The 120,894-nt window shown below is 32.2% G+C and overlaps 7 protein-coding genes across 13 annotated transcripts in view; 4 read left to right on the top strand and 3 right to left on the bottom strand.

Moving 5' to 3' along the window:
- LOC134710896 (uncharacterized) overlaps window positions 1–756 on the bottom strand; it is an 8,224-nt gene extending 7,468 nt beyond the window's left edge. Inside the window, exon 1 of the mRNA XM_063571318.1 lies at window positions 610–756. Within this exon, the coding sequence (XP_063427388.1) occupies window positions 610–664 (55 nt within the window). The 5' untranslated portion in view covers window positions 665–756. The remainder of the gene's footprint in view (window positions 1–609) is intronic.
- Window positions 757–3,142: 2,386 nt separating this feature from the next.
- On the bottom strand, window positions 3,143–14,096 carry LOC134710908 (paired box protein Pax-6-like). Its single transcript, XM_063571328.1, has 5 exons — window positions 14,004–14,096; window positions 7,548–7,608; window positions 6,301–6,402; window positions 5,205–5,365; window positions 3,143–3,827 (listed from the first exon to the last, which is right to left on the bottom strand). Exons 2-5 carry the CDS (start codon window positions 7,605–7,607, stop codon window positions 3,275–3,277), a joined length of 876 nt encoding a protein of 291 aa, XP_063427398.1. The 5' UTR covers window position 7,608; window positions 14,004–14,096; the 3' UTR covers window positions 3,143–3,274.
- A 1,718-nt stretch (window positions 14,097–15,814) lies between these two features.
- On the top strand, window positions 15,815–37,599 carry LOC134701883 (uncharacterized). Its single transcript, XM_063563026.1, has 9 exons — window positions 15,815–15,915; window positions 18,771–18,836; window positions 21,031–26,397; window positions 28,121–28,240; window positions 29,659–31,350; window positions 32,168–32,333; window positions 34,945–35,074; window positions 35,431–35,643; window positions 36,172–37,599. The coding sequence occupies exons 3-9, from the start codon at window positions 21,036–21,038 to the stop codon at window positions 36,310–36,312; spliced, it is 7,824 nt and encodes a 2,607-aa protein (XP_063419096.1). The 5' UTR covers window positions 15,815–15,915; window positions 18,771–18,836; window positions 21,031–21,035; the 3' UTR covers window positions 36,313–37,599.
- Window positions 37,600–43,399: 5,800 nt separating this feature from the next.
- Window positions 43,400–50,539, top strand: LOC134688353 (girdin-like). Its single transcript, XM_063549011.1, has 3 exons — window positions 43,400–44,111; window positions 47,925–47,971; window positions 48,590–50,539. The coding sequence occupies exons 1-3, from the start codon at window positions 43,811–43,813 to the stop codon at window positions 49,433–49,435; spliced, it is 1,194 nt and encodes a 397-aa protein (XP_063405081.1). The 5' UTR covers window positions 43,400–43,810; the 3' UTR covers window positions 49,436–50,539.
- Window positions 50,540–62,847: 12,308 nt separating this feature from the next.
- Window positions 62,848–91,987, bottom strand: LOC134688360 (uncharacterized). 6 transcript variants are annotated; one of them, XM_063549022.1, is made up of 10 exons: window positions 91,850–91,987; window positions 79,353–79,535; window positions 75,036–75,644; window positions 72,798–72,917; window positions 71,537–72,252; window positions 68,344–69,008; window positions 67,356–67,917; window positions 65,318–65,558; window positions 64,901–65,012; window positions 62,848–64,020 (listed from the first exon to the last, which is right to left on the bottom strand). In XM_063549022.1, exons 2-10 carry the CDS (start codon window positions 79,497–79,499, stop codon window positions 63,821–63,823), a joined length of 3,372 nt encoding a protein of 1,123 aa, XP_063405092.1. In that variant the 5' UTR covers window positions 79,500–79,535; window positions 91,850–91,987; the 3' UTR covers window positions 62,848–63,820. The 6 variants fall into 6 exon arrangements, with proteins under 6 accessions (XP_063405092.1, XP_063405101.1, XP_063405119.1 ...); XM_063549031.1 differs by lacking the exon at window positions 91,850–91,987 and adding an exon at window positions 86,041–86,214; XM_063549049.1 differs by lacking the exon at window positions 91,850–91,987 and adding an exon at window positions 80,651–80,912.
- A 292-nt stretch (window positions 91,988–92,279) lies between these two features.
- On the top strand, window positions 92,280–94,799 carry LOC134701977 (uncharacterized). Its single transcript, XM_063563121.1, has one exon. It carries the CDS (start codon window positions 92,280–92,282, stop codon window positions 94,797–94,799), a length of 2,520 nt encoding a protein of 839 aa, XP_063419191.1.
- A 5,847-nt stretch (window positions 94,800–100,646) lies between these two features.
- Window positions 100,647–115,328, top strand: LOC134688388 (uncharacterized). 2 transcript variants are annotated; one of them, XM_063549090.1, is made up of 10 exons: window positions 100,647–100,698; window positions 102,659–103,516; window positions 103,806–103,917; window positions 106,043–106,111; window positions 108,682–108,726; window positions 110,900–110,954; window positions 111,751–111,885; window positions 113,585–113,638; window positions 114,231–114,284; window positions 115,200–115,328. In XM_063549090.1, the coding sequence occupies exons 2-10, from the start codon at window positions 102,882–102,884 to the stop codon at window positions 115,277–115,279; spliced, it is 1,239 nt and encodes a 412-aa protein (XP_063405160.1). In that variant the 5' UTR covers window positions 100,647–100,698; window positions 102,659–102,881; the 3' UTR covers window positions 115,280–115,328. The 2 variants fall into 2 exon arrangements, with proteins under 2 accessions (XP_063405160.1, XP_063405152.1); XM_063549082.1 differs by having other exon boundaries at window positions 100,684–100,811.
- The last annotated feature ends 5,566 nt before the right edge of the window (window positions 115,329–120,894 follow it).

Consider the following 120,894-nt stretch of genomic DNA (forward strand, 5'->3'; position numbering starts at 1 on the left):
TCAGATCAGTTTTCGGTGGGGTTCGTGTTGCTTAGTCTTTAGTATTCAGTGTTTTGTCTTGTGTGGTATTATTTGTCTATTTTTCGTTTCTTTTTTTTTCTTTTTTGGCAATGAAGTTGTCAGTTTATTTTTGATATGTGAGTTTAAATGTCTCTTTCGTATGTTTCGCCCCTCTTTTATAGTTTGTCAATGGACGATGACTGAGGGCTGTGGTCAAATAATTTCCATAGACACGAGTCAAGGATCAGACCACAATATTTCACAGTAAACCCATTTATTCACACATTTTTAAAAATAATTGTATATAGGCCGACGTTACATCGATACACTAAAAAAAAATCGGTTTTATGTATGTTTATAGGATTTATAGTTATCTAAACGATGGATGATTGATAGTTGGTTCCTTGACGTCCAGTGGCAAATATTTCATGACTGTTCAGGACGAAAACGATAGCTATAAGCTAAATAATTAAAAAAAAAAAAAAAGAGCGTGCTTTGTTTGACCAATCAACATACAAATAAACTGTACCTCATAGATATAGGAAGATGTGGTGTGAGTGCCAATGAGACAACTCTCCATCTCAGTCTACTTTACAATATATGACATACCTGTGAAAAATAAAACAATTATACATGTCGACTCTGTACAGATGCCGTTCAACATTTTATCACTATTCTTTAAAAAATGTAGTTTTATTTCCGGCAAGCCCAAATATTTCTTTGGAAAAATTATGTTATTAAGGGAAGTCCAAAACCGTATTTCCTGTTTTCTTATTTAAAAGATAGTGTTTATAATGGATTAAGTGACTTCGCATTTTCTGACGAAAGCCGATCTTGTCGTGTGCACAACTTTGTGTAATTTTCTTGGAAAAGGAAATGGGATATTTATATGACCTACCTTTTAAAAAAATGTGAAAATATGGATAATTTGTATTTTATAGATTTATAGTCAACTCGAAAAGTTAATATATCTTTTTTAAGATCGTAATAAATAACTATACGATAAATATTTCGTGACTTTTTTTTAATCAATGTTGTATGCTCTTCATAATAAAACATGTCACGGTTTCAAATAGAAATAACTTGAGTGGTAGGAACTTCTTGTAATATCGCCATTTCGTCTTTCCTTTAATCTGATTTTCTGAAATCCGATAGTTTTCAGGATTTTTATGGAATAGGCCCTTTGACTTCGAAAATTTAGTGTTCTTGTTCGAACTTTTTATAGTAATTTTTAGATCTCGAGCTAATTTCAATTCGATGACCGACCTTCCATCGAATGAATCTGAAAACCATCATACCATACCATCACATCAAATCAAATCTAACAATACTGTTATAGAATGATTGATTTGGTTTAATTAAAACGAAAATTAAGGGGGTATCAACAATATACCCCTTTAAAAGACTTTTCTTGTTTTTATCTCATTGAGAAATGAATCCTAAATGTACATCAAATTAGATAAAAAGAAAATGCCTTTCATTGCGCTAAAACCAGAAATATATGTTTGTCGAATATCGTATTGAATTTCCTATCATTATTTATATAAAGATTTAAAAGATGAACTCCATGGCTCTTGACCTTATAAGTATCTAATCTTTATACCTTATATTAAACAATTCATTGTTTATTTTTGTTTCGAATGTGAGTATTTTAAAATGTCCAAGCTATCATGATTAAGCAAATTATAAAATACCAAGATATTGTTTTGAAAAATCATCAAGGTATATCACAGTACTATCATAATCAGCAAACTTGAAGTTGTCATTAAATGTCACATGCTTGTCAAATTTTAAGTGTATAGTAGATTCTACAGTAGATATTATAAGGTGATATTTAGCAAATATTGTTAAGGTAATTTGTGTACTCTGATAAACCGTTGTGCAAACAATGATATTAATTTTAAATTGTACTACAAAAACTATTACAACACAACACAGATGATTGTAAAAAAGGTTATACGAACAAAACAAAAGAAGAAGATTTTTTTTTATATTATTTAGAGGATTTGTGAATTAATTTAAATACGAATAGCAACTACAAATTTTTCTTTAATTATCTTTATTTCAGTAAAAGATTGAAAATAAGAAAATATCATATCAACATTCCCTGTACTTTCAAAACTATTATGAATTCGTCAATGTAATACTAGTAGAAGCTAAAAACAGTTTGTCAGCCCATTTTTCTGTTAGTTTCTTGAGTGGTTTTTTTTTGTCTTGTTGATTGTGTTCTTTGACCTAATCTGATAAGAGTAAACTTTAGTATACCTTAGAATGTATTTCGTGTTTTGACTTTTAATCCGTTGCTTTTTATTTAGATAAAAGAAGACGATACAAAGGGAACACACAAAACACATAATTCAAAGAAAACTTACAACACCATGGAGAAAAAACAACAACAGAAAGACGACAAAAAAAAAAAAAAAAAAAAAAACACAATATCGATAACTAAAGATTGAACAACATAAACCCAACAAAACAAAACGCTGTCTGGGGTGGGAGGGAATAAATATGCCAGAAAAGGTCCGCAGTTCCTGCTCCACAGGTTGCATCCGTTGTTGTGCTCATGTGATTACAGATACGGTAATAGAGTCATTCAGTGATGTTACAATCGCTATTTGAGGGTCTGAATTGGGGAGGAAGGGTCTGTTATTCTGTAAACATTTATTTTCACCCCTTTTTTCTCTAATCTTTAAAAAATTAACCCCCTTTTTTCTCTAATCTTCAAAAAATTAACCCCTTTCTTCTCTAATCTTCATTTTTTTGCCCGTTATTCTCTAATCTTAATTTTTAAAGGGCATTATTTTTTAAACATTAAATCCCATCAAACCCTCCTATTTACCTAAAAAGATTGCCTTTTTATAGAAACTTGCTTTGGTTGTAGATCTTTATTACAGTCATAGATCTACATGTATTCACATTTGTTTATGTTTATTAGCCATATGTTGACGTCTATATTTCGAATCGATGTTTTTTTTAGTGTTCTTTGGTAGAAGTCGCGTTGAAATTATACCCAACATATTTTCTATTCATCAACATGTAATGACTTGTATGAATTGAAAGGGGAAATGGTCTTAAATAATGGAGAATAAAAAATGATATCAACGCACAATACAAGCGAACAAACTTCATTTATTTTGTTTTAGCACTATCATTTTGATATTTATACAAATGCAAACATAATTTACAGATGTTCACATCGAAAGTCACCTATAACAATAAGTTTAGTACACTAGTGTTATAAACCACAAAGACACTATCACACAATATTTGACGTTTAGCGTCGATACATACGATGTGCTACTGCTACTGAGGTCTGAAAGTATTGCCATGGATACGCTTGATGAAGGTAGTACGGACGTTGAATCAACACTGGATGATGTTGAGTTGGTGGTGAGGTCTGATGTTGTGTAGCGCTGTGATGATATGATGGCGGAGATGTCTGGATACTACATGAAGAACTATCTGATGATGAGTTGAGTATGTATTCCTGGTCTGGCGACGACATGTGTTGTGGTGGTGAACTATAGACTGGCGAGACCCTGTCTTGAGGTTGACTGAAGTGTAAATGCTGGTCAGAACACTGCTGTGGAGTTGAAGACTGTAATGGCGATGTTATTACTTGTTTCATGTCTGGAGATGACTCTGCTGATAGCGTTGTCTGACTGTCAAATTGGTGAACTGGCGTAGAATAACCCATGGTTGGTTGGTTAGAGATAGAGCTGATGTCACGTAAGATGTCGTTGAACATGTCATATGGACCTACAGGCGGGTAGAACGGTGTTGGAGGAGACGAATAACTAGAAGACACACTTGGCATATATGACAAACTGAAAAGGAAAAGATACAATTTAATTTATAATAATTTATATTAACGAAGTTCAATATTTTGTTCCGATAGGAATTAACTTATTTATTTGCTCGGTTACATATCAATGGAATTTTTTCTTTTTAAGTTTCGAACCAAGCTGGTGTTGACAAGGTATATTAAACCCTTCGTTAGAAAGAAAAATAGGTTCGAGTTATGCTGGACATGAAGTCTAAAATTGTTACGCAATGGGGAGTATAACTCGATGTCTAGGAAGAGTGCCAATTTTCTTCACGATATAAAAAAACCATGTAACAACTATATATTGAAGGGTGCCCAATTGGCCTGTTGTAACGCAAAAGTTCGGACACTATCCCATACCCTCGTTTCCCAGTGACAATTGACATTATTGCCGTTCACCTCTTCAGATCTATTGTTAATTATCTCTCTTCAAAATATAAAATATTTTCTGTTAGACGTTGAGCACACAATTTAACCAATCTGTCATTTTTAGATTCTTTTTTTGCTTTCTCGAAATCAGACTGAGTAAAAATTAACTTAGGCTTCTACTTCAATGTAGTATGTTACATAACTCATGTTTTCAGGTTGTCATTAAGTTTATCTTCAACAAGTATTATGTTCAAGTCATACAACGATTAAATTTTACGCAACTGTCATACAAGTGAGAGGTTTAGCCAGCTACAAAACATGGTTTGATATACCATTGTCTACATAAGGAAATTCCTGTACCAAGTTAGCAATATGGCAACTGTTTACCATCCGTTTGATGTGTTTGGGCTTTTGATTTTACCATTGATAATGGACTTTCTGTTTTGAATTATCCTTGGTGTTAGGTATTCTAGTTCATTTATTTTTACTTTAAATTGAGTATTTTGCACACGGCAACAAAAAAGTTATTGACGATACAAATATCGAAAACAATAAAAAGAAAATGATTAGTATCTTTAGTTGCTGGTTACTGAAATTGAATAAATAAAGTAAATACATAAGGATCTTATAAAAAAAAAATCAAAGTGTTTTTTAGTTCATCGTGAAAAAAACAGGAGAAATATACGAATTTTTTAGACTATATATAAGTTAGGTTTTTTTTCTTCATTCATATCAGGTATTTCTAACCGTAAATGATCGTCAATAACGTATTCTTATTTTTATAGATGTTATACTCCCTAATTTAGTTTTATTTGGCCGGTAAGGTATCCCTCAAATTCTAAAATATATTTTTCCTTAGAGGACAACCTTGATAATGTTTTGTTTAATCAATTTCTAGAAACAAACATTTTTATTTTCAAATCCAACAGTATTCCATTGTTAAGCCGGTAGCATTGCTCTTGTTTTTGGAAATAAAGATTCTTTAATATATACACATGTATACACTTACTTTGATTTAGGAGCACACTTGGTACTTTCTGTTGTTGGTGGTGACAGAACATGATTTTCTTTTACTGCTGGATCTCTGTTGAATATGTGTTTCCTCATCCAGGCAACATTGGAGTCTTTAGATTGACGTTTAAACTTAGATCTTCTGTTCTGGAACCATGTCTGAAAATAAACAATCGATTAATTCTCAATAAGACTCTTAATATTTATTAACAGTATTCTGACAACTTAATATGTGCATGTACTACGGGATATACACACTAAGGCATTAGCCTGAGTGTTTGAAATTTCAAGCCAATCTGTCCCCCCCCCCACCCCCCCCCAAAAAAAGAAAAGGATGAGAAGGAAAATTTAAAAACACTGAAATCAGAAATTATTTCCTAATTATACAGAAAATAAAGTTATTTGGTCATGGATGTCCTTTGGATAATTTTCAATATTTTGTTAAAATTGTCTTCATCGTAAAAACTTTTAATTACATTTTGGGAAAAATGAAACAAGCAAAAAAAAAAATTTTGGTTAATGGATATACTAGTATAGAGTTTTTATAAACTTCTCTTAATGGATATTGAATAGACTATCAATGTTCACTAGAGTTTCAACATCTTTCGATTACCCTGTGTGTGTGGAAAATACATTTATATGAATTGACAACGTCTCTTTTAACCAACGATATGTTAATTTTGCCATGATCGAAATCGACCTGGTTATGTGGTTAGTTGCAATAAAGAAGAAACAAATAAGTAAAATATTTACTTTCAGATTTTTAATTTGAAATCCAACAGTGCACACTAGTAGGGGGAAATGTATGAACGTGGAGAGAATAAACAATAAAATACAAATATAATATCTAATATCAGATTCGAACTTTTTGCCAAGAGCAGCTCGGCGATCTGTCATCAATAAAACTAGTGCTGTTTTATAAAATTGACACACTGTGTCGGTTTATTACCAAACGGGTTCGTATTCGTGTATGTTTGTATCATGGTCCAGTTAACTGTAACCGACAACTCTCTGTCCATTTGTTTGTTTAAATGACAAAATAAAGCATCATGACATATATATTTAGTATAATGTAGTTGTTACTCTATACATACTGATATTTTATCTGTCGGAACACTACACATGTCAGCAAGCTCCTCCATTGTGGCGGTGTCCGGATACTGAGACAAACAAAATGACCTATCCAAAGCATACAACTGAAACCAAGAAAAATCAATTTAAAAACAAATTTCTTATAATAATTTTTGAATACATTAATATTGAACTATTTTGGCTTTGTAACAAATCAGATAAGCGCCTTAGTTTTGAATTAATATAAACATGACACTTAAATGTGAGTCGCCAATATATCGGACCCTGGTCGCAGTCTTTTACTATTTTAAGGCCCTCTTTTAATGTTCATCTTATTCTCTACTAATTATTTAATTTGCGGTCAGAAGTTGAAAATCTTTACTTTGCTCTCGTTTCTGTCGGTATTTAGAATGGGAGAGGGGTTCGTCATTGCATGAAGTAGTATATATCTTTGAATACTTCCCCTCTTCCATGGTCATTGGTTCTAAATTATACTACAATGTTTATTTATTGTTGGAAGGAAAAGAGGATGGCCCATGATTTGGATATAGTTAAAACTAAGACTTGTATTAATGGTTGGTACTTGTAACATGTCGATGACTTTCCGAATTATGTGGAAATGTGAGAAGATCATGGTGACCTTCTGCTGTTGTTTTTTTTTCTATGGTCGGGTTGTCTCTTTGACACATTCCCCATTTCCATCTCAATTTTATTTAATATAAAAAGAAGATGTGGTATGATTGTCAATGAGACAACTGTCCACAAGAGTCCAACATGACACAGACATTTTACAACTATATTGTTTAAGCAGGGCATGATCGTTTGATTGATTCTCGTAATTACATCAGTACATTTGTATATGCTTAAAAATAAGGCATGTGATAGAATGTAGGATTTCAAATTGCAATGTAAAATATTTGTTTTCGGACAAAACCACTTTGAAAACCTCGATATACGTTGTGGATACTTATCCAGCGCTGGTAACCGTGTGAAGATATGAAGATGTGTATTTGTGTAACAAGTGCTATGGAGTTTACCCCTAATTTTCGTTTATGCATAACTTTTACATAGATCAACTTTACAAGATTTTTTACATTGATATCGAATCAAAAGAGTTGATTTGACATTATAATATTCGACAGTACACCCTTCAAGATGCCAGTTGTAAAGAATCCATTTGTCTTTATCGTACTGGACTTCTTTGTCGTATACGGTGTACGTTTTTTCAACTAAATTTTATCATTATTGGATGATTTTTATATGTATATACCTGTTCAGTGGTGTATTTGGTTCTGCCACGACGAGACTGAAGATCATCTTTCACGCCCATTCTGAAAAAGAAACAAATGAAATTGAATGAAAAATAATAATATGAAATCATAACTACGGAGTGTTCAGCAACCCATCAAAGGCAAAAACAATGTATATATTATCATCACTATTACGAAGGTAAAGCTTCTTCTTACAACTTAATAACAATGCTTTAACAATATGGTCAGTCTACCGGTAAAAAAAGGTTATAGGAATGAAGGTTGAAATATTTATACCCGCTGCATTTGTTTGCACCTGTTCAGGTCAGGAATCTGATGTTCAGTAGTTGTCGTTTGTTGATGTCACGCTACATAAGCGTTTATCTTTTCTTGGCGTTTTAATGTAAATTAGACCGTGAGTTTTCCTGTTTGAACGGTTTTACACTAGCAAATGTTATAGCCCTTTATAGCTTGATGTTGGGTGTCTGATTAGCACTCATAATACAACTTCTTATAACTATCTATGATATAGCTCACCATGAATTAGTATGGAAGCAATTAAACTTTGCAATTTATAATAGGCCTTCTGTATACAATGAAAAAACTATACCGTATGGCTCTTGTTATGCCCCACCTACGATAGTAGAGGGGCATTATGTTTTCTGGTCTGTGCGTCCGTCCGTCCGTCTGTCCATCCGTCTGTCCGTCTGTTCGTCCGTCTGTCCCGCTCCAGGTTGGAGTTTTTGGTCAAGATAGTTTTTGATGAAGTTGAAGTCCAAACGACTTCAAACTTGGTACACATGTTCCCTATGATATGATCTTTCTAATTTTAATGCCAAATTAGAGATTTTACTCCAATTTCACGGTCCAATAAACATAGAAAATGATAGTGCGAGTTGGGCATTCGTGTACTGAGGACACATTCTAGTTTATTTCCTTTACAATTTTACCCAAAACTAAAAGAAATATACTGGTAAAAAATTAAAAAGGTGCTTGATAGGAATGAAGTCCTTTATTTTTTCGGACTACAATGTGTACCGTATGTGTGATGGATTTGAATTCAATCAATAACTTTAAAATGTTTTCTCATATGTCGTGTACAAGTTGCGTTTTTTGTACAGGTTATAACATGTACAAAAATATTGTACATGTTATAACTTGTATAATGCAAATGTACAAAAGTCCTTCATACATGTTATAACATGTACAAAAGTACCTCATACATGTTATAACCTGTACAAAATATTGCTTACAGCAACGAGCAAAACTATTTTTTTACAATGGCACACACAGAGAATATTTTTTTTAGTAAAAATCAGTAAAAAAAAATTCTCCAAAATATACCATGGCCAGGACCTGACAGTTTTTAGCAGTGTATATGAAAATCGTCCGGAAAACTGCGCTTGCTGTCATTTTGAGGGATCAGGCAACAATTCACCTATTACCCATAAACAACATAGGTTCTTAATTACTAAAAAAGTTCTAAAAGATAATTTCAAATCAGAGTAAACATATTAACTTCCTTATATACAGTCGAATTTGTCTATACACAAAGCTGGTTCTTAAAACGTTTGTATCAGGGAAAACATTTTTCTTTGACTTTTAAAACATGTAGGGGAAACGGATTTCGTAACCTTTCACAAATAATATTCCGTATTTCTGATTTTTTGTTCGATAACGTTAATTATACGACTTTTTTTATGACTACGTGAACTTGTGCCATTTATTTTTGCTGGTCTTTAGGAAGACAATTTACAATTGTGCAGTGAACGGAGGCACTAATACATAACCTTATAATTCTGTTTGGAGGCAAAAAGGAATTCCCGATATATAAATATACATGTATGAATATATCTGTATTGTATGTCGTGTACATGATTAGATTTTGTAGATATAACTACCGCACAGAAAAAGTATCATGGATTTCGAGGTTTTCATATTCAAGGTTTTGAATTCTACCCTTGTTGAAAACCTGTGGAGACCTCTACAGTTCCTAAAAACATAGATAGAAATTTCGGAGATCCCGTATTTGATCCTTTACCGTTAAAATGAAAATGCCAATGACAATGGTTGATTATAAAAAATGTTTTACTGTGTTAAACAAACTTCGACTTAAACAATGAAAACTTACACGTTGGACATGAACTTATTCTGACGGTAAAGAAACGCGAATTCGATCACTACTCTGTTACAGGCTGTATGTTAATTAAGTTTGTGCAAGAAACAATACTGCAGGTTTATGGCGATTTATAGAAATGAAATAGCCTAGCATTTTTCATCCTAGGCAATTGCAATATATTTTGTTATTGGTATACCACATATCTTGCATTTGTCGACGTCAGGGACGGAGAAACACCATGCGTCAGCCAGTCCGTTTATCTGTCCGTCCAGTATTGTAAGCGCTCTCACAGGTATAATTCTCGCTAGATATTAATGATATTTATATCAAAGGCAATGAATACGGTACTAATTCGAAAATGATAAACTATCTTTAAAGGTATGAACCCCCTTGGAAACTTATATGTAGGATTGTTTGGAGATTATTATAAAGGTTTTGATCAGCAAGGTGTGGGATGAGTTCGAAAATCTTAGCTGATCTATCATTTTTGCAGGAATTTGTCCCTTCGAATTTACAATCAGTAAGAAATTGTGCTTTAAGGTAGATTGGGTGTCTAAATTATAATCCATAGAAGTTTTTAATAATTTACCATAATGTAGTTTATATTATGCTTTTTAAAAAAAGATAATAAAAAGAATGGGTCACAAGGCTTATTTTCATGCTACACTGTGTTCAAAATTGACAATTTTTTTTATAGATTATGCATGGAAAACCCAATTTTCTGAAATAAGGCATAAACTACACCATAGAATTTTGAGATAAAATATGAGAAGATAGCTTTAATAGTATGCTTTCAGTTAAGGAAAAGAACAAATGGGGTCACCGGACCCGTTTTCTTGCTCAATAATAAAATAGAGAAATTCCTAACACATTCTATAGTAAAAGTACCTTAATCTGAATTATCAGCCCTTGCATTTGAGTTGTCTCCCCTTATGTGGCAAAGTTTGAAACAAAATGATCAACAAAAGTTTTCTGTTTTTTGTAAAATACAACCATAAATATGATAAAATATTTCATTTTCTATATTTCAGTGGAAGTTCTAACACAGGAATTAACTACTACTCTAAAAATTTGCACATTCTATTAATGATCTAGACCTTGTTTTCTTTTATTTCAAAATCCAAGATGGAGGAAGACACCCTATCTACCTTAATCGCTCCAAAGTCTTATTTTTTTTATGAAATTAATATTAACATTATGTATCAGTAATCGTCTTGTAAGTTCGTAAAAGAGAGCCGGCTCAAATGGTTTCTACTGGAATTATGACCCATTGAACATTGTTTTTTTGTCGCTCTCATGTCTAGTCAGATTTTATATGATATTTATACAGCTTTGTATGAGCAAGGTCCTGGAAAACTTCGATAATCATAAGTAATAATATCTATTTTTATCCGCCAGTTTACGGGACGAAAATTTATTTTTATGGTATATCGTTGTCAATCCACTCATCCGTCCGTCGTCAACATGTCGTACATTAACTCAAAAACGCTTTCACCAATTTGCATGAAACTCTGACGAAATGTGTATATCTTTTGTCGTGAGCTCCCTTTCGTTTTCTATAAGTTTTAAAATTTACGTCACCGAGTTATGGGGGTTTATTAAAAAATGGGGATTTTCCGGTTTTCGGACATTAACTCAAAAATAATTTCATCAGTTCACATGAAACTTTGAGGAATTTCTACTTATTTCTACTGACGTAAACTCTCTCTCGAATTTCATAATTTTTACCTTTAACATTTCCAAGTAATTAGATTTTATTTATATAAAAAAGGTGTGATACTTTAGTATTCAGACAAAACCTTCAAAGTGTTGTGTGCAGTTTTCATTAAACTTGAGTAATGATTGATTTATATCTATAAAGGTAACCACCCTTTAGTTTTTCATAATTTTCTGATATGAAATTAAGAAGTTATTGAAGTATAATACTCTTAAATGCGACGGGCGTATCATGCGCTTATGGCGCATTGGTTTATTAAAGGATGTATGCCATTTGAAAATAGAATCATAGAGACAAAAGATTGTTATTGATCGCGTTCTTAGATTTCCTGTTGGGAATTTAGTAAAAAGTTCAAGAACAAAACATTCTTTTTTTGGAGATAGTGTTCTTTGACAGAATGAAATATGTGCATAAACAAATACCAAGTTTTGTCGGCAGCAGCTTTTGCGTACGTTGCTATTTTCTACTGATATATAATTGTCGGGAAGTACATCAAATTCAAAGGTATTAATTGGACCAAATACTATGTTTTCAAGGTATCAATTGAGGCTATTACGATTCTTTTTTTGAACAATAGTTCTAAACCATATAATGCATTTCTCAATTAAAACCTATCAAGGAAATTTAACATATAAAAAAATTGTAATCGTAGACCACCAGCAGTGGTGTCGAACCAGTGCATGCAAAATAAAAAAAGCACTTGATTTCCAAAGCGCTTTTCTAGTTTTACCTTCATTTGGAGCACTCAATACAAAGCATTCCAAAATTAAAAACGTGAAGAACGATATGAACAAATGGGATTTAAAAATAGCCAAATCATCTAACTAAGGGACAACTTTGCATGAAGGAGCTGTATCCTTAGTGTCTTATTAATTTCCTAAACTATGAACGGACAAATCAAGAAAAGTTTGAAATAAATTACAGTTGAACCTTTAACTTCGCCGAAGTAGACTACTGGTCTCCTACCCGGTTAAAACAGAAAAGTCTATATAAAGTATTTTTTTAAATGACACACTTTGTATATTTTATTTTTGGCGCACATAACTATACTAGGTATGTTTAGGTAACGTAGCATTTGTGCAAATTGGTAATGACGGTTATCGCGCATAAAAAAATATTTTTTGGCGCAAACGGATTTCTCTCGAAATATCAAGTTGCATTAAAATAAAATTTTATAAAAAAGAAGTTAAAACATGCAGAATGTGTTTACATCAAAGAAAATGTGACTAAAGGGAGGACCATTTTACTTTTAACCTACTTATTTAGTACATAACAAATAATTCTATCGTAGTGTGAATGATTTTTTTGCAATCACTACTGTACAGTCATGACAATTATGAGGGGGGTCAATTATAACTAACACTAACAAATGGAAAATGCTAAATTCACACTGACTGTACAGTAGTGATTGCAAATAAAAACCATTCACACTACTATAGAATTATTTGTTTTGCATATTTGCATAATATGCAAAACAAATAATTCTAAAATAATTTAAATCATGGATGGACAAAGTAAATACACACAAACATCAAACATTTATTGTGGAAAGCAACACCTTTGATACTGCCCGGTGCATTTAAAACACATCTATATATACAGATATCGTCCAATCAATAATCGCTTTCAAATGAAGTTAAAAGGTGTTTTTTATTGATATTTTTTTTTATAAAAATGTGAATTATTATTGTTTGTATCTTCCATTAAGGAGTTAGATAGGTGTGGTTTATTCAGATCGATTGACAGAACAGTAACAGACTCTGTTTAGTTCTGAGAAGGGACATACAAATTTAAGACGATATGGTATGATTGCCAATGAGACAACTATCTAAGAATAAGACTGCATAACACCAGAAATGTAAAATCCGAAATGTATACAAATCAATTCTGTATCTTACATCATTAGATTTAAGTATAAAATTCATAACTGAAAGAAGTAAAATCTGAAATTTATAAAAAAAAAATGAAAGGTATGATTTCAACAAAGTTTTATAAAGTTGGTGGAAGCGGTTTTTTTTAGTAATATTCCGAAGTGTGGATGACGGACGGTCGGACGGACAACTCTATGCCATAATCTTAGACGGGCATTTAAAAACCTGCAAAGTTATACATAAAAACAAAAACCGATGTTAGGATAAATATTAAGATTAACAAATGTACAGAGAGAGAAAGACGATATAAATAGGTTATTTCCGAATAGAGAAAATTCCCCTTTTTGTTGATGATTTTATGACTGAATAGTTTATTTAGATTTTGAATTTGAACTTGCATCTAGATCTATATTCATGCCTTTATTTTTGCGTATTGCACTTGGTGACATTTCTGTCAACACTTTTCTTTTAGTATCAAACATTTGCATGTTATATACTTTTATGCTATTCGTCCCAATGGTATTTTCGTTACACAAACTCGCTTGATTCATAGTTTAGATTTGAACTCGTATACATGGCACAGCCTGTTGAATAGTGTTTCTTGTGCTCTAGCAATATGTTTGATGAAGAAAAAAGGTATCATTTATAGAAGACAGTAAACCGGAACAAATTAAACGTTATTTACGAGTTCCTCCCAAATTGGTATTTCTAATTTTATACATTAATGAAAAAGAACCAGATATTAAATACAATAACTTAAATTGCCTACCTTAATTCTAGGGATTCACTGTGTTAAACGTTGTTTCAACAACTAGTAGAAAACATTCAATGATGTAAAATTTTGAGTTATTGCAATTTTAAAACATTCTATTATAAAAACAACAAGCCAACGTTCTCTTATGTTGTCTCTTTCATCTTTCCGCGGAACGATTAGCAATGGGTTCAAAATTAATTGCAAAAATCACACAAGCCCATCTCTTACTGAAGCCATTTTTTTAAATATTCTTGTTTTTACAATGTAAATTATAACAGTTAGGTATGAAAAGAAACAGATAATTGCATGTAATCCTCTCCTTTGATTCTTCGTCGGACACACGCGCTGAACTATTTAACTTTACATGTTATACAATTGTATTATATGTTTCTAATGTTGATAAATTAATGTTTCGCACTATTTGCAATTTAAGTACTTAATTATGTATAATTCAAGCCTTGTAATTTGATGGGACCTGTTATTCGAAGGTTTACAAAAACGGCTTAAACGATATTTTGTTCAGTATATCTTTCTGGGACTATTATACTCGCTATAGTCAAATATAATGTCCAAGACATTTTGTAGAAATAATTAAGAGTTGATGAAGAGACAACATTTCCCCTTAACCAAGGAATTGTATATTTAAATATACAATTACTTGCCTAAATCTGAGACTGTTACATATATTACCGTTATAATAGTTACGGTTATATGTTTTTGGTGGACGGCTTACCAACTGGTAATTGCGCCCTGGTAACTAAATTTAGAATTAGACCATTATAGTAATATTTTACTTTGGAGATAATTCCATTTAAATAAAAATTTTAGAAGATAGATACATATTCAAGGCGACTATCTTTGTTTACAGGTGTGCGCCTTATCAACCTATACTAGTTTAAACTTATTGTATAAAATTTAAATAGAAATAAAACTAATATAACAAATGCATGTTTGTTGTTTTTTTATAATAGTCTCAGCCTTAATAAGGTCTATAGGCTTTGACACACACCCTCTTTAACTGTCACAGATCAGAGGTGGAATGAGGGGGAAGCCCAGGTGGGGCCTGTCCCCTCCCTTTTCTGAAAAAAAAGTTGATTATATCGGAAATCACTGAAGCATGATCGTAACGGGGTCCGTCAGTTGGCACCACTTTTGAAAATTTTCTGGATTCGCCATTTCAGATTAACCAGAGATTTATAAAAGCTATAAAACAATGCATTGAATGTCTTTGGTTAAACTAACATGACTATAGCTAATGCATGTTTGATAAAAAAAAAAACAAACGCAAAAATAATAGTTTGCTTATACGTAAAGTAAATTACAACCTTAAATTAAGTGTTTAATTTGTATAAATAATTATATAAGACTTTTTGGCCTTGTAATGATATCATGCAATTTATTCAGTATTCAATTATCTCACTATACAAATCCCTAAGTATTGCAATCAATATCAAAACGTCTTATAACTGAGTCCATTTTTTTCAGACATTGTCAAAAGTAAGATTTGGTAATATGTGGTGATAAGAAACCCACAATAATGGTAGAAATTATGAAAAAGATTGTGAAGTTTAAATATGCTTGAATTAAAAAAAAAAGCTAATGTGAGTGTCCCCATCTCGGTCCCCATTTGATTAGGGACTTTCACGGGTAGATCTAACAGGATATTAAAAGAATTGAATGAATTTGTTCCGGCCAACTGAACTATCCCTCCCTAAAGCCAAAATTTGTAGTTAAACAATTGTGCAATTTCATTAACAAAATTAATAAACCAAAGTGTTCCCATTCATTTTAAAGAGCGCACCGCCAACTCTTTTCAATAGAAGGTAAATCAACTCAACACGTGCATCAAACGCATGCGCAGTGTAGTTGCTGATGCTGTTTTCAAACACACAGAAAATGAAGATTTTTTTCAGAAACAATTGTTTAGGTAAAGACAAGAGAAAATACAAGAGCACTAAGCTTTTAAATCCGGCTGCAATGATTTATAATATCTTGTTTAAGTCGATATTTTATTAATATCTCATCAACATCAACAGACATGCTTCATGTCAATGATCATGATGCAATGCCAATGATGACATTCCCCAAAAAATTTGCCGTTACAATTTTCATGAAATATTGCATCACAATGAAAAACACTTAAATGTTTCAAGTGCATTTGTTGCGATTCTGAACTGTAGGCAAATAAACAAGTTGGGGACCCCCCCCCCACACACACACATTGCCCCACTCACCACCAACAAAACGTACCCTTTATAAGGAAGGACTTTGTATCTAACAGTAACAAGGGGTTGTAATTCCTTCTGTTGTATATTAAAAAGAAAAAGTACCCTTTTTATTCAACCACAAACATTTTTTTTGTGTCCACATCTGTCAAAGACACATTTGGTTTCGAACAATAACTTCAGTTTAGCCCCTTCCCCTTCTGTCCTGATAGATGCTATTCTGTGTCAATGGCTTCCCTGGTTATTGTGACACAAATGAGAGATAATATTAAATATCTAGTTGTTTTCCCCTTTGAAACGTCTGAAATTCAACTATTTGAACCAAAATAGTAATTTTCTGAACCAAAACAGAAAAAGTTAACAAGGTTGTATCAATTCTTTATACTAAACCATGTCCATTCCAAGTGTTTTGTATATAAAACTGAATTTTATGTTTAAAAAGTGTACTAGCCTGGCTTCAATTCTTCCTATTTTTTTCAAACTTCATCTGTGTATTCATCAAAGAAAGAAAACTAGTGTGTTGCAATGTTTTTCAGCATGACTTATAACAGCGGTATTCTAATCCCTTAAAATGTGAAAAGTAAAATCACAAGAATACTGAACTCTGAGGAAAATTCAAAATGGAAAGTTCTTAATCATATGACAAAATCAAATGATAAAACGCATTAAATGAATGAACAACAACTGTCATACTCCGATTTCAAATGTAGAAAATGGTGTATTGAACCCGGTTTTATAGTGCTAATCTCTGACTTGTATGACAGTCACATCAAATTCCGTTATATTTACAACAATGCATGAACAACAATGAACGAGACAGTCATAATCGGTAAAATAGTCAAAATATGGTTACAGCAGTCACCCCTGTACAATCTTAAAACCAACAAACATTTACAAAAAAGCTCAAAAAGCATTTATCAATAATTGAAAAATTAAACACACTTTCATTGTTTTATGTGTTTGGGTCAGAAAATGTAAGCGTAACATACATGTAACTTTTTTTTTGTATGAAGAAATTAGTCGTTCGATGTACTTTTAAAACAATTATAATTTCGCATGGGGAATGGTGGTATGCAGGGTTAAAAATCAAAAGTCATGTAAGAATTAATTTCAGAAACAGACTGAGGTTTAAAACTATCCAGAAGTTCTTTAGAATTTTTAAGATTATGGTTAATACCACTATGCGAGTAAAATAAATTTGTCAATTGTTGTTCAAAGTAGTATCCAATATATATAACAGAACAATACATTGTATCTGATGACGAGAACTTTAAAAGTACAGAGTCAAGTTATAAGAACCAGTCGCATACACAAAACACACCAGCAAAAATGAAAGATAATACAAACACACTGACGGGATGTAATAGAACAGGTACTGAGCCAAGTCAAATGGATTACCATTTAAAAACAGACCAAACAGTAAAAGTAATATTAATAATTGAACAAAGAAAAATAAAAGAACAATATTAATATTATAATACATGTATAACACATACATTGTAGCAATTATGGATTTTGTGGATTGCTTTATCCACTAATTTCAAAGTTTTCAATGAAATATAACAACTGTTGTCCAGATCAAGACATGAAAAGATCTCCATATTGGTTTGACTAAATAGATACAAGCATACATGTATACTCCAAGAGAAATTCACTATGGTCTCCATGTATACATATATACAGCTTCAGACAAGAATTTACTCTGTAATCTTTAAAACTCTGAACTACCACTTTCAACCCTTCTTATTTGCAAGAAAACTAAGTTTTGATTGATGAAAATTCAATGAATGTCATCAGTTCTGATATTTGTTTTGCAATTTCTTTCAAATACGACAATTTGTAAGCACAGACCAACCAGCTTATTTCCAAAAGCAATTGTTTTATTGAAAATTTAATAAATGATGTCAGTGACATAAGACAAACTAGCAGCTAAATATGAACACCCTATTTTGTAAGGTCCGACAATCATTTTAAAACATCATATAATTATTTTCAAGAATCTTCAATTTTGTTGGTTTCAAATTCTTGATTTTTTTTCAGAAAACAAAAGGCCACTTATTTTTTGCTCAACCATGAAAATTTGTATCCATGAATAAAAGTACTTTCATAGTATATGATGTAGCAGTACAATGTACATGTTTGTGGCTGGGTTCATTTAACCTTGATCTCATTTTTATGGTTCATTGGTTCATGTCCAATTTCATGATAAGGTCGGTCTGTTTCTGAGATACTATCAGCATTATACTTGCTATTTTTGGTGTGTGGGATGATTGTATTAAGGGGTATATGTCCGTTCGGAAGAGTTAATTGACCTTGACCTCATTTACATGGATCATTCGAATTCATTCATGACCTGAAGTATATTTCAAACTTTGAAGTAAAACCTTCATAAAAAGGACTTTCAACACAACAACCTTCATCATGTTCATGCTAAGTAAAGCAGGTAAGACATTTCAGCACATGCACTCTTTGTTCTGAAATTAGAAATAAATTAATTTATAGTTGTATATTTTTAGGTACATTTTCTTAACTGTTGATTCTTTCAAAATTCTTTCAGAAACAAAGTGGTGATAGTTCATAAAGCTTGAAAATTTTGAAGGAAAAAAGGAGGAACTTAACATTAGTAAGTATGTAACTCTGTAGTTATCCTGTTGATTTAAACTTTAGCTATGTACTTCAATTGTCCCATTGGCTACTGTAGAGTATATTTGTGTTCACAGGGAGTTCTAAATTTTTTCTGAAACAATTATATCACTTGTTGATTTATTTACCTGAATAAAAGTATCTTTCAAGTCATTTCAAGTTGACATGGTAGATGAAAATACATATATTAAATTACAAAACTGCATACCATGATATATTTTTTAAATATAAATAAATTATTTTCAGTACATTCATTTTGTCATTATAAACGCTGATTTCACATTAAAAGATGATTTCTATTTAAACTTTTAATAACAATTGTACCTATGACTTATTTGAACACTCGTGAATTATTTTCAAATCATTTACAATAATAAAATTGAGAAAGGAAATGGGGAATTTGTCAAAGCGACAACAACCCGACCATAGAGCAGACAACAACCGAAGGCCACCAATGGGTCTTCAATGTAGCAAGAATTCCCGCACCTGTAGGTGTCCTTCAGCTGGCCCCTAAAAATATGTATACTAGTACAGTGATAATGGACGTCATACTAAACTCTGAATTATACACAAGAAGCTAAAATTAAAATTAATACAAGACTCAGAGGCTCCTGACTTGGGACAGGCGCAAAATTGCGGCGGGGTTAAACATGTTTATGAGATCTCAACCCTCCCTTATACCTCTAGCCAATTTAGAAAAAGTAAATGCATAACAATACGCATATTAGTATTCAGTTCAAGCATTTTCAACTTGTAAAAATACAGCAAACAATCACAATACAAATACCGCAAACAATCACACACGAATTAAAAAAAGTTCATTAGAAGTTTTAAACCAGTTAAAAAATGTTTTTTTGCCTTAATTTCTTGTGGCAAAAAGGGTACCACAGGGGGGTTTACACATCCAGTTACTGTAACATTGCCACAATCTGCCATTCAACCACTCTGACACCGCACAACAGAATTTCATGAACCTTTGTAGTTAAAAATTTCTGACACATGTACAATATGTAAATGTGCAGATCCAAAAAAAAAAAAAAAAAAAAATCAGTTGGGTTTTGTTGGAGATATGAGTCTTTGAACTTTGGTATCCGTAAAGCCTTAAAGGTGCTTACAAATTAAAGATTCTTTAATTATTAAAAGTTAAAAAGAAAAAAATGATGTTTAGTTATTGCCCTTTTGCAGGTTAAATATATGCAAGGTGGTGGAACACTTGGCTGTTCTTTAATTAACATAAATCTAGTGTGTCAGATCAAAAGACACTATAATATAGCACATCACAGTCTTCTACATATGTAAAAAAGATGTTTTCATGGAATCTAATATGGAGATAAGTTGTAAAGACACATAATTGTCTTAAATATTATATAGGTATACAATATTACACTCCATAAGAAATTGGTATACATTAGCTTAATTGGCTTTTATGGCCAAAATACAGTTGTTACAAAATTAAAAAGGGTTTTCCATCTATCCTACAAGAATAACAAGCTCATTTTGTAGTCAGATGTTAACATTTAGCATATATAGTTATAGTGTATCAGTTCAGTTTCTCTGAAATATTTTTTTTTTTATTAAAAACGTCGTAATTTCTGATTACTTGTACTATTTAGATCCCATGATCTAACTTTGTGGGAGAAAGCCGAATTTGAATAAATCATCCTCAGAGGAAAATTATAAAGAAGTAAAAAGACTGGTAAGTAACCATTGTAAATTTTGATAAACTGTATGTCAGGTACATTTTGTAAATATTTTTGTTTGACTGGATCATTTGGGCATAAGCTGAGAGAGTTCAAACTTTGCGGTCTTTATTGTATGCGACTTACAGTCTTGTTCAATGCAATTTGAAAAATGGATAGTAAAATTATTTTGCAGTTTAAATTTTGTAGTTACTTACCTGAAATGGAAAAAGTAACACATTGAAAACATTCCTGATATACAGTTATTATGGTCTTTTAAGGGATCTATAAGTACAAGTAAAAAGAAATTAATTTCTGCCCATCAGTTTTGCATGTTATTTTGCAATGTTTGCATGAAATTAAAGGCTAACTTGTGATTATTTATGTATTCAGTACTTAGATATTCTGTTATATGTATTTGATATGTTTAGATTTTAAATATTTTTTTATTCAAGTAAATTTCTTTTTTTGAACACTCAGCTTTATCTTTTTCAGTTAAAATGGCTTCTTTAGATCGAAAGAGAACAGTAGGTGGTGGATGTGCAAGAATATTCAAGCGGTCAATTAAAGAAATGGGTTCTGTGGAGAAACAGTTACACATTAGTCACAGTAAATCTGAACACCATGAAACCCTACAGTCGAACGAAATGTCCAGTGAAACATTAAGATTGACTTCTCCAAGTAAAGATGCAATGAATTTGAAACAGTCTGTCTCACAAATAGAATCAAAGACTGAAACACAGCGTGATCCTTGTAAAGAAATGACTCATGAAGGTCTTCATACTTCGTGTAAAGATCGAAAGACATCTGAAAAGCAACTTAACCTAAATAAAGACATGATAACAGAAAAACAGGATGCTCTCAAGACTCAAGATAAACAACATTGTTCCAGCACCGAAATGATGCATGACAAAGACCATAATATTAAAGAGAGAACACAAGATAAACATCTTTGTCTTAGTAGAGAAATAACACCAGATAAACAACATTTTCCTAGTAGAGAAATAACACCAGATAAACAGCATTGTCCTAGTAGAGAAATAACACCAGACAAACATTGTCCTAGTAGAAAAATAACACCAGACAAACATTGTCCTAGTAGAGAAATTACATCAGATAAACAGCATTGTCCTAGTAGAGAAATAACATCAGATAAACAGCATTGTCTTAGTAGAGAAATAACACCAGATAAACATCTTTTTCCTAGTGGAGAAATTACATCAGATAAACAGCATTGTCATAGTAGAGAAATATCATCAGATAAACAGCATTGTCATAGTAGAGAAATATCATCAGATAAACAGAATTGTCTTAGTAGAGAACTAACTCCAGATAAACATTGTCCTAGTAGAGAAATAACACCAGACAAACATTGTCCTAGTAGAGAAATTACATCAGACAAACATTGTCCTAGTAGAGAAATAACACCAGACAAACATTGTCCTAGTAGAGAAATATCACCTGATATACAGCCTTGTTCTAGTCGAGAAATAACATCAGATAAAAAGTATTGTTCCAGTGGAGAAATATTATCAGATAAACAACATTGTCTTAGAACAGAACTAACTCCAGATAAACATTGTCCTAGTAGAGAAGTAATGGAAGCTAAACATTGTCCTAGTAGAGAAATAACACCAGACAAACATTGTCCTAGTAGAGAAATAACAACAGATAAACATTGTCCTAGTAGAGAAATAACACCAGACAAACATTGTCCTAGTAGACAAATTACATCAGACAAACATTGTCCTAGTAGAGAAATATCACCTGATATACAGCCTTGTTCTAGTCGAGAAATAACATCAGATAAAAAGTATTGTTCCAGTGGAGAAATAACACCGGATAAACATCAACACCGTAGTAGAGAAATAACACCAGAAAAACTAGTTCAACAAACTTCATGTAAAGAAGTTAAACCAGAACTTTTAGCATCTGAAAACAAGAATATGCAGTCCATAAAAATTGAAATGCCAGAAGAAGCCAAAATAGCCCATGGAAGAAAATTTCAGACAACACCAATTAAGAATAGTGACTATCAATTCAAACCATATATTAATTTCCCAAAAGCAATAACGCCACCACGATTTTTAAAGTTGAAAGAAATGCAAGAACACTTTAATAAAGAAAAGTCTTCTGATCAAAATAATAATAACATGCCTTTGACCAGAAAGCATACTGATTTCAGCCGTAGAAAATCTCCAGAAGAAGACAATCAGAAATCTTCTGATCCACCAAATTCTCAATTAAATAGAACATCCAGTGATAACTTTTCTCATCAGTATAAAAACCGATATCAACAAAATAATTCTCATAGAGAATCAAATCATAACAGACCAAAGGACTATAAACAAAGAGGAGATCAAGATCGTATTCAAAGAGGAGCTTATGGTAATACTCAACATGCTCAAAGAGGAACTTTTGGTAATACTCATAGAGGAACTTATGGTAATGCTCAAAGAGGAACTTATGGTAATGCTCAAAGAGGAACTTATGGTAATACTCATAGAGGAACTTATGCTAATACTCAAAGAGGAACTTTTGGAAATACTTGCAGAGGATCTAGCAAAGAACTGCATTATCCCAAAAATAGTATACCATCCAGTAAAACAGAAAATGGTGTCATTCCAGGGGTCCATTGTAGCACAGAATCAGGTCAATCGGAAGATTGGTCAACAGATTTGTTAAATCTTTCTGATTGGAACTCCGACAATATGATGGAGGATCATAGAAATAATTCAGAAGTTGGGTCTAGTGAAAAGGACACTTGGGAAGTAGAAGATGCTAATTCTAAAGTACAGACAGATGATAGGTCTTTGAAAAATGAAAAATGGGAAGTAGAAGTTGTTAATTCTAGAGTACAAACAGCTGAAATTGAAATTCCACAGCCAGAAATTAAACTGAGATATTCTGGCCCAACTCATGAGAACTGGCATGTAGAAATGAGAAAAAGAGAAGAAGTTTTATATCATGAAAACCAAAACAAAAACTTTGAAAAGATAGTATCAGAAAAATGGATTCCAGATACATGTGAATATCCAGAGAGAGGTCCATCGTCTTATTGCAATAATGGTCAAGATCTCTTCAAAGCTGTTGAATCTGTCTCAACATTGGAAGTTACTGTTAAGAATAAGGATTCTGTAGAGCAAGATGGTGTGGAAAATAACATCAGGAACGATTCAGAGATCTGTAGTAGTGAGGAAGTGAATAAACTGAATTCAGTAGAAACTGATAGTATTGAAGGGTTAAATAATACCTGCACAGACATTGTTAATCTCTCTGTCATTGACAAATCTGACTGGGAATTCAGGAGGGAACACATTGATAGTACAGTTGATATGAATTCATTGCAAACTGAATATAACAAAAGAAATGAAATTGTTATTCAGACAGAACTTTTGGAAAATGTTAATCATAAAAATATTAAAAATGAACATGTTAAATCTATTGAAACTGAAAATATGGAAGACAATGTAAAGCATTCTTTAGATGCAGTTACTTCTGCTAGAGATAGTAGGATTACTGAATTTGATCTTGTTGACCTTAAATATGAATCGAGGACATCATCTCAGATCAATGAAATTAAACCACACTATGAAAACATAAATGAACTAACATGTACTGATCATGAACAGGAATCTAATGAAATAGAATATTCTTTGGAAATACAAAAGTATGTGGGACACTGTATAGAAGAATATTCTCAAATGACAATGACTGAAAATAAAGGAGTTGAAAAACTTGAAATCCACCATCAAACTTTGTCTGATCTTGTAGAAACAGATCATGAACAAGACCAAATCGAAAAGGAATCTGTTATTGATGAATCTTTTGAAACAGATCAAGAAAAGGGTGAAATTGATACTGACCCTTTATGTAAAACCGATGAAATAAAACAAGTTGTGAATAACATTGAAGGATGTGGAAAAGGAAAAATATGTGAAAACTCTCGGAAAGATTTAGAATTATCTAACATTAGTAGAAATAATGAAACTTCAGACCTAGGCCAAAGTTACAAAACTTTTGAAATGAGTGATATTTCTGAATGTGAGTCTGTTAAAATATTTCCCGAAGTATTTAGTGACATTAGTATTGAATCAAATAAAGAAAGTGAATGTAGCAGCCATCATGTTGGAACAGATGGGAAAGACTTGAATGTTTTGAACAAACAGGACTCACAGAGAGCTGAAAATAAACACTGTACACAAGTTCAGACTAGAGAAGAGTTTGAAAGTGACGTTTCAGCTCATGGGGACATTTATGATACTTTGATTAAACAAAAAGTGAAAGATATAAAATGTGACAACAGCTGTAAAACAGGAACACAAACAAATGATATTGATGAAGCTCTGGAACTGCTTCCTTCATACAATATGGTTAATTTACCCGCTCCGGAACAAAAGAGGTCACAAAGTATGGCGAGTAGTCCATATATGCAAATAAAGGAATTGGTTCAACACTATGAATATAAAGAAACTGAAAGAAATGTATTACTTGAGGAACAAAAACAATGGCGCTGTCGGTTGAATGTAGATGACAAAACATCTAATGTCAACAGAGTTCCAATGATAGGGAGAGGAATAGTGACCATTGCATCAGATCCTCATTCTCTGGTTAAACAGGAGGAAGATTGGGAATCCGATCTTGTTCTTGTTGATCAGTGCATAACATCTGATCAAAGCCTAACAGAGGAAGAATCTACTAGTGATGTATTCCAAGTACAAGATCACCGATCAGCCTGTGTACAGACAGAACAGCCGTTAAATGTGAGATTGACTGAACAAACAGTCAGACCCAAACTTTCTCCTGTACCAGTCAGCCATTCATATTTGACTGTTAAAAAGTGTCAAGCACAGCAGACTCCATTACCATATCATGTTCAGAAGCCAGACAATCATCAGACTCAACAGTTGTCGCCAAACTTTGTTGAACCTGAAAGTGATGGAGTTACGAAGTCGAGTTATATGAAATCTTTCATCCCAAAATTTGCAAGAGGGAGAGGTTGTTTGTCACCAGATTTTCAATGTAATTTGAATAAATTTATGAATGATGAAGACAAGAAAGTGTTATTACAGGAAAGAAGAGGCTTTAATGTTAAGAATCAGTTTGATCTGCAATCAACTGAAAAGAAGAATAGGATTAATCAGTCAAATAGGAGAGGAAATAATTCCTCAGAGGATTGGGAAAGTAGTTTGATCAATGTTGATAGCTTAAATAAGAATCAAGAAAATCTTTGTAAAGACAATTTATTTGAAAAAATATCAATAACTGATCAACACATGGATTTTGATCCGCTGAAGCAGGAAACTTGTAAGGTACCACAGACTATAATTAACCAAAACTTTATTGATGAACATTTAGGGCATTTGAATGTGGAGTGTGATTCAGCCTCTTTGTCATCTATGCCTCAATGTGAATTACTTAGTCCTAAATCACAAAGTACACTTAGTGGAGTTCCAACAATGTCTGATTATGAAAACAGTGAGTCAGGGCAGATGGATATCAATAAAAACGACATTGAAGATGAAATTGTAGATGGATGTTGTACAGAGAACATTACGCAAGATGATAGTGAAAAAGACAGTCAAGTTCAAAATGATCAGCACATCAGTACACATGATACATTAGATTTTGTTAATTTTAATGGTGATGGGTGTAATGAAATAAAAGAAGAATCACATTCAAAACAAAATTCTGATGAAAATTATCCTCATTATATGAGCTACTTCTATCCAGATTTATCATCTTGTGACTGTCATCCTTCTGTCCAACAGTACTGGGTATGGCACACGTGTATGTGTCAGATTCCACGACTTTGTGAGATTAGGACTTGCCAGGATTATTGGCTACAGTATCCTTTTGAAGGTACATATTGGAATTATACAGTCAAACATTGCTACTTTTAAAAAATTGTTATAGTTTTTGATTTGAGTGTGATACAATATTTCTCTAATTCTCAGTAGATTTATCCTTTTCATGAATTGTTAACTTAGATATTTGTCCATCCATACATCCCAAAAGTGGTTTTCTGTTTTATTCACACTTTCAAAAATCATAAAAATTATACGCAATGCTTCATTTGTGATTATTACCATCAAACGCTGATCAAGTTCAAATTAAGGTGGCATCACTTTTAATGTTGGGTTATGTCCCTTTACAAACATAAAATTTGTTGAATTTGCTGTTCCCTCACAAAGTTAAGTTTGCTTCAACCAAATGTTTATATAAAACTAAACCATAATGCTTATAACAACCAAACACAGAAAAGGAGGCGGCGTTAGCTAACTTCTTAAAAGTTTATAATTTAGAAGGCGAAAAACCTGAATGCTTCATACTTTGTATATAGATGCCTCATGTTATGAAGTTTCCATCAGTTGCATGTCCATTGTCCTTGACCTCATTTTCATGGTTCAGTGACTACTTGAAAAAAAGTGAAGATTTTTTGTCATGTTCAATTCTCTCTTTTTTTAGTAATAGGATATATTTGGTATGTGTGTACCTTGCAAGGTCCTCCTACCCCTCAGACAGTTTTCACTTGACATTGACCTTATTTCATGGATCAGTGAACAAGGTTAAGTTTTGGTGGTCAAGTCCATATCTCAGATACTATAAGCAATAGGTCTAGTATAGTCAGTGTATAAAAGGACTGCAAGGTGTACATATCCAACTGGCAGGTGCCATCTGACCTTGACCTCATTTTCATGGTTCAGTGGTTATAGTTTAGTTTTGTGTTTTGATATGTTTTTCTTATACTGTATGCAATAGGTCAAGTATGTTTGGTGTATGGAATGATTTTAAGGTATACATGTCTAGCTGGCAGGTGTCATCTGACCTTGACCTCATTTTCATGGTTCAGTGGTCAAAGTTAAGTTTTTGAGTTTTGTCTTTTTTTCTAATACTTTGTACAATAGGTCAACTATATTTGGTGTATGGAAATATTTTTAGGATTTATTTGTCAGTCGCACAGGTTTTATTTAAACTTGACCTCATTTTCACAGTTCATTGCTCAGTTTTACCTTTTTCAAGTTTTTGTGTTTTGATCTGTTTTTCTTAAACTATAAGCAATAGCCTGAATAGGTCAATTATATTTGTTGTATGGAAGAATTGTTAGCTTTACATGTCTGCCTGGCATGGTTCATCTGACCTTGACTTCATTTTCATGGTTCAGTCATTTGTCAATGTTTAGTTTTCTTGGTTAATGTTCAAGTTTATGTGACAGTTGTAATAAAGCATATATTTAGGACTATCAACATAATATCAATGATAAGTAAAGAAGGCGAGATATTTAAGTGTGTGCACTCTAGTTCAACTTTAGTGTGTGACAAAATTATATACATGCCTATTGAATTTTTTATGAGACTAGTGCAACCACCTATTGATACACATAGTCACACTCATAAATAAATATTCTCAACAGATCATGAATAAGCTTGAAAGACACATTTACAACAGCAACAGCTTTTCCCCAATTCAAATTGAAAATCCACCTGACCTCTCTCTTATTGTTATCCTTCATGTTCTTTCATTTAGATGTAACTGGAATGTCATCTTAGTGTAAATTGAATTACATGTTATATAAATTTTTCAGACATGGAAGGTATTTACCATACTGTACCGATACCTGATGTCAACAACAACAAAAAATCAAGCAAAGACCAGAAAAGTAAAGAACATCATAATTACACACATATGCATGCCCACATGAAAGGTTTGTTTAAAAGTAGATTTAAAATTTGGAATAAAAATGATAAAGACAGACTTGAAGAGTAATATATATTTTTGTCTCACTTTGCAAGACATAGACATGCTAATAATATAATCTGACATCTTCTATAAACTTTGATAGGGGGAGGGAGGGGATATATACTGTAAATCAGGTAATTTTCGTGGGGTGTAAATTGTTTCTTATTTTCACAAATATAACAAAATGCTAAAATCAGTTCTCCCAATAAAAAAGTGTTCATGCAAAGGTATTGATAAAAGTTTTAAATCTGCCAAAATATTTCGTATGCTTTATTCAACGAAAATCACGAAATTTTACACCATCAAAATAACTCCCTATACAGTATACAAGTAGAAGTCTTTCTGTCCCATATAGGACCTGTAAAATAGAAGTTTGTGTAATTTGGTATTAAAGCTTCCTGTACATGTGAGCATGTTAAACTGTGTCCTCCATTTTCAGATTCATTGGTCTACTGCTTCTTGTTTAACAATTACTTATACATACATGTACATGTATATTCTTACACATGGTCATTTATGAAATTGTTTACATTTTTTTCTGAAACTACTGATCAAAGCATTTCATAATTTAGAATCCAGCTTTATATAAGAATGCTTTACTGTTTGGTGTAGATTCACATTCATTGCTCATCATATTCTTGTTAACTTGTAGCTGAGGTATCAAATTTTGAGCAATAGTTCAGCTCAATTGCCTGTATGCAATTAAATTTTGATAAAAAAAAAATTTTCTTATTTTATTTCCAGTTATATCTATTTAGAACATTGCTGTAAGAATTTAATGATATAATGGAAGAAACAGTTTCTGTCATTTTATCTAGTTTACAACAACATTTATCCACTTTTGAAAGTCAGGCTACCAAACCAATAAATTTTGGCTAGTAATTAAGTTTCTTTTATGACAAAATATTTAATTTGAGTCTTTATTACAGTAATTACTCTTTATATCACCTTTATGACCAGAAAAGTGTTCCATGCATTAGCTAAAATTATCCAGTCAAAATTCAGGACTGGTTCCAATATCAGTTTACCATTAAGGGTGCTACCATTTGATTTTTATGGGGGAGCTAGGATGAAATTTGAAAAAAATAGGCAGGACAGGAGTTTTGAATAAAAAAAAAAGGCAGGATGAGACACTTGCAAAAAAAAAGAGTCAGGATGACAATTTATGTAAAAAAAAGTCGGGATAAAAAAAACAAAAAAAACAGGACCAGATAGAGTGAAAAATAAAAATGCAGGACAGAGATTACAACTAAAAAAAAATGCAGGACAAATTTTTTCATCCTATGAATCTTCAGAAGTGTTCGTTATTATAATGATAAAGAGAAAAGAGGAAGTTTACTAGTTGATTTAACATTGAATTAATACAATGCACTATAATTGTAGAGAGCGGAGATGAGAATACCACATTACCTCCAGGATTGGCATGTCCCCCTAGGAAAGTTATCTATCCAGTTGGCATGATACCACAAATGCCATTCAAAGGGGTTCCACCACCACCCTCCAAACAGATTTGGGATCGCATGCATAGTGCACCAATGATTTCCCACTGTAGAATGTCATATCGTGGTCCTCAGCCTAGACCTCAAGATGTACCTGTTCACATGATCCAAGGTTCACAGTCATCTAGGACTGTTATATCACCAATAGTATGTGCACAAGGATTTTATCATGGGTTAACTTCTCCAAAACACAATCAAAATACACACTCTAAGCAGAAATATAGACATAAGTCAGAAATGGATAATGGTGAACAAAATGACAGTGGAGTTGTTATAGAAGGCTCACCAGGATTTATTGGACCTATTTTGCCAGGAGAAGTGAAATTAAAACCTTCAAGAGACAAACTTTCACCTTTATCTGCCATTAAAACATTATTGGGTAAAGATAACGACACTCCTAGAAAAAGGTTAGTGGACTATTCTTATAGTGAAACAGAGGAATCTGAAGATGATCGTTCAAGGTCATCACAGGGGGAGAAAAGATTAAAAGAGGGCAAGGATGATGTTATACAAGTACATGATTCAAATTCAGAGGAAGAAAATTCATATAGACATAAGACACATTTGAGAAAAAATCATGCTCATGCAAAACATTTACCCGACAGAGAATCTTATCAGAAAACAAAAACAAGGGGTCCAATTGATGTCAGAACAGAAGTTCAGGAAGTAGAAAATACTGATGATTCAGATGATGGATCTTCAAAGTTTCAGGACTGTTCCTCAACAATTAGTAATTATCAAATACTGCAAACTGTTCTTAATCAAAAATTTCCTAAATACCACAGGACTAAAAAGGCAGTTGTAGATAATGATTTGATAGATTTAACTGATGATGGGTCAGAAGTTATTAGTGTTGTATCTCAGGAAAGTACAGAAACAGATGTAAAACCAAAGAAGCATGATCAGAAAACAACATTCTGGCAGAGCCCAGACTCATGTAATGACTCACCCATGAGTGGGTATTCTATGATGTTCCCTCCTTACACCTATCCTGGTTGGGTCAGTCAAGATATGATTGCAGCTGGCTATACACCACCCAGTCCAAACATTGGAAACAATAGTCACCTTTCAAATGAATCTAGTCGAGCAGAATTCCTATCAAGGCAACATGCCACAAGCCCGACAGACTCTGGAATATCTCAAACACCAGAAAAATATTCTCAGTCTCATAGTCATACTGAAGAAAAGGAAGAAAGTATAACAAAGCGTGGAAGTTCTTCTATGCGTGGAATGACTGCTAGAATGAGGTTCCTTAATAACAGCAAACTAATGGATAATGAGAAAACATTTAAAGATAGACTTGCTATGTATCCGAAAAAGGGACGAAATGAAACTGATTCTGACAGTCAAAGTCAGTCATCATGGACCTTTAACTGGAAAATAAGATTTATGGAGAATTGTAGGAGACACCAAGGAAACTATATAGATTCTCATTGTCATTTAGATTTCTTATTCACAAGAACAGAGTTTGGAGGAACATGGTCAAAATTTAAAGAAGTCAATAGTGATACAATGCCACCTAACTTTGAAGGATGTGTAGCTGTGTTTTGTCATCCTAGTAGTTTTAGATCTGATGGTAGGTTATAAACTTGTATTTAATTCAAAAATAGTATTTATTATACTTCCCTTAGTTTATTGACTTATGTTTGTAGTTGTTATGTGATAGACTTTTTTTAATATTTAAACAACTTGTACAATAGTAGTACAGTACAGTGTCAATTTTTTTGGCAATAGAGCAGTTGTGATTATTTTGATTTAAGTTTATGTTTCAAATTCACTATAAAATAACTATGTTCTGTGGCCTATTTGAGCAAGAATTACTTCCCTTTTGTCAGCTTTTGGAGATCCATGATGCTATGTGCATAAATACCTTCATAAATCAGCCAAACTTAGCTTGTTTTACTGACTACTAGTTTAGAATTTTAATTTCATTTAGCCTTGTATAATTCATCACTAGATGGGCTGCTACACTTCATATTAAGTTTTAATAATTATCTACAGTAACTTTTGTCAACATCATTTGCTGGTATTACAAAAATGAGATATTATTGTTCTTATGATTTTTAAGGTTAGACAAATTATCTTTAAATAGAATTTGATATTAGCCAATGCAATTATAAAAAAATATCCAGATAACAAGATCCTTTATTAGACAAAAACACATTTTTTTTCGATTTTTTTTTCAAACCCTTATAAAACTGTCATATTGTAATGTTTATATAGAAATAGTAGATGTGGTATGATTGCCAGTGAGACAACTCTCTACAAGATATTTTCACATTTAAATGTTGTTTACCCTTATGCTTTAATTTGAACTAATTACTTCCGAAATGTCAGGGTAAATGTTTTCATATCCAAGTAAAACTATTTTAAACCAGTATTCTTTATAACAGGATTATGGAATGAGATTGCCAAGGAGAAGGATGTCTGGATAACATTTGGCTGTCATCCAAAGAATGCCACAGAATTCACAGATAGAACAGAAATAAACCTTAAATTCTGTCTCATGAATCCTAAGGTTGTGGCTCTTGGTGAAATAGGGTTGGACTATTCTGGAATGTAAGTTTATAATCATATAACGTTGTACTTGCTTAATCTTAACATACATCATCATTAAGAAACAATGATATGCAGATTAAGAATTATAAGAGATGTCATTTGATATTGCCAGCTAACCAACATTGATATGTACTGGACATTTTCTCTTGCACCATATGGCTCTTCAATTACTTTTAGCTCAACTGGTCTATAAACTTTAAGTTTTGTCACACTTATTTTTAGCTCACCTGGCCTAAAAGGCCATGTGAGCTTTTCTCATCACTTGGCGTCCGTCGTTGTCTGTCGTCGTTAACAATTTTTCAAACATCTTCTCCTCTGAAACTACTGAATGGATTTGAATGAAACTTAACATGATTGTTCCTTAGTATATCCTGCACAAAATGTGCACTTTCGATTTTTGATCAGTCAAAAAACATGGCCGCCATTACTTAAAATAGAACATAGGGGTCAAATGCAGTTTTTGGCTTATATCTCAAAAACGAAAGCATTTAGAGCAAATCTGACATGGGGTAAAAATGTTCATTAGGTCAAGATCTATCAGCCCTGAAATTTTCAGATGAATCAAACAAACCATTGTTGGGTTGCTGCCACTTAATTGGTAATTTTAAGGACATTTTGCAGTTTTTGGTCATTATCTTGAATATTATTATAGATAAAGATAAACTGTAAACAGCAACAAAGATCAGCAAAGTAAGATCTACAAATAAGTTAATATGACCAAAATTGTCAATTGACCCCTTAAGGGGTTATTGTCCTTTAATGACAATTTTTCACAATGTGTTCATCATATTTGCTAACTTTAAAAAATCTTCTCCTCTGAAACTACTGAATGGATTTGGTTAAAACTTAGCATGATTGTTCCTTAGATTATCCTGCACAAAGTGTGTGCTTTGATTTTTGATCCGTCAAAAAACATGGCCGCCGTTACTTAAAATAGAACATAGGGGTCAAATGCAGTTTTTGGCTTATATCTCAAAAAACGAAAGCATTTAGAGCAAATCTGACATGGGGTAAAAATGTTCATTAGGTCAAGATCTATCAGCCCTGAAATTTTCAGATGAATCAAACAATTCATTGTTGGGTTGCTGCCACTTAATTGGTAATTTTAAGGAAATTTTGCAGTTTTTGGTCATTATCTTGAATATTATTATAGATAAAGATAAACTGTAAACAGCAAAAAAGATCAGCAAAGTAAGATCTACAAATAAGTAAATATGACCAAAATTGTCAATTGACCCCTTAAGGGGTTATTGTCCTTTAATGACAATTTTTCACAATTTGTTCTTCATATTTGCTAACTTTAAAAAATCTTCTCCTCTGAAACTACTGAATGGATTTGGTTAAAACTTAGCATGATTGTTCCTTAGATTATCCTGCACAATGTGTGTGCTTTGATTTTTGATCCATCAAAAAACATGGCCGCCATTACTTAAAATAGAACATAGGGGTCAAATGCAGTTTTTGGCTTATATCTCAAAAACGAAAGCATTAAGAGCAAATCTGACATGGAGTAAAAATGTTCATTAGGTCAATATCTATCAGCCCTGAAATTTTCAGATGAATCAAACATCCAATTGTTGGGTTGCTGCCACTTAATTGGTAATTTTAAGGAAATTTTGCAGTTTTTGGTCATTATCTTGAATATTATTATAGATAAAGATAAACTGTAAACAGCAAAAATGATCAGCAAAGTAAGATCTACAAATAAGTCAATTTGACCAAAATTGTCAATTGACCTCTTTAGGAGTTATTGCCCTTTAAAGACTTTTTTCACAATTTGTTCATCATGTTGACTTACTTTAAAAAATCTTCTCTTTTGAAACTGCTGTATCAATTCAGCCAAACTTAGGCTAAATGAGTTTCAGAGTTTCAGAGTATCTAGTATAAATTTTATATTTCATTTCCTTGTATGTCAAGAAACATAGCTTCTATGGCTAAAATAGAACATAGGAGAAATTATTTTTTTTTTGCTTTTGAAGAAAATAGGACGATTCAAAGAACATTTAAATAAATTGAAAAGCCAAAATAATCATTGATGAGAGATTAAACCAAAAAAAATTCAGGTGAGCGATTCAGGCTCTTGAGAGCCTCTTGTTTTAGTACTATATTCGAAAAGAAAAGAAAGAATTTCGAAATTTATTTTCAATACCTTTTATGAAGAAAGGAACCAATATATTAACCTCAGCCAATGGACAAGGCTCCTGAGTCCTGGCTCAATATTAGTTAGTGTCAATAAGACCTCATAAAGCTTGTCTTTTTCATATCTTGGCATTTATCATAACTTTGGATCTAAAATCAAGAGACATTCCAAAATCCTGTATTGGCAGGTTTAGAACTTGGCCAATTCAGACAATCAAATCAATGTTGGCAAAGTTATTCTGTATTGGCTAAATTGACACTTTTGTATTGTATGTAGCCAGCTATTATCATAAGTCCAAAAATAGAGTAATTAATTATTAATTGTTCATAATTGTTTCAACTTAAAACATAGTTCCTTAGTCTGCTGAAAGGTAGAAAAGTGTACACTAATCTTCAGATAATGCATTTATAATAACTTATTCAATCTAAAATATCTATTATTTAAAATGAATCTACTACAAATGTTTTGTAGCTTTGAGAAACATAAAGAGGTACAACAGATAGTGTTCAGAAAGCAGATTCAGATAGCACTTGATATGAACAAGCCATTAGTTATACACTGTAGAGATGCTGAACAAGATGCACTGGCCATATTGGAAGAGGTAAAAATAATATGTTAAATCTGTGTATTTACAACTGTTCATTCTGTAAAGTTATAATACAAAGTTTTTATCTTATTTAAAGATGGAAATATTGTAAATTATATTTTACTGGTTAAAACAAAATAAAAGTATGCAACAAAATATCTGGTGATGTATATATGTTCTTTAATTTACCATGAGGTTGTGATCACATCAAATTGAAAGTTAGAACACATGTTCATTATTTGAACTTTTAAATGAAACATGCCAGATTGAGGTTTGACCCATCTGGTACAGTGATCATGGTGATCATTGAAATTTATAAGTTTAAGCTTGGCTTGGTGTCCAATAGATACATGTTTTTGTTTGAATTTCAGATGGTACCAAAGAATTATAAGATACACTGCCATTGCTTCACTGGGAACTATGAATCAGCTAAGAAATGGATGGATATGTTTCCTAATCTATTTATAGGACTTACGCCACTAGTTACTTATAAATCAGCTACCTCCACACATGAAGTTGCCAGATTTATACCATTGGAACGGTTGTTATTGGAGACAGATGCTCCTTACTTTATTCCTAGAAAGGTATGGAAGTTTTGTATTTATTATTGCGATTTTGTTATATAAGTCTAAAATGTGATATGTAAATTTAGTAGTATTGAGATGCATCCTGTTTAATTGATCTACAAAATTTCAAAAGGCAAGTTTAAATTATTGATATTATAACCCTGTTGCATTTTTCGTAATAATTTCTGAATACAGTACGCAAATTGATTGAATTTTCTACTTGAACCAAACACTTGCCATTTCCATGCCCTTTTTGTGCAAATTTTTATATCTGACAATTAAATGCAGATTGGGCCATGTTAACTACGGTATTTCCATGTGCCAATTTAACTATTGGAAATCAATTTTATGAAAGATGCTCTTTCCATTGATTACAGTGACCTATAGTTGTTTTATTTCTGTGTTATTTGGTCTCCTGTGGAGCGTTGTCTCAATGGCGATCTTCTTTTTTATATGAAAATCACTCAAACAGTATATTATATTTGTATTAAACTGTGTATTTTTAATAAATGTATTATATATTTATAAATTGTTTATAATTTACAGTGTCCAAGAAAAGAATTTCCACATTCACATCCTGGTATGGCTATAACAGTGGCAGAAGAAGTTTCATATATAAAGAGATGTCCAATATCTGAAGTTCTTTACAGTTGTAGACAGAATACAAAACTAATGTATGGAATATGACAAATTAAATAGCTGATTTGAGTTTATGTAAGAAGATGAATACATGGTGTAACTAGAAGAACAGTTATCTATCTAGTTTCTGTGGTCAATTTGGTTGTTGTACTGTAAATAGTAAAACAAATTAGTATTTGGTCTTTAAACAAAATCACATGGAAGTATAAGGGTATGAACACTTTTTTATTTTTTTACTTGTTGTTTTATATTATTTTTGTGAACATTTGAAATTTACAATGAATTTTTCATTTCATTAAATCACAGTGTATGTTCCAGGTGTTTAAAGGTTAGAATGGCTCATGGCAAAGTATGCTTAATTGGTATTTCCAAATTTTATGATTTTTTTGTATGCATTTTGAATTAATTTTTTATTTACTTTTTCCAGCTAACTGCCCTTTTGAAATGTTATGATATTTGGTTTGTTTTTATTTTGGTCAATCCATCTGGATTCATATAAAAAAGAAATCGACAATCCTATGTAGTCAGTTGTAACTGTTTTCTAAAGTTTGGTAATTAAAATGATTTGATGGCTGCCAACAGCTTCTTTGTAAAAACTTATGAACCATTTAACCAAACCTTTCAAATTTTGATAAGTTGTAATTGATGCCAAATGAGGTCAACTTCAATATAGACATATTTCACTTTTGCTATTTATGGTCCTTGATAGATTGTTCAATGTCACTTTATAATGTTTCTGTGCCATAAATTAAGTATTGGTAAACCATTTTAATATGCTGATACTGATGCCAAAATGAAGGTCAAGTTCAATATTGACTATTCTCACTGTTCCATTCAAGAGTTATGGTCCTTTAAAGATTGAAAAAAGCCCTTGAGAAGTCAAACAAGCTTTAAAGTGACATACATTAGAATAAATAAATTTCGTTTTTACCTGTCTTTGTAAAAATCAACTATGGTACAAAAATACAGAATTTTGACAGCTCATTTCTTGTATACTTTATTGAACTAAAATTTTGAAACATCATGCTTTTCGGAATTACTGAATGTAAGATCCTTATAAACAATCTTCAACTCCCTGTTGTTAAAGAACCATGACCATTTTAACATTTTTAAGGAACATCAGTTAAAAGTGCTTATTGACACCAAAAACCTTAAATACATCTTTAACTTTCCAACATTATTTTCTCAATAATGATAGTATCTTAAATGTAGTGTTAATGTACATACATATATGGTTTTCTTGTAATTTAGTGCTCATCATATTTACAAACTATTGTGTTCACACAGATGTGTTCAGTGTTCAGTTAGAACACAAATAAATTGGTTGTTATTACAGATTGTGTTTGTTGTTTATCTGACAATTATGTTGAATTTGTTGTACTTTGATGAAACAATGCTGTTTTGATTAAAAAATATAACATTTAAGGAGTAAAACAGCCTGAAAAGTAGTAAATTTTATAAATGGCAAAATGATGACTGTTTCTCTTGTACTTGCTAAAAATACCTCAGCTTAAAAAAAAGTTAAAAAAAAAGAAAAAAAGTAGGGTTATACTGTTTTACCTCTGTCTATCTAGCCATCCATCTTTCCGTCTATCTTTCCAATGAATATTTTTCATCGCATTTTTCTCAAAAACTACATCATATGGATTTCTTTAATTTGGTTTCATGGTTTATATAAGTCAGCTTTACCATTTGATGCGTTTTCAGATTCATCACTCAACAACGTGTTGTTTACCAAACACTTGTATCATTTTACGTATGATGGCCAAGGTGAAATTTCTGCACTACAATACAAGGATTTCTCAAATTTGGTTTCAGGGTTTATATAAGTCAGCTATACTGTGATTTGTTTTCAGATTCATCACTCGACAATTTTCTGTTTAACAAAATGTTTTGGCGGGGGTATCATCAGAGAGCAGCAGCTCACTGTTTCACTTGTTTTGTCTTGCCTGCAATAAAAGTTGCCGTATCTTAGACAGGTTTTACTATCCAGCAGCTGCATTGTAGACTATTTGTTTAAAGCATTATTAGGGCCCCGACTAAAAGTCGGGTCGCCCTATAGTGATCAGTCTGTCCGTCCGTAACACTTTCGTGTCCGCTCCATATCTAGAGAACCATTATGATTTCATACTTAATACTTAACATGATTATCAACCAACACCAGAGGGTGTGTCATGTTGTATGTACAACTTTCTAGGTCAAAGGTCAAGGTCAAAAACTTTGGTTTTAGTTGACAACCCTGTGTCCTGTGGTGTAGATCGTGTCCGCTCCATATCTAGATAACCATTATGATTTCAAAGTTTATACTTGACATCCATTTTAACAACCACCAGAGGGCGTGTCATGATGTATGTACAACTTCCTAGGTCAAAGGTCAAGGTCAAAAACTTTGGTTTAGAGTTGACAACCCCGTGTCCTGTGGGATTGTGTCCGCTCCATATCTAGATAATCGTTATGATTTCAAAGTTTATACTTGACATCCATTTTAACAACCACCAGAGGGCGTGTCATGATGTATGTACAACTTCCTAGGTCAAAGGTCAAGGTCAAAAACTTTGGTTTAGAGTTGACAACCCCGTGTCCTGTGGGATTGTGTCCGCTCCATATCTAGATAATCGTTATGATTTCAAAGTTTATACTTGACATCCATTTTAACAACCACCAGAGGGCGTGTCATGATGTATGTACAACTTCCTAGGTCAAAGGTCAACGTCAAAAAAACTTAGGTTTAGAGTTGACAACCCTGTGTCCTGTGGGATTGTGTCCGCTCCATATCTAGATAACCGTTATGATTTCAAAGTTTATACTTGACATCCATTTTAACCACCACCAGAGGGCGTGTCATGATGTATGTACAACTTCCTAGGTCAAAGTTCAACGTCAAAAAAACTTTGGTTTCAGTTGACAATCCTGTGACCTGTGGTGAAGATTGTGTCCGCTCTATATCTTGAGAACCATTATGATTTCAAATATTATACTTGACATCCATTTTAACCAACACCAGAGGGTGTGTCATGATGTATGTACAACTTCCTAGGTCAAAGGTCAAGGTCAAAAACTTTGGTTTAGAGTTGACAACCCCGTGTCCACTCCATATCTAGATAACCATTATGATTTCAAAGTTTATACTTGACATCCATTTTAACCACCACCAGAGGGCGTGTCATGATGTATGTACAACTTCTTAGGTCAAAGGTCAACGTCAAAAAAACTTTGGTTTCAGTTGACAATCCTGTGTCCTGTGGTGAAGATTGTGTCCGCTCTATATCTTGAGAACCATTATGATTTCAAATATTATACTTGACATCCATTTTAACCAACACCAGAGGGTGTGTCATGATGTATGTACCACTTCCTAGGTCAAAGGTCTGTCTGTCTGTTGGTCTGTCCATCGCTAACAAATTTGATCCACACTATATTTTGAGAGGACAGCTGTTATTATTTCATACTTTATACCTGACAAACATTTTCAACTTAACATATATATAAACCAACACCAGAGAATGTGTCATAATGTATGCATCCTAGGTCTTAGGTCAGTCTGTCTGTCTGTCCATCCGTTCGTTGTTCTTAACAAATTGTGTCCGCTCTACCTCTCGAGAACCGTAAATATTTCATACTTTATACTTGGTGGGTCATAATATATTGAAGGCATAATTCTAAAAATATGTGACAAATATCAATTGGGCAGCACCTTTAAACATATTGTTCAAACATCAATCCATATATCCAGAAGTTACCTTAGAGTAGTCAACAATTAGTTCACATCATGCAGTCATATCACTATTATACTATGAATGTAAGATAAAAATATTTATCAGATTTAACTTAAAATCTTAGATTGAAATCACACATGAGACTATGTAATAACTTCAAATAATGCTTCATATCAGATTATCCATACAACTTATTTACCCCCACGTTATTGACAGCGGGGCCCACAGAGATGGCTTCCATCTCAATGATATCTAGTTATTTCAGAAGATAGAAGACCTGGGGATGATTTAGGATGGAGAGGAGAATTATTGAAGCTTCACTGGAGCACTTACAAAATTTATCTGGATCTATATATATTTTTTTCCTGAGCTAATGTGACCTGTTATTGCTAATTTTTACATCATTTGGTATATGGTGGAAAGTTTTAATAACCCTTGCTTAGTTATGCCCCTTTATAAATGTAAAAATCACAAAAAATTTAGCTCTCTAACTGAAGTTTGCCCCATCCAAACATTATGGAACCTATACACAATACTTATTCCCACAAAAAAGTCAGATCAAGTGCAAATTTGGGTTGCGTCACTTTTATTGTTTATGTCCCTTTATAATGATGAATGCAAGTGGGGGCATCATCTGTGTTCATGGGGACACATTCACTGTTTATTTCAAAAGTAATCATTCTCCCCCTTCTTATTTTTAGCTCACTTTGCCCTCTTTTCCAATCACTTGGCGTCCATCGTCGTCGTTAACTCTTACAAAAATCTTCTCCTCTGAAACTACTGGGACAAATTTAACTAAACTAAGCCACAATCATCACTAGGGTAACTTTTTTAAAAATTGTGTCTGGTGACCCAGCCAACCAACCAAGAAGAACGCCATGGCTAAAAATAGAACATGGGGGTAAAATGCAGTTTTTGGCTTATAACTCAAAAACCAAAGCATAAAAAAGAAATCTGACAGGGTAACATTGTTTATCGGGTCAAGATCTATCTTCCCTGAAATTTTCAGATGAATCGGACAATTGGTTTTTGGGTTGCTGCCCCTAAATTACTAATTTTAAGGAAATTTTGCCTTTTTTGGGTATTATCTTGAATATTATTATAGATAGAGATAAACTGTAAACAGCATTAATGTTCAGTAAAGTAAGATTCACAAATAACCCCTTAGGGAGTTATTGCCCTTTATTATATTTTTACCAATTTTTCGTATATTTTTATTATCTTTCACAAAAATCTTCTCTGAAACTACTGGGAAAGTTTAACCAAACAATCATTATTAGGGTATCTAGTTTGAAAAATGTGTGCGGTGACCCAGCCAACCAATCAAGATGGCTGCCATGGCTAAAAATAGAACACAGGTAAATATAAGGGGTTAAATTGTTAATCAAGTCAATATCTAACTGCCCTGAAATTTTCAGATGAATTGGACAACTGGTTATCCTCTATCTAAAGGGCCAAGTTTATTGTAGATAGAGAAAATTGTAAGTAGCAAGAATGTTCAGTAATGTAAGATCTACAAACATCACCATCACCAAAACACAATTTTGTCATGAATCCATCTGTGTCCTTTGTTTGATATGCACATAGACCCAGGTGAGCGACACAGGCTCTTTAGAGCCTCTAGTTATACTTGATATGTTCACATTTTCTGAAAGCCTTTCTCCCAAGATGACTAATGAGTATGATTGATAATTATTTCAGGAACCTTTTTATTTTTGGTGAATTAAGTTGGACAAATTTCCCCCAAAATGTACATGGCCCTATTGGTTTAACGTTTATTTACTTGCACCACATTCATTACAAAAAAAACTATTAAATTTAGTTAAATGGGTATACAAACCTGTTTAAATTTTTATGTTGGAAACATGTAATTAAAATTAAGTCCTCTATATTGTGAAATATTATATACTTTGATAAGTAACACTGACAGTTTTGTTATATTTGCCACATGCAGATATTTAAACAGCACTTTGAGGGTACTGTTTATATAATTCAAGATTTTTCAGAGAATTTTTAAGACTACTACTTGTAGATAAAATAAACTTACGGTATTACATAATTTGCTCATGATTTTCTATTCACTGACTACATATATCATTTGAAATCTTAACTGGTAAAGAGTGGCTAGGATATGTCATTAACTGAGGATTTACAACAAGGTTAATATTTGTCTTAAGCAGACATTAAAGGTGTAGATACGATTTAGTTTTAGTCACTACCTAATTGATTGGCATGACAAACGTGTTGAATACTAAAGTACTCTGGTATGCTCAAAACCAACCACTACATTTATAAGAAAATAAGAAGATTGTTTTTGTCTCCGGAGCTGCAGAATGCAAGACATGCCAACCCTGTGGAAACAACATTGAGAATTTACTAATAGACCCAATATTTTGAATTGAGGGTGAAAGTTATAAGTGAAAAAGATAAAAATCATTGTTAGCAGTCGTAGCTTGTATTGTCTTTTACTTAACACCTATACCGAACATTTAGAGTTAGACCAAAGTATAGTCAAGTATTTACTCTTCTTTGATCTGTCTCCGATTGTTGAGAATGTTTTGTAACTTCGAAGGGCAGATACTTTACCCAGTTCGGTGCAAAACATAACAAGGGGTTTTCTTTTAAGAAGTGATACTGGTTATTGTGCCATACATCGTTCATGGTGATGCGAAAGAGATTCATTGGTGCCTAAAGACAAATATTACAGGTCACAAACATAAATACAAGATACTGACAAAAGGGGAACAACTCTCTCTCACATACAGAAACATAATCTGACCATACATACTGATATATCACACAAAATGTTCGATCTTAATCGAATAAACATATGATTAATTTGCGGTAAATCTAATCAAAATACTAGTATCGATCTCTGATTTCGTAAAACTACATATGAGTATAACGAAATCAGAGTTCAATATTTTAATTGGATTAAATTTGTGGTCGAACATCAAATACTAGTATTTGTTTCATATAGTCAAAACTAGATAATCATGGTTCTAAAGGCTTCCGTAGGCTAGCCACACTTGTCAGAATGATACACTGATTCACATGCAAAGGATCTCAAGTTAACGTCAAAAGATGATATATAAAAAGGTCTGGTCCATAGGAAAAGGTTTACATTGAAAAGTGTATCAATATTGACCAGGCCAGCATCCTGATAACCAACATTTGAAATTAATAAGGGACGTCAAGTTTGTGAATTTCATTTAGTACTATAGGAATCAAACATTTTGAATGAGTGTCCACAAAATTTTGACTTTAGTTTAAATACGCGTGAAAAGAAAAAAAATAGATCTGAAATCAATATAATTTGTCCTGTTGCCGTTTCATTATTAGTTAACTATAAGTCCCAACACTTTACAGGAAGGAAATTGGTAATATTATAATAATGTTTGAGTAATCCTTAAATTAAAATTGGAAAAGCATGGGTTGTATACATCAGAAATCGATTTGAATAGAAGTTTTGTACAGATACAATATTGGACTTATCCAAGTTACCGTAAACATTACATTGTCATGTATTTTGACAATGTTTGCATTTAAAATTCACATGTATTGATGTATAAATGATAGGTTGGGTTAAGTAAATTTTTAACCGTTGAATCTCTTTTAAGTTTAAATAATCGATACCAAATAAGTAATTTGCTAGCTAGAATGGCATTCACTCGGAGATGTGTGCATTTGGCATACTGAGTACATATATGACGTTTAGTTGCATAAAACAGAATTTATTAGATGGGTGATACTCGATTTAAATCATAATATAAGACAGAAAATTAAAACATTTGATTTCATGATGGTTAAATAACAAAGAAAGATACAATATGAATAAAGAACATCGAAAAAGGATTACTCAGAATTTGACATATCTGAAAGAAAGAATGTTAGATTTAGATCCACTGTTGGATTGTCTTATTGAACGAGATGTGTTTCAGTTAGAGCATCGTTCCAGGATTGATGCTGCAACTCCACCTACTCCTCAGAGAAAGTTTAATGAATTCATTCAGTTGTTACTGTCATCATCGCACCCTGCAGCATACCATGCCTTTCTGGAAGCACTTCAAAATGAGCGACAGTTTTATGTGGTGGAGAGACTTCAAAATACAGTGGTCAAGCTGGATAATGGTAAGATTTTTGTCTTAGTTGCATAAACAAAATATGCTGTAACAAAAATACAAAAAGCAAAACAAATTTTCTGCCAAAAGGACTGAGGAAAACAGTCAGCATCAGATGCAAGCAATACCTCGAATTCATCTGTTCAGTGATTTTAAGAAATATTTGGTCAAGTTTAGGTATAAAACAATTCGCTATGGAAGCAGATGAAGTTAGCCACAACTTGATTTCACCAACATGTTTACTCTTAAGATATAAGTCCGAAAAATAATTAAAATATCAATTTTGAAGAAATCCACCACATTCTATTCTATATTATATCTACTTTTTAAACGGCTATTGTTTCATAACCACAGAGGTTTTAGAAGCTTCACTCGTTCAACTGATGAAATATGCAACATTTAAATCACCGACAACTTTCACAAACTAATTTCGATATATTTGGATTATTTCTGCTGCATACAATCTCTCTCTCTCTTTAACGGAATGTAGTGTCAATAATACAAAAACAGTTAAAAATCGCCATTAAAAGTAAATAACTCACAGTAAGGGTCCCTTTTCAGACATGTAAAGCATCTCTTGCTTGACGTTTTTGGTGCACAGTTTTCCTCTATTTAAAAGAGTTCTTAAGAAAATGGCAAAAAAAAAACCAACATCATTTTTTGTTTAAACGGACGTTTCAGGGGTGATCGATATTTTTTTAAGTGTCAGGCTAGATCATGCAAAGCTCTGATTCCTTTCACGGATTTGGCAATACTTTTTGGACCTTTTGGATTATAGCTCTTCATCTTTTATATAAGCTTTGGATTTCAAATATTTTGGCCACGAGCATCACCGAAGAGACATGTATTGTCGAAATGCGCATCTGGTGCAAGACAATTGGTACCGTTAATTTTATTGTGACTTACTGGTCAATTTTTGAAAAATGTCAAAACTTTAAATATACAAACCTTTTTTTATACGACCGCAAATTTTGAAAAAATTTTCGTCGTATATTGCTATCACGTTGGCGTCGTCGTCTGCGTCGTCGTCGTCGTCGTCCGAATACTTTTAGTTTTCGCACTCTAACTTTAGTAAAAGTGAAGAGAAATCTATGAAATTTTAACACAAGGTTTATAACCACAAAAGGAAGGTTGGTATTGATTTTGGGAGTTTTGGTCATAACATTTTAGGAATAAGGGGCCAAAAAGGGCCCAAATAAGCATTTGCTTGGTTTTCGCACTATAACTTTAGTTTAAGTTAATAGAAATATATGAAATTTTGACACAAGATTTATGACCACAAAAGAAAGGTTGGGATTGATTTTGGGAGTTTTGGTTTCAACAGTTTAGGAATTAGGGGCCAAAAAAGGGCCCAAAATAAGCATTATTCTTGGTTTTCGCACAATTACTTTAGTTTAAGTTAATAGAAATCAATGAAATTTAAACACAATGTTTATGACCACAAAATGAAGGTTGGTATTGATTTTGGGAGTTAAGGTCCCAACAGTTTAGGAATTAGGGGCCAAAAAGGAACCCAAATAAGCCTTTTTCTTGGTTTTCGCACCATAACTTTAGTATAAGTAAATAGAAATCTATGAAATTTAAACACAAGGTTTATGACCATAAAAGGAAGGTTGGTATTGATTTTGGGAGTTTTGGTCCTAACAGTTTAGGAAAAAGGGGCCCAAAGGGTCCAAATAAGCATTTTTCTTGGTTTTCGCACCATAACGTTAGTATAAGAAAATAGAAATCTATGAAATTTAAACACAAGGTTAATGACCATAAAAGGAAAGTTGGTATTGATTTTGGGAGTTTTGGTCCCAACAGTTTAGGAAAAAGGGGCCCAAAGGGTCCAAAATTAAACTTTGTTTGATTTCTTCAAAATTGAATAATTGGGGTTCTTTGATATGCTGAATCTAACTGTGTATGTAGATTCTTAACTTTTGGTCCCGTTTTCAAATTGGTCTACATTAAGGTCCAAAGGGTCCAAAATTAAACTTAGTTTGATTTTAACAAAAATTGAATCCTTGGGGTTCTTTGATATGCTGAATCTAAAAATGAACTTAGATTTTTTATTATTGGCCCAGTTTCCAAGTTGGCCCAAATCGGGGTCCAAAATTAAACTTTTTTGATTTCATCAAAAATTGAATAAATGGGGTTCTTTGATATGCCAAATCTAACTGTGTATGTAGATTCTTCATTTTTGGTCCCGTTTTCAAATTGGCCTACATTAAGGTCCAAAGAGTCCAAAATTAAACTAAGTTTGATTTTAACAAAAATTAAATTCTTGGGCCTCTTTGATATGCTAAATCTAAACATGTACTTAGATTTTTGATTATGGGCCCAGTTTTCAAGTTGGTCCAAATCAGGATCTAAAATTATTATATTAAGTATTGTGGAATAGCAAGTCTTTTCAATTGCACAGTATTGTGCATTGGCAAGAAATATCTAATTTCACAATATTGTGAAATACCAAATTTTTTTTTAATTAGAGTTATCTTTCTTTGTCCAAAATAGTAAGCAAGAAATATCTTATTGCAAGATTTTTTTTTAATTGGAGTTATCTTCCTTTGTCCAGAATCAACTTAAATCTTTGTTATATACAATATACAATGTATATTCACTTTTTACTACCAACTGATAAATTTAAATAATCTTTACCATTCAGTGATAACAAGCAGTTTTTTTACATTTTATTTACAGTTTATTTTATGATGTATTTAAATGAGTAGTTATTGTTGCAAACTCCATTAGAATATTTTAATTGAGATTAGTTTTGGAATAAGGGAAAGGGGGATGTGATTAAAAAATTGGGTTCAATTTTTCTCATTTGAAATTTCATAAATAAAAAGAAAATTTCTTCAAACATTATTTTGAGAGGATTAATATTGAACAGCATAGTGAATTGCTCTAAGAGAAAACAAAAATTTTAAGTTCATTAGAACACATTCATTCTGTGTCAGAAACCTATGCTGTGTCAACTATTTAATCACAATCCAAATTTAGAGCTGAATCCAGCTTGAATGTTGTGTCCATACTTGCCCCAACCGTTCAGGGTTCAACCTCTGCGGTCGTATAAAGCTACGCCCTGCGAAGCATCTGGTTACATCTTAATATTTTATGATGTATTTAAATGAGCAGTTATTGTTGCAAACTCCATTAGAAATTTAATTGAGATTAGTTTTGGAATAAGGGAAAGGGGGATGTGATTAAAAAAAATTGGGTTCAATTTTCTCATTTGAAATTTCATAAAAAAAATGAAAATTTCTTCAAACATTTTTTTGAGAGGATTAATATTCAACAGCATAGTGAATTGCTCTAAGAGAAAACAAAAATTTTAAGTTCATTAGAACACATTCATTCTGTGTCAGAAACCTATGCTGTGTCAACTATTTAATCACAATCCAAATTTTGAGCTGAATCCAGCTTGAATGTTGTGTCCATACTTGCCCCAACCGTTCAGGGTTCAACCTCTGCGGTCGTATAAAGATACGCCCTGCGGAGCATCTGGTTAACTATAGCTATAAGCTACAATTTGATCCTACGTGCAATTTTTATTTTTTACCTTGCGTTATGTCCTGTAGGTGCAAAATGGGAATCGTCTATTTAGGAACATCAAAGACCATTACCATCAAGTTTAAAAAAAATAAAAAAATTGGGGGTTTAAAGAAGATGATTTTGGTTTACGTCTAACGAAATCTCAAAGACTCCATATGATTACACAAGCTTAGAAGATCTGCCAAAAAGTTAAAAATCGGTGTAAACCAAAAGATAAATGAATCAATTATTTGATCCTGCAACTGTGAAGTTTGAATATAGAAAAAATCTTCTGTTTTCATTCCAGCGTCAATGAGAGCAAAGACTCCCCACAAGAGGCAACCAGTTCAAACGGTAAGTTCTCTTAAGACCAAGGTGCAGAAGTGAAAAACTGTATTATAGGCTCCCGAATCGCTCACCTGGCAAAATACACATAGTGAAAACCTTAACCGGCAGTGGCATTTTTCACATTCATGTTTTAACATTCAAAGTTATTGAATATCGTCATATCAGAATAAGTCATATAAAGAGTCCATGGACAATTTCTACTTAGTCAGCTTATTTGTAGCTCTAGTCTTGTTCATTTTTGAAGTTTGTTCTAGATAGTTAAGTAAAATCAATCTTATTAAACTTTAAGAGATATCTTATACAAATGAAATTATAATAAGATATTTTATATATTAAATGAGATATCTTATTTATTTTATAAGATATCTTGAAATTCGAATACATGGTAAAATCGGCTTGCCATAAGTCCATGTTTCTCGACAAAGAAAACTGAATAAAACGATTAGAAGATCTAAGAAGGAGTTTTTTTTAATGTAATAAGATTGATTCCTTTATTTGGGAAAAATAAAGATATAATGACAGGTATCAGCACTAGAAAACGGCAATTTTATTTTGTGTCAAACTTGGATATTAGTTTACTAGTGTTTATAAAGTGTGTATATAGTTTATATATTATCGTTTTAGATAGAGCCAGCACTTGCCAGTGGATATGCACATATGGACCAAGTTGCTTCTGTTATGTCAAAAGTCCTATCTGAATTTAGCGGAAAGTTAACCGAGGAACTAGTTACAAATTTTGAAAAAAGAAGAGAAGATGATATACGAGAGATGGAAGAAAATATGGAGGCCAAACTGGGGAAATTCAGTGAACAATGGGAACATGAGAAGAAACAAATGCTACTACAGAATGACAGTGCCATAAAATCTCTACAAGATGGAATCGAAAGTCTACAACGAAAACAAAACGAATGTGAAAAACTAAAATTGAAATATGACCAACTGAAACAACACCAGAAGGATTTGAGAGAAAAGGAAAACGAACGTTGGCAAAAACTGACACAATCAAACTTAGAAAATTCTCAACTAAAAGCCGAAAATACACTGTTGAAAGAAGAAATTGATCGATTAAAAGATAAAATAGAAGAACTTCAAGATGAAGCATCAACAGTCAGAAAAGGAAAACTAAATTCAGATAGTGAGGCCAAACATTTGCTGACTGAGAACAGGAACCTTAGAACAGAACTAGACGAAAAAGAAAAAGAACGTGATGATTTGAAACGAGATATCGAGAATGCCTATGAGAGAATTCACGAGATTATACGCGTTCAGAAAGAAAAATCTACAGCCGAGGATTCAACTTATAAAACGGTTCTAGATAAACAGAATCAAAAGTTGTCAGAAATATACGACGCTGTTAATGCTTTGTCTGCTAGAGATAGGTTGAATCAGATAAAATCATCCGGAGCCCCAAGGACATTATTCATTGGCGGGAATGCCGTCCAAAGGTCAAACAGATCTAATAAATCATAATTTGAAAATAGTTTTTCCACTAAGAGTGATCAAGTGATCAACAATAAGGGAGGAAATCTCTTAATATTTTTATTTGTTTTTAAAAAGCATTGCAACTGTAATCTTTTCCCGTTTTAAATGAAAGAAACACATACATGTGCATTGCTTTAAAATTCTAATAAAATAGGAGTGAAAATCTGTAGAAATCACCCGCATAAAGGCTCAGCGACGTATTCTAGCATAACTTATATTCAAATGTTGTAAGAGTTTATGTGAAAAGATCCCCTAGTGGGCTTTCAATCAATTGGCGTCGTCCTTCGTCGTAACTTTTTTATATTTTTCAAAATTGTCATATATGGAGTGAAATTAGACTGTGTGTAAATGTTTCTTGGTTGGTATATCTAGTTTATTAGTTGAATTCGATATTTTTGATTCATTGTCAGACAAATCGCCAATGGCTTAAACTAGAACACAGGAGTTATGCCGTGGCTTGTTTCTCTTTTTTAAATTGACTCTACGGTTCTGTTTTTTTTTTTTTTGCCTCCTTAAAGAATGGACATAATGATTTGGGGCAATCTTATAATTTTTATTTAGCATATTTTTTTTCTACCAGCAAGGTTCTATTGAGTAAACAAAATGCAAAATGTTGATCTATCATATTTGGATTTGTATTGATCAACAGACGATTTTGATTAAACAAATTAAATCCAAGTATAAACCTATATTTTTTTCATATTACTTTTTTAATCAAATAGTTGATGTTTTATTGTTGAAGATTTTATTCTGGTATAGAGGACAATCTGTTCAGCTCGGATAAACATGCAGCATTCGATGTTTTTCAATGTTCTCCTAGAATTTATTTTTATACAATTCAACTGCAAGTGTTCGGAGGGGTCTGAATCCATGTATTCTTTACCGATTCACCATACTACACTACTGTATAGAGCAATAGACACAAGAGAGTCAAATACTTGCATTAGTCATGCTCAGTACAAATAGGTATAAGGGGAGGTAACTCATATTTATATGAATACTGTGTGTTGTAGCAAGAAATTGCTGAAAGTGTCTAATGAAAATCCAATGAACACTATTTCCACAAACTTAATTTTAAAGTATTTTCAAACCTTTTTTTCTTCTTTTAATTATGTGCTCTTTTAATATTATCTTCAGGAAATAAAAATATAACATTATGTTGCTACTCCTTTACTGCGAAATAATAAAACTACTGAACTCCAAGAAAAATTCAAATCAGAAACAATCTATTTCAAATTTAATATTCTATTGCTTCTCAATTAAAGCGAAATAACAAAAATACCGAACTCCTAGAACAATTCAATTCAGAAACAACCTAAAAAAAAGAGGATAAAACTAAGATTTCGGTATTCTACAAATATATTATTCGTAGTATAATGAACTCCGAGTTATATATTTTAGTTACATTGAATCAAAAAGTCCCTTATTTAAAGGCAATATCAAAAGATTCAAAACATCAAACAAATATCATATGCCTGACCTTGTACAGTCTGCAGCTGGTTTTCAGCAAACACGCAAAAGAAAGATGTATATGCATATAATAAAGGCAACAGAAGTATACTGCTGTTCGAAAGTCATAAATCGATTGAACAAAAAAACAAATACGAGTTAACACACTAAAACTGAGAGAAACAGATCAAATTTAAGAAGAAAACAACGAAACAACAGAAACACTACAGTGCAGCAAAAAAAAAAACCCCGACAATGCAATACACACAGAAACGAATTATAAGATAACAATTGCTATGTCACAGGTCTGCAACAAACACTCATTTGCATATAAACGTTTGCTGCAGGTCTGCATGGTACATGATAAATTGTTTGCCATAAGGATTGTCCTTGCCTATTAAACATTTGCAGTAAATATTTAAGGAGGCGGATTTTCTTTCCGTAAAAGATAGGACATGAATTTGGCTAAATACCTTCAGTTTGACCTAAAAGATACAATTATGCAATATATTTCTGTCTGTATATGTATATGTATTTTTACGTCGAATGTACCATTTCCGACTTTAAATCGACGAGAGAAAGCACCTATTGCTGGTGTTGACGATCTGTTTTGAAGCTTTACAATGACTTGACGCACACTATATCTTCAAATTTGTTCCAATAAATCACAGTAATAATGAAAAATGAGCTCTTAAATTGCTCATTTTGCAGTTCGTTGTTTCAATTTGAGTTGTTCTTAACCGAGTTGTTAACTATATTAGTGCTTTCAAAGCATACAAAGCGTTTCGGCTTGATAATCCTTTTGGTTTTGCTTTTTACCAAAAGTTTGTCAGGTTTGATAGCTCGGACCAAATATTCACCCACTTTGTACAGAAGATACAGTGTTTGACTTGTTCTTCTGGACTGCTGGTTTTCTAGTTCCAGTACGGTAAGTATTCTAGTGACTGATCCTTCTTCTCTTGAATTGTAAACCCCTGTGTTGAATCGTACTGCTCTTCGCTGGATCATAATTTGTTGATGTTGTTGGTTGTATACGGGTCCCATACAATTGCCTTATATTCCATCGTAGATCTTATCAATGAGAAGTATGGTGCTTTCTTGCAGTATTTCGGGCAGAATATAAGATGGCTTCTTAGAAAGCCTAGTGTCGAATTTGCTTTCTTGGCTACATTAGAAATATGGGTGATCAAATTTAGATCTTCTGATACCTGTTGTTGGACTTGTTGTAGGAGGTCATCGAGGGAAAAGCATTTCTGGTCAATGTTTTTAATGCTCATGATATTACATCTCTTCGAGTTAAAGCACAAACACCGGTCTTTGGGTCATTTTCTATGCTAACCAGATCTTTTTGTAATAGATTGTGGTCATGTTGTGTTTTTGTTTTTCTGTATCTATATATAGCAGATAATTATCAGCAAAAAGTCTAACGGTTAATTTTACTGCATATCGCTGGTCGATAACGGTTTTTTTTTTTGTGGAACTCCTGAGTCTACTGTAGCATCCTTAGATTCCTCTCCATCAATGACAATCTACATCTTTCTCTTAGTGAGAAAAGTTTCAAGCTCTTTATTCAGTTGTCCTCTCACACCATATGTATCTGCTAGAATAGTAGTTTGTGTAATAATTTGTTGTGGCTGTCAGATGCTTTTGAAAAGTCGAGAATTAGAACATCCACTTGATTTCAAAATACTGTTGATAAAGATTACTGGATATACTGCTTTTTCTAATAGATATAACGACTGTATTTTGATTCTGACATGCTGCATACAACAAGATATGATATCATGTCAATATACAATTTTACACATGACAAACACTTTTTTCCTTTCCAGTTAGTTGAAATTCTTACAAATTCATACAGATATATTAAAATGTGAAACATGAAAAGCTACTGACGAGGTATAAATACAATTATCGTAAAGGGACATCAGCTATTAAGTTCGTGGTCATTTATTGGACTCAAATTATTCTATCCTATTAGATTTATTACATACTAACCAGCTTATTCAAATTACAATAAGTTTGAAAAACTAAATGAGTATAAAACTGTTTCCTTATATCTTTAATTGACATCAGATAAGATGGAGATCTTAAACAATAAATCCATTAATACCAATCATAAGGATATTCCTCTAGGAGACGATTCCTATAACACTGGCTTTATTTGTTTGACTATTAATTTCAAATCAGTGTCAACTGATATTCTTTCTGGGTATTTGTGCACAGGTTCCATCAACCCGTATTACATATTGGTCAAATTTTCTTACTTCAATAACTTGTCCTGTGTTATCCCATTTCAGGGAATTTGCACCCATCTGATTCTTGATTCAGACATGGTCGTCAATAGTCAATGGAGGTAGTTGTGTGTTTGGAAAGCTTTTCGGCTACTTTCATGTTTCTATGCATCAAAGCCCCATCGCGTTTTGATCAAGTGTCACGTCATGTGTTATGCGGTTTATATCGACCAGGAAGAATTGGAATGAAATATCGAATAGAGCGTCCAAATGCACACATTTAGGTGGAGATAATCTTGTGTCTCTATCAGGTGTATTGCGATATTGTAGGATTGCTCGTTGTAAAGAATCTGTTTAAGTTCTCCGTTTGGTCCAGTGTTATCAGTGATTAAACGTTTGACTGTTTTTACGCCAACTTTAGCTCTGCAATTGCTATGCGGAAAAGCAACCGATGAAAGGCGATGTTGCTCATCCCATACTTTAAGGAATTGTCTTGTTGTAGAGGCAGTCAAATCTGGTCTGTAGATAACTCATCATGTACCCCGTAAGTAACACATGTTCTTCGTAGGCAATCAATTAGACCTGTCAATGATTGACCAGTTAGAATATCTGTCTACGATCACCAGGTAATTGACACCTTTATCATGGAAAAAAATCAGCGCACAAACATTGGAAAGGATAATCTGGGTACACAGGCGGTGTTTGTGGAGAACATGGTTGTGATGGTGCCATTCGATTGCATTGATAACACTTATTTCGTAGAGAAGTGATATCTTGGGACTCTTGACATCATTGATGTTTCACCTTGGTGTGCTGAGTGGAGTATTGTCAAGACATTGTTGAAGAGTGCAGGAGGAATTGCGATCCTCAAACAGGACTGGAGGTCTTCTCGAAATTAGAAGAATTCACGAAGTTCGGTAGGCATTTCATGACGGAATTCAGAAATTCAATTCTACCAGTTTAACCATATTATCGTTACTGTTGGTAGCAACACGTACCATTTCCAATGTAATTGATTGTAAGGTGTTTATTGACTCGGCTGCGGGAAGTTGAAGTTCATCATCTGAAACTACATCACAACAGTTGTCTTTCATGATTGATGACAAGAAATTGTGTTGAATAGTCCGGAAGAACAAGTAATCAAATTGGTTGCTGTCTTCTGTAATCAATGCTATGTCATCAATTATCTTGAGTTCCTCTGAATTATTTCCTGTTGGGTTTCGCGAAACGGCAAGAGCAGCACGGTGTTTTTCTCCTGGAACATGCATCATTCTGAACTTGTAACGCACTGTTTTTTCCTTGAGGTTTAGTAGCCTGGTATTTGAAATCTGGTCAAGTGATCTGTCACAAAGAGTAGTGGTTTGTGATATACGGCAATGATGAGTTCTTCACAACCCAGAACGAAATACCAGGCGTTGAAGTCATAAAACTTTGCTCAGTGCTCGGAGCACAAAAATCATGTTCTAAACATGACATCCAGCAATTTGATTGGTTGGTTTTGGAGTATGAGAAGAAAAAAACTTACTCGAAAGTTTTATGACTTCAAGGCCTGGCTTTATCCAGTGCGTCAACAACAGCTAAAGCCTCAGCCTCTATTGGGGCATACCATGGGTGAAGCAACTGCCTACTAGTGTAATTTTCCAACCCTCGTGACAACAGAATGGTAGAAGCTTTTGGCAATTGCAATGCTTCTGGAATAACCAGAATCCAAGTCCGGATTTTGACCAGTGAGTTGCTAAGCAAGTCGGTTTGCTTTTGTCAAATATACGTACTAGTACTCCTTCCTCGATTTTGCTAACAATTACTGTCTTTGTTTCTTGAAAGATAGTTTCCAGCTGATTATCCCAACGAAATGGTATGCCAGGTTGGATCAATTGACGAAATGGTTTCAAACGATCGGCCATACTAAATGCATACGAAACCTGATTGACAAGGCCAAACCACGATCGAACGTCTGTTGTGTTCTTCGGTGTAGGGAAATCCAATATAGCTTGCAGGTATCTCCATGTGGTATGAAAGAGGGGTGAAAGATACCAGAGTGACAGTCACCCATAGATTGAAAATATACTGACAACGCCATGGCTAAACAAGAAAATACAAATAGACAAATAATAGTACTTAAGACACGCCATAGAAAACTTAAGATTTAATCTAAAGACTATGCAACACGAACTCCACCAAAAACTGAGGGTGATCTTAGGTGCTCCGGAAGGATAAGCATGTTATTAAAAACCCGGTAAATAGTCTAATTCGGTAGGTAACATTCGTGAAAATGGAATTGGATTGAGGTTTCGACATAAGGAACATATCTATATCATATGTGAAACGGTTATTCCATAACGGTCAACCAACCCGTGTTGGCGTCCGTAAAATTCTACGTAGGGACGATACCAACTTCACAATTTGGAACTCTTAGTTTAATTTTTCCTTGTGAGCAGTAACCCTCTATCAAGGAAATCATGATGGGGAAATACAAGCCCAGGAATATTGTATCAATTCGGAGATATATAATCGTATGCTGACGCATCTGGAATGTTGCTTTATAGAAATGGAGAGTTCACAATTTGGAAGCTGAAAACATCTCTTTTGTCGTGAAGTTCAGTTTTCATTGTCAATTTTTAAATGTAAGCAAACATATGAAGCAGACTTAGCTATTTCTGTTATATCCTTTATCTCTAGTTCGATGGAATAGGTGTGTGCAACATAGTCATCAAATTTTGAATTATTCTAGTGAGAGAACATCATCTATATAGCGGAATATAGTTAAGGATATTGCTAACTTCTTATCTTTCTTCCTAAGAAGTTCCTGTACATGTATGAAGTCGGCCTCATAACAATAAAAAACAAGTCTGCAAGACGAGGGACAAAATTGGTTTCCATAGGAATCCCGACAGTCTGTTGAAAATCACGTCCTCTAAACGTTACAAATATATTGTCAATCAAGAAATCAAGCACCTTGATAATATCAGTTTCAGAGAATATGTTGTTTGAATCAGTGAATCGTAACAAGTAGGATGCTTGTATCTACGTTGGCAATTCTTTTTTTATGAAACAAAGCAATACCAACTCTTTCAATTTGTCTTTTAGTTTGGAAATGGAAATATGTGTGTAAAAGTCAAATGTTTAAAGCTTAAAGGGTCTTAAATTGTATGCACTCTAAAAAATCTTTGGATATTTATAGTATCCTTATATCTGATTCACGCCACCTCTAAAATATGCAGTTTCAAAAATACCTTTAAAGCATGGCTTTGATTGCGGATTGCTGATAAAATATTTGCTAATAATTTAGAAAGAGGCTTCTTGGAGCACTGTGAAGTCCCAGCAATAAAATATTTGCTAATAATTTAGAAAGAGGCTTCGTGGAGCACTGTGAAGTCCCAGCAATATATCATTTTTTGTAAGGACATTTTTGTTTTTATGACCATTTTTTTTAATTTCTTTTAACATTGACTGCTGACACTATTTGTTGTTGCTATAAAGTGTGACATGGCTTTGGTATGTTATTTTTTCAAGACGTTATAAGATGAAACCATATATGTGGCTGTTGACAATTGAAGTTTGTAGTTGTCATTTATTCATCTTTCTTGTTTATTACTGTTTTGTGTTGTTCGATCCATTTTGTTATTGTTTGCCCTTTTGAAATTGCTTTTGTGACTAGATTGGAAATCAAAGTGCTTATAAGCACGGAATGGTAGATTGCTTCAATTTATCAATGGGAAGTCAAATTAAATATTGCATTGGTTGTGGTTGATTTAACAGCAAATTTAGACAAAGGAGGATAACTCCAATTTTTTTTAAGATGACTTTAGGTGGCAGAAACCAGTTAATTTACAATAAATCTTTAGAATTTCATGGATTTATGATTTTCTTTTCTTGAAAATTCATTCAAGCTAATATATAAATAAAATGTATGGTTTCAAGGAAATATGATGTGTGTGTGCTTATGTAAATATATAGAGAGCTTTCACATGTTTATTTCTTTATTGTTTACGATGTTGGGATGTATTGATACTCATCCACGCCTGCTATTTTTTTTTCTTATTTGGATGGAGAGTTGTCTCATTGGCACTCACACCACATCTTCCTATATCTATTTACTGCAGGGTTTGTTACTCGTGCTGTGTGGATGCAGTAGAATGTGTCCCCGTGCTTGTAGTGTATGCCCTTATATATTTCAGTTATTGGTTGTTTGCCTGTGAGAGAGCTTTCACATGTTTATTTCTTTATTGTTTACGATGTTGGGATGTATTGATACTCATCCACGCCTGCTATTTTTTTTCTTATTTAAATTGTTATTTGGATGGAGAGTTGTCTCATTGGCACTCACACCACATCTTCCTGTATCTATTTACTGCAGGGTTTGTTACTCGTGCTGTGTGGATGCAGTAGAATGTGTCCCCGTGCTTGTAGTGTATGCCCTTATATATTTCAGTTATTGGTTGTTTGCCTGTGAGAGAGCTTTCACATGTTTATTTCTTTATTGTTTACGATGTTGGGATGTATTGATACTCATCCACGCCTGCTATTTTTTTTCTTATTTAAATTGTTATTTGGATGGAGAGTTGTCTCATTGGCACTCACACCACATCTTCCTATATCTATTTACTGCAGGGTTTGTTACTCGTGCTGTGTGGATGCAGTAGAATGTGTCCCCGTGCTTGTAGTGTATGCCCTTATATATTTCAGTTATTGGTTGTTTGCCTGTGAGAGAGCTTTCACATGTTTATTTCTTTATTGTTTACGATGTTGGGATGTATTGATACTCATCCACGCCTGCTATTTTTTTTTCTTATTTAAATTGTTATTTGGATGGAGAGTTGTCTCATTGGCACTCACACCACATCTTCCTATATCTAAAACCTTTAAATGTGGGTGTCTGTCCAGCATGGAGATTTAAAAATTTATAAATGCATTGCAAATAAGGCAAAAAATGTGATGCTCTGATACCAATCTAATGCTCACCTGCAGAATCCTGCTAAAAGCCGACAAGAATTTTAGGCAAAATTCAAGAGATAAAGGATATTAAGTGAATTAGAGCCTTGTCCAAACCTATCCTTACCATCAAAATCTCAAGATATTTTTGTTTACAAAAAAAAGAATATTTTCCCTACTTTGATTGGATGCCGTCAAGTGAGGAGACCACAATTTTAACATCTGATTGGACCCAAGTGTGAAGGAAATCCCCAACCTGTGTATGCAACTACTTACTTGTGTAGTACACTAGCCTAGAATTTACCTTCATTTATTTTTTTAGTTCACATGATGCAATTATATACCTCAATGCTTTACTATAACAAAATTTCTGCGTGGGACACATGTTCTGGTACACCAAAACTGGTACCTGCTACCTTAACAGTGACTTCATTTATATTTTAAGATCATACATTAGATTCCTGCACCTTGCAAAAGTTAGGTAAAATTTTTTGACAAGTGTAATATAATTTTGTGCCTTGAATATTTGAGCATACATTAGTTTTTAAATTTCATGGATAGGATGTATAGAATGTTATGATTAATGCACTATATTTTGTGTATCAAAAAAGTAGTGATAAGCCTTGGAAGATTCAGATATCTTTTTTTTTTTAATTATTATTGGAAGATTCAGATATCAAGTCAGTCCCATAATAAGGTTTTGGTTGCATTTCATGCAATCTTTACCTAAATAAACTATGCCCCATAAAACTATTCTTTAAAAAAACTTTTACAAAAAGTTACAATTTGTTTTAAGGATTACAGTGTGTCTTGTCATGATTTGGCCCTCAACAAGAATGTATGTATACTAGTTCAGTAAAAATGGTGGCCACACTAAACTCAGAAAGATGAGTGTAAAGTGGGAGTACTTTTAGAATCTTGCAGACTCTGACTTCCTGCCTGCAGATACTATGAATTTTCCAATTTGTTGAATGAACTGAAAATTTTGGCTAAAGCTTTCTCCAATATTTCTAAATGAATTACTTCAAATTTAGTCAAAAAGATTGGCAGAGATGAGCTGGAACATGTGATTGATTAACTGTTGGTTGCTTAATGTCCAGTGGCAAATATCTCTTACATGTTCAGGACGATAAGCACTTCCTTTATGATAATGTCAGACACCTCCTTCCTGTTTTCCAAAACTTTGATTTAATAGACTAAATAGTGGGAGTATACTCAACTTGACAACTCTATAAAACTTTGACATAAATTTTATTAAACAAATTGAAACAAATATATATAATAATATGCAAATTTGATATTCTGTAACAAATAAATACACAAATGTAAAAGAAAATATAACTTTAATATATCATACAATACTTATGTTGTTGGATTTCTAAAATGAGATAAAATGTACATGCCATTTAAAATAACATTAAAATAATGTAAACGGTTGTATGTCCAAGGCTTGATAATAACTTGATATACACTAGAGGGAACAGAAATGAATATATTTAGTATCTTATTTGTCAAAATTGAAAATTACAAATGAAATTCAAATTCAAGCGAAATAAGCATACTGATGTTATTTTAAAACAGTTTCTACCTTATTTTTGTAATTCCACAAAGTTTCAAAAGGAGAGTGATGATTTTTACAAGAATTTATTTTAATATCACCACACATAAACGTTTGTTCCAAATCAGGAAACTTGTCAGAGGTTGTTATTTGTTAAATCTTTTTGTTATTTGTCTTTTAGTTGTAGATGTTTGATTCACAACATTATAGTTCCTGACCTCTAACTTACTATATACACATTTGTCTATTGTTAAAGACTATACATTTGTGTTTACTTCAGGCTTTTTGTGCAATAAGGTTGCTGCCTCAATGTAGATCAAAAATCGCTTTTCATTTTACTATTATGTAATTTCTTTTGAGAAATAGAAGGTTCATTCTTTGCCGTCTGTATATCAATTTTGATTAACTGCTTCAGTTGTACAAGACTGCACCTTATCAAACAATTCTACACACAACATTTGTGCGAGACACATGGTCAATTTATTTCATATTATATCATCTTTTTTATGTATTTTAAAATATTAAAATAAAGAGTAGTCTTATCGAACATTTACAGAAAAGACTTTTTTTTTATTAGATATATCTCTTTTAAGAAAACCCTAATTCTGATGACAAGATTCATAACATAATGAGTAATGTTGAAACATGACTTGTGCATGATGAAATGTTGATTCAACTTAAAAATTACAAAATATATTGCACATACATTTTACATAGATAGATATACATGTACATCTCATTAGTCCAACAATTTCAATTTTCAAAAGTTTTCTTAATTTTTAAATTGCAAAAAAAATCAATCCCTATTTCATCCATTAATGAATATGGTCCTTGCTTTTAATAACTGATCTTTTTCTCAATATGATAATGCCCTGTGAACTTTGAATCTAACATAAATAATTTTGTCTGTTCTACTGGCACTATTTGGTTTACCTTGGCCATACATACAGAAACAATTGTAATCCTTATAAAATATTAATACTAACTTTTTATACAACAAATATTATAAACAAGAGTTTGCCCTTTTGCAATTGACATGCATAAAAATATATGAATAAAAAAACTCTATGCAGCAGTTTATATCTGAACCAAAAAAATATGCTTTTCAGAAATTAACAGCAGAATTATTTTTGATGGGACTGTCCATTTGATGAATAAACAAAGAGTGTACAAAAATATATAATATCTTTTTTGAGATAACCTTACTTTACTAATCAATTTTTATTTTATTGAAGAGTACAATTTTGTATTGGTTGATTAAATTTGTAACTGTTAAAACCAGATGCTCCGCAGGGCATAGCTTTATACGACCGCAGAGGTTGAACCCTGAACGGTTGGGGTAAGTATGGACACAACATTCAAGCTGGATTCCGCTCTAAATTTGGATTGTGATTAAATAGTTGACACAGCATAGGTTTCTGACACAGAATAAATGTATTCAAATGAACTTAAAATTTTTGTTTTCTCTTAGAGCAATTCACTATGCTGTTGAATATTAATCCTCTCAAAAAATGTTTGAAGAAATTTTCTTTTTATTTATGAAATTTCAAATGAGAAAAATTTAACCCAATTTTTTATTCACATCCCCCTTTCCTTTATTCCAAAACTAATTTCAATTAAAATATTCTAATGGAGTTTGCAACAATTACTACTCATTTAAATACATGATGTAAAAAACTGCTTGTTATCACTAAATGGTAAAGATTATTTAAATTTATCAGTTGGTAGTAAAAAGTGAATATACATTGTATATTGTATATAACAAAGATATAAGTTGATTCTGGACAAAGAAAGATAACTCCAATTAAAAAAAATTCTTGCAGATATTTCTTGCTTACTATACTGGACAAAGAAAGATAACTCTTAATTAAAAAAAATTTGCTATTTCACAATATTGTGAAATTAGATATTTCTTGCCATTGCACAATACTGTGCAATTGAAAAGACTTGCTATTGCACAATACTAAATATAATAATTTTAGATCCTGATTTGGACCAACTTGAAAACTGGGCCCATAATCAAAAATCTAAGTACATGTTTAGATTCAGCATATCAAAGAGGCCCAAGAATTTAATTTTTGTTAAAATCAAACTTAGTTTAATTTTGGACCCTTTGCACTTTAATTTAGACCAATTTTAAAACTGGACCAAAAATTAAGAATCTACATACACAGTTAGATTTGGCATATCAAAGAACCCCAATTATTCAATTTTTGATGAAATCAAACAATGTTTAATTTTGGACCCCGATTTGGGCCAACTTGAAAACTGGGCCAATAATCAAAAATCTAAGTACATTTTTAGATTCAGCATATCAAAAAACCCCAAGGTTTCAATTTTTGTTAAAATCAAACTAAGTTTAATTTTGGACCCTTTGGACCTTAATGTAGACCAATTTGAAAACGGGACCAAAAATTAAGAATCTACATACACAGTTAGATTCGGCATATTAAAGAACCCCAATTATTCAATTTTGATGAAATCAAACAAAGTTTAATTTTGGACCCTTTGGGCCCCTTTTTCCTTAACTGTTGGGACCGAAACTTCCAAAATCAATACCAACCTTCCTTTTATAGTCATAAACCTTGTGTTTAAATTTCATAGATTTCTATTTACTTATACTAACGCTATGGTGCGAAAACCAAGAAAAATGCTTATTTGGGTCCCTTTTTGGCCCCTAATTCCTAAACTGTTGGGACCGAAACTCCCAAAATCAATACCAACCTTCCTTTTGTGGTCATAAACAATGTGTTTAAATTTCATTGATTTCTATTTACTTTAACTAAAGTTATTGTGCGAAAACCAAGAATAATGCTTATTTGGGCCCTTTTTTGGCCCCTAATTCCTAAACTGTTGAAAATGAAACTCCCAAAATCAATCCCAACCTTTATTTTGTGGTTATAAACCTTGTGTCAAAATTTCATAGATTTCTAGTAACTTAAACTAAAGTTATAGTGCGAAAACCAAGAAAATGCTTATTTGGGCCCTTTTTGGCCCCTAATTCCTAAAATGTTGGGACCAAAACTCCCAAAATCAATACCACCCTTCCTTTTATGGTCATAAACCTTGTGTTAAAATTTCATAGATTTCTATTCACTTTTACTAAAGTTAGAGTGCGAAAACTAAAAGTATTCGGACGACGACGACGACGACGACGACGACGACGACGACGCCAACGTGATAGCAATATACGACGAAATTTTTTTCAAAATTTGCGGTCGTATAAAAAACAAAGAAATAAAATTATAAGAATCCTCATAATTTACTATTTTGCTGTAACTTGATCATTATAAAAATTAAGTACTTACTTCACAATTAGGAATCATAAAAAAGACCAGGAAAATATACAGAATTGCTACATCAAGTATTTCAAATTATATATGAGTCTAACATAAATCTATAGTATGTATACTGGTTCAATCATAATATAAACATTTCTTCCATATAATAAATATAACACTTTACAATGCGCTGTTAAAAATTGCATACTATCAAAATATTCACAAATATTACAAAGTCCAATAAAACCAGATAATTTCGGGTAAATGAGAGATATTCAAAAGAAAATGATGTTATCTCAATAAATGTTTTGATGAATTGCCAATGAAGTCTTGAAAAAGGGCTAATTGCAAATAAGGTAGCAAGTTCTCATGCCTTTCAAAAAAGATGCCCAGTGGAATCAGTGTCCAAAGTTCTTTCTGTATTCTTTAATCAAAACTTAACTTAACTAAAGACATCTTATATTTTTCTTATCTTTGTTCTTTTTAGTTACAATAGCATTTGAAATTTTACATTTTTTTAAATCATAAAAAATAGTCTGAATATCAATCTTTTAAAAAAATCATTACATAATTTACAACTCAACATTTGTTTGAATAAGTGGAGATTCATTTACTTTTGTGGTCACTAATATTTATGTATTGAGGAAAACTTGTACTTTTGTGGATATATGAATTTGATTTCATGGTTTTGCCAAAGTACATGTATGCATGCAAGCATATAGATAGTTGTACATTGTTGAACAATTAAATAGGTAATTCACCTTTACCAAGGAATTCCATGAAAATTTGATATTCAACTTATTAATTAATCCCCTGTAAAATGACAATGGTTCCTTCATATGGTTTTGATTTTTTATAAATGTAGAATCAGGTGAAATAAGAGTTGTCTATCTTGATGTATGAGTTGGATTCAAAATATTCACTGTCTATTTCGGCTATCTAACCAAGTCTGTAAGAGTTCTATGAGATCTTTCCTTTTCATATCTGGATGGTCCAATAATTCTATTAATTCATGGACTGTCAATCTATTGGTTTGGTCCTGGTCCAACAGTAGGACCATGGCAGGATCTTTCTTTGTTTCATAAACATTGATATCATTTATTGATAGTCCAAGTAACCCTGCAAGAACACAAAATCATTTTTGTAATATTTTTCTATTACTTTCATAAATTACCATTTTTAACATTGACATTGATGATAATTATTGTATCTTTTATGAACTGATTTAATGGTTTTGCCAAAGTACATGTATGCATGCAAGCATATAGATAGTTGTACATTGTTGAACAATTAAATAGGTAATTCACCTGAAATTGCACAAACTAAGTTCATTTTTATTATTATGTAATGCGTACTTATCAATAAGGACAGTTTACACTAGATATCTATTATTTAGGAAGTAAACAATTTATCTGTCTCGACTGATAACCCTTTCTCATGGTTGTCTGATGTAAAAGTCGGTCTGATTAAACTTTATCACAAACATTTTCTTATCATACTTTCTTCCTGTTATTTTGTGTTGTAGTCATCAAAATATGAGATAAAAAAAATAAAAAAATATTTCGTTCAATGTAAATTATTCTGAAGGCATGGACTGACATGACAGTTTCCTTTTTGACTTATCTAGCTGACTAAAATTGTTGTTTATAGCCATGATTTACTAATTTGTAAATCTTCTTTGAAGAAGAGAGACAAGATATTGCCAAGTTGTACTTTATTCCATGATCAGTTACATTGAGGTCAAATTTCAAAAGTTTTGTTAGTCTAATCTTTATTTGTGAGGGACAGACATGGGCATAACTATATACCCCTTTTCAAGACAGGGTGAATAAGGAATGCACAAGTATTTGAATACCATAATCAGGCAAAAATTGCCTACATTTTTCTTTATTTGAAGAACACTTTTGAACACTGTCCCCTCCCTGAATCCAAAAGTTTATTTCCCTCTTGTCAAATTATATAAATTAAATCAGATTATAAACTTGTATACGGTACTAACCTCCTAACCCTTTCCAATCTTGACCAAGAGTTGTTGCACACTGCAGATAGGTAAACAGTTTATGGAACACATTGTATGGCAAATCTTTTATATAAATTTTAGGTTCTGTACTCTGTAAGAATAACAATATATATTTTTAAAATATAAATATATGAGTTATGCATTGACCTTTTATAAAAGTTATATTTGCTAACTGATTGAATTTTTACATTTTTCTTGACAGGAAATTAAACTCAACAAAAAATGTGCTGCCTTCAACCTGTACTTTTCTTTTGCTTTTGTATTTGTATTACTCCATATGATTTATTTTTGTTAATCTTTTTTATTTTTTTGTTTTTTTAAAGGGGTTGTGTTGCTGCTCATTAAGTAAAATGTGTTAAATAAGCATTACATATGTAATTCAAAAACTTATCTCACCTGATCCTGTAGCCATCTTCTAACAGCCTTGTGATTATCAATCCTTGTTGTTTTACATAAAATGGACCTCCTACTTGATATGTCCACTACATGCATGCTGGTCATTGATCCTTTGACCTCACAATCCTCCTGAAGTGGACACTCTGGACCTAAAACATAGTTAACTTCCGGTGGTAGGGCAGCATGACAAACATCACATAACCATTGGTATATATAATGTAACTTCTTGTTTCTTTCACTTCTGAAAACAAAATTAAAAATGTATATCAATATACTATAGAGCACTAGTCTGTTGACATTCATAACTTACATTCTAGAAATTTCAGGTGATCAGTTTAGAAATTATTGAGAAATTAAAGGAAATTGTTTTTGATCGTATAGTTCTTCATGTATTCATAAAATCTGTAGGTTTCAATTTGTTTGGTTTGCAGCATTCCTGATGCATCAAATTAATAAAGAGTTATTGAAAATGTCAAAAAACAATATTGATTAGTCTTTAGTTGTGTTGTATTTCGTAAACTGTTGTAAGCTTTTAATCATTTTTCATATTTTGGCATGGACCTGACATTGTCAGTTTGTTTTTGACTTATGAGTTTGAATGTCACAATGGGATCTTTCACCTCTCTTTTAGTACTTTTGTTAAGTAATATAGCCTTTGTTTGAATACAAAAACTGTAGACAAAGTTGTCATGTAAACATTCTATCTGTACAATAAATCAGTAACTGATGAATGAGGTAAACAGGATGTAGAAAAGTAATTTTTAAAATATCTTTTAAAATGAAGTAGCAAGTTGTTTCCACCGAACATCAAGAAATTCTAATTAGTTGTTGCTATGAAAGTGTATTCATTTGATCTTTACGTATGTAAAAAGAAACGGCTGATTCTTTAATTTAATCTTAGCTTAGTATCATATATCAGCAAACTGCAATTTGTAGATAGAGTAAAAGTCCAGGAAAATTGAATATGTGAAATGAATAAACTCAAAGAAGTATGCATGTCTCTTCTTTCACAAGTTACATGAATAGGGATTCTTTAATACAATCCATATGTGGAATGCAAAATTTTAACAAATTTTCTGGACAGAATAATTCTGTCATATTTATACTAAAAGAAGTTATTATAACATCATAGGAAGAAGAATGAAGACATTTACTTTGAAATCAAATGTTATCAAAATAGCAACACTTCTGCATCAGGATAAGAATTTGGTATCCATGGAAATAAATGAAACCTAAGTACTGAAGATTTAATAGCTAATTGTGTTTTTGTAATTTTATATTTTTATCAATCATTTTCAATAAACTACATGAAATACGACAAAATGATAAAAATGTAAGATAAAAATAAACATTTCCTTGTTAGAGTAAAACTGATGTTGTTAGGGTGTTTCAGAACAGTATGTCATTATCAATAAATAAAAAAGCTACAAAAAATTACATTTTTCGAATTTTCTATATATTTATCTATCAAATCTATTTTGTGTCTCTTTGGAAGGACAACATCCACTTGACAAAGTTGTTATTTATCTAAGGAAATAGGAAATGGTTGAAAATGTACTAGTTATATAATGTCTCAAGGACAAATAAGATTACGGTGAAACATGCAAATATAAATAATATTTTCTAAAGGAATATTCTTGCAATCAACTCTATTTAATACAAACAAGGTGATGATGGAAAGTGTTTTATAGACCTTGACTACCAATGAGGGTCTTGCACAGCCAGTACTTTTTGGGGCATTTGAATAATTTATTTTTACCTTATGGTGCAAACAAGGTGGCTTGCTTTATAAATTTCCCCTATTAACAAAATGTTTTCATTGCTTATAACTAGTTATTCTAAAACAAACTGTAATTGTTTATACTTGTCATGGATGGACTTAAGATAAATACTAAAAAAAAATAAAAACCGGAATTTCACTGTTTGATTTATATCGTAATGATGCCAACAAAGCGAACAATTTTAGCAAGTTTATCTGCTGCACTCTTGATCCTTTAACATATACAATTACAAAATGATAAATTACTTATGAACTCACTTTCCAATAACTATCTGCATTCTGTCCTGAAATTTGTGATGTACCAGAGTGATCTCATGACCCTGGTGATGTAGGGTGCATGAGTTAGCACTGGTCATTGAGATTTTGTTACCATCAGACTGGTTTCTGATATTGAAGGCAAGCTGATAAAACTGCATGCTAGACAAATGAGTTTGATCAACACACTGTAAATACAAACAGGCATTGTCTCTGTCTGTCCTCTGATGGGTTATATGCCCTTGTTCTGATAGAAAGTACGGGAAAAGGTACTGTTCAATGCCATCTTGATCAATAAAATGTTTGAAAATCATGCCAAATGCCAGCATAAGATTCAATATCTTCTCTGCATTAATTGATTGAGAACTAATGATTGACAAAAGGTCTTCTTTTGATATGTTACCAGTAGCAACCAGTTTAATCCAGTGTTTGGTGATATCACTGCTTGATGAATGTCTTTGAGGTATACAGACCAACCCTTGGACATGCTGCAGTATAATCTCAGGATCTATAAATAGCAACTTCTCCATTTGCTGGTTGTTGGGTAGATTTAAAGGTGCTGCCTCTGGAAAGAAAATTTAAATATTAAAGTAATGTCAATATTGATTTTAAAATGTTGGCAGGTAGGAATTTACTGTTACCATTGTACTATATGCTTGTAAAATCTACAAATACATAATGCCTGAATTTCATGACATAGCAAAACATCCACTTCCCATCCCCACCCCCCTTTTCCCTAAAAAAAAACCCATCAACATTAAAAGCTTTAGAGCTTTCAGAGTATACTGCATACTTGACAATGTCACATTTTCTCTCTCGTTACAACCAAAATTGAAGAGAATCTTATCTTATATTTTATGTACATGAAGTAAAATGACTTTAATTTTAAAGAAATTTGTTTTAAAAATGTAAAAGAAAACAGACTTTTTCTGAAGAAATACATAATCATAGTAATGAAAATTTTTCTAACATTTGAGTAAAGATAACCTACTTGGAGAGAGTAATTCCCCGAACTCCTTCAGGGTAGTCCATACAACATGTTGTAGACTAGGTTCACCGTTAGGTACAGCCATTTTGAACATTTTTGTAAATTCTTCTTCTGTTATTATTTGTTTTCCTTCTTGACGAAGCCTTTCAAGTTGTGCCATCATAACAACAGAGAGAATAGACACAGGTTGTTTCTGAATTGTTTCACTTACGGCTTTCCATACATTCTTTTTCAATACTTTGGATGGAATTTGATTAGAATTTTCGTCAGATATAATTAAATCTGGAATTGTCACACTATATTTGCGTATCTGTTGACCGTATGATGTATAAAATAAAGTTTGAACCTCATCTTTGAAATCAGCTTGTTCACTGTTCAAGAGACCATATGTTAAGATATTGCTATCATAACCAACACAACATCTTATGGTATGAATCAAATTTTGTAAACGTAAAATTTCTCCTGCAGCAGAATTCAAAACTTTGGCACCATTAAAAGTTAGCAAAAATAAACTTGTCCGTGTAAACAAGTAATGGCATCCATATTGAAATAGTTTCTCATCTGGCACAATGAATATTTCTGTATTGACAACACCTCTATGTAAGTAATCCTCTTCTCTTTGTTTGTTTATCTCCCCATTGACCAGGGAATCATTACTAGCATGTAACCTGAAACATTTCAACATTCACATATTATTAAAACATCATATGTGTTTTAATATACATATATTATGAACAATTTTCCAAGAAATTCAAATAAACATTTGCCACAGAGATATCTGAAGATTTTTATTATTTCTGTAGTAAAATGAAAACCAATATTTATTTAAAGATGTAAGCTATGCAAAACATTAAGTCAATGAACCATGAATGAAGGTGCCATGGAAATAGGAAAAAAAAGAAGATTTTTGCTTTAAAAAATTTATATAAAAAACAAGAATGTGTCCTAAGTACACGGATGCCCCACTGGCACTTTCATTTTCCATGTTTCATGGACCGTTAAAATGGGTCAAAAGTCTAATTCGGCTTTAAAATTTAAAAGGTCATATCAAAATCATCAAGTGTACTAAGTTTCAAGTTGATTGGACTTCAGCTTCATCAAAAACTACCTTGACCAAAAACTTTAACCTGAAACTCCCACTTTCATTTTCTATGTTCAGTTGACCCTGAAATTGAGGTCAAAAGTCGGATTTGGCTTTAAAATTAGAAAGATTATATCAAAAGCATCAAGTGTAATAAGTTTCAAGTTGATTGGACTTTAGCTTCATCAAAAACTACCTTGACCAAAAACTTTAACCTGAAACTCCCACTTTCATTTTCTATGTTCAGTTGACCGTGAAATTGGGGTCAAAAGTCTAATATGGCTTTAAAATTAGAAAGATCATATCATAAGCAACAAGTGTACTAAGTTTCAAGTTGTACTTCAGCTTCATCAAAAACTACCTTGACCAAAAACTTTAACCTGCGGACAAACAAGCAAACGAACGGACGGTCGGACGGACGAATGAACGAACGGAGCCACAGACCAGAAAACATAATGCCCCTCTACTATCGTAGGTGGGGCATAAAAACACAAATTACATTCTACTTAAAGTTGAAATGGAAATTATAGAAAAACTTTAACAAAAGCCAGTTAGTAGTGAAATGAAGTTCAAATATTGTTACATCATCAATAGTTGCTGAAAAAAAAAATTAGTCACTTAAGCACAAAATTTAGATAAGACCATGCATGAAGATTTCTAAATAGTTGTTGGTCAAAGCTTTACTATAAGAAGAATTAAAGCAGTGAAATATTATGATATGATATCGCAGTTTTTTTGTCTGAGAATATCATAGAAATATCAATGATATTTGAATATATATAGAAAACGGGTCTTTAATTTCCACAATTTTTTAAAGTTTAGTCGATATAAGGATTGGTAATATTTAATTTTTGTGTCATATTTGTTTTTTAATTACAAGCTTTCCTTTTTCATTTTGTAGGAAGTATTTCTTTGTAAATCGATAAATAAGTTAAATATTCTTGATTTTGCAGACAGGAAATTAAATGTAAAATGTGAATCAAGATAGATATTAAATGTCTAAGTGGAAGTTAAGTCCTTCATCCAGGTCAACACAATTTGCCTTTTGCTATTAAAATTGTATTAAAAATCAATATTGTAATAATATAAATATGAATATGTTGCACAAGATATTGGTGATTGCTTTGGCCTCAAAAGCACAAAAAGGCTATACCTGTGTTAAGATTTTTTTTTGGTATGATTGCCAATTAGAAATCCCTCTATCAGAGACCATATGATATAGAAGTTTACATCATTGACTATGTAGATCACTGTACAGGCTGTTGTTTTATAGTGTGTCATTTTATGTTGTGTGACGTTATACTACTGTTTCAGAAAGGGAGAAGGTTTGGTACCATTAAAACGTTTAATCCCGCTGCAATGGTTTGCACCTGTCCTAAGTCAGGCATCTGATGTTCAGTGGTTGTCGTTTGCTTATGTGATTCATAACTGTTTCTTGTTTCTCTTTTAAGCTCACCTGGCTCAAAGCATATTTAGAGCAAATCTGACAAGGGGTTAAATTGTTTATCAAGTCAATATCTATCTGCCCTGAAATTTTCATATGAATTGGACAACTGGTTGTTGGGTTGCTGCCCCTCCCCTTCCCCCCCCCCCCCCCCCCAATCGGTAATTTTTAAAAAAAACTGTATAAACAGCAATAATGTAGGGCAAAGTAACATCTACACATAAGTCAATATTTTTGTAAATTTTTACAAAATAACTTCCTCTGTTACTAATGGGCAAAGTTCATTATGGATAGAGATAATTGTCAAGAATGTTCAGTCAAGTAAGAACTTCAAACACATCACCATCACCAAAACACAATTTTGTCATGAATCCATCTGTGCCCTTTGTTTAATATGCACAGACCAAGGTGAGCAACACAGGCTCTTAAAAGCCTCTAGTTTATATAGACTAGACCATTTGGTTTTACACTAGTAATTTTTGGGGCTCTTTATAGCTTGTTGTGTGGTGTGAGCCTTGGCTCTGTGTTGAAGACTGTACCTTGACCTATAATTGTTTAATTTTATAGATTGTGACTTGGATGGAGAATTGTTTCATTGGCACTCATACCAAATCTTCCTATATCTATGTGTCAGATATCATAAAAACCTAAATAATTCTAATGGAACTAACCTTGTAGTTTCCTCTGACTGTAATAGATTGTCATACGATGACCAAGGCATAAAACTAACATCTCCAGCTTTACTCATGTCCATTGTACATTTTACACATTCATACAAACAATGAGCACTGCTAGTGTCTGTCTTTAGAAAACTTGATGGCACCAATAACTTTGCTAATGCTCTTGCCTCATTGCCACATATAAATATCCTAATTTTCGGCAGTTTTACCGTCCGATTTGATTGAAATTCTGATAAAATTTGATTGTTATTGTTTAACACTGGTGGTTCTGGCACAATTAAATGAACTTCTGAGTTATCAACAAGTTTTTCATTTTCTAAAAAGTTCATATGGGATTCATTAGAATTTGAACAACTAGATCCAGGTCTAACAACATTAAATAATCCCGACACTAGAGTATTGCTATCAGGTTGTTTATATTTAGAACCAGTTTTAACTGCCTCAGGTTTAGAAGGATGAACTGCGATCAGTTTTTGTTCACATGGAAACAGTTTGCCTGAACCTGTAGATTTCTGTGATGTTGAACTATTTTGTCTCATTGGTTTCCTTTTGTCTGGTTCATTAATTGCAGGATTTATCTGCTTTGCACTACAAATATCCTTGGCTTGTTGTATTTTACCCCTGAAGTCTTGAACAACATCTTCTGGTCGCTGGAGAACAATCTTTGCTGTTATTGAATCTTCCAGTTTATCCATCATATTGAATGCCTACAAAGTAACAATCATTACAATCAGCAAATGAAATATGATCAAAGTTATTATAAAATAACTAATTGCTGTACCCTGCCTAACAAAAAACTTCTTATATTCAATAGCACAATCTTTTCACCGTTATGGTATATTTTATACGAATGTTTGAAAATCAGCAATCAAATAGCACTCGATCTCAGTTTTTAGTTATTTAAAAAGGGGAATGATATTACAAGAAACTAAACAGAAAAGAACGACATAGAACATAATGAAATGAAACTATCAATTTTTATTATAGAAATTCCCATTTTCAGATCAACAAAAATGTTAATCCCAGTAATTTTAATCAAAATTTATTGCTTTGTTGAATGGAAAAAAAAAATTGAAAAACTTTATCTGCATAATACATGTACATTAAATTCAATATTTTATTTGTTTTAAACTTTCAAATCAGAAAGATGCAATCTTTAAAAAAAAAAGGGGAAGGAAGGTCATGTTAATATACCCACAATCAAAGCAAGGCAATGAACAGTAAACTATCAAAATTTTAAAAAAGAGCAAACCTCATGTGGTGTTGCCAAAGCCTGGCCATTTATAGATCTGATGTAATCACCAATCATCAGCTTGCCTTCTGCAGGCGTATCCTTCACTTCTACAACAAGTGTATACCAATCATCTTGTCTCTAAAAAAGATACATGCAATAGATATATTTTATTATTTTGTATCCATAATTTTAGAATGAAAATGTTGCATCTCATTTAAGAATTGAATGCTTCTTTTTGTTAATTTATTGGGGTGTAAAAGCGTTGATCGAAGTACATTTTTTCCACGCTTCATTCTAAAAATGTACGCACGGTCAACACTTTTACAACCCTATAAAGTTACAAAAAGAAGCATTCAATACTTATAATTACATTTTTTAGCTAGGATCATGAAAACACGATGTATATCAAGTTTTGTTTAATTCACCTGTGCACTTTATTGTGGAACCTTGTGTCATCACGAATGATAAATGTTATTGACTGATGCAATTGCTTACGGAATATCATGTGATGTGCAGTTAGCCAATCAGAATAACGTATTATAATGAAACATACATCTAATGTAATTATAATAATATAAATATGTATTTCTAATCTCATAAAAAGTATAATGGAATTCATGATATTTAAAAAAAAAAACTATTATATAAGAATATGACCTCATCCTGAAATCTATCATACTTGGCAAGTCAATTACAATATTTAGTATAAATTTATAAATATAATGACACCCACCCTAAATCAGAATCATTCCCAATATCACATTTCAATGTTTAGTGAACTGTGAAATCTAGGTTAAAACCCCAATAAGGTATATATCTAAAAAGGTTGTCTAGTGTTTCAAATTGATGTGTCTACAAGGAAATTCAACCAAAACATTAACTTGATATTGGACTGTTAGACAAACAAAAGAACAGAATGACCAGAAAACAAAGTGCCCCTTTCTTTTGTAGGTATAACTAAATATAAAACAACTATAAAAATGCATGACAACAAACCCCTTACCATGCTTACGATAATACAAAATCTTGAATATACCATATACATCTGGCAAAGATTATCCTTTTTGAGATTTATTTCAAATCAGGATAAAAAAATATCTACAAAATCTTCAAGAACCCCCATATTGAAGTAACTGTAATTAGTTATCTTTCTATTGCATTCACTATATATACCTTGTATTTGAAACTGACAAACAAAATAGGGCATGCTACATATATTAATCAATAATATTACAATTTTCCGGAGTTTCTATGTTAAATTTGGATCCAATTTTTAATTAAATCTGCAAGTTTTTCAATAAACTGTAGTTTTAGATATAAAAGTCATGATAAAGAGAATTTTTACTTAGAAACTATCCAATGAAACAATATTTACAGTGAATATTGATGAAATAAATCACAACACATAGGCTTTTAGGATTGATAAGGTTAACATCAGATTGACTATTTCAAGTACAACATCCTTAGCAATATAATAAACATATTTAACTATTCATATGGATGACATTTATTTTCTGTCAATATAATATCACACCAAGAAAAGTTGACCTTAATACCTGAACATGTCAAAAAGAATAGCCTAAATTATCTCAATTCGAAACAAGGCAAAGAAAGTACCACAAAGTCATTCCTTTGAAATAACATGATCTAAATGACTGTCACAGACTGCATCTTGCATGTGGCAACCAGCAATTTGATATATATTGTTATTTATAAAAGTATTATCTATAGTCATTGGCTGATCCAGGGGGGGTTCCGAGTTGCCCCCCTTATTTGGGACGATCAATGAATTTGAATGGGGACATATAGTTTGAACCTCCCTTACTCCTTGGCTGGAACCACCACCACCCTCCTTTAAAAAATAATTGGATCTGACCATGAAAGTAATACATGTAATAGCAGTGAGAACATTTTGAGCTTGTGATTTGTGATAAATTATCTATAAGTGTCAGATAGCTGTAATAATTAGGTCATAGTTTTAAGTGGCACTTAAATATACACTAATGCAATATACTGATGAACATATACCTAACATGCAGACTTAAATAAAGAGAAAAACATATTTTTAATTGAAAGGACTACTGAAAAAAAAAAACCAGGCTATTGGGCATAAATCCCTTATCTTGTGTGGACCGAAATGAGCAATACTGAGTGTCATAAAATAACAATAAAGCATGTTAAGTCTATGCATCAGCACCATAATCTTAAGCACTATAAAAGTGGACAAGAATTTTAACTAGTTTTCTGAAAACTTACATAAGTACACTGTTTGATCTTGTACTTGAATCCAAAGTTCTGCTTGCTGCCTCGGTCAAGTGTGATTGTTTTAGTTGATGACCACTTGACACAGTGGGGATATTTTATGTAGATTTCTGTATTACCCTGTGGGTTACTATTTGGTTTTGGTTTCCTGGTTGTATCTAGAGAATTACAGTTACATCGTTCTGGGTTGTACATCATCTCACTAGGAGAATTAATAACGGGTACAGAAATATTTCTATCATCTAAAAAATGTCCTGGAACAAGTGAATCCGGTAACGAATCTGCAGAAATGATTTGGTTTGTTTCCTTACTCTCTTCAGGTTTGACTTGTTTGATCTTTATTGAAGGTCGACCAGACATTTCACTTGTATAAGATCCAGATGAGTCACGGTCCCTTTTCAAGTCTAAACGACACACAAGAAGTTCTACATCAAGTTGATGAGTTTGTAACAGGCGTAGAACACAGTCTTCTGTATATGTCTCAATATTGGTGTTGTTTATGGAAATAATTCGTTCATATTCAACTAAATTGTGTCCCTGTAACAACCGACATTCTTCCTTCACTCTTGTCACAATTGCATAGGTCTTATCAAATATTTTACTCTGGAAAATAAAACAATATTTATATTCGATTTGAGATATCACATTCTGTTTACGACAATCACTATGCCTGTAATAAGTATCTCTTGATATCATGAACTACAATTAAAGCATACTTTTTTTCCCTGTTATGTATAAATCTCTTTTCTATGTAATCACTTTCTCCATCCACACAGAAGTCTGATAATACAGACATATTCTCCATCCACATAGAAGTCTGATAATAATACAGACATCGCTCTATCCACACAGAAGTCTGATAATACAGACATATTTCTATTGTTGACAAAACCTACCAATATTACCATTGATTAAAAATTTAGAAAACAATGGCATTATGAAAGTTTTATTAAGATTAACTATTGTAAATCTACATGTATTGATTCCCTATTGTTTGGTATCAGATAAAATAAGTGAAAAAAAACATAACCATGGATTTAAAAAAAAATTATTTAATAATTAAAAATTTAGAACCTTCTGTAAACAGATGTATTACAAACCAAATAATAATTAACACGTTATTCCTCCATGTTTTACATTAATATAACAATGAAAACACATCCATGTCATACATGTTGACCTTAGCAGTGATTATCAGAACCTTTCTTCATTTGGGTGGGTGGGTGGGTGGGTGTTTTGTAGGGAGGAGTGGGTTCAAGTGTGACTACTCTTATGAAACATTATTGTTCATAAGTAAATGGATTGAGGGAGAGGGGCCAGAAGCTCCCCTTTTATGGTGCTTCATATATGGTTAATGTATGAACTATTTTAAATGTCCCACATCAAATGCTGTCAAGTTCCCCCTTTAAACCCTGGATCTGCATCTGTTCAAGTGAGTAATGAAAGGAGAAAAAAATCATTTACAGTTACTGAATATTTTTTATTTGAATATAATCAGCTCATATTTCAACATTTTGAAAGAGGAAAATTCCTGATATTTGCAATGGTACCATTACTGCATTATTCTATTTAAACTTCATAGCTATTTTTCAAAGTCTTAATCTTCATTCTGACCTAAACAAAATAATCTTATAGTAGAAATAAAATTAGGAAATTCTTCATAAACATGTTTATTTTTTATATGAAAAAGAACTTACTGTAATTTTGCTACCTACATAAGCAAGAAACCTTAGTACTTGTCCATAAGTATCAGATACCTAATCAATTATATTTGTGTACTGGTATCAAATTACATCACTACATAAGATTTTTTAATCTGAAAAACTAACTGAATATCTAGTGTCTGCTTCAATAAACTTGTGTAAATGTTATATTTACGTAAGGTTCAATACATTCTACCCACGAAAATTCCTTAGAATTTAATGGGAAGGGAACAATGTCTATAAACACAATTTAAATCTTAAGATAATGGAGTTTAAATATTAGCCAGTGTATAAAGATTTAAGTTCATTACATCAAAATAAAATATCAAATATTAAGTAGAGAAATCGCAAATCAGACAAACATTGCTTTACTTCTTATAATATGTAACACTGTTTATATAAGAAATATTTACAAAATTTATTATATATATATCATGATTTATTTATCACAGAAACATTATTAAATATTTGATTTTAGAGTTCTGTTGGTAATTAAATTATTCTTTAAAGCATGTATTCATGGTTGACTTAATATGCTTAACTTTGATCAATATGATAACTGGTAGTAATAATATTAGTTATTTTGAATGTGTATAAAAATATATTCATAAAAAATATTCATTGTCAATGAGGGTATAAGAAAAAGTCCATAAACTAATATGAGAGAATTCATTTATTTTTTCATTCAAAGATATTGACAATAATGTGCATGTGCAGCTGCAATTCAAAATTAAAATTAAGAAATGAAGCCACCAATAAGATCCCCTAAAATCCATCATAATTACTGTTACTGCATGATGAAGGTTAAGTTCATTTAACTTTTATAAGGACTTTTGTCACTTAAAGCATGATGACAAACATCTTTCCTATACCAATTGTTAGCTGGACTTTAAAACAACACATAATTAAATAATCATGTCTAAGAACAATTCAAGGTCACTTAAAATTATTTTATTGTGCTATTTGTGGACCTTTATCTCTTCACATGACCTATAGCTAACAACTGACACAAGATCAGTATCAAGGGAAACAAATTGTTACTTAATAAGGAACTTAAAAACAAATATTAACTCAAACAAATCATGTACAAAATGTAGATCATCTTTAAATCTAGTGTGAACTTTCCTCATAAGACAATAAACAGGCTAAAATTCATTCTTCTACCATGTCAATGTATATGCTAAGATCTGGATTTTGACACAAATTAAATTCTAAGTAAGATTTGTATTTCGTTAAACAGATGAATTTGTGGTTCGGCTTTACCAACAAAATCCACGAATATTGCTATCCCAAGAATAACAATGAATCCACAGTATGTGGGGGAAAATAATGGGCTGGGGTAAATGAGCAGAGAAAAACAATCAAATGAAACTTGAAGTGCTGGATAAATGACACACGCCAAAGTAATTTATGAAACTTTAAGTGTTAGAATGTTCTTTAACATCCTAATTCCTCTTAGCATCTTACATTGAATCTCCAGCAGTACTTAAATTGTTTACAAGCATTTCAATTTATATGTGGTATAATACTTATAAATTCTATAGGATCTATATACCTTAATCATCAAGATTACATAGTTAATAAACTTTCTACTTTTGTTATCAGATATTTTTGACTCTAAGATTACCGGCTCTTGTCCTATCAGACATACAATGACACATAAATGTTTTTTGTACCAGCTTCCTTATACAGTAGCACTGATACTCAAATATTTAACACCTACGGAAATTTTACATGTATTTCTTGACTGTATATATATGCTTGGTATAGATATCCATTTTAACAATTTAATATATATGTAAAGAGTAATATATATACTAGTACATGTAATACTATACATGTATAAGATTTACATAATTTTATCATACTCAAATTTTCAGGTGAAAAACTGGTACAAACTTAATATACAAAATGTAACTCAATGAATTTTTAACAAATTTATAAATCCTATTAAATCTTGAAATCATTGAAACATGTAGTTTACATATAGAAGTATGAAATAATTATCCATTCAGTTGAATAATTGCCGTCAACAGTGATTCAGCTAGATTTCAGGAGCTTCAGGTCTATTTCTATTTCTGAAGACATTCTTCAAGAATTTAACTACAAAAAAAATGTTAAAAATAGGGTGGGCATTAAATGTCCGTGATGATGAAGTATCTAATTCACCAAATAAGAAAACAGTGGGCAAATGACCCTGATGATGCAGTATTTTACTCACCAAATGAGTAAATGATGGTTAATGTATCTTCCTAATACTTGATCAACTACTTTAAAATTACAGTGTCAGGTTGTAAGTTGTTTTAATCAAATGATTATGACAAAACATTGTACATCACAAATCTAAATTTTGCTCCCTCTATGAATAAAGATGCAATTAAGCAAGCTAAGGCTCCTTGTTGAAGATTGTATCTTGACCTATAATGGTTTACTTCTATAAATTGTGACTTGAGTTGTCTCATTGGCACTCATTACACATGTACATCTTCCTATATGTATTTGAACCTGTAAAGATTGTTGGATTCCTCACATTTTCAAACGTTGAAAAGAAACCGTATCACCCAATATCTTTTTATTCAGATTACAAATTATATATAATAATATATACCTCATATACTTTTACTTTGATGCCTAATTTCCCCGTCACCTTTAGAATACAAACTTTCCGAGGCAATGTCCATACAATATGCTCTGGCTCTTCTTCTAGCCTTTGTTTTATAGTTCTATAAGTATCAAAGGGTGTAGAACCCATCATTCAAATATCTCAATCACATTTTTGCTGGTAGTCAACCTGAAAATGAAAAAATCATACCCCGTTTACACATTGTACACCAGTATATATATATTTATATATACAATTTCCTAGAAAAAAAATCTATTTATATATTGTATCCATGCTGTCAGAGCAAACAAGATGTCAACACAGGATATTTATATCTGAGACAGTATAAAGCTTTCTTTGTTAATATCTTGTTGTAGTATTTAAATCAAGAATATATCAGTTTTCTTGTTTATTTCGGTGGAATAGGATAAATAAAATTTCAGGATTTAATGGCCAGCTCCTATTTCTAAATTTTCCCATAACTATTTTGTATATAACAACAATTCAACACAACAGTAACCATATAAATCTACATGTTTTACCATAACAATAGTGGTCTCAGATATCTTTTATTTTGCACATAGAGAAAACAAAATTACAAAAAAATACATAACAGGCAATAAATCCCTACCATATTTGATAATTTGTTCCATGTGTTATAATATGTTCATCATCAAATAACAAATGGATGAGGGGTAAACTTTTTTCCCTTCCTGAATATTTCCAATACAGTTGAATCCTATCCCACCAAATCATACATCCTTAACGAAAGCTATCTAAGATAAAAATAACTACAGAAGTCAGCTATCTTATCTCTATAATGTTACTAGGACATTCAGTTATATGTATGTAATTATATCAAATTGACAATTTCGAGAGAAAAATAATCAAACTCATTTATTGTTTGTTTAACAAAACAGAATAAGAAGAATAAAAAAAAAAGTCTGCTTCATTCAAAGAATCTGTACATAATAAACTTTTTAAAATTGTAAAATCACAGTTATAATTGTTTAACTTCAATCCAGTTTCCTATTTTTTTTTCAATCAATCAATTCTGTTTCATAAAGTCCTCCTTCAATCAGCAGCCCATGGAGTTTAATAATTGGTAACTTCATCATTTTGATAACAATTTTATACAATTTTATTTAACAAGCACTTTTCATGCAGAATTTGATAGTTCTTCAAAATACATTAATAACAATTTTCATGTTATTTTAATGTGCAGATGACCGAATTAGTTTACAAAAACACTTACATTTAAAAACTTACCACACGGAAAGAAAAAATAATTATATGCCAAGTACCTTACAAACTGTTAAATACTTGACTTTTTATTATATGTATTATTCCTTTATATTTCCACTATTGTCAATAATTGACCGATTTATTAAATCTTCCCACAAGATGGTTGACGACTGCACCACAATCTCTTGTGTTTTATAAGATCATTAAAGTTATTTGTTATTGTTCCATTTTTGCTGTTATGTATGTCAACACACATGTTTACGGATGCTGACGTCACCTGATGTGGGTTATCACATCCTTAGACATATACTGTATGCAAGTTTAATCAGTTAAGACATTGATCATAAGAGATCTGCAGCCACAGTCATAATTGTTGAATTAATAAAAAGTAAATCTATATAAATCCCATCAGTGTATTTAACCATTCTGATATTGAATTTTTCACCAGGTAATAAATCATTTAAACTCTCTCAAGAGCATAAAAATGAAATAAAATTCTATAACATCATCATAAATATCTGGCAATATTAGACATCATTATATAACTGTCATTAAACATTTGAGATATACGTTTATTTTAGTTTTAGCCTAACATTCATATAATTTTGCACAATGTTCAGTCATGTTAAAAGATATAACATACTCAATTGAAGGACAGTTAAGATACAGAAAACTTTTATCAAATTCAAATAGTGTATTGATGAAAATCTTACATTGGTGAGCATCAACCTATACACAGCTGGCACACTTATATTACATCATACACTCATTAATAATGTATAGATCATAGATTAATGGTTGGATAATCAGGCATTACTTTAGATGTTTTAAAAAAATAATCATGATAATTGCCTTAATTAAAAATTTGTAAGGGTTCCGCGGAACCCAGTGTCTCGCCTACTTTTGCTGAAAATCACAGGCTCAACAAAAATGAGGAAAAAAATCAATAAAAAATGTTCATTTTGATACTATCTTTTGATTGTAAGAAGCTTCTGAAGTTCTGTCCAAGTTTGGTAAAAATCCAGGATAGTTTATGAATCTAATAAATGTTTAAAAACTTTAACTGCAGACTGTATGCTATGTTAACTGGAAGAAAAACTAAGTCCATTTATAAGTAAAATACAGATACACAGGTACAAAATATTAACAAAATTTCCTTCTAAATTCTAGCTTTTGATCATATATAAGCTTCTGTCTAAGTTTGGTACAAAGTAAAAGGAGTATAAGAAAGTTATTAAATTTTTAAAAAATTTAACCACAGAGCAAATGTGTTGTTTCCTGGCAGAAAATTTAAGTCCATTTAAAAGTAAAATATGGAAAAAACAGATTTATTTTTTTACAAAATTTACTTCTGTATATTATCTTTAGATCATAAACAAGCTTCTGTCCATGTTTGGTACAAACCCAGGATAGTTTAAGAAAGTTATTAAAATTTTAAAAACTTTAACCACAGAGTGAATGTAATGTTTCCACCATAAAAACTAAGTCCATTTATAAGTAAAATACGGAAAAAATAGAATTTTATTTTTACCAAATTTTCTTCTGGATACTATCTTATGATCATAAACAAGCTTCTGTCCACGTTTGGAAGTAATCCAGTATAGTTTAAGAAAGTTATTAAAATTTCAAAAACTTTAACCACAGAGTGAATTTTTGTGGACGCCGCCGACGACGACGGAATGTAGGATCGCTTAGTCTCGCTTTTTCGACAAAAGTCGAAGGCTCGACAAAAACCTTTTTTTCTTTTATTGAAGGTCATTGTAGCTTTATTTTTATTTCATGGTATTCCACTGAGAACTATGTTAGTTAGAAGATACTACTGGCGGTCTCTGGGTCAATTCATACAACTTGAAGGCTTAGCCTTAAGATAATTTAGGTTCAGGAAATGAAGATTTGAGGGGATATAATTTTTTATGAAATTTGTGAAGGGTATAATAGGTCAAATTAAGTTTGGAGGGGATATTAGGTCAAATGAAATTTGAAAGATGTAAGGTGAAGATTTGAGGGGATATCAGGTCTAATGAACTTAAGGGGGGCTAATGAAGTTGGATATATAAGTAATAGGTATAAGCATTGTATACTTCATTCCTAAGAGCTAGTAATGATCCTTGATAAAACTTGGTTGTACTATATGTTTAAATTTGGTTAGTAAATAAGATTGTCTGTTAAAAAACCTGTTACCCTTCATCATAGTGTCGACTAAGAAAATAACTCCAACTCAATTATATATACCAATTGAAAACTATCAAAATTTATTAGATTTGCAACTCATGAACTTAGACTTCTTGCTTTGCTCCTTGAGAGCTAATCCTACCACCACCCACTTGTTTAATATATCTTATATTTTTGAGAAACATCATTAGACCTAATGTTGCCTCAAATTTTTCATTGGACCTTATTACCCCTGCAAACTTCATTTATTTATATGTCCTTTCCAAATACCATTTGACAAATTAAGAAAACATTCATTTGACCTATTGTCCCCAATAAGTTTAAGATATCAGCAAATTTGATATATTCACTACCATCTTCATTAAATCATATGTTATATAATCTTCAACATAATTAGAAATATGTTATATACTTTCAAAACTCATTAAACCATGTATCCTTCCCTAACTTCATTACACCATGTATCCTCCCCTAACTTCATTACACCATATATCCTCTCCAAACTTTATTACACCTTATATCCTCTACTAACTCCATTACACCATACATCCTCTCCAAACTTCATTACACCTTATATCCTCTCCTAACTCCATTACACCATACATCCTCTCCAAACTTGATTACACCTTATATCCTCTCCAAACTTCATTACACCTTATATCCTCTCCAAACTTGATTACACCATACATCCTCTCCAAACTTCATTACACCTTATATCCTCTCCAAACTTTATTACACCATACATTCTCTTCAAACTTTATTACACCTTATATCCTCTCCAAACTTGATTACACCTTATATCCTCTCCAAACTTCATTACACCTTATATCCTCTCCAAACTTGATTACACCATACATCCTCTCCAAACTTTATTACACCTTATATCCTCTCCAAACTTGATTACACCTTATATCCTCTCCAAACTTCATTACACCTTATATCCTCTCCAAACTTGATTACACCATACATCTTCTCCAAACTTCATTACACCTTATATCCTCTCTAAACTTGATTACACCTTATATCCTCTCCAAACTTCATTACACCTTATATACTCTCCAAACTGTATTACACCCTTATATCCTCTCCAAACTTTATTACACCATACATTCTCTCCAAACTTTATTACACCTTATATCCTCTCTAAACTTCATTACACCTTATATCCTCTCCAAACTTGATTACACCATACATTCTCTCCAAACTTTATTACACCTTATATTCTCTCCAAACTTGATTACACCTTATATCTTCTCCAAACTTCTATACACCTTATATACTCTCCAAACTTTATTACACCCTTATATCCTCTCCAAACTTTATTAAGCCTTACATTCTCTCCAAACTTCATTACACCTTATATCCTCTCCAAACTTCATTACACCTTATATACTCTCCAAACTTTATTACACCTTATATCCTCTCCAAACTTTATTACACCTTATATCATCTCCAAACTTTATTACACCCTTATATCCTCTCCAAACTTCATTACACCTTATATCCTCTCCAAACTTCATTACACCTTATAGCCTCTCCAAACTTTATTACACCATACATTCTCTCCAAACTTTATTACACCTTATATCCTCTCCAAACTTCATTACACCTTATATCTTTTCCAAATTTTATTACACCCTTATATCGGCCAGTGATATTGTTTGCCTTAAATTAGTGGAGAATACAGGCTTTTTCCCCTGGAGAAAAATCCCAATTTAAAAAAAAAATGGCTTAAAATTATTCCCAAAAAGACAACTTTTTTCCCAAACAGTGCAGTCTTAGTAGAAATTGTGCATAAATACAAACTGAAAAACACTCATTTAAAATTTTTCATGCCTGCAATGACTGTATGTGCAGATTTGAGGGTTTATTAATGAATAATCACTGACAAAAAGGGGTCTTATTTCAAAGCAAGGGTAGACTCTTGAAAGGGGGTCTGTGAATTGAAGTTTCAGTCAAATTTTTGGTTTATTTTAAATTTCCCAATTTGATGAAAATGACACATATTTTCCCAATTAAAAAGGGTAGAGGTAGTTTTGAAAAAAGCTAACAATATCACTATATCCTCTCCAAACTTGATTACACCTTACATCCTCTCCAAACTTTATTACACCTAAAATCCTTTCATTACAACTTATATCCTCTCCAAACTTTATTTCACTTTATATCCTCTCCAAACTTTAATACACCTTATTACCTCTCTAAATTTCATCACACCTTTTATCTTCTCTCAATATTTTTCAAAACTTTATTACTTCTTATATTTTCTCCAAAATTCACTCAATATCCTCTCTAAACTTCACTGTATATCTTCTTTTAACTTAGTTACACAAAATATCCTATTAAAACTTCACTCCATCTTGTATCCTCTCCAAACTTCATCACACCCAATATCCAATCAAAACTACAGAATCTACATTTATCGAATTCATTTCCCAAGAACACTGTCATTCTGCTTTAATCGTAGTGCATTTCTTTTATACAATAAATCTGAACAAAAAAAAAATTCACCTGCTCTAACTTAATATTTTTTGTACCGTGGAGTGCACTAATTTTAGGAAAAATTACATGTATATCAAATTTTTGGAAAAGTCTTCCAGCTCTTACTCAAAACATGGACAACTCTATGCTAGAAGGGTCTACAATTCAATGTGACAGCTTCAGACATTATAACTTATAACCTAACAACTAACACAAATAACTACTTTAACTTAAAATTCATCACCTAAATCTTGTTAAGATGTCTCCCCCCCCCCCTTCTTTTTATTTTGTGTATAAAATATAAAGACATATATTAGGAGGGTGCATGAAAAAAAAAAAAAAGTTATACATCCAACCTAGAGACTATATATTTGTAGAGTAGACATGGAAAATCAATAGACAATAACTATGTCCATGAACATGATGAACCTAATATTCTAATGATTTAAAAAATAAAACTGTTCTTATTCAATGTAATAAGAACTATCTGTGGATATAACTTTGTAACATTATACAAATCTAAATACATTGTTAAAGAATGTGAGATATTTACACATTTAAATAAATACAGGCACTCCTATTTATAAAAAAATCTTGATGATAAAAGAATTCAATAAATAGTGTAATGCAACCAATAATGGACTTTGACCTACAAAAAGGTTTGTACAATGTATATATCTTCAAGTAATACAAGGGCAGTCACACATGCATGTATTCATATGTGTATGCAACATTTTTGCAATTTAATATATATCTTTTAAATTAGACAAAGTAATATGGGTAATACTTTACTTACATGTAAAACTAATTCACAATATTTGCATGTTTTAATTCCCCAACTTATTTTCAAGGAAGCCATCATCAGCTGTTCCTACTCATTTCCTTCCATATACATGTACACCCATGGACTTTGATTTACAACATATTAAAATACTTATTATGATATACATTCAATATCACTTTCCCGGTAATAATGAACAAATATAGAAATCTGGGTTTTCCATTGACCTTTAAAGGTTTAAGTTAACAAAAGACATTTGATGAATTTCATTACCAAGGCCATCAAAAATTCTTTTTCTGCTAATATAAAGTCTTAATCTGGTTAAAAAAAATTCTTCAATTAGCTCTATACCATGTATAATGGTATCAATAACTTTTTGCAATATTGACATAATTAAATTGTGTATTTAAAAGGAAATAAATAGAGTGGAATTTTCAACAGAGCAAAACTTAGCCAAACTTTATTATAATATACATTTAGATACATATGATCATATGCATTGATGCAATGAATACAAAATACTGGGAACAATGATGTGGCCTTTCTAAATTCAGCAAATGCTATATGTATGTGTCAGTAACTACTTTAAGAAGTTGATCATAGTATTAAGTTAATTCCACCTTTTGTAGATCTTATCTTGTAGAAGTTGCTTATTTTTATTTCTGATCACAGTTACTTTGTTATCTATAATGGTTCTTCAGAAAAAAAAAGCCAAAAGCAAGCAAAATAAGTATGTGTGTCACTAACTTCAATAGATATAAACCAATCACCAAAGTTTCATGAAAACAACTCCAAGCTAAGAATGCCATAAATTTGTAAAAACAAAAAACATTTTTATAAGAGCAATAATTCATGTAAGAAGTCAAAGTTTTGATGATTCCAATCACATAGAACTATTTGTAGATCTTGTCTAAATGTTTAACTGATAATTTTCGTTGTTTGAAGATTTTAATGAAGATATCTAATTTTGCTTTCAAGAATATAGCCAAATTTCATTTAACAAGTTTAATAACATGGCAACAAATAATGACAATTTTTTTTATAAATAAGAACTAGAGGCTCTAAAGAGCCTGTGTCGCTCACCTTGGTCTATGTGAATATTCAACAAAGGAAGCAGATGGATTCATGACAAAATTGTGTTTTGGTGATGGTGATATGTTTGTACATCTTACTTTACTGAACATTCTTGCTGCTTACAATTATCAATTATCAAATTGACTATAAAGGACAATAACTCCTTAGGGGGTCAATTGACCATTTTGGTCATGTTGACTTGTTTGTAACTTACTTTGCTGATCATTATTGCTGATTACAGTTTAACTGTGTCTATAATAATATTCAAGAAAATGACCAAAAACAGCAATATTTCCTTAAAATTACCAATTCAGGGACAGCAACCCAACAAAGGGTTCTCTGATTCATCTGAAAATTTCAGGGCAGATAGATCATGACCTGATAAACAATTTGACCCCATGTCAGATTTGCTCTAAATGCTTTGGTTTTTGAGTTATGAGCCAAAAGCTGCATTTCACCCCTATGTTCTATTTTTAGCCATGGCGGCCATCTTGGCTGGTATGGCGGGTTACACCACACATTTTTTAAACTAGATACCCCAGAGATGACTGTGGCCAAGTTTTGTTTAATTTGGGCCAGCAGTTTCAGAGGAGAAGATTTTTGTAAAAGATATATAAAATTTACGAAAAATGGTTAAAAATTGACTTTAAAGGGCAATAACTCCTAAAGGGGTCAACTGACCATTTTGGTCATGTTGACGTATTTGTAAATCTTACTTTGCTGAACATTATTGCTGTTTACAGTTTATCTCTATCTATAATAATATTCAAGATAATAACCAAAAACAGCAAAATTTCCCTAAAATTACCAATTCAGGGGCAGCAACCCAACAATGAGTTGTCTGATTCATCTGAAAATTTCAGGGCAGATAGATGTTGACCTGATAAACAATTTTACACCTGTCAGATTTCCTCAAAATGCTTTGTTTTTGAGTTATAAACCAAAAACTGCATTTTACCCCTATGTTCTATTTTTAGCCATGGCTGCCATCTTGGTTGGTTTGGCGGGTCACGCCACACATTTTTTAACCTAGATACCCCAATGTTGATTGTGGCCAAGTTTTGTTTAATTTGGCCCAGTAGTTTCAGAGGAGAAGATTTTTGTAAAAGTTAACGACGACAGACGACAGACGACAGACGCCAAGTGATGAGAAAAGCTCGCTTGGCCCTTCAGGCCAGGTGAGCTAAAAAGTGAATTACTGACATATTCCTTATACCACTGATAAGACATCAACTAATCAAATAAGAAAATAATAAATGTGGTTTCAATAGTCTTCTTTGACTTTGTAGTAACAGCCCATGGGGGAAATAAAAATAAAGTAAGGGGATGTACAATGTAGTATGATTGCCAATAAGACAACTATCTAAAAAGTTCAAATGAAGTGGATGTACTGTAAGCAATTATAGACATTACTTCTTAGGCCACACCAATTTAATTTCTTGTTCTACAGATTTTTGAACTCCAAAATTTGGGGTGAGGGAGCAATTTGAAAATTTTAATAAAAAAGTATTTAATTTGCAAACTTTTGAGGCGAAGCTTGAAAAGTAGAGGGCGAGGGATTATAATTTTTTTTTGTAAACATTAAATAGTAGGTTTTGACAATATTAAAACTTGATTTATCACTTGTACATTGACATTTCTTTAATTTCTGAAGTATTGTTTTCCTATTCACCAAGAAATAATTAAATCTGGGTATGTATGACAATGAGACAATTCTCCATCCAAGTCATATTCGGTTTGGGGGCAACCCTTAATGTTATAAATTTATCCCTTTTACATGTTTTATGAGGGATCAATATAAGTTATAATATATTTGTTTGTAAAAAAGGGTTTATATTTTCTCAAAGAACTATATATCTATCTGGTCAAAACATGTCCAAGAATGTTTGTAATATTCCTGGACTTTAACCATGTTAACACATTTACTTTAACAGTTTAATAATTATTCAAAATAAGTGGACACCTCTTTTAGAAAAAGTTGTTTAAAATATGATGAAACTCTCCTCTTTTTGAGTACAAAATTCTAAGTTTTCAAAGATTTTGTATATAAGAACTAAACAAATCCTTGGTCATGTTGGTATTTCTATTTTCTTTTCTACATCAATGACCCCTTGTCTGAGGGTGGGTTGTTCTCAACCTGATAATAGTGAACACAGGTCAAAGTACGGCCTTTTACACAGGGCATTGATACAGACCAAACAGCAAGCTAAAATGGACCCCAAAATTATAAGCGTACACAAATCGAACAGGAAAACCAACGATCTAATTTACATATGTCCGAACGGGAAAATACCAATGAACAATATCAACAAACGATGTTGAACGACAGGCCCCTGAATCAATCAGGACAGGTGTATAAACATGCAGCGTCTATGGATATTTTTGTTTTGCCAGCATACAAATAAAATTGCAGTTGAAGGCAAATCCTTCAGAAGTTCTGTGTACTTTATTCTAACAACGAACATCTGTTGATAGGGAATATAAGTAAGGGGGAAAGAAACCATTTTTTTGTTATTAAAAGGTATTTCCGCTGTTCTTAATTTTTAATGGAGCACTCCCGCTTTGGATAAATTGGTTTCATGCTAAAACAATTATTCTCACAGATATTTATACAGTGTGGTGGGGAGCTTTTATGTTTTAAATCTTTATATAGAGGTTAGACTGATTTTAAAAACAGATGTTGATATCTTTTTAGAATATTTACAAAAAAACGGTGCAGGAAATGGCTATGATTACATTTCCGGATGCGGGAAGCGGGAATATAAAAAATAATAAAAAAGAACTGTTTTGAAAAAAATAGGTGTGGGCGGGTCCGTCGAACAAGGAATCAAATTGGTGTGGCCTTACTGTGTTAGGCCAGAAAAACCCGTACCAAATCTATATAAAAAAAGAAGATGTGGTATGATTGCCAATGAGACAACTCTTCACAAGAGACCAAAGTGACACAGAAATTAACAACTAAAGATCACCTTACAGCCTTCAACAATGAGCAAAGCCCATACAGCATAGTCAGCTATAAATGGCCGTGAAATGACGATGTAAATCAATTCAAACAAGAAAACTAACAGCCTTATTTCTGTACAAAATATTAATGAAAAACAAATAAGTAACACATAAACAAACCACAACCGATGAAATACAGGCTACTGACTTGGGATAGGCACATACATGTACATACATACAGAATGAGCTGGTTAAAAGAGTTGTTGGCTATTAAAGGCAGACAGCCAGGCAGACAGATAACTAAGGTTTGAATTACTGTAAATTCAGAAATTCAGAAATTATTGCGTGCATTTATTATTGCGATTTTGTCATTTTAGACTTAAATGCGATTTTAATTTTTAAGATTTTGGGAAAAATTCTGCTTAATTTATATAAAATATTTTAAAATTTACAACTCTATCACAATTTTCACTATCATAAAAACTGTGAATAGTTTCTGAATTTACAGTAGCTGTCAGTGACTGCCAGTACTCTTAGATCTGTACTTCACGTCTTTTTTGTTGTTATGGATGAGTGATAAATAAATACCCGGCCACATCAGGGTTTTAATCCATCTGATAACATGGATAAGTTAAGCCTTTTAACTGACTTTTATAGTTGATGTTTGTGTTATGCTGTTCACCACTGTCCCAGGTTAGGGGCGGGTTGAGCTCTAACTAACATGTTTAACCTTACTATATTCTTTATGTGCCTTCCAAGTCAAAATTATAATATCTTTATTCCTCCATTTGTGTCATCATCAAAAGGACCATTTATCATACAATATCTACACAAACAACACATGCAATCTAACAAGAACTTGTATTTCAGTGGTTGTCTTTGGTTAATATCTTTTAATAATTTTTAATAATAGAGTTGGGTGCTCATTTTCGCCACATCTTTCCATGTTTTCTACAGTTTATGTTCAGGTCTAAATGTTTTTGAAGTATAATGATATTTTTATATGAAGATAACTTCAAATGCAAAATATTCTTAGGCTTTAAAACGGGTTTGTTTGTACAAAATCATCTGAAAAGTTAGATTAAAGGGTGTTTGAAATTTCAGGAATTTTTGTCAATGGGGGACACATATTCGCCGTTTTTACACATCTATTTAAAACCAAATAACCGCAGCTTTTAAATTTTTTATCAAATCAATTGCATTATAGATGAATGGCAGACATTTCAAAGGTGTAAAGAATTCAAAATTAGGACATTCAGTCAAATATTTACTTAGAAATACTTCTTTGAAATCATGTTTTTCATTCAGGAAATTGTCCGAAAATCGTTGTCCGTTTTTCGGACATTTTCGGTAGGAGCCGCAAATTTGTCTCAGTTCAAAAATTATCATATTTGTTATAAAAATATAATTTTCCGGTACATTTCTTCCATTTCAGCCATCCTTTGAAGTTTTTACACCTCAAAATCCTAAAACGGCGAAATTGTGTCCCCGGCGAAAATGAGCACCCCACTCTATATGTTTTAAAATAAATTAGGCCATTTGTTTGCTCAATTGTTTCATATTTTGATGCAAGGGCCTTTCATTGCTGACTATACTGTAAGGGTTTCTCTCATTGTTGAAGGTAGTATACTGTAGCAGTCTGAAATTGCTTACATGCACTTCATTTAAACTGTTGTGGATAATTGCCTCATTTTGGAGAGGTTATGAATTCCTGGCCTTATTTCACTCAATACAATATCTCCTTATTTTTATACTTTCAAGAAATTATCAGTTTGTTTCTGAACTTATAAACACCAAACAGACTTACCAGTGACAGTCAACAAGTAGTTGTGGTCAACTGGACTAATTCTTAATGGCAACACATATAATTTGTTTGGAATTGTCTGTTGTTGTTTTGATGTTGAGCAGACCAAAAAGAACTTTATTTGATAAAAGATGTATTCAGTATCCGATAATACAAAAATCAAAGTACTGAAGTACTGAACATCGGGTGACCGCAATCACTTGTCTCAGAAAAAAAAAATCACATCTCTATACCTGAAAGTGAGGTTTATGTACAGAGATATATGTTGAGATTATCGCGGGAACATAACGTTCCAACTATTGTACGTTTATTGTCGACGTCGTATTGTCAGTGACGTCGCCTTGGGCGGAAATACGAACTTCTATATAAAATGTAATGGCTGAATAGTTGTTGTTATATCGTTATATCATCTATATTTATGGTGCCTTGACCAATGGATCTCGTAAAATTGAAATCAGTCCGATCGGGGAACAGGAGCGCTGTTACCAGATTATTCCGAAGATTAGATGAAGTAAAGGAGAATTCGAATTTCGATGAAGAAGAAGTTATTGCAACACTCGGAAAACTAGTGCAAAAACAAACATTGTTTGAGGACTTAAACGAACAAATTCTTAAGTTAACAGAACCGGAAGATGTGGAAAATGAGATAGTGGATTCAGATGAATATTCAGTGGATATGGAAACAAAGATTCGCCACATACGTAAGTTCATACAAAATGTCCAAACACCACAGTCCCGTCAAATTGATTCACATACAACAACCCACACATTAAATCCAGAAACTATACCGTTTGTACCAACGCACAACATAGCCAACCCACACAACGCACAGTCGTTTGAGAACCCGTCTGTACAAGCCAGTCATACGTTCAACACACAGCAAAGTTCATTTTCGTCAGCTAGTAGTCACCGCCTACCCAAACTTTCGCTTCCAATATTCTCAGGCAACATCTTAGAATGGCAAACTTTCTGGGACTCATATGAGTCGGCCGTACACCTTAACTTGTCACTTACAAATGTACAAAAATTCAATTACTTGAAAGCACAACTAGAACATGAAGCACAAGATTCTATAGCGGGGTTCGCACTTACAAATGTAAACTATGATGAAGCCGTAAATTTACTAAAAGAGAGGTTCGGTCAACAAGACAAAATCATAAATGCATACATGCAGGCATTATTAGAAATCCCTTCACCTAGAAATCAGCTTACAAGTTTACGACGTTTTTACGATAAAATGGAAAGTTACGTCAGGGGATTAGAAGCTTTAGGTCAGACACAAGAAACATACGGCACTCTTCTTGTTCCAATTATTATGAAGAAATTACCCGGGGAAGTCAGACAACATCTCGCGCGAGAACACAGAATACAAACTTGGGTATTACGGGACCTCCGTAGGAGCATTTTAGATGAGATTAATATAATGGACGCAGGACAAGAGTTAGAGTCGACAAACCATTTGCCCACAACATCGTCTTTCTTTGCAAAGTCCAAATCTGTCAAGAATATTGAGACAAGACCTTGTGTGTTTTGTCATGAAATACACGCACCTACTCAGTGCAGTAAAATAACCGACACAGAATCCCGTATGATAATAGTAAAACGTGATAAGTTATGCTTTAACTGCCTTGGTAACCACAGAATTAACGAATGTAAATCTGAGAATACATGTAGATATTGTAACAGAAAACACCATACAAGCTTATGTAATGCCCACAAATCAAACGACATAAAACCAGGTAATGAAGAAAGCGATAGAAATGGAGGTAATACTTCAACGCATACGAATTTCCGCGCAAATGATAACCAGAGTAGCAGCCCGCTAAACCCGCCAAACCCGCCATCTTTGAATTCGACAAACGTTCACCTGGTAAAAGATAGTCATACAACGGAACACGATACTACCATTTTGTATTCAAAATCGAATGAATCACGATCAAATGTACTGTTGAAAACCGCCGTAGCACAAGTTGGAGCGAACCAACACTTTATGGATACGAACATTCTCCTTGACGAAGGAGCGCAAAGATCGTTTTTAACGCAGGAAGTAGCGAATAAACTTCACTTACAGATAGAGGGAACAGAAATTACACAGTTATCGGCATTTGAAGGTAAAGAGAAAACCGCGAGACACTTAGGAAACACAACAGTCTACCTGAAAACCGATGCAGGACACGTAATGCCAATCAAAGTACTGATAGTACCTTTCATCGCTTTGCCTCTACAGAATCAAATGAGTAACATTGATACGGAATATGAATATTTACGTGGTTTAAAGTTAGCGCACACAACGACAGAGCAAGATTCATTCCAGATATCGTTGCTAGTAGGCGCAGATCACTACTGGGACATTGTAGAAGATCATGTAGTACGTGGAAACGGTCCGACAGCCGTGAAATCTAAGATCGGATATTTGCTTTCAGGACCTACATACGGTAAAGAGTTGAACACGTCGAACGATCACACGCTTAATATTTCACACGTTGCTGTTGAATACAATTCAGAAAAACTTTGGAATTCGGAGTCTATAGGAATCAATAGTAAGGAGATTGAAGAAGATAATACATATATTAAAGCATTCGCTAGGTTAGCATGGAAAGAAAACTCTGATGAATTACCTACAAATTCAACCGTTACGAAAAAAAGGACACAAAACGTCACTACAAACCTCATTAAAACCCCAGATATGTTGAATGGGTACGGAGAAATGATACAAGAACAGAAAGGACGGCGATTCAGGAAGAAGGTGACTGAAACAACAGAAATTTCAAGAAAAGCCAATCCTGATCATCCAGTACATAGGAAATCGAGCACCACTCGTATCAGAATAGTTAACAACTGCAGAAAAAGGAAAAGATGGAAATCCGAATACCATATGTTGTTACGTGAATTTCTTAAGACCAACACAGGAGAAACTACAAGACCGATCGCAAATTATATCCGTTGGAAGTAACACAAACGATGACAAACAATTCTAACGTTCCAATTGATGAACAGGAACATATGGAGAACAGACCGAAACGAAAAGCTAGCCTAAAAGCCCAAGAGACCATGCAGACGTGGATTCACCAGTGATGTCGATGAACATAAACAATTACACGTTTAGTGCAAAGTTGAATTTTATTTTATTTCATGAGAGACTTTAATTGAATTTAATCGCTAAATATAATTTCCGTTTTATATGATTTTGCTCAGTATTACAAAGAAAAACACAACGCGAGAGACAATTTCAAAGTGATATTATTTATTGATGGACAGTTATTTATCAGTGAAACGATTTATCAATGGACAATTGAGAATTTTAGAAAATTGTGATAAGTTTTACTTTTTCGCGGCCCCAGTATGTTGAGATTATCGCGGGAACATAACGTTCCAACTATTGTACGTTTATTGTCGACGTCGTATTGTCAGTGACGTCGCCTTGGGCGGAAATACGAACTTCTATATAAAATGTAATGGCTGAATAGTTGTTGTTATATCGTTATATCATCTATATTTTATAGAAAATATTGCCAAAGGAAAATATTTTATAATGAAATAATGTCTTACTCTTTGCAACCAATTCGTCACGCAAACTCTTTTGAACAAGATTCAATAGTGATCAATGCCTGACTGAAATACTGTCCGTGACAATATTTTCTCATCCAAGAAGGTCTTCCCTATGAAATCATAAAAGGGCATACGATACAGTTTTGATCACATATTTACATTTTGAAAAAAAAATCCATATAGATCTAGACTATTTTTTTATCCGTGATTAAATCAAATATGTAATAAAAAATATACCTTCATGTGCTACTTTTTAAGTAAAATGAGGTCGAAATTTGTATATTTGCATTAATTCGGATTTGTGGCCGTATTTTCCCTTTCGAAAGAAAACCATAACTTTTTGTTTTAAAAAATAAACACAAATTGTTTGTTTGTTAAATAATTTGTAATTTCTGTATTTTATAAGTATTCTAAAAAAATATACATTTTTTTATTCAGAAATAACTCTTATTTGTCAAATGTTCATAAATGTAGAAACAAAACATAATTTTTGCTGTTTATTTATCAAAAAAAAAAACTGCACTATTTACGTTTTCATGCCTTGAAAATTGGCAAACATAATCTTCTCGCGTAATCAAACCAAACTGCATTTTAAAAAAGAGGTGTCAATGAACTCGTTTTCAAGTAAAATCAGTTTGAATGATAAAAATTAGTGGAAAACATAATCTTTTCCCGATAAGTCATAGTTTGACGTCGCGAAAATAGCAATTTACGTTAGCAACGTCATTACATCCCCTGTAACTGTATCGTACGGTTTCTCAAAACTTTGAAATACATATGGTTAAATCTTTGGTAGGTGGCGGCCAATGTTTTATTAAAGCTTTCAGGTATGAAAATTGCACAAAATCTTAATATTTTGACAAAATGTTCAAAATGGGCTTACTTTTGAGAATATTATGTACTTTCATGAAAAATACTGACTAAGGTTTTTTTTAGCACAAAGCTGGTTAAAACAGACCCATTTACGATCCAATTTGTGAACTTTCTGGTGTTTTATGATAAGGGTGATATTTAAGGCCATTTAGTGCCACAAGTGGACATTGTCTCTTGTCAAAGACGCCAACAAAAACATATACATCGGCATATTTTAATGCATTATATATATTGTATTATGCTTTATCAGTGTGAGAATGGAAATAAAACATCTTCGATAATGCACAAATCAGGTGAAATTTAAAGTCATATGAAAGGAGTGACTGGTGAAAAAATAATGTTTATCGAATTCTTGAAACAATGCATGTACTATATATTAAAACTTAGTCTTCTGTGCATGATTTTATAATTTTTTTACGCAAACATATTGTATTATCGTCATTTTTCTATCTCTGTCTGTTATGATGTGAAAATATAGCAGCTAAATAATTGCCGTCGTATGTTACCGATTGTCACCTTATAGTAAACAATAAACAAACAAGCATGGATATTGAGCATGCGTATAACATGAACAATCAGATGATAGTTTATTTCAGTAACAGATCCATGCGTATTGTGGTCACCGGATCCTTATGAGAAGGTCACGTTAAAATCACTTGCAAATGGAAAATATGTCGACGAATTGCTTCACGGAAGCAAGCAATAAAAAAACGTAAACTTCTTCTAAATATGAACAAATTAGAAAAGAAGTATGTGTACATTAGTTTAATAATGAAACTATCCATTTTGTTATTAATAAAAACATATACATCATTCTTTTTTAATTTGAGGTTTCATATGACTTTAACGATATTGATAAATAACGTGAAAATCAGTAACACCAGAGAAACCTCCTTTGTCTGAATCGCACCTCTGGGTTCATCTTCACAATTAAATAACACAAGACAAATAAAGAGTAAATTGTAAAGTTAACAAAAAGATACACAACGTCAGCACCTAGAATCTATGCAAACCATTTTGTATTGTTTGTGAAGTAGACACTTAACATATATCTAGTAATATCTTAGTACTTTACTACTAGTTCAACAAAAAAGACAATGGCGCTCTTTAACAAAACGCTGGCTCGTCATTTTTTTGGTTCAGACACTAGTAACGTTCTAAAAAGTTCAGTTATATCAAATTATCAAATGAAACTTTATGAATTGAGCGGAAATGTACACTCCATACGCGGGCGAAGTTGGCAATAATAATGCTGCTGATGTGAGGAAAAGTTATAATTTTGAAAATGAAATCGTCAAGGGGCAAAGTTAAAGTGCATTTACATAATATGACAATATAGAGTTATAATTACAATACAATATAGAGTTTCAATTACAAATACAATATATAGAGTTACAATTACAAATACAATATATAGAGTTACAATTAAACATACAATATAGTGTTACAATTACAACTACAATATAGAGTTACAAATACAATAAAGCAGAACAGCAAAACAGTATACTAAAGTTAGACATTATAAATATTGCTAGCAGTATCTCAATGTTATATAATAAATGTTTGCTCAAGGCCACTACGCGACTAAACATGTGGTATTGCAGTGTTTCTGTACACAACCTTTCACTGCGGACACACTTTTTGTTATATAACCGATAATTCTTTGATAGAATATGGAGAAAGAGTTTTTGAATATAAAATTTAGCACACAATGACTCGCAACATAAACATGCAGATGAGCGAGCACTATACCGTTGTTTTTTTTTTACGAAGCTTTGTGGAGATAAGGTATCCAATACAAACAAGGTAAGAGCTTAGATAAGTTGCTTATTGAAATATTCAATGGGGCCATGAAGTATACATGGTTTGCCAAGAAATCATTCTTATTAAAAGTTACGTTTTTGTATACATGGGATTACCCGATCGTTCTTTTATTCCGAAATCTTTTATAAGACACTCATTTTAAGTATAGATAAAAGTTTACAGACAAAAACAATATGGCCCTGTCCCAGTTTAAAGCTTTGTCAACAGGAACAACAACATCTTAGTTGTAAAGAGATTTCAAACATTTTACTATTTACTTGTTTCTGAATATAGGGTAAGGGCGAACTTTAACACATTTTTTCAATTTGTTGATTTATGTGACTTTCATACCAGTGAGAGATCAGCCTAGCTAGTTAGGTATATCCTTTTTTCCTCTTTCAATCAGTTGACATTCGTGTCTTTTTAATAGCTGAACTCGCATATTGTATGCGTAATCCATCTCTAGCTAAGGTGTTAAATGAAAGTTCACACAAATATGGATTCAATGAGGTCGAATGTATAAAATTGGTTTCTATTGTATAAATTATAATGCATATTATTGGATTCAAGATTTCTTAACAAACAGAACACAAACAGTAGTCCTTGAAGGTGAAACATCAAATAAAATTCCTGTAACATCTGGAGTACCTCAAGGCACAGTGTTTGATCCAATTTTATTTTTAATCTTTATTAATGATTTGGCAGAATATATTGAAAACAGTACATTAAGATTGTTTGCAGATGACAGCATAATTTATAGGGAAATTAAAAAAACAGATGACATACTTAAAGTACAGTCTGACTTAGAAGCGTCCGGCAGGTGGGAGCAGGACTGGCTCATGCATTTTCACCCTGATAAGTGCAACATTCTCAGTGTAACTCAAAAACGCAAACCTTTCGACTTTACCTATAAATTACACAATCACTCTTTAGAAAAAGTTGACTCTACAAAGTATTTAGGCCTAACTCTTCAATCAAATTTAAAATGGGACAAACATATAGATAACCTGACATTAAAAGAAAACCAGTTCCTTGGATTTGTTCGTAGAAACCTAAAAATAGCATCACCGAAAGTTAAAGCTCATGCATATAAAGCTCTTGTCCGACCAAAATTAGAGTACTGCTCAACAATTTGGGACCCACATCAAAAACAACAAACTCTACAAATTGAAAAAGTTCAGAGAAGAGCAGCAAGCTTCTCATGCAACCGCTTCCATAACACCAGCTCAGTTACTGAAATGATGACAGACCTAAATTGGTACCCACTCGAAATTAGGCGTTTACGATACAGACTTGTTTTCTTTTACAAAATTATTCAGGAAATTGTTGCAGTTCCTACACATAATCTTTTGATCCCACTTGACAATAGAACCAGACATAGCAATCCACACTCATTTAGGCAAATACAACATCTAAAGACAGTTATAAATATTCATTTTATCCACGAACAGTTATAAATTGGAATCATCTGCCACAACAAATAGTATCATGCAGTACAGAAGAGGGGTTCAAGAGTATGATCTCAGAATCTGCTCTCATCCCCATATTCTATCCCTAACTATTCTGTTATCAAATGTATATAGTTTTATCACAATTTATTTTTTCAAATCATACATATACGTTATGTTGATTTTATGATTTTGTTATTTTTGATTTTTTGTTGCTAAATTAGTGTAAATTATAAATTTTATAGTCGACGCCCGGCGAATAATCTTCAATAATTGAAGGATCGCTAGAAACCTAAAGGAGAAGAATAATCATTTGCAATAATTCATCAATATATAAGTTTGACTTGCTTATCACTTGACAAAATTGAACCACTTGACTGACTGCCCTGACTGCTAAAGGCGAACTATTATATGAAATTCTGTCGATGAGAATATTTCACTATTTGAAATCATGACTGTCTATTGAAATGTATCTTACCTTAGTTATGTCTTCCCTGAGAAAGCATCTGCCTTGAAGTGTGACATCTTAAAAAGTATGTCACGTATAACCACACATTGCTGCATAAATAAGTTATGCCGCTGAGGTTTGTTTTTTTATTATCAAACAAATAAAACTAATGATACTCATTATCAAAAATTTTTTTTTTTTATATAACTTCGATCCCTTTTATCAGACACATGTGTGTATATATGTCTTTTCTGTAATGTAACAACACATGATTTCATGATAATCAGTGGCGGATTTACCGGGGGGGGGGGGGGGGGGGGGGCACATGTGTAAACTTAGAAGTTGAATAAAAAAGAAAGCACTACGGTCTAAAGAAAAAATCATTATGTAAAGACGAAAGAAAAATATATGATATATTCAAACAATAGACAAGAAAACATTTGACATCATGATTTTAATTTACAACTTAGTGACTCCTTACAGTCACCGGGTAGCGACATGACGGAATTATGCTAATGAACTGTACATTTGTTCATATCAGAATAAATTTTTCGTTATTTTAAGGGGAACCCGGAACCCGGAATATGAACTATATTGGACCTAAACTGTACTACCTTCATTCATACGTGTGAAAAACAAATTATCTATACGGGATTGAATATTTATTTTAGGTGTTGACTGGTTCCGTTCGAATTTACTTGAAAAAACAGAAACCAGGCTATTTTGCACATGTGGGTATTCGACAATAACATCATGAACCTCATAACATTATAAGATTGACCTAGATTGTAGATGTAAAGAACACACAATTAAATTTATAAGATGCAACAATCTGGAATTTTTAGTAAGCTTCTGGTTTATTGACCACCTCCTCCAATTTTTCCCGACAAGAATTGAAGAAATGATATTTTTAAAGTGAATTCTTGACAATACCAGACTAGCTCAGTAGCTGTACAATCTTCCCTTCTTCTTTAAGTTTTCCATCTGAATAAAGATGATTAATAACTGGTGCATACGTGGCCTATTATTAAAACTATTTAGTTATGTACAAAATTGTACAGAGAAGATCCCGCTAACATGTTTAAGGTTCATGTGGACCCTATGGCTAAAATGGCCGTATTTTCACCTCAAAATTTACTCTGAGTACAGACAAACCTGCTCATCTGTAAATAATTTCAAGCATAGCATGCCCTAGATAAATGTATTTTAAGTATGTTTTACGTTTTAGAAAAATAAAAACTTACCAGGATTTTGCCGTGCACTTTTTTAGCTCACCTGGCATAGCCATGTGAGCTTATACCATCACTTGGCGTCCGTCGTCTGTCGTAGTCGTCCTCTGTCGTCGTAAACTATTTCAAGAATCTTCTCCTCTGAAACTACTAGGCCAAATACTTCCAAACTTTAACTGAATGTTCCTTAGGGTATCTAGTTTATAAATTGTATCTGAAGTTATAATATAATGTCATGTATGTGTAGAATTATCTAGATCTGTTTCTGTATTGTAAGCTTATTGATTCTCACCTATTTTAGATTCTTTAAATTGTACTAAATCTCAGACAATGCATATTTTCTGTCAATAAGTTTTTCACATTTTGAAACAACATACAAAATTTAGTCGTTTTAGTGCATTTGTATACACTAAAAACTTATCAAAATGGTACAAGTATACCAAAATGCATGTGTTAAACATATTTATGAAAAATTTATATACATGAATAGAAATCGAATATATCTTTTATTTTTAATCACAGAAAGAAATTTGCCCAACATATATAATATTAAATAAATGTAATATAAATAAATGCAGAGGTGAATCCAGTGTTTGAAGGAAAACCTGGTGAACATGGTGAATTAGTGGAAATTTTGAAATTCTTCTGCCATTACGTGTGACTATGAGCAGGAACCAACCATATTTAATGGTCTTTCATTATTGTAAATTGATAAAGAATCAGTAATTTAAATAAAGTAAAAAATAATGATAGAAATTCAAAACACATGTTGTTTTTTTCAGTTTTATCCCGCCACATTTTTGCGCCTGTCCAAAGTCAGGAACCTCTGGCCTTTGTTAGTCTTGCATTATTTTAACGTTTAGTCTCTTGTGTACAATTTTGAGTTTAGTACGGCGTTCATTATCACTCAACTAATATATATTTGTTTAGGGGCCAGCTGAAAGACGCCTCCAGGTGCGGGAATATCTCGATGCATTGAAGACCTGTTGGTGACCTTCTGCTGTTGTCTGCTCTATGGTCGAGTTGTTGTCTCTTTGACACATTCCCAATTCCTATTCTCAATTTTATTTTCTAAGGAGGCAGGTCATTTCAGCAGTACAACAGATGGCACTTTGATACTTTGCAAAGCAACAAAGAAAATACAATTATTTGAAATTAGTTAATAAATTTACAATCTTCTGAAACAGTTTTTCTTATGATCCGAACCATGCTAACGGTCCAGCCCTTAATCATAGGCTGCTTTTATTATTTTAATAAAGAACAAAAATGGAACTAAGACATTTTAACAAATCCTGTTGTGATAAAATATTTTCCATACTCTTATTAATGATACATTTATCTTCCTTTTCAACTATTATGGTTGGTTACCTGTTCATTTTAGTATATGCATGTAGTAGCTGTCAGTTCAGTTGGGATATTTATAATATGACACTAAATTAAATAATTCTTATTTATTTTGTAGATACATGTATGTTAGAGGAATTTGCTGTACTCTAGAGAGTTACGAGTTGAAATATATTGTGAAGTTTCTTAGACAGTATACATAGACCAAATTATTTACATGTACATGGATATACAATGTTACTTATGTTGAGAGATGAGAGTGGAACTTTTTGAGGCAAATTGATCATAGTTTGAAAAATTGGTAGAAAATATTTATTAAATCTCTTATCTAAGTAAGCATCATGGTTTCTGGAACAAGTGACAGTCATGCTAAAAAATCATCAAGGCGGAAGTTATTGGACATATCATCTGCAGAAACAGAAAAAGATAAATCTTCAGCAAAAAATACAAAGAAACAGCAAAAAACTGTTGAATCTAAAAGTCCTTCAAAAAACAGTTCAATTAAAAATAAGAAGATTTCATTACAACATGAGAGAAATATTGAAAAAAGGTCAAATCGTTCAAAATCACCTACAAGTTCTAGTGGTTCTGATACATCTTTAGGCTCTTCCAAACATGGGTTAGAACATGACATTTCTGATTCTGATCAAAGTGTAGAGAGAGAAATTCACAGTATAGCTCAACAGCATACTAAATCCAGTATGGATGAAATGTCAGATTTTAGTATAGCTTCACCAAAGAAAAAAAGAAAGATTCGAGTAGTTGAGGCAAAGACAACAGCAGATAGTTCAGATGAAAATTCTGGTGATGAAGAATCAATGATGTCTCAATCACTACTTAGTACTTCTACATCTGGTAGTCAGTTAAAAGGATCTTCAGGGATTCAGAAGAAAAAAAGAAAATCTCACACAATGGGGGACATAGAAAGTGAGCAGGAAGATGTATCAGACCAACGGGAGCAACGTTTAAACTTGAGGTAATACATGATTTTATTCTTCCATAGAAATAAAGATGCAAGAGAAGTTATGATTTTAGGTCAAGTATGCCTTTGAATAAAATACATTTTACTCTAGGGCAAAATATTATTAATAATTTTTCTTTTTAGATTATTTTAAAAAGTTAATGGAAAAAGAAATATTTAGAAAGGGTTTCCTTTTAGAAATTTTTATTTGGATAAAGAGTTGTCTCATTTGGCACTCACACCACATCTTCCTATATCTAATAACTCAAAACAAATTTTAAAAAGTTTCACCTATATCTTTTAGATACAACCTACCAGAAGGATATGAACCATTTAAACTTTCGGAAGCCAGTAAAGATGTGTGCAAAGAAGATCTCAGACACAAGGACCTATGGCTTATTAAGGCACCTGTAAATGTATGTCCTAAAATTTTAGTTATATCTAACATGATTGGCTTATGAACTATGGCTTATTAAGGCACCTGTAAATTTATGTCCTAAAATTATAGTTATATCTAACATGGTTGGCTTATGAGCTAGGGCTTATTAAGGCACCTGTAAATGTATGTCCTAAAATTATAGTTATATCTAACATGGTTGGCTTATGAGCTAGGGCTTATTAAGGCACCTGTAAATGTATGTCCTAAAATTATAGTTATATCTAACATGGTTGGCTTATGAGCTAGGGCTTATTAAGGCACCTGTAAATGTATGTCCTAAAATTATAGTTATATCTAACATGGTTGGCTTATGAGCTAGGGCTTATTAAGGCACCTGTAAATGTATGTCCTAAAATTATAGTTATATCTAACATGGTTGGCTTATGAGCTAGGGCTTATTAAGGCACCTGTAAATTTATGTCCTAAAATTATAGTTATATCTAACATGGTTGGCTTATGAGCTAGGGCTTATTAAGGCACCTGTAAATGTATGTCCTAAAATTATAGTTATATCTAACATGGTTGGCTTATGAGCTAGGGCTTATTAAGGCACCTGTAAATGTATGTCCTAAAATTATAGTTATATCTAACATGGTTGGCTTATGACCTATGGCTTATTAAGGCACCTGTAAATGTATGTCCTAAAATTATAGTTATATCTAACATGGTTGGCTTATGAGCTAGGGCTTATTAAGGCACCTGTAAATGTATGTCCTAAAATTATAGTTATATCTAACATGGTTGGCTTATGACCTATGGCTTATTAAGGCACCTGTAAATGTATGTCCTAAAATTAGTTATATCTTTAACATGGTTGGCTTATAAAGGTTATAACTGCCTTAAAATCAAGTTATAAGTTGCATATTTTTCCTAACCTGTGATAAGATCAAATGAAAATATCAACCAAACAATTTATAATTGTGTAGCACCATGCTATACAAACTTATTATTTCTTTTCATTTTTAATGTGCTCAGAAGAGATATAAAATTATATTTGATATTATAAGTATTCAAGTATCATGTAAAAATTGTTTCAAGTCATCAAGTAAGACCTAGTAGCTTCATGTATATTTTTTGCAAAAAACATAAGATCAAATTAACAATTGTATGTTTGGCAAATGTCTTTACTAAGACAGGCCCAAGTATAGAATACGTTTAAGTAGTTCCGGCAATATTTGAAATATCCATACGCCAATACTTTAAATATGTTTAGGCGCGCAACAATCTGAAGGCCTAGTTCCAGCAATAATCGAAATATTCATTCGCTGAAACATTAAATATGTTCTTGTGGGTCGGTGTTTTGGGGGGTTAACATAACAGCTGTTAATATGTCAATGTGGATAGGGACTAGCATGAGGTTGGATACTCAATTAAATAGTCAGCAAGTTTACAGGTCAACAGGTCGATAGGTCAGCAGGTCGACAGGTCAGCAAGTTGACAGGTCAGCAGGTCGACAGGTCAGCTGGACAACAGGTCAGAAGATGTTTCATGTTATCCATAGATTATTAGTCATTAAGTCAGGATGTTGTGTAAAGGGAAGGTTTGGTACTCAGTTAAATAGTCAGCAAGTCGACAGGTCAGCAGGTCGACAGGTCAGCAGGACGACAGGTCGACAGGTCAGCAGATGTTTCATGTTATCCATAGATTATTTGTCATTAAGTCAGGATGTTGTGTAGGGGGAAGTTGAGTACTCAGTAAAAATAGTCAGCGAGTCGACAAGTTAACCTGTCAACCTGTCGACCTATCGACCTGTCGACCTGTCGATCCCAACTTAATATGGCGATTAAACATAACTACAATCTTCAAATAATAAACCTGGAAAATAATTTAACTTGTATAAAAACCGATTTACTTCATTTGACTTAAATATAAGTCTGATGGTACTACAATTATGTAATTTGTATAAGAACCGATTTACTTCATTTGACTTAAATATAAGTCCGATGGTACTACAATCACGTCTTCTATACTTGATCTGCATGGAAAACATATGATTTTGTGAAGTTTTATGGACTTTCCCATTTCAAATTTACCTTGGAGTTCAATATATTTTTTTAGGCAATTTATGTTGCATGTTCATTTTGGACATTTTTATTTTTCAGTTTGATATTCAAAATCTGAATGGTATGGACATAGATTTAAATGGATGTACAGAGTTCAGTTCTAAAGATGTAAGTACAATGTAACATCAGACAAACTTTCTAAAGAAATGGTGAATATATACAGAAAAAAAATATGTAAAGAAGAAACAAAGAAGACTAAAGCACAGGTTTTTTTATACGACCGCAAATTTTGAAAAAATTTTCGTCGTATATTGCTATCACGTTGGCGTCGTCGTCGTCGTCGTCGTCCGAATACTTTTAGTTTTCGCACTCTAACTTTAGTAAAAGTGAATAGAAATCTTAACACAAGGTTTATGACCATAAAAGGAAGGCTGGTATTGATTTTGGGAGTTTTGGTCCCAACATTTTAGCAATTAGGGGCCAAAAAGGGCCCAAATAAGCATTTTCTTGGTTTTCGCACTATAACTTAAGTTTAAGTTAATAGAAATCTATGAAATTTTGACACAAGGTTTATGACCACAAAAGAAAGATTGGGATTGATTTTGGGAGTTTTGGTTTCAACAGTTTAGGAATTAGGGGCCAAAAAAGGGCCCAAATAAGCATTATTCTTGGTTTTCGCACAATAACTTTAGTTAAAGTGAATAGAAAACAATGAAATTTAAACACAATGTTTATGACCACAAAAGGAAGGTTATTATTGATTTTGGGAGAGTTTAGGAATTAGGGGCCAAAAAGGGACCCAAATAAGCATTTTTCTTGGTTTTCGCACCATAGCGTTAGAATAAGTAAATAGAAATCTATGAAATTTAAACACAAGGTTTATGACTATAAAAGGAAGGTTGGTATTGATTTTGGGAGTTTTGGTCTTAACAGTTAAGGAAAAAGGGGCCCAAAGGGTCCAAAATTAAACTTTGTTTGATTTCATCAAAATTGAATAATTGGGGTTCTTTAATATGCCGAATCTAACTGTGTATGTAGATTCTTAATTTTTGGTCCCGTTTTCAAATTGGTCTACATTAAGGTCCAAAGGGTCCAAAATTAAACTTAGTTTGATTTTAACAAAAATTGAAACCTTGGGGTTCTTTGATATGCTGAATCTAAAAATGTACTTAGATTTTTGATTATTGGCCCAGTTTTCAAGTTGGCCCAAATCGAGGTCCAAAATTAAACATTGTTTGATTTCATCAAAAATTGAATAATTGGGGTTCTATGATATATGCCAAATCTAACTGTGTATGTAGATTCTTAATTTATGGTCCAGTTTTAAAATTGGTCTAAATTAAAGTGCAAAGGGTCCAAAATAAAACTAAATTTGATTTTAACAAAAATTAAATTCTTGGGCCTCTTTGATATTCTGAATCTAAACATGTACTTAGATTTTTGATTATGGGCCCAGTTTTCAAGTTGGTCCAAATCAGGATCTAAAATTATTATATTAAGTATTGTGCAATAGCAAGTCTTTTCAATTGCACAGTATTGTGCAATGGCAATAAATATCTAATTTCACAATATTGTGAAATAGCAATTTTTTTTTTAATTAAGAGTTATCTTTCTTTGTCCAGTATAGTAAGCAAGAAATATCTGCAAGAATTTTTTTTAATTGGAGTTATCTTTCTTTGTCCAGAATCAACTTAAATCTTTGTTATATATACAATATACAATGTATATTCACTTTTTACTACCAACTGATAAATTTAAATAATCTTTACCGTTCAGTGATAACAAGCAGTTTTTTTACATCTTAATATTTTATGATGTATTTAAATGAGTAGTAATTGTTGCAAACTCCATTAGAATATTTTAATTGAAATTAGTTTTGGAATAAGGGAAAGGGGGATGTGATTAAAAAATTGGGTTCAATTTTTCTCATTTGAAATTTCATAAATAAAAAGAAAATTTCTTCAAACATTTTTTTGAGAGGATTAATATTCAACAGCATAGTGAATTGCTCTAATAGAAAACAAAAATTTTAAGTTTATTTGAATACATTCATTCTGTGTCCGAAACCTATCCTGTGTCACCTATTTAATCACAATCCAAATTTAGAGCTGAATCCAGCTTGAATGTTGTGTCCATACTTGCCCCAACCGTTCAGGGTTCAACCTCTGCGGTCGTATAAAGCTACGCCCTGCGGAGCATCTGGTTTCGGGATAACATGTACACATATTTAAAGTTGACAGCAATGAAAAAAGAGCTTCTAAATTGACTTCCTCTCTACCATAGATTAGTTCTCACAATCATAAACTGACAAATAAATAGATCTATGTGATCTTTCATTTCTGAAATACAATTCTGCTCATCCTCAAATGATATCAATTTATACCCCTTCAGAATACTATCACAAAAAAATATCTCATTATTTTACTGATTTGGCTTGGCTGCTGGGGATGTTTTTGTCTTATCTAAAGAGTTTTGAAAAATGACTGTGCTATTTAACTTGTAAGATTCTTAAAGGTGTATAAATGTTTTGATACCATTTCATCATTACCTAAGCATATTTTCATCTTGACATGTTTATAGATAAAGAGTACAGAATATTTTGTTTTGAGCTTTCAGTTTTAAAAAAAAAAGATTCTTTAATATTTCCCCATTATATCACTTGATAGAAATAAGAACATATCTATAGCTTGTAAAAAACAGGTTTATAATGGTATTCTTTACAATTTTTTTTATTTCAGGATGAATTATATGAAGTGGATGTAACAGAAGATACTACAAATGAGGTAATTAGTGCAAAGTTTTTATCAGGCAACATTTAAATTAGGCCTGCCTTGAGTAGAGGGGAATATTAATTTTCCTATCTCAGCCTCTGTACATGAGATTGTCCATCCTAAGATCAGGGGAAACTTTAAGTTCAAGGTCATTTAGCATGATGTTTTGGTCACAACTACTTTTTACACATGATTATTATGTTAAAAATGCCAAATAATAGTTTAAATCTAGATTGTGAGGATTGCACATTGAAATGTAACGGTGTCAGCAGGCCATATGGTCCAAGGACACAGTTATCGTCCTTTGGTTTTTGTTGTCTACAAGTATAGTCCATAGTGTAAACAGTGTATGACTTGCATGTTTTATGTGATACACTTTCCCAATTTATTTCTTGATATTAAATGCATGAAATATTAAGGAGGGGGATGTAATTACATGTTAAAAAAAATGGGTGCTGAATCTTTATGTTAGGTAGTGATTTGGTCCAGTTCAAAAAGGTCAAATTTTATCACGTCTGAAGCTGTCAAACTGAATTTTACACCCCCTTAACACAGAATTGTCAATATTTTGAGTTAGAGCTGATAGAAGTTTCTATAATTTTGATATTATTTGTCTCACTGGTAGTACACTACACAGTAAAAATATCTATGAGAAAGAGCAGGTGCGATTTTTTTAATTTTAATTTATTGTCTGAAAGAAATGCACTACGAAATTACTGTGTTCTCGGGCCCCATATGTGCAACATGGATGTATGTTCTTTAATACTAATGATATTTTGATTTTGATTTTCAATTTTTGATAATCTCCAAACTGAAAAAGCATCGTATAAAAATAAACAACTTCAAATGTCCATAAGCTAGTGTATAAGATAGTTGTATTGTTACAGGGATTCAAAGTTTCTGCATTTAAGGTTAAGGAACAGGCAATGAGCTATGTCGAAGATTTTAGTATAATTTTCCATACATCTTTCACTCCTTGAACTATTAACTGAAAAAATTTAGTGCATTTATCTCTTATGTTGTCTGAATATTACTGATATTATACCTTGCATATATTTCAAACAGTTCTATTGGGTAAAACGTTATCACGTGACATGGAATTATTTAGTTAATTTTCATTTAATTGTAAGAATAGATGAATAACCCTTAAATTTTACACCAGTGGTGAATAACCCTAAAAATTTACACCAGTGGTAAATAATCCTATTATTCACCGACCAATAACCTTTTGAGTTGCTTGACTTGTACAAGAATTATCTCCCATAAAAATGATGTCACAGACGTAAATAAACAAAATGGCAATGTTGATGTTACAGGAAGACCATTTAGAGACCAAAAAAAAGAAGGTTTTGGACATATCTCTTATAAACTGTCCTTTTTACAGTCATTAATACTTAACAAAAACATTCTACCTTTGTTGTACAATTTGTAAGAGTAATTAAGACACAAATGTGTTTTCAAACTTCAACTTGTGTATGTTACTAAAGTCTAAAGTTTACTTTGTCTAATGTAAGATATCTCATTGCTTTTTCAATGATTCAAAAGGCCCTCCCCATTGGCGGATCCAGGGGGGGTTCCAGGGGTTGGCTGATCAATGCATTTGAATGGGGACATATACTGTTGGAACCCCCCCCTTTGTCCTGGGTTGGGAACCCCCCTTTTTTAAATGGTTGGATGTGCCCCTGCTTCCACTGTAAGTTCGGTATAATAAAACAATTGTGGCCCTTTAGAAATGATGAATAACAAAAAAAATTGTCAACCCTTAAAAGTTATTTCAATTTGGGCTGCGCCCTCATAATGTTGGAAGATGAATTCCCGTTTTAATGATGTGAATTTATCATGGGTCACTGACTTACTTTTTATGTTATTCACCAATCTATTATCTAATAATTCTAATTGGTTGTGCAAATGTAAAAAAAAATCAATGTAAAAAAAATCAATGTTTACAGCCTGTAACTTGATGACATTACAGTTATTTTGAAGTTTTGGGATATTTTTTCACTTTGAACAATAGTTTGAATGATATATACCATAAAAACAAAGCTTGTGACCCCATGATATTATTTCATTAGAACAAAAATTCACATACCAACAACATATAATTTTTTTAAAGAAAATTCTACAATCTCCCCTTTTATCAATGATGTTAGCTTTTTCACTGAAGGTTCTTATATGTTTATTCCAGATGTCAACATTTGCTCCAATTTTTCCAAGTAGAGAAAAGTCCTCTTTTGTACTAGGTATGTCGATTATACTGTAATTTGAAAAGGAAAGAATTAACTCTTTTATTTCTGTTTGATTTCTGATTTAGAAATATATGTATTAGGACAAAACACTAAGATTTATGATATTGCAAATCAAAGTGTAGGCTCTCTGGGTTTATTAAGTAAAAATAGTTTACTTAACATAAGTAACTGCTTTGACATTGAATACCTCATGTGTCCATAGTACACGGATGCCCCACTCGCCCTATCATATTCTATGTTCAGGGTACCTTATAATTGGAGTCAAAACAATAATTTGGCATTTAAATTAAAAAGATCATATCATAGAGAACATGTGTACTATTAAAGTTTCAAGTTGATTGGACTTCAACTTTATCAAAAACTACCTAGACCAAAAACTTAAACCTGAACTTCGCACTTTCATTTTCTATGTTCAGTTGACAGTGAAATTGGGGTCAAAACTTTAATTTGGCATTAAGATTAGAAAGGTCATATCATTGGGAACATGTGTATTAAGTTTAAAGTTGATTGGACTTCAACTTCATCAAAAACTACCTTGACCAAAAACTTTAACCTGAAGCGGGATGAATAGACGCACAGACCAGAAAACAAAAAATTCCATATTATTTTGGTTGCATTCTTTTGAACTACAAAACAGAGCCTTCTAAAATTTGACATCAAGCTTCATATGAGTATGCTATATATTGTAAGACTGAATAAAATCTTACAGGACAACTAAGTTTATTTATCTCCTACAAATAATGTGAAAACAATTAGAACTTCTTATTTAATCTGAATTGTATTTTTTTAGGACCAAAGTTCAAAGGCCAGATACATGTGATGCAGTCTTTAGAGATTCCAGACCTCCCTCCAATAAAGATTCCAGAACCAATAGTCCATAAAATACCTGAAGGTCTTATACCTAGATTTGAACCGTTTGGATCAGGTTAATATTCACAATTACAAGTTTTGATTTGTAGGTGAAGGGGTTAAAGACAGTTGAACTTTATTGTGTTCCTAGACCTTTATTGTGCCAACCTTGGTTGGGTTCTCATGATTATTTAAGGTGACTTGTCAGTCTCTCTCATTGTTTCAATATTGACTGTGATGAGTAGAACTTGGTTGATTCTAAGTCTAAAACATAAGGGTTGTCCTGTGTGACCATTCTAGTCTTTGTTAACATCTCATGTTTCTTTTATGTCGTTCTTACTCACCTCCAACCTTAACAATACAAGTTTCAACTTAAAAATTGGAAAAAATATATTATAACTCTATAATGACATTCTATGGTTTAAACGGTGGGTAACTCTTATAGTTTTGTCATGTCCCTTTGCCTATTGAGGTTAGATTGTATTATTTCATATTCCTAATTAAACATGTAGGAATGGGAACATTTGATAGAGATTTTTTATTTTATTTGCTTTTTAGGGCGTATCGCATTTCAGCTAATTTTTCAAAGTCCCAATACTACGTTTCTGCAAATTTAAAATATACGGTTATGCAATTTGTATTTACTACTTTTCCGCAAATTTACCTGGTAAATTATAAAGATTTGAATGTACATACATGATAAATTATTTATTTTTTATTTTTAATAAAGAAAATGTTCTGATCTCAGTATAGCTACAATTTACTAGATATAACTACTCACACAGGTAAGGATGAGTTAAACTTCATTGAGAAATCTTTGGTTTGGCTTACTTGCCAACTGACATGATTGAAGAATGCTTTGTTGAATTAATTGCCGATGTTCCATCTGAAGATAAATGCATGAGGTCTGCCGATTATATACTGGAATTTTATATAGATGGCAATTGAGATTTCCACTAACCATTTGGGCATCACCCCTGACCCCATGGAAAATAGAACACTGAATGGTTTAGAGTCTTTTCGTGCCCACCTGAACAATCAGTTTTACGCTAGTCATCTTACCATATTTGTCTTTGTGGATATGTTATTGAAACTGAAGACTACATCTTACATAAAGATGCGAACTCTAACTGTAAAAGCACCCGTTGGGAAATATGAAAAGGAGAAGATAGACTTCCTTCCTGAACAAAATACCAAATTTTTAAAAGGTGAATGTGCTACTATGGACATTGTACGATGTGTTGGCTAAAAATATTCTGCCAGAACTGACTTGCGAACTCATATCAAGATATTATTGAACATACGTTTTCATACATTTTAATGATGTATTTTACTTACATGTTGTGATGACCTTTAACTTAATACATATTTATTTTTTATTATAGCTTTGCTTTCGATCAATAGGTATTCCTTAATTATTTGTGGAAAAGTAATAATTAATTTTTTCCGGAATAGTTACTTTTTTTCCAGAAAAGTAAGATATTTATTTGCGGAAACATAAAAAAATAATTCCGGAAAGGTTTTTTTTTTTCGCGGAAAAGTAATGCTAATATGCAGAAACGTAAAACGCCGACTTTTTATGTAAAGATTTCTGAAAATAAAAACTTGAGAAAATTTTATAAAGATGATTAGTTTTTAATATAAAGTAAAAGTGAAGTAATAAATATTAAATCAATGTGGATAAACAGTGAGTGATAAACGTATGATCCATGAAATTATTTAGAATAGTTATATAAAGTCATCTATTCTATAAAAATATTTTTTTATGATTTCAGGAGAGCCATTAAAGCTAGGCAAAAGAAAACATGACCATGACGGAAATAGATCTAGTATGTTTTTTAAAACATCTTTTGTAGTTACCTTGACATTAATACTGAGGTAGAAACTGAAGGTAGTAAGAAGTGTTCACTTTAATAACCACCAACCATTGCAATGTTTACCATGAACAGTGGCGGATCAAGCAAGGGTTCTGAAGGTTGGAAACCCCCCCTTTTGTTTGGATGATCAATGCATTTGAATGGGGACATATAGTTGAAACCCACCCACCCTTTTGTCCTTGATTTTATGTATTTTTTATGCTATTCACCCTATTAAGTAGAAATAAACCAAATATGTAACAAACTCCAATTGTTTTTTCATACTCCTTTGTGTCCATCGTTTGTAGTCCTATGGGAAATTTGTACGTCCTTGAACACTTAAACTTTTGACTCACAAATCCACTTTAATTGGTACCTTGCAAATACTTATGAATACAGTAAATAAAATAGAAAATCCAAATAATGACCTTCAAGTATTTCTTTATAAACCTGTTTAAATTGACCAAAAACATTGACACAAGGCTTTCTATATGACATACTGTATGGTATATGCATATTCAGTTAAAACTGACTAATACTGCATCGGTAATTTCTTTCTTTTTAGATTCATCATCAAAGTCACATAAAAAGAAACATCGCCATGATGAGGACTACTCAGGTATATAGTAGTTTTATTTTGTTGTTGTCTTAATGAAACACAGATCAGAAAACATGCATAAGTTTGAAATGTTTTCCCACAGGTCTAGTTATAGGGTATCCAATATGAAGGATTTATGCTTCGTTCACACAGACATTTAATTCGAATTGAATGTGAATTGAATTCGCTAATCACGTTCACACACTCTTCTTTTTTAATTGGAATTAGTCAATTCGCATTAGAAAATGTTTTCCTTAATACAAATTAAAAGTTGAAGTCGTTTGGAAAGTAAAGCAAATTTGATGCGCATTGTAATTCAAATTAGAATTGACGTTACGACATAAAACGTTTCGAATGTGAATAAAACTAATTCGAATTACGTGTGAACTCAGCATTAGTAGATATAACCGTTCTTTTATACTATGGTATAAGCAAATGGTCTATCATACTTGGGTTTGTGGTGGCCGAGTGGTCCATGTAGTTCTACTGTCATTACTAGCCAGTCAACACTGAGGTTGTGAGTTTGAATCCTGCTTGTGCAGGTGCACTTGACTCCAATCTTTATTGACTAGGTTTTCAGTTTTCCTCTCCAAGGATGGTAGTTTTCTCAAGACACTCAGGCTTCTTCACCAATAAAAAGTGGCCTCCACAAAGTAGCCTAAAAGTGGTGCTTTAAAGTGGAACACCAACAATCAATCAATCTTTTATGCTTACCTGATACTGGTGTCATTTACATTGACCTTTCAAGATAAAAACCATTTATATCCTTCTTTTAAAATTCATAGACATTTAGTCTACATGGTAAAGCTATAATTCGAAAATCAGTTATGTTTTATTCCATGTGCTTCCTTTCTTAATGTTATGTTAATCCTTAACAGGAAATAATTAAGTCTCTGTGTTAATTCAACTACAATTCTTTAATCTTATCTTTTTCAGATGGTGATATGTTAGGGAAGTCAGTGGAAAAGAAGTTAAAGAAGGAATTGAAAAAGAAAATTAAAAAAGAACGTGATTAAATCTTTATTAAAAACACATGATAGATTATTAAAGATTATCAAATTTTAATGTCTGTTGATTTACACATGTGTTTTTTAGCTACTGCTAGTACCTGTTCGGGTCAAAGTTTATGTTTTCCTAAAATTAGATGATACCCAACAAGTAAAGACAAAAAGAATAAAATAAATGCTTAAAAGCATAAGTGCCAGACTGCAAAATCAAGTACAAAGAAGAATCTCTCTACAAGTCACATTTACTGACACCTACACATTATTCCATGTACACTTAAAAAAAAACACAAAAAAACATATTTTCAAAATTTGACAGGATGAACTTGTATTACAAGTGTCAAGTTGATGTAACCACAATTTCATCATAAACTACATTGACAAAAACTTAAATCTGATAGGGAACAAACAAACCAACATACAAACAAAAGGACACACTGACCAGAATACATCATGACACCCATCTTTTTGTTTCAAATGCTTTTTCCAAGTATAAGCCTGCAAGATGAGGGAATAAGATCTTTTCCTTTTATATTTAATGCTTATAAAGTTAAAGGATCATCAAGACCTTATTTCCATTGCAATCAAAACAACCACATACACTCTCTTCATATCAAACACTTTTAAGGGCGTTTTTTCAATAAAAACGTATTTTCTTGTCCCAGCTACTTTAAAAAAAAATGTGTTTGATCTTTGAAAGTAATTTTTTTTTTGCAGTCAGTACATTGAATCAGATTTAACATTTTTAAGCAAAGAAACAGTTTATTGTCGAGCCTGCGACTTTTGTTGCAGAAAGCTCGACATAGGGATAGTGATGCGGCGGTGTTAGCTCACTTCTTAAAAGCTTTATATTTTAGAAGGTGGGAGACCTGGATGCTTCATACTTTGTATATGGATGCTTCATGTTATGAAGTTTCTGTCAGTCACATGTCCAATGTCCTTGACATCATTTTCATGGTTCAGTGACTACTTGAAAAAAAAGTTAAGATTTTTTGTAATGTTAAATTCTCTCTTACTATAAGTAAAAGGATAACTATATTTGGTATGTGCGTACCTTGCAAGGTACTTTTGCCTGTCAGACAGTTTTCACTTGACCTCGACCTCATTTCATGGATCAGTGAACAAGGTTAAGTTTTGGTGGTTAAGTCCATATCTGAGATACTATAAGCAATAGTTCTAGTATATTCGATGTATGGAAGCATTGTAAGGCGTACATGTCCAACTGGCAGTTGTCATCTGACCTTGACCTCATTTTCATGGTTCAGTGGTTATAGTTAAGTTTTTGTGTTTTGGTCTGTTTTTCTTATACTGTATGCAATAGGTCTTCTATATTTTGTGTATGGAATGGTTGTAAGGTATACTTGTCTACCTGGCAGGTGTTATATGACCTTGACCTCATTTTCATTGTTCAGTGGTCAAAGTTAAGTTTTTGAGTTTTGGCCTTTTTTTCTAATACTATATGCAATAGATCAACTATATTTGGTGTATAAAAATATTTCATGATCTACATGTCAGTCGCACAGGTTTTATTTGACCTTGACCTCATTTTTTACGGTTCATTGCTCAGTGTTAAGCTTTTGTGTTTTCGTCTGTTTTTCTTAAACTATAAGCAATAAGTGAATTTTATTTGTTGTATGGAAGAATTGTTAGCTGTACATGCCTACCTGGCATGGTTCATCTGACCTTGACCTAATTTTAATGGTACAAAGGGCAATGTTTATTTTTCTTGGTTTATGTTAAGTTTATGTGACAGTTGTAATAAAGCTTTATAATTAGGACTATCAACATAATATCAATGATTAGTAAAGAAGGCGAGACATTTCAGTGTGTGCACTCTTGTTTTTAGAGGGATTGATAAGATATTGACCCCTGCATGGTCCAAAACAACCAAAATATTGACCCCTGCATGGTCCAAAACAACCAAAATGGCATGTCCCTAGACCGCTTTTCAACATTCATACTCTAAAATATCGTAAAAAAATGAAGAAATAATTGTTTTTTTTTACTTTTCATAAGTTCTTTAATAATTCAAAAGTATGTTCAGAGCCAAGATATTTTAATATAAACAGCTTTCAATATAGGTGTTTTAATTTCAGAAGGTGTGTCCCTAACAAAATGTCTACTATGAAACGAAGTCATTAAAATTTGCAAATAAACAGTTTTATAAGATCAATGTAATTTGTGTTTGCAAGAGATATAAACATTAGGGTCTTACAAAAGAAGTGATGCTTTTATAACGGCAATTAAATTGTTGGTAAGAAAAATTGAGCACATGAAATGGACCAGAGTGATACCATATTTTTGATTATGTCCACTACGAAACAGGTCAAATCTCCTTCAGTATCTGGTTTTAAAATTATGAAAAAAATATCAGTGTACAGCTTAATAAATGTTTTGATGAATACAATCAGTCTTGTTACTATTGCAATATATGGATTGTTGGAAAAAAATAAAACATGCGAATACGTCCCTTACGAAACGGTCCCCTACGAAACAAGTATGGGAGAAAAACGTTTCGTAGTGGACACTACCACTACCATGCAGTCTTTTTTTCAGTAATCTTTATTTAATTATATTCGTGCAAAAAAAATAACAAGGGTTAGTTTCATGTAATTTTTATTATGTTTTTATTAACATATAATAGGGTTGATGTCAACTATGAAACTTTTTGTCCACTACGAAACGGTTTTGTCCACTACGAAACCACAGGCACTTGTCTCTAAATAAAATATTCCTATATACCTTAATATAACATATATTAAGGTATAAGACAAGTGCCTGTGTACGAAACGCATCAAAATGTCCACTACATAACATGAGTTGAACCTTCATGTGTGAAGTACTGTCTAATCTTTATCGATAAAAATGGTTTTCCAATTCAGAAAAAAATGATATTTGTCTAGTATTTAAAGTAAACAAACTGGAATGTCTATTGGAAACATTTAAAATTGCAAAAATATGTACGTTTAGAAGAAGTTTCGTAGGGGACAAAAGTCAAAAATTTTGTTCTGCATTTTTTTTAGTTGTAATCTCTGTCCTGCCTTTTTATTTTTCAATCTATCCGGTCCTGCTTTTTTTTTAGTTTATCCTGACTTTTTTACATAAATTGTCATCCTGACTTTTTTTTTTGCAAGTGTCTCATCCTGCCTTTTTTAGCTCACCTGGCCTAAAAGGCCATGTGAGCTTTTCTCATCACTTGGCGTCCGTCGTCGTCGTCTGTCGTCGTTAACAATTTTTCAAACATCTTCTCCTCTGAAACTACTTAATGGATTTGAATGAAACTTAAGATGATTGTTCCTTAGATTATCCTGTACAAAGTGTGTGCTTCGATTTTTGATCCGTCAAAAAACATGGCCGCTGTTACTTAAAATAGAACATCGGGGGCAAATGCAGTTTTTGGCTTATATCTCAAAAACGTAAGCATTTAGAGCAAATCTGAGATGGGGTAAAAATGTTCATTAGCTCAATATCTATCAGCCCTGAAATTTTCAGATGAATCAAACAACCCATTGTTGGGTTGCTGCCCTAAATTGGTTATTTTAAGGAAATTTTGCAGTTTTTGGTCATTATCTTGAATATTATTATAGATAAAGATAAACTGTAAAACAGCAAAAATGATCAGCAAAGCAAGATCTACAAATAAGTTAATATGACCAAAATTGTCAATTGACCCCTTAAGGAAGCTGGCTTGTCATATTTTGGAGCTTTTGTCAGATTTTCGGAATCCTCTGATTTTATCCATTTAAATGCCTTATAAAAGTTTGCCCGGTGACCCCCATTTTTCTTTTTGAAATTCTTTAACATGTATAATGATAAGCCATCTGTAAAAGTCTTATAAAATTTTAATTACTTTTTAACAGTTTTTGAGAACTTTAACTTGTCAATGATAAAGCTATGAAAAGTCAAGAGAGAATATTTTCCCTCCAAAATTTCAATGGCTCATATCTCGAAAACAAGCACGGTGACCTATATATTTTTTTTGCTTTTTGGATTCCTTTTTTAATTCCTTATCAATATAAACTAGTGTTTTGAAAAGTTAATCACTTTGAAACTGAGAAGCGATCTCCCTTAAGGGGTTATTGTCCTTTAATGACAATTTTTCACAATTTGTTCATCATATTTGCTAACTTTAAAAAAATCTTCTCCTCTAAAACTACTCAACCAAATTCAACCAAACTTCAACTGAATGATCAGTAGGTTGTATAAAATAAAGTTTGTGCTTTATTTTTTATTTCGTCAAAAAACATGGCCGTCATGGCTAAAAATAGAACACAGGGTAAAATGCAGTTTTTGGCTTATATCTCAAAAACTCCAGCATTTAGAGCAAATAAGACAAGAAGTTAAAGTATTTATTAGGTCAAGGTCTACCTGTCCTGAAATTTTCAGCCGAATTGGGTAACTGATTTTTCAGGTATAATGCCCCTGAATTGATGATTTTAAAGAAATTTTGAAGTTTTTGGTTATTATCTTGAATATTATTATAGATACAGATAAACTGTTAAAAGCAAAAATGTTAAGCAAAGTAAGATCTACAAATAAGTCAATTTGACCAAAATTGTCAATTGACCCCATAAGAAGTTATTGCCCTTTAAAGACTTTTTTCACAATTTGTTCATCATGTTGACTTACTTTAAAAAAAAATCTCCTTTGAAACTGCTGTATCAATTTCAGCCAAACTTAGGCTAAATGATTTTCAGAGTATCTAGTATAAATTTTATATTTCATTTCCTTGTATGTCAGAAACATAGCTCCTATGGCTAAAATAGAACATAGGAGAAAATGATTTTTTTTTTGCTTTTAAAGAAAATAGGACGATTCAAAGAACATTTAAATAAATTGAAAAGCCAAAATAATCATTGATGAGAGATTTAACCAAAAAAAATAAGGTGAGCGATTCAGGCTCTTGAGAGCCTCTTGTTTTTTACTCCTGTCCTGCCTATTTTTTTCAAATTTCATCCTAGCCCCCCATAAAAATCAAATGGTAGCTCCCTTACTGTAACATTTTACAGTCTGTGCATGCATATTTACAAAAAAAAACACTGCACGATGTGCACTGAAGCTGTTAACTGTGGTTACCTGTACTGTAGCTATTGTTAGAATGTTCACGTTCACTGCCACTGTATTCTAGTAAAGGTCTTACTATTATTTGCTTCATATTCTTCAGATTTGATATATGTGATCATTGGCGGATCCAGGGTCCGGGGTTGGACCCCCCTTTTTTCGGGGCCGATCAATGCATTTGAATGGAACCCCCTTTGTCCTGGGTTTGGACCCCCCCCCCCTTTTTTTTAAATGGCTGGATCCACCACTGACACTGTCACATGATATTCAAACTTGCTGAAAATTAACTCCATGGCTAAAAAAGAAAAAGACAAACTGGCATTTAACAGTACAGAAACCAAAGACAGCAACACGAACCCCACAGTAACTGAAAACTATGGATGTTCTCATGTGTTCGATTAGGTTAGGAGATCCTGCTCCACATAGGATACTTTCATGTAGAATACAAAACAAAAATGTAAAATAATAAAAATGGCGAACTCCGAGGAAAATTCTAAACAAAAAGACCCTAAGGAAATGGCAAATCAAACATACCAAACCAACGAATAACAACTGTCATATACCTG

The sequence above is a fragment of the Mytilus trossulus genome, chromosome 1, assembly GCF_036588685.1.
Source record: "Mytilus trossulus isolate FHL-02 chromosome 1, PNRI_Mtr1.1.1.hap1, whole genome shotgun sequence".
In the NCBI taxonomy this organism is placed as follows: Eukaryota; Metazoa; Mollusca; class Bivalvia; order Mytilida; family Mytilidae; genus Mytilus; species Mytilus trossulus.

Bases quoted from the DNA above. Each gene is read 5' to 3' on its own strand.
- LOC134688360 (XM_063549022.1), bottom strand. From the start codon at position 79,499: ATGATGGGTTCTACACCCTTTGATACTTATAGAACTATAAAACAAAGG. The intron at 69,009-71,536 runs GTTAGTTCCATT...GAAATGTTTCAG, and splicing joins CAGTCAGAGGAAACTACAAG to GTTACATGCTAGTAATGATT. The intron at 67,918-68,343 runs GTAGGTTATCTT...TTTTCTTTCCAG, and splicing joins CGGGGAATTACTCTCTCCAA to AGGCAGCACCTTTAAATCTA.
- LOC134688388 (XM_063549090.1), top strand. From the start codon at position 102,882: ATGGTTTCTGGAACAAGTGACAGTCATGCTAAAAAATCATCAAGGCGG. The intron at 103,918-106,042 runs GTATGTCCTAAA...TTTATTTTTCAG, and splicing joins TTATTAAGGCACCTGTAAAT to TTTGATATTCAAAATCTGAA. The intron at 114,285-115,199 runs GTATATAGTAGT...TATCTTTTTCAG, and splicing joins CCATGATGAGGACTACTCAG to ATGGTGATATGTTAGGGAAG.
- LOC134688353 (XM_063549011.1), top strand. From the start codon at position 43,811: ATGAATAAAGAACATCGAAAAAGGATTACTCAGAATTTGACATATCTG. The intron at 44,112-47,924 runs GTAAGATTTTTG...TTTTCATTCCAG, and splicing joins AGTGGTCAAGCTGGATAATG to CGTCAATGAGAGCAAAGACT. The intron at 47,972-48,589 runs GTAAGTTCTCTT...TTATCGTTTTAG, and splicing joins AGAGGCAACCAGTTCAAACG to ATAGAGCCAGCACTTGCCAG.
- LOC134710908 (XM_063571328.1), bottom strand. From the start codon at position 7,607: ATGGGCGTGAAAGATGATCTTCAGTCTCGTCGTGGCAGAACCAAATAC. The intron at 5,366-6,300 runs GTATGTATAGAG...GTTTATTTTCAG, and splicing joins TTCCGACAGATAAAATATCA to ACATGGTTCCAGAACAGAAG. The intron at 3,828-5,204 runs GTAAGTGTATAC...TTTCCTTTTCAG, and splicing joins AAGTGTGCTCCTAAATCAAA to TTTGTCATATATGCCAAGTG.
- LOC134701977 (XM_063563121.1), top strand. From the start codon at position 92,280: ATGGATCTCGTAAAATTGAAATCAGTCCGATCGGGGAACAGGAGCGCT.
- LOC134701883 (XM_063563026.1), top strand. From the start codon at position 21,036: ATGGCTTCTTTAGATCGAAAGAGAACAGTAGGTGGTGGATGTGCAAGA. The intron at 26,398-28,120 runs GTACATATTGGA...TAAATTTTTCAG, and splicing joins GCTACAGTATCCTTTTGAAG to ACATGGAAGGTATTTACCAT. The intron at 28,241-29,658 runs GTTTGTTTAAAA...CTATAATTGTAG, and splicing joins TATGCATGCCCACATGAAAG to AGAGCGGAGATGAGAATACC.